The sequence below is a fragment of the Macrosteles quadrilineatus genome, unplaced genomic scaffold (genome assembly GCF_028750875.1).
Source record: "Macrosteles quadrilineatus isolate MER2022 unplaced genomic scaffold, UCM_ALF_1.0 Scaffold_2__2_contigs__length_208266976, whole genome shotgun sequence".
Taxonomy (NCBI): domain Eukaryota; kingdom Metazoa; phylum Arthropoda; class Insecta; order Hemiptera; family Cicadellidae; genus Macrosteles; species Macrosteles quadrilineatus.
Window position 1 is genome coordinate 171,311,436 of NW_026542595.1, and position 124,623 is coordinate 171,436,058.

Sequence of the window (124,623 nt, forward strand, 5' to 3'; positions counted from 1 at the left end):
AAGACTTGAGATTGTAAATATAGCTTATAAACGTTTCATCAGTTTTACTTACTTAAAAAGTCTTGATTCAATAGAGATAAGTAATTTAAATCCGCCCAATCTGGTGCGTCTCATCAACCACGTCAATTTGGATGTAAAACTATCGATAGCTACATGGGGATGGAACGTCTAGGATCCACAGTCAAAGATCCAACGTACTTCAGTTCTATATTTCGGTTGATCTTCTAGCTATCGTCTCTCAGCTGGAAGATACAGGGACGTTTCTAGAGCAGACGACGACAATGATGTAACGTGGGACGCGAGTCGCCTCTCAGCTGTAGATGGACAACACCAGAAACGGGAGCTGCTACATACTTTCACCATCGTAAACAACACCATGTCACAGCAGACCTGCGTACTCAATGGATCAAACGAGACTTGTTTGATGCTAACCTCTATTTTGAGTGTAGGGGTCCCGGCCACTGGTCGTAAAATCATGGGCTATATTTATATAATCTTACCTAACCAAACTTCTGTATCCGGATTAGGGCTAGAGGTGGCCAGTTCTCCGTTTCCCCTTTATTTTAGGATATTTCTTGTTTTCTGGCTTTTCAAAGGAAGATTCTACGGATAAACGATAAGGTAGTAAACATATTGGAACGAAATCCCAGTGAAAATTGGAGACAAGAAACCCAAAAAGCTTAAAACTAAAGTAAATTAATAGTCACTTCAACTCGTGATTCTTAAAATTAACCAATTAATGTTCAAATATCTACTTCGAATTAGTACACTGTGATGCATTGCATTACTCAATTAAAAATGCATTGAGAATAATTTAAACTATGTTCTAGTGATGTCAACATGGACATACAGTGTACTTTTTCCAAAAGGAATTATACATTTCACACTTCTTTAAGAACATCCATAGGTTGCTTTTTACTTCCAATCAAATTAGTGAATACAACAACCGGACTGACCACTCTTTGACTGGTTAAAATTACGTATATTTCAAGGTGTTTCAAAGATTGAAAAGTATTATAAACTGATAACTTTCGACATAGACTAAGCAACACAAGGGAGTATGTTTTATCTATGCTTTCGACCCTAGCCTTGTGGAGTTAATGAAAATAGCGGATTAAATATTATATTTCTTCGAGCAAAACTTGGCCAGCAAATACTCATCATATTGTGATTAAAATAAAAGTTAACTTTGCTGCGATATAGTGTATCCAAGAATTCTGTGTCGGTCAAATTATGATGTTGTTGATCCAGGCTAACATAATGCAGTAATATGTTGGCTAAAATATGATCAGCCGTTATTGAGTGAGTGTTAGAAAGTTTGCATTGAAGGCGATCCCAAAGAATTTTGTTTCGCTCCGCTAAATAATAAAATTAAAATTATAAATAATGTTAGCACAAATAATGTTAGAAGGGGTGTTAAATTAATGTAAATAACAAATAATTAATCTTTATCGTGTGTAAAGTGTAAGGGTCCAACGATAGATCCAGACTCTTAAAAATATAAAAAATATGTTATAAAGGGTTAATAAAAAGTCTGGACCACAAACTAACTTTTTAATAGGTTACACCAGGAAAACAAACTCAGTATTACTTTTTTTTCTACGCCAGTGGCATTTCATGAGAGAGTCATGAGAGAATAAATGTTTAGTGGATGTGCCGGGGATTGGACTTCAAAAAGAAACTAAAAAGATTTTTGGTCGTTTTGAAAATTTGGCCTGGGCCCCCAAAACCCGACCCCCGGGACCCCGGGGTATGTTAATAGAAGGTCAAAGATTTTAAATGTAAAGCCGCATCAAGTGACACCTAATTTTTAAAGGCTATTAGTTTAAAACAATATCAGTTTAAAACCAGAGGTGAAACCCCTATCTCTGTTAAATATATCCAACCGTTAAATATATTAAATATATTCCCTAGTCTCTCCTAACTGAATAGTTAAAACAGATGTTCTTTTCCTGACCCTGGTATGTCATCAACAAACACTACTAACCAAACATATTTTCCTGTAAGCAAAAGTCATTAGGTTTCGGACCACTTGTTTCAGCAAATGATTTGAATAGGGTATTCCAACATCTTGGACTTGCTCAAGAGTTGAATTAATTACTGTGTTACTCTGCAAAGTAAGGTAAGTTAACATAAAATTTAAAAATCTCAACCCAGTACAAAATGGCGGCAGTTTTTAATTTTCAGAGATTACATTTTTACGTTAAACATTTCTTTTTCTCAGGGCACAGAAAACATACTACTAGTACGGTATGTTTTCTGTGCTCAGGGTGATGAAAAAATGGCAGTCACTCTGTAATAGGTTGAGATAGAGACCTCTAACTTTCACTGATACTCTTTTAAACTGACCTTTAAAATGAGGGGTCACTTGATGGGGCTTTACATTAAAAATCTTTGCTCTGCCCCCACAATAACCCATTTCTTCATTGTAAGGATTTATTTTTGGCCTTTTTATTTCCAATGATCAGTCATTCTTTGCTTTAACTATTCTTTATAGCCTTTGATTATATCCATTATTCGAGGGTTGTGATGTTTTTTGTATATCCAAAATATAAAGGAATGGATAGTCAGTTTTAAAAAATCATTTTGTATGGGTAAATGAACTATTGGCGATTTATATTGGTGTTGGTACAAATAATGTGGTTTTATGGCCAATACCCTGCATTAGAATGTAACTGGTTGCCCTGCTTTTCTATGCTACAACCAACTAAACGTAAAAGAAGTGACTTTGCGTTACAGATATTGCAGGGATTACTAGCAGATATATACGTGTAAAACAAATTTCTTTCAATTCTCACTTCAACCTAAAATGTAAAAATTATAATGTGAACGTGTGTTTTACCGTTATCGTGTACAACTTCCCATTTAGTTCATACGGTAATCGACTATAACCTAAAATAAACACAATACTGTCAAACCAAATCATAAAACAGAACATCACATGTAATTACAAAACCACATCAACTTAAATCAGACTGAAAGATGCAGTTTCTAAGTTTTAAAAGGGTTCGACCGTTCCTATCGACCAGCATTGTGCCACTAACACTCGTCAGGGGTCTACCCTCCAAATCAAACAAGACTAAAGGGCATCCATCACCCATAGTCAGTCTGCTGGGTTCAGAGTTATTGGGGAACTTCCATGGTTGGAATTCCTCATCGTGAGGTTGATTTCCAAACACGTCATAAAGCCGAGTATCTTCGTCGACAAGAGGAATACCATTGTTGGAACATTTCATCAGCAATTCTCCAGCAGCATTTCTGAGAGGTCTGCCAGAACCGTCTGTGAGTGGACGACCTCTGGAGTCAAACAGATGGATTGGCCTTCCAAGATTATCAACAAGGTAGTAGTCAAGAATTTCAGGGTCTGAAGTTTCTTGTTCAGGACTTTCTTCTATGACAGGCAATGAACTTTTCCTGCTGGAGGATCTTCTTCGTGTGGATTTCAAACTAGTGTTTCTAGCGTTGGAAGATCTTATGGAGTTGTAATGCTCTATTTTGGTATGTCCAGCCGATTTAGGTTCATCTTTGTGTGGATTGGATGTTTTTGTCACTTCTAATACTTTTTTAAGAATTTGTTTGTCAGATTTATTACTACTTTTTTGAAGGAATTCATCATTTGTAAACAAAATCTCTTTTTGCGAGACATGTATCTGTTTTTTAGATTCTTGTAAGTTTGTAATATTTTCTTCCTTAGTTTTCTTATCAGAAGTTGACTTTTGATCTTTAAATAGTTTGAATCGTAAACCATTCTGGAAACCTGGTTCATCAACTTTCATTTCGTGATTTGAATTTGTAAAACAAACAATGGTTTCATCACTTGGTTTGTCGATACTAGAATCAAGGTTTTGTTGACTGGTAGAAGTGACCAACAGGAGATTATCCAAATTCACATGACTTTTCACTCCTTTAATCGGTTTCTCATGAAAACAACAACTATTTCCTTTCTCCATAGTGATTGCATTTACGTCTGAAGTTTCATTGCCGCTTTCAGGTTCACTAAAGAGTGTAATAGTTCGATTACTTAATTGTTTAGGTTTCAAAAACTGTATTTCGTATCCTTCACTTAACCCATGCTTTATCTGTAGAAGTGTGCCTTTATGGGACTCTTCTGTTGCTTCAGAATCTGGTGTTATTTGCTCAGCAATACCATTATCCTTTTGGGACATCAAGTCTTGCCTTTCCAAGGGCTGTACATTATAAAACAGTTGTTGACATATTTTACGAGTCTTGGACTTTGAAGTTTTCTTTAATCTCCGATTGGTTTTGAATGTTTTAGATACAGAGTGTATGTCTTTTGGAATAACTGCTCTTGTACTAGAACTTTGCTGACAACCATCTTCTTTTCCACTCTGTTGGGTTCTTAGGTTTCCTATTTGGCTTTCATGGTTAGGAAAGGCAAATTTTGAAGCCCCATCTCCTGAAGAATACTCGGAATTATTCATTTCCACTTTTCTTGCAAGCTTATAATCTTGATTATCTTTTCTACTTAGGAAAATAGCATTTACTATCGATATTTGGTCGTGAAATACTTCATCAGATCTGTCTTTGATGTTTCTATTCTGATTGTTGGTCTCACTTGTTTTGTTTTGTTTTGAAAACTCATTACTTAGGTTTGAAGAACACGAGTAAAAGGATTCGCAACTATTTGTGTCAATCACTAAAAGTCTGTCATTTTTGGTCTTGAATTGATCTGCAGAGTTGGTGTATTTTGTGGTTTCATATTGCTTTTGTCTCGATACATCTAAAGGTGAATCGAGAGTGAAGTACTTCAATTGAAGTTTCAAGTTTCGCCATTTTCCTTCATTTCCATTGCCTTTATTTCTATTTTCTAAAGTAGGGATTTGACGATCCAAAACAATGTGGGATCCAAAACCTTTATAAATGTGTTCTGTCATATCTGACCAAAACAGACTGTAATAGTCATTTAAAGCAACTCACGTGTGTTGTTTCCAAAGTGTATTAATTTTTTTAAATATTTCAACGGTGAATTTCGATAGTATTTGTTTCCATGCAAACAGTTTGAGAGCTAAAATTTGTTTTCATTATTGAGGTTTCTGGACATTAAGTAAATCGCAGCGTGTCCAGAACTGAATTTAGAGTATAAAACGGAATTAGTTTGTTTTTGCCTACTATTTTCAATTAGATATGTTAAGAAATCTCATTTAATACAATTTTACAGGACTCTATTGCACAACGGCTCCATTGTATATTTTGTATAGTTGTTCATACAAGAGAGTAGTTTGTTAACGCTGTGCTGACAGGTATAGAATTAGAAGAACGAGATAATGGATCTATCAAATTAAACGTCGATTTTACCGAAACCAATGTACCAGTTAGGTACCTAGAAGTCACATTTGCATAGAAAAAACTTAATTAGACTACAGTGGTGACATTAGAAACTACCTTAGTAACGAAAACAGCAACAACTAACTAATATTAACCTCTGGATGAAATTGAAAACAATTAATTATTAAATGTAATATTAGGAATTTTAAAATGTAATGTGATCCGATACAACAGCTAAGTCAAGTTGCGAAATATAATAATGTATTATTATTTATAAATGGAATAATCAAAACCAAAGTATTAATATAAAAAATAGCTTATTCCCTATATGGGAGATTAGCTAAAACATCAAATTCACATTCCTAATTCTCTTAGTCATAAAATCACTATACTATAGTTCCTTATCAAGCCCTCAGGAGTGTTCAATAGAAACACACTGACAATGAAATTAATGTTTCTGAAGTTTTTATACAAAGTAATCAAATGAATAGTGTCTTTTTGAGACATGACCTGCGTAGAGGTTCAAAGGAAGAAATAATTTTGTCTTGCAGGCGATCATCAAGATTAAAAGGTTATAATGTATGCCTATAAAAAGCGTCTTGCTGAAGTTATTAAAAAGATAACATGCTAAGAGACACCAAAGTAAAATTGTATGTCAACAAAATGTAACTGATGTTACTTAAAATTTTACACTTTTCAACGGGTACATGATTTTCCTTATTGCCTAGAAAAAATCATATAACCATGATGAAGAACCTTTTTCATTAGGATAATCAGCCAAAAAGCTTATCATTATCATTATCAATTGATAAGGTGGATGACGCCACCTGGGTGTTTTTTTGAATCCAAATATGAGTAAAGGATGAGTGTATAATGGAGTGAAATGTCTCGTGTAGCTTTGTTAGGTACTGACTTATTGAGATCAGCTGTTTCATCAGTCAGTATAACTTTTAAGCCCAGTTTCGAACCATCAAAAAGCTACTGGCTTTTTACTGAATCGAACCGGCGACCTTTTGATTGTTTTAGGGTGTCCACTTTAACCACTCAGCTGAGCTATTGGAGTCATAAACATGCAAATTTACCATAGTACAAGAGAAAAGATGAAAATTAATTTTACTTGGAAAAATAAAAATAAATTTGAAATAGGAACAGTTCCTGACCAAGTGTGACTAGTGACCGGATTGCCGGATGACATGTCTCGGGCGTGGCGAGCGTAACCTTGGTCCTTCGGGCCGGATCGAAGACTTGTAGGTTAGGATCGTGGCGCTCACCGGATGCTATCGTTCACCTAATGTCATCCGGAATGTAAATTAAGCACCAACACACAACAATCACCAGTATAAACAAACAGTAAGCCCTAAGCTTGTATGAAAACAAAAGGGTTCTTGTTTGTTGAAATTTCGTAAAAAAATCAATGTAATTGTTTTAATAACTAGAGCAGAAAAGGTTGGCTTTGTAATCTCTAAAAACATTCACCAATAGCGTACTCTCAATATTTTTTGTCATAAGAAGTCAAGCTTCGACACGCCGTCAAACTATTTTTCTTTAAGTAACTAATACTTACTTACTATTGACTTATGTAACTAATTGAAATACTCACGCTATTTAATAGCACTTTGAAATAATAAACGCTTCTTGTAAAAATATTTTAGGACTTTTTGCACCCGACCTTATTTTTTAGTGTTTTCTACAAATATTTCCCAACTTAAAGCTATTACCAGTTAACATTTCTTGCATGTATTTATTTGATCTGACTTTAGGTAGGTTTAATTTACCACTGTGACAACACGTAGTGTCCATATTCTTCATGGTTTTTTTTTTTTACTTCCAAAAGGTTGCTTAGCATAACTGGCAAAAATGATTCATCTCCCAAGTGATTGTGTACCTGGATTCCTTACTGTGAGATCAGGCCTCTCCTCTACTCTTCTCATGCGTATAAGATTTTCTATTAATTGTCTCATCCTCCTGTTTTCAAGGTATTTACTCAGGGGAGGTACGGAAGAGGCTACGATGACAGCTGTGGGCTTCTTATTAGCTGAGGGAACGCTATTACCGTAACAATCCGGTATGTGGACAACGGCTTCGGTGGTCTAGAGGTTAGCGTGCCGGTCTGGCGTGCAAAATGTTCCGGGTTCGAATCTCACTGGTTGCATTAACTTTTTGTCTCAGATTTTTTCATTATCAGCAAGTTTGGTTGGTTTGGTTCGGTTATGACAGTTTAATTTTATTATTAAGTCATTATAAAATTTTAATTGAGCAATTTCTAGTTTTATTTAATAAACATAATTATTTTTTCTATTACTAATCTTTTTTATATTATTTAATTATCAGCAAGTTTGGTTAGTTCGGTTAGGTTATGATAGTTTAATTTTATAATTAAAAAATTATTAAATTGAATTTGAGGCATTTATAATTTTATTTTATGAACAGGACTATTTTTGCGAATAGTAAACCTTCATTGACAAAGTGCTCTCTACTACAGCGCTGTTCGCGGAGGAATTTTGAACTAAATGCCTCATTCGTACCTCCCCTAAGTCAGACCCTGTTTTCAATATTTCTCCTTTAAACTCAAGAAGTCGTCTGTTCTTCCAACAATTCTGATTGACTGTTTAGATTTGTCTATAACCTCCTAAATATTACAAACATCAATATTTACTCCCAAAAAGCTGGTGAGTATCTTTTTATATACAGCTGTTTTTGTTTTAAAATTTGATTTCAATGTAATTCTTATGGGGGAAATGCAACCTTTGAGAGCGTCTCGTGCCCTTAAGGGTATGAGTTTTTAAATTCTAAAACCTTTATGCAAAACTACGAATTGAGACAAATTATTTGAGGTTAAAATCGATCCGGAAATAACGGAGGAGTTTTGTTCTAAAAAAAAACAGCCCTCACGTATTAATATAAGACAAGAGATATATGTGAATTGTACCCAGATTACTTAACCATTCATAACGAGCTGCTTCCTTATGAGACAACACAGTTCTAACAATACTGCACTTCAGAATTGCATGTTTTTCATTGTAGTTGATCCTCCCAACTGTACGCCCTTAGACCTACTTTCACTGATTCAATTGAAGAGCCTGCTTCGGACACCTACAAACACCAGTGTTGCGCAACTCAGCAAATTAGAAAGAATCACCAGTGGGTCCAAATCAGCCCGTTGTATCCGCCCTTAGGAAAGTAACGGAGAACGGGTACAGTTTCTTAACTGGGCCTCCCTAATATCGATTGAAAATACCAAGTCGATTAGTCAACCTTCATTAAATTTTTAATAATTGATTTTGGTTGTGTTAGGTTAGGTTATAACAGTTTCATTCCATCCCTAAAACAAGTTTTGCTCATTCTGCCCTACCTGGTCGATCTTTCCACCCCTTACCCACCACCGTGGAACCGGTCACTGATACATAGCTGGCACTCGCTCCGCCAAGCCTCAGGCTGTAAAATGACCCTCGTCAAAGTTTTTAGGCAATTGGCACTCGGTCCTCTACACCCACTGACGACCTCCAGATTGTTAGGCCACTGACACCACTCAGCCACCTCTGGGATCCTTTTTGAATTGAGATGTCTGTATCTCAACTCAACAAGTGTATTTTTCACAAAGTTAACTCAGGACGATTCACTATTCACTTTCATGAAGTGTTCCATCCGTGAATTCTCCTCCAGTCAGCATATCAGGCAAGTGTTCAAGAGATTTGTATTGTGTGTCTTAGAGCGACATCAATCACCAAAGTCCCGGTACTTGGCAAAGTCCGTGGTGACACAACAATGTTCGGTAACTGACCGATGGCCTACTTCCTGTCTCGGACTGGCAAGGCCGTTCTTTCACCCACAACCGGCAAAAGGTTTGCCTTACACCCGACCTTTGTCTAGTAATAAGGTTACGTTAAATTCACTAAAGATCTTGAATACCTTAAAAAACGCTCTTAGGTCGATTAGTGAGTGTATTAATTTAACGTTCTTACACTTTTAAATGTTAGGAACCATTCAGAAGGTTAATTAAATTTAATGATTAATTTCATAATGTTTTGGGTTTTCAAAACCAAAATATTCGAAGATAGACGGTTACTTTAAAATATGCAAATGTTTTGTAGTTTCGTATATACAAAATTTCACAAAACGAATTTTACGCAGAGAAACAAAGTCATTTTAGGGTTCGTTAATAGATTATAACTTCTTGATCATACAGGGGCTCCCACTCCTAATATGATGTTATGGCACAACCATTAAAAAACTCACTATCCATAAAAAGTGTCACGTGAACCCCGTAGGTTTTGTATAGTACCAGTGTTATTTATATTACCCCAGAGTAAATATTACTTAAATAGTGCATAATTACACAAACTATAAGAAATTGATTTTATTAACTTTTTAGGTCGAAAACTTAGTTTGCAGAAATTATGTGTTCAAGCAATGAGTATATTTCACTATAATAAAATTGTTTTATAGAAATTTCATGTTTTTTTTTCAAAAGCTTTTTAGCGCCGTTGCAGTAGAATACTGAAACAAACATTGCTTAACCTAAACATCATATTTATTTACGCATATTATTGAGCTGTAAATAAAATTAGTTTCAACATTTTATGGAACAGTGTACAAGTCATATCATTGACTATTAAATATTGTAAGAGTTCTTCCGGTTTTATAGTAAATTACCTATGGTTAAAATAATTGGCCAGAGCTTCAGAGACTTTAACGCTGGATGGACTGAACATCCAGCTGTATTCGCTGAAGAACCAACGGAATCAATTCAAACCGTTTTCGTCCTAGAGTATATGCACTTTGTAAGCCAACTTCCTCCCTTAGTAACTTGTATTTTAGTTTAAGCTAATTATTGTAGTTAACGCAAAAGAGAGGGATAGAGAGAGGTTAACAGGAGTGTGTGAAAGAGAGAGGAGGATGAAGTGTGTTCGATAGATATCGATATATCGTATTGATTAACTGCCGCACCTTCCATGTCCTTCGTCCTTAGTCCTTACGGTCGTGTAAAAGTCCTCTTGTCCAGATATGTATCTCTCGTAGAAATATCTCCAGAGATCCGAAGCGATTTTTACTTTAAAACAGACACTCCTTTAGGAGCTCTGACACAATTTGAAAACCTCTCTTTGGGGGAGGAGGTTGGTGGTTAAAATTAGAGACTTTCGTACTGAAACTTTGGGTCCGAATCCAGCCAATCGCGAATGGGTTTTAGGTGTAAGCCCACCCATCTAAAGACCAAAAGGATAGATCTTTGGTATTGAGAACTGGTTTTGTATTGTATAAATCTTTTGGTAAATTTAAAATCTTCCCAACATATAGAACCTGTAGTTATAACGAAAATAAAAGGTTTAGAATGTATGGTGGTTAATTTACAGTTAGTTTTCATATTATTCTTGGTGTAGTTTAATTACTGGGATTTTTCAAAGAGAACCTTTCCTTCGGCTTGATGAGGTTTATTTCGAAATCAAGAATTATATTTTTAACTCTTTTGTTTATCGATATTATCATTTATGGATTTAATTGCTTGTGGGTTACTTCACATTTGTACGTAACAAAACGTAACCAGTTGGGTCATTGTCTAAAAAAGCATCGGCAAACTTAAAAGTGAGCGGCTTTTTAGTATGCCAAGTGTTAACTACGAATGAATTGACAACCGATTGCATCTAAGTCATGCACTCGATGATGCACACTGCAGTTGGTTTTCTCTTCCGGATTCAGTTTTTAACATAACGATCTAAGAACTTTTTTGCATACCTATATGGGTACCCCTAAACAATATTTCAAACTATCTTTATCTATAGTTTTCTTGATTTCCGATGTTATCAAACCTAAGAATTGCTTTAATCTGGATTTTTTAACGTCGTAAATGATATATTCTAACTATTAAGTTTGAAACTGGTTCGGTAAAACCTAAACAATTTATTACATTTTGACATAATAAATATTCTTAAAATTAAAATGAATAAGTTCATGAGTTCACTAAAGTAAAATTCATGTTGTACATGTTTCAAATGACTCTCTTCTGGTCTTAAGCATCAATAATTTCATTGATGAAAATAATGGTTATTGTAAAATTGAGCATATTTTATTCACTATTTGTGTCAGTTTAATATAGAAGTCACGTGCTCACAAAAAAGGTTAGTCCTTTAACTGAGAGAAATATAATTAATGCGCAAATGAACTATTGATTGTTTCTATTAAAAAAAAATAATTGTTATATTTAGATATAATAGAGTAAGGGAAGATGTAAAATAAAGTATATGATTTATCTTTTAAAATGATAGTATAAACAAAAAATAGTACGTAAGCTGTCACGTAAACCGTATGAAATATCCCAAAACCTAAGGTTGTGTGCACGACGAACTTTTAACAAGTAAGTTCATATTAGAATTTAAGTGATGCCCTTCGTAGATTCAACTAATGAAGTCTACTTGTTAAGTGACGTCACGATTTTACCGCTATCCGATCACGAAGTTCCCATAAATATGTTTCTGAATGACTCAACTGCGTCATTGTTTACAAACAAAACGTTACTGCAACCGGTTCGATCAGTTATAATGATATTAATCTTTTTTTACATTCTCCCCCTAGACGCAGCCTATATGGAAAACTTATAGTTTTAGTAAAGATTTTCGAGTTTGATTTTTGGGTGGGAATATCCGTTTTGGGTCCCACTCCACCCATAAAACTGGTTTGCGAAGTGATGTGTGTGCTGGGATATGTAGGCATACAGAGGTACAGGCTACACCTTGGTCTGATTTTGATGAAATTTTGTATGTGGGTATGATTTTTGCAAAAAAACAAATATGAACCCTTGGATTTGGATGTTTGACTGTGAATGGCATCAATCAGGGATTTAGAACTTAGTTAAATAAAAAATAAAGCCTAAAACATGTCTTGGTTTTATCCGACTATTACATAGTTATTTGTGGAACTAGTGAGCGAAGTGGCACTTGAGAGAAATGTTTACGCACGAACCACAGGCGAGTGTGGAAATGTATCGAGTGCAGCAAAGGCAATTTGCACTCCCATTACAAATTGTATATTTCCTACAGTTACTATGAAGCATATAAATAATTAGTCTTTCAAGTACTATACATCTAAGGTTAGGGTAAATCCAACCATTGAACGAAATGGGAAACGCTGCACCCGCTGATCGTAGTCGTAGTATCTTTAACTGTGTTGCCAAATTATTTTCAAGCGTACGTGCGTATTGCGTGCCTAAAAAAAGCACACTGTTTTATGTTGTTTAGTTGGAATACTGGAGTGTGGCAAAAAGATGAGTGCCGCAAAAAAATTAGTGTGGCAAAAGTTAGCTACTTGGCGTGCTATAATCAGTGCCAGTGAGCCGTGACTATTTCCACCGGGCGAATGTCACGACTCATGATCAATGGTTCAAGTGTTTTTTTTTTATAGTAGGCTAGTTCAGTGTTTCGTTGTCACTCCACGGCCCCCCGAACAAGGCTGTGGGTTTTGTTCTTATTACTCTTTTTCCGCCAGCATCTCATAGGTTGTGTGGCGTTGCTCGACTCCGGGTCGGCTCATTTTAGTTATCCGATTTCATCTTAAAGTTTGTGGCATGGTTTTAATGTTAATTGCCCCTTTTTGGTTCAAGAGGAGACAAATGTCGACCATGGAATAAATTTATCGCGCCACGCGCGCCTTTTGGGGCCCGTGAGGAGGAACATGTAGCAGCCGCATCAGCATTGACGGAGTGGATTCTACTACTCTTGGCCACTCCTGGATCTTGGCCCCCCTCTTCCGTCATGCTCGTTTCCCCCTCCGGTGCTGCTTGCCCAGAACCATTGAACTGAATACGCCCTACCGCAAGTTACCCACTGTTGTTATGTTTTGATTTTGTTTATAAAAAAGGCAACCCAAGAGACTATTTAAAATTATTATTTGTTATAGGCCTATACATAGTTTATTAATTGTTATTCTTTTTAAATTTTAAATTCTTTAGCCTAAGCTACTTGTTGATTTTTTAGATTTTATAATTTTTTACATATTCTATTAAATTTCAATTTTGGGGCCCCTAAATTTTCTATAGTTACCATGAAATGAATTTATTAAAAGAGTCATTAGATATTTCATTGTTGTAATTTGTTAATTTAAAGGTTAAAACTGATTAAATTTACTTTGACTGAAATTAGCCTATTTTGAATTTTTTTAAATTAATGTTGTAAGTGAGTAGGACAGAGTGGTATCAAAATTTTTTAAAGTTTAATTGAGAGTATTTAATTCATGTATTATTGTTAATTATTGTTGTTGTGTTTTTCTTTTAAATGGTTAATTACAGCTCGTTTCTCTCAAATGGCGTGTTGTTCTTGAGCCTCCATCCATGGTTCTCATTTTGTTAAGTAAAGTTTTGTGAGCCGCTCCTCGGGCCTGCGCATGGATCACGCTTCCATTTCGTTAGTCTGGGGGCAGGCTCGAGGGCATGGTTCATCTGGTAGCAGAGCGTGGTTAGTGGGTTGCGTCTTGGGTGCCTTGTCGTGAAACTTGGTTTCACGACTCGGATACTTAGAGATGCGATCACTGTCCGCGTTCTGTTTTTTGTTTTGTTTTGAAGAGCCGTGGATGGATTGGTTTCTTGGAAATGTTCTGGCCTGGCAGTTTTGGAAAAAGGTCTTGTTGTTGTTGTGGTGGGGCGTAAACACATTTTATTAGGAGCTCGCCCTTTGGCCGAGGCACCGGGTGGAATCGGTGGTAATGACTTGCATCCTTCGGGAGCAAGAGTGTCAAAAGCATGGTCATGTGTCAAAAAAAAAAAAAAAAAAGGTTTGTGTGTACACCCCATCACACAAGTGTTAGGTGTTGTCTAGTGTATGTATCGGTGTATGTTTGTGTGTGTGTACGTTCGTGGGTCATTTGTTGTTGTTTTTTCTTGCGGTACTTGCGGTATGAATGGGCAGGTTCTTCTTTTGGGCCCCATCAGGTGCGTAGGCATCAACGTCCAGAAGCCTTAGGAATTAAATTTCTGTGTTTGTTTTGTGAAAAAATTTTGTTGTCTGTTATTTTGAGTCAAGTGCTGGTTGAGACTCGGTATGGCGTCAATTGTGCCGGAATATTTGAGGAAGCCGGAGCTGGTGTACGAGGTGCGGTCCCGGGGGGAGACTCCTGGAACTGATGTACGCACTTTGCGTACACAGTTCAGACAAATTGCTAGCATGCCTCAAGCTTGGGTTGAGTCGCTCAGTTTGGATGAGGAACTGGAGGCATGTAAAGAGAGGATGGAAGAGCTAAGTGGGGAAATTGATAGTTGGAGTAGTTTGCCTACGGGCTCAGCTAAGGGTTCTGCTATCACACAGCTGACGCACTGGCGTAAGCGTCTGCTCTTGGTTTCAGGGCAACCTGAAATCCAAGATGAGGACAAGAGCTGGGTGGAAGCCAGAATTCTTGAGCTGGAAGGAATTTTGGAGAGTATTAAGGCAGGAAAGTCTGTCAAAGAGAAAGTCGAAATTTTTGAAGACAACCGTTCTTTGGAAATTTCTAACGAAGTGCCAAAGTCTGTTGTTGAAGTTGTGGCTCCAGTGGGTACCCCCCCAGGCTCCGCCTACGCCAAGTACACTGCTCCAGTTGCCTGCAAATGTTCAAATGTCAAATGCAAATGTCACACCGTCCCCCTCTCACACGTCCACCTTGGCTGCGGCTACGCTGAATGTCCAGTCCCCATCTCCCTTTCCTTCTCAAGTTCATAGTTCCCCTTCCATCTCTAACTCCTTTGGCAAACTTCCCCATCCCCTTGCCTCTGTCCTGAGTGGTTTCCGGCCGGTGGACGGGTTAGATGTGAATGGTCTTTGTTTTTTTCTGGAGAGTGTTTTGCGCATGCGTGAATACCCTGGCATGTCAGACGCAACTTTGATGGAACTCATTGCTCCATACTGTCTGAAACCGTTGGGGGACAGATTGCTTGATTGTTTGCGCAGAGGCGTCACCTTTGATGTTTTTCATAAAGAAGTTTTGGAGCTTTTCATGCCCCGTCGGGTCATGGAGAAGCTGAAAGTTGAGAGAGTTTTTCGTCCTCAGCAGCCAGCCGAGTCTCTCAGCCAGTACGTGGGGGACATTCGCACGGTGGAAAGGGTCTTGCGTTTGGGGATCAGTGAGCTTGAGCTCATTGACATTGTGCTTCAGGGGTTGAAGCCTGAGGAACGCTCCCGTCTGGTTTTTGCACCACGGCCTTCATCTTTTGCGGATCTGGACAGACTTTCCATCCTTTCGAGATCTGTCCAGGACGCTGATTTTCAGAGAGACCAAGCGGCGGGGCATCTTCCCCTAGCTGGTCATCATGCTGTCGTAGCACCCGTGGGGTTGGGTCCTGAACCGCCGCAGTGGCAGAGGCAACCTTTCGTTTGTTTTGGTTGTGGGCAACCAGGTCACATTCGGCGGCATTGCCGTCAAGGTGGAAATTTTGGACGTGGTCCAAAAAACTAGTTTGCTCACAGGAGGAAAAATTGCCCAATCCTTCCTGTGAGGTTGTTGGTGATAATGTAAAGGGCAATAATTTGAAAGTTTTTTCAAGTAAGTCAAATTCTAAGTTAAAGTCAGTTAATGTTTCTGTTGCCTCCCCTTCTGGGAGTGTTGTGCCTGTGACCGAGCCTCTGCTGCGGGGGATTGCGGGCCTTGCTACCATGGGCGTGAAAGCGGCGCGCTCAACTTGCCCACGTCTCAACATCTTCATAGGTTCCACGGTGCAGAAGGCCCTAGTGGATTCTGGGTCAGCCCGTTGCCTCATTTCCTTGTCCCTTTTTGAAAAACTTGAATCGTCTGGGCTTATCAAGCAAGTTGAGCGAAAAACCCCTATCTGCTGGACTGCGTCAAATTCACCCCTTCCCATCATCTATGAAGCCCGTTTCAAGTTCAAAATTGAACATTTTTCTTGGGTTTGGAGTTTTTGGGTGGCTAAGGACCTTTGTTTCCCTGTCATTTTGGGAGCGGATTTTATCAAGCACACTGGCCTAATTTTGGATTTAGGCAGAGGTCAGTGTTTTTTCCGATTTGCGAGGCGGGTATTACTATCTTTTGCTGATGAAATTGGTGGTGGTGCTGCGGTAGTCGAGCCTGAGATACCCAGCAAGCCAACAATTGATCCGTTAGGGCATCTGACTACTTGCGAGGCTGAAGCCATCAGAACCTTGTGTTCTCGTTTCCCAGATGTGCTGACGCCAAAGCTTGGAGTCACTAACCTGTTAGAGTACGAGATTCGTCTAACAGATACCCGTCCCGTTCGCTCTCACCCATACAAATTAGCTCCACCCAAAATGGAAACTCTCAGAAAAATCATTGACGAACTTCTGGAAAATGGTGTCATTGAACCTTCCCGTTCGAGCTACGCTAGTCCAGCTTTTCTCGTCCCAAAACCCAATGGCAAGTCCCGAATGGTTCTGGACTATCGCAAATTGAATGCGCAAATTGAAATTGACTCTGTGCCTCTCCCCGATTTGCATTCTGCGTTTGATTGGTTCGGTAAGGCCAAGTATTTTTCTGTTTTTGATCTGAATCAGGCCTATCATCAGATTCCTTTGAAACCTGAGTCTCGACCTCTCACTGCTTTCTGCGTTCCGTGGAATTTGTATCAGTTCACAAGAGTTCCGATGGGTCTTGCTGTGGGGGCCCAGACTCTCACCAGACTCCTTGATTCCATCTTTCATGATGTCAAGTTCAAGTTTGTGTTCAATTACCTCGACGATCTCTTGGTGTACAGTGAGAGTTTCGAAGATCACCTGATTCATCTTGAAGAAGTCATGAGTAGATTGAATAGGGCTGGCCTTACCGTGAATCCTGACAAGGTTAGTTTTGCAAAGCCGGAAATTTCGTTCCTTGGTCATCTTATCTCTCATAGAGGCGTCTGCATCGACCCCGCTAGAACCCAGGCTATCAGGGAGTTTCCTCCTCCCAGAGATGTCAAGGGTATTGCTAGGTTCATCGGCATGGTAGGTTTTTACCGACGCTTCATCCCCAATGTTGCTGAATTGGCGGCTCCTCTCAATGAGCTTCGGAAGAAGGGCGCCAAGTTTGTCTGGGGTGAAGCGCAGCAGACGTCTTTTGACCTTCTCAAGGAGGCTATCATGCAGCCCCCTGTTTTGGCGATGCCGGATTTCAATCAAAACTTTGTCTTGCAAACAGATGCTTCCTCCGTCGCTATTGCGGCTGTGTTGTCACAAGAGGTGGATGGTGTTAGGCAGCCAATTGCGTACGCCTCACGCACTTTGAGTCCCTGCGAAAAGAAAAGCTCTTCTGTGTATGAACTCGAGTGTCTGGCTGTCGTGTTTGGAGTCAATAAATTCAGACGCTTTTTGGAGCACAAGGAGTTTTTATTGGAAACCGACAACCAGGCACTCTCGTGGCTTCTTGCACATCCACGCCAGCTTGGGAAAATTGGTCGTTGGGTTGTCCAAATATCGTCCCTTAAGTTCCAAGTGCAACACGTTCGAGGCACTCAGAATGTGATTGCGGACACACTATCTAGGATGTACCATTCACCCGACGATCCTCCTTCCGACCAAGAGCAACCGGGTTGTGCCGTGCTCTTGGAGTTTCCACTCGCCTTTTCTGATTTCATTCCCCATCAGCTGAAGGATCCTGAGCTGGCAAAGATCATTGGTGAGCTTCAAAATGGGGGATCCCACCCCCCATATTTTCTGTCCCAGGGTGCCCTTTGCTGTCGCGCTCGGCAGCGAGGTAAACCTAAAGTTGTGCTGCCTAGTCTTCTAATCCCTATGGTCTTTGAGTATTTTCATTCTTCTCCTGTGGGTGGGCATCTAGGTATCCACAAGACCATTGCGAAGGTTAGGGAAATGTTCATCTGGAAGGGTATGGATCGGGATCTTGCTGCTAGGGTGCGTTCTTGTCACCGGGCGAATGTCACGACTCATGATCAATGGTTCAAGTGTTTTTTTTTTATAGTAGGCTAGTTCAGTGTTTCGTTGTCACTCCACGGCCCCCCGAACAAGGCTGTGGGTTTTGTTCTTATTACTCTTTTTCCGCCAGCAACTCATAGGTTGTGTGGCGTTGCTCGACTCCGGGTCGGCTCATTTTAGTTATCCGATTTCATCTTAAAGTTTGTGGCATGGTTTTAATGTTAATTGCCCCTTTTTGGTTCAAGAGGAGACAAATGTCGACCATGGAATAAATTTATCGCGCCACGCGCGCCTTTTGGGGCCCGTGAGGAGGAACATGTAGCAGCCGCATCAGCATTGACGGAGTGGATTCTACTACTCTTGGCCACTCCTGGATCTTGGCCCCCCTCTTCCGTCATGCTCGTTTCCCCCTCCGGTGCTGCTTGCCCAGAACCATTGAACTGAATACGCCCTACCGCAAGTTACCCACTGTTGTTATGTTTTGATTTTGTTTATAAAAAAGGCAACCCAAGAGACTATTTAAAATTATTATTTGTTATAGGCCTATACATAGTTTATTAATTGTTATTCTTTTTAAATTTTAAATTCTTTAGCCTAAGCTACTTGTTGATTTTTTAGATTTTATAATTTTTTACATATTCTATTAAATTTCAATTTTGGGGCCCCTAAATTTTCTATAGTTACCATGAAATGAATTTATTAAAAGAGTCATTAGATATTTCATTGTTGTAATTTGTTAATTTAAAGGTTAAAACTGATTAAATTTACTTTGACTGAAATTAGCCTATTTTGAATTTTTTTAAATTAATGTTGTAAGTGAGTAGGTCAGAGTGGTATCAAAATTTTTTAAAGTTTAATTGAGAGTATTTAATTCATGTATTATTGTTAATTATTGTTGTTGTGTTTTTCTTTTAAATGGTTAATTACAGCTCGTTTCTCTCAAATGGCGTGTTGTTCTTGAGCCTCCATCCATGGTTCTCATTTTGTTAAGTAAAGTTTTGTGAGCCGCTCCTCGGGCCTGCGCATGGATCACGCTTCCATTTCGTTAGTCTGGGGGCAGGCTCGAGGGCATGGTTCACCAGGAAGCCCACTTTGTCAGGTAATTGTAGGAAAAATACAATTTAAAATACTGATTAATACTTTATTTTCCTTTTCCATCATTGGAAACTCTATCAACGGCACTTTTTTAAATAAGAATACTCGTATGACAAATTTTACAAATATATAAATTTAACAATACATATATTATAGTGTTTGTAAACTCTCTTTGTAAATTTTAAAATGGTTGAGTTGGGCTACTTCGTCGAACACTCAACTGTTGTTGGTTTACACATTTGATTCAAATTTCAACCACGCACTACACAAATTTGTAATAAAACTAGTGAACCTGTGCGGCTCAATGCCCCGCAAAAACATATGAATTTAGAAAACAAATTCATCGTGTTATATATTGACTCGTCGAAAGTTAAATACAGTAATAATAAAGCCTTAGAAGGGAAGCAATCCAGCCATTTTCTAGCTGTATGCGTATTATATTTTTTAGTAAATTAATAAGTGTTTAAGTTCAAGTATGTTACAGGGTACCCTAGTTATTTTTTTAAAGATTTTTAAAAACACGTTTAACAAAGCATTTTATCATATCAAAACAATAGGCAGTGAATGTAGCATATTTTGAGGGTCATAAAATGCTGCTTGAAGAAAACACTTTTAAAAATAAACACTAAAAAACAATATTTTTATCACAAAAGCACTTCCATAAATACTACGATTTTAGTCTTAAAGTTACCTTCAGGAATATTACCCTGGTCAGAATTTTCCGTAATGAATATGCTTATCCTACTATTAAGGGGATTCGCCACTGAAAAGGGTGCATTTTTTATTTAATGAGGAAAGTCGTTAAACAATTTTTTTTCTAGTAGGGTATAGTTTAACAAAAAATGGAAAAATTTTGGTTTACTTCTAAATATAAATTATAGGCGGTAAAAAAATAAAATAGAGGTTTTTCGATCAATTTGTAAGGGGTTTTAAAAATCGATATTCTGAAGAGAGTTCTTTATGGATTTTGATAAATTTGGTGTTTTTTTAAAGACAGTTATCTAAACTTAAAATTTAGGTAGATTCATAATAATATCTCACATACTTTTTTTGCTGTGACACATTAAATATAATTTTTCTTCAGAAAAAAGAATTAGTTTGAAAAAAACGTTATTGTTCAGTACCTAATTAACTTAGATACCTAATTCTACCAAAATATTTTCCTAATACTGTCTAGAATAAGTAGTAAAAATTTCAACAATGTACCTTTAGTGGATCTCAAGATATATCAAATTTTGTATTGAAAAACGTGAAATTTCAATGTTGCGGATAACCGCGTTTGAATAAGAAGGTGTCCTATGATCTTGTAGCTATCGTAAAGAGCGAAACCCCTTGGTTATAACATATAATAACATTCATACATGGATTATATCATACTTTTTGGATGTAATAAGGTCCAATGTACAAAGAAATGTAAAAAAATATTTTTACAATTTTTCATGATTTTTACCTATTTTCAGTGGCGAATCCCCTTAAAAGATGTAGCCTTACTTAAAACAACATATACCGTACAGTATATATTTGCTCATGACTGAAATTGGTCTGGGTAAGAACAGTGCTGCTCTTTAATTAAAGTGCTTCTACTGCAAATGCCAAATATAACAGAAATTAGCATCTTTCCATTTTAAAAGGTATTGATTCAGACGGGCAAATTTTTTATCCTCGAAATCAAAAATATGTCCCTACTCACTTGTTCCATGTTAGGACTTTACATTCTACTTTACATTGTTGATAACCGTTCTGATCACATGAAGCCTTGTGCCATTAATGAGGCCCTTTTTGATGTATTAATATCAATAAAACCACTGCCTCCTTTTATTAGTATAATCCGTGTCTTGGCAATCCACTGACCTCTATATTTAAAAACTCAGTTGGATTTTCTAGATGGGTGCCTCTGCCTTCGACTGTTTTTGAGGACCCACTCTTCCCCTTGGCATACTGACAATTAATTACCTAACTTGTAAAGTTCATGTAGTAATTCATTAATACTGTTAGTTTATAAAGAAAATTAGATAAAAGGTACTTGGTGCTTAAAGGCTTGGTGCTTTCATAACTAACTGCAAACTCAAAAAAATACACCCACAAGTAAAAAAGAATCAAGTTATTGGTAAAAAAAAACTATGTTTGTGTAAAAACAATATTCACATGAAGTAGGTGATTAGTTTGTTTTCTCGATCAGCTGTTTCATTTCTAATAAATTAATAATGTCAAAGATTTGTGATTTTAAATACATCAATTATTATAGTAAAGTTTTCTAAATATGGTAACTTATTCTCAACTAAATTTTACTATTCCCAGCATGAAAATAAAGTAGTGAGATCCATTATGAGTAAAGTTTAAGGCACACAATCCTTGATTGAAATGTAGTATACATTAACAGTCATAATACACATCAATTATTATGTAGTAGACTTTGACTATTTTCAAGTAACAAACATATGTTTCTGTAAATAAAAATGATCTCCCTTGTTATCCTTATGGAGGAATACGAAACTTTAAAGGGCCCCAGGGCCTCACTCTCTAATTATTTCCTCAAAAAAGAAGGTTTCCTGCACAACTTCACGTCACGCTCTTTCCAATGACACCAAAAACATGTCAATCGGTTCAGTAGTTTCGGAGGAGTAATTGTCACAAAAATCGTGCTTGCGTATTAAATAAGTATAGATTTGAAAGGTGTCAAACCGAAACGATGTCATTTCTCTGTCGTAACTGTACTGATCTGCTAAATAAATAATTCTGAAAGAAACCTTTCGCAATAACAACGAAATGAGACAAATATTTTCTCTTCCATTAAACTCGTTCAATAAAATAATTTCAATCAACATTATATTTCTTTATTTTACCTAGTATGAGTTGTATTAACGTGGTATAGGTGGCTGTGGTTGTCAAAGTAGTAACACCCTCACATAAAACCAGATCGAGCTGAATACGTATCACGAACTCGTGAGCTTCAGGGCGGGGTGTTGAGCTCGTGAGCTCACTAATTAAACAAGCAAGTATAGTGTAACCTCATAAAATACAGGGTTTTATAACGCAACCCGACTCACAAGTACCGAGAGACACTTTTAACGGACATATATCATAAATTGGTATCACTATATCACACATAATTATTTAAGAATAAATTCTCAAGTGGGTATGATGATATCCCTATCAGTCTATTTTGCTAAAACTAGTAAAGTTTGAACTTGGTCAAGTTTTATGCCACTTAGTTAATTCTTCTTTTATCTCAGGAAATTTTCCAACCCAGTTAAAATAGCTAAAATTATTCGTATACATAAAAAATGACGAAAAGAAACCATCAAATTATCGGTGCTATCTCTATTACCAACCTTATCTAAAGTTTATGAAAAGGCAGATTACGTACAACTAACATATTTTCTTGAAGAACACCATCTTGTGGATAGCTCCCAACATGGGTTTTGTAGCACAAAATCAGTGACAACAGCTAGTGTTTCTTTTATAGAATCAGTGATAGATTCAAGTCAAAGGCTTTTGACACTGTTAAACATGAAATTCTTCTTACCAAATTAAAATTACTTGGCTTGGAATCCTTGAATTGGTTGAATTCATACCTAAATAATATATATCAGTTTGTTCAGATCACTCATTTTTCAAAAAACAATAGAATTATAAATCATCAATCAGAATTATTAAAACCCCAGCAAAATATGGTGTGCCTCAGGGATCTGTGCTGGGACCACTCTTGTTTGTATATTATTTGAAAGATATTTCTAAATCATTATCAAACAAATATAACACAAACCTCTGCCAATATGCTGATGATTCAAATCTTTAAGTTTCGGGTAATAGTTTATAACAAGTAGAAATTTCATCATTCACCTAAATAGAAAATATGATTATTTTTTTTAAATCATAAACACCACTGAAATATCGAGGAAACTACATTTCCTTCAAAACAGCTCAATCAAGGATAAAAAAGACCCCTTGATTTTGGTGAATACTGAGCCAATTCAGCTTGTCACAAGTACAAAATTTCATGGTCTAACAATAGATAATAACTTTAACTGGAATGAGCATGTAGGCAACATTTGAGCTAAAATAAATTCTGGCAGGTATTTACTAAGAAGAATTGAAGGGATCTGCAGTGAATCTACTCTTAAAATTATTTACCATTCATACGTTCATTCACACATTTCATTTGGAATTAGTCTGTATGGCTAATCTAAAATAGAAAATCTAGATAAAATACTTAAAGAATAAAAGAAATCAATTAGAATAATAAATAGCCTACATCCAAATACATCATGCAGGGAAAATTTTAAAATGCTAAACATATTAACAGTATATGGACAGTTTATTTTTGACACTATTATGATATTTTAGAATAATAAGAAGGATATAATTTTAGAACAAGAAATACACCGTTACAACACACGTAAAAAGAATGAAATCATACCCACTCACTCACCATAGACTTGAATCTTACACCAAGAAGCCGTCTTACAAAGGAGCAAGTTATTTCAGAAAATTACCAAAAGAATTTAAATTTCAAATAAACAGTTCCAAATTTAAACTAAAACTAAAAACTTGCTTGGTTTACAAAGTAATGTATTCGGTAGAAGAGTACATGAATAATTAAGCATTGTGTTAATTCAAATAAGTTGACACAGATTAAGTTTAGAGTTGACACTATTCAGATGTACTAACATGTACTTGTCTAGTATGAATAAAGATAATTTGATTTGATTTTACTGTTTTCATTTCTTCATGGTCGAACAGCTGATATGCATTGTTGCATTTTTGTCAACAATCTTTTTGGCAATATATTATGAATAAGCTTCAACATGACGTTTTAGCAAGCTCAAAGAGAATAAATAATAAGAAAGTAAATTATTGTTTTAATGGCATGAAAGGTTTCAAATCATGTTTCCATGTGCGATTACACAATAAAATAAATTAACTATTTATAGACTTATTAGAAATGTAAATGCATCTGATTTGTAGAAAACACTGGCCTAAAATGCATATTCCTTGAGTTTGCGAAAACACTATGTTGATTCTTACTCCTGATAAATTGTCTGTAACAATTAACCGTGTATAAAACAATTCAACAAGGCAACAATGCTCATCAGCTGGTCGGAATGAATTAATTAAAGGAAACAGAGCTACCAACTTTATAGCTTCTATTATCCTTAAACAGTGTCTCTTAGTAGTTTTAATTTAAGCTGCGTATACAAATTCATAAATAAACACCCTTATAAAACGAACATTCTTAAGTATTTAAATTTTGCATTAACCAAGAAAATGTACTTTTCATGGAATACATGAAGCCTTTATTTGTTAAAGAGGATCAATAAAGTGTATATTTTTGTTAGGAATTCAGTCTTTAACAGTTTTTTACAGAGTGAAAACGTTTTTTCACACTGTAGTCAATTAACTGATGTGGTCAAAATTTTCGTAACAACATTCATGTTTAGAGTTCATTTTTATGTTATTTGAGTGAATATTGTGGTAATTTCTTATAACAGTTCGATTTTGTTATCTGAACTCTTTTTCGGGTGAGAAATTATATAAACAAGGTCCACATTTCCAGTGAAAGCTGGAAAATGGCAAAAAGAATTTATAACCTGACATGATCAGTTTTGTAAAAACCTAAAAACTTTTGATTGCTAATCGTGAAGGAAACAGTCCGCTTTAACCTCTGAAATAATCGTAATATCTATCCAAGAATAGTATATTACGTTACTAGTCCTGAAAATAAGGGTTACCGGACAAGTGTGGTCGTTCCCCATACGAGTCCGGTAAACACATTTTGGACAAGTTACGTACGATAGTTTACGCCAGACTACTAAATCTGTACATATCCTTATATATTACCACCAACTAAAGGACTACAATCACTAGTTGGTTATGTTATGTTGGTTACGTTTTTGTTTATAACCACTCATTGCCACCCACCTACAGTATAATCAGCTGATTGGTGTCCGGTAAAATTCATTACAGTACAGTAGTACGTAATGAAACCCCATTTGATTAATCTGGCGGCAAACAGCTGTTTTCTTGTCTAAATCCTTGCGTGGGAAGTTCGTCAAAATAGTGTATTGAGGCGCAAACAAATTTATGAAACAATCTTTGAATATTTCAAGCAAAATTTCAAAATGTAAAAAATGGAGGTGGTTGAATTTTTTACTGGTTCATCAAAATTGTTTGTGAACTTTTGGAAACAATATGATTTGGACAAAATAATTTTAATATTTTAAGTGTATATTTTTTCTGTGTCGTTGGCAACCTTCTTTTTTAAGACAGACGTGTTTATTTGTATTAGACAATTCTTTCTCTCAAAATCCCAATTTTATGAAATTAAGGGTTTTGTGTGATGACCACTCGCAATGTTTACATGCCCTTCGACTAACTTTAGCCCTTGTCAGTGTCCGGGGCCCTTACATAAGGGGGGGGGGCTTCGGTGACATTGGATCGTGAAAGTACGAAGGGGGAGACCTATATAGACCTCTTAGTGCTTGAGTACCTCACAAGTGAGCACTCTTCTATTCAACATGAACACTCTGGTAAGTCTAGCATTTTAGAATAAGAAAAATAGTCGAGTAGTAAAAACTGAAAATAATCTATTAGATAACATATTTTGAAAAAAAAACTGTAAAGATATAGTGTTTGCAGATTGAATAGTATATTTTGTTTTTTACTAAGAGGTTAAATGGGTGTTTATAATTTTGGATTGATTATTAATTTAACTGCACATGGATTCATTACATTTTATTATACTTTTATTTAGGTTCTTAAAAATCTAAAATAAAATTAAGCTTTACTGGTATTTTCCTTTTTCATAAGATATTTGAGTGGATTACTCGCAATATATTTTCCTATAAAATTCTTCAGTTCTAATTTTCGAATACAATTTTAATTACTGAATAACTCTTAGAAAACCCTATTGACAAAAGTAGATATTACAATGCTATGGATAAATTATGTAATATCAAGTCAAGTATTTTTAGACCAACGAGAAAGATTAGACGTCAAAATAAGTTTTATACTACTACAAAATGTTAAAAAATTTGGTTCTGTTGAAAATCTGAATTCAAAATTAAACAATTTAATCGAACAAATTGATTTGGTTAAACGATTTTAGAAGATTTTTGATAAGAATTGAAAACAGCTATTGCAATTTTGGCATAAGTATGCATTTTGTATGTAAAGACTGTTACGAACAGGCTACAATACAAATTTAATTATATCTAATAAGTTTTTTGTCAAAATACAGTTGTAGATTAATAGTCACTTTAGGAGTCTCTTTTCCTCCCGAAACGCAGTGTTTATAATGTGAAAAAGGATATGAATTATTGTGTTACACACTTAGCACAGGAAAAGTCCAAAAAATAAAATTAAAATATATCAACGTAGTTTTAATACAAAACGCCAGTATTATATTAAACACAAACTAGTTCTATTACTTATTTGAGTTAGTTAAACAAAAACAATAGCAGGAATCAAGCAAAACAATAATTCTAAATATTGTACAGTTAGTTAGACTTACAACAATAGCCTCATTATTTATCAGTAAGGGAATGGAGGTGAAATAAGGAACAGCTCCAGGATACGGGAGAGGCAGCTTCAAGGACATGCAATCAATGCTTGAAGATCATTGACTTACTAGAATAATTGCTCATGCTAGTGGAGATAGTAAAAAGAATATCTTATCTCAGTTAAACAGATGTCACAATTATTAGATGTAGCATAATATCCGGAGATTTTAAATAACTGTGATTAGAGATCTAAACGTGTAAATGGAACTCGATATAGTATAGAAAATAAAATTAAAAATGTTAGTATACAGAATAAGTTTGAAAGATCTTTCAACAATAAAGTCCAAAATCCATCCGAATTATAATATTTAATTATAATCTTGTGAATAGACTTAAAACAACGCAAAATGTATTTTGATAAAATAAGATTATTACGTGTTCTATGGTGACAAATTATTTCTTGCTTTAAAAATTCAAATCCATGCCTGGTGTACAAAACGTGTATTCTAGTTATATTTGAGAATTTATTCTTACTTATTTTACATACAAATTATGAAGATTCTAAATATTCAAAGAAATAAAATTATGTTTTTGAATGAAATGTAACAGAGTTTGATCGAGAGCAAAAAATTGAGATGTATTTTGGAATCTTCTATATACTAATAGGCAAGCATGTTTTTTTACCTTTTTTCTAAGCTTGTGTGCATCGCAGGGTAAATATACGCATACTGTTAAAAATATATTTTCCTGTAGATGTGCAGAGTCCCTTTATAAATTAAAACAGACTAAGATAAGCACAAAAATGGATTTTTATTTTTTTTATGAGCATGGGTCTTATGGGTTGCCATGCTGGTGACGAAATAACAAAGAAATATAAACGGAAAATCAAAACAAATAGAAGAAACTCAAATCATATAGAAGTCTGTCATTACATTTTTTGGTCGAGTTTTTTACCACTGGACGACCCCTTGTAAATTAATAAATAAACCATCTAATTTTAAAATAAAACAAAATTGTATTAATCCTAAATAAACAAATAAACTTTAATGACCTAAGTTAGTCTATGTATCTTAACGAAGTAAGCATGTACTGCTATTAGTACAAATCGTATAGATAACATTTCTTTAATGGAAATAATTACGTTATTAATCAATATTTGTATTAACTAAAAACATGTTTATGTCCATTGTGTTGAGAAAAAGTTTAAATTTATGATTATAAACTATATTATAATTCCTTAATCATGAAGGAACTCTTTTCCTTTAGATAGTGTTGTTTTTGTATAATTCTAGATTTTAATGAGGTTGTTTACTTGGTAACTAAAATAATATTGGTTAGGTAGATTCATATCCTTTTTCACATTATAAAAAGAAAAAAGCACAAGACTAAAAATAGGTTATCTAAATTCATATGCTGTAGTTATTTTCGAACACATAATTATGTTTGACACATGTAAGGTTTAAAAAAATAAAAAAGCCTATTTAAAATGTATTACCAAAATTGATACAGCCTATCTATTCTCCATTGCATAATGCTGAGAAGGATGTCGCATTCAAATAAGGAACCAACACTTGACAATCCTTGCACGACCACACCTCACGCAAGGACTCACTTTCTTTTGAGCTCCAAACTTCTCTATGTTCTGCATATGATATTAGATAGTAAGGCATACTACAATAGTTACTGAAAGTAAAAGTCGAGTTACTGATGTAGCAATATTTCCGTTAGATTAAATATATATTCGCTCCAATCGTTTTTCTTGTGCCTACTTATTTCTATTTATTTATTATTCTAAATATTGAGCAAAGCACACACAGAAAAGAAACGATATGGTTCATAAACATAAACAAATGTCACCACTAGCCTAATAATAACATTAACATTATTTTTACAGTTCCATCCTATACTATAATACGACATAAGTCTGTCTGTCTGTAATATATTTCGAAATCCAGCGGAAGGATGTTTACTAAGTTTTCGAATTAGAAACTGATAGTCCTAAAAACATGATTAGTGACAGCCAGGAAAATTCGTATTTCGCTACACAATTCATTTGAAAATATACAAATTTAACATTAACCTTATAGGTTGGTAAGTAATTATGTTGGTTGAACAAAATAACAAGGAAAAGTAAACAAAATAATTGAAACACATGTTTACAACAAGCCATCCACAGTATACTTAGCAAATTACAAAACACAGTACAAAGGGAAAAACATCAGTTGTAACTACTGAGCAATGATTATACGGAAGATTACTCGACATTAGTGTTTCGAGTAACTTCGATGGTTTTGTATTGGTGACCTTTGAGTGCACTGGCGTCAACTCAATGTTTCACTTTTATTTAAGGGTGTTTTTTACAATTTTTATTCACTATTTTATTGTTTACATAATTCGGTATTCAGTTGAATTCGTATAAGTTAATTGTATTGCAATAATCTTTAGTAAGCAATATAAGATTGAATCGGACTTATCTGTCTTCAGCTAATCCATCATATGATAGTAATTCAGAGAGTATGCTCATGCTGAAGTTTTACTTATACCTAAAGAAAGATTTAATTTATTACCAAGAAATAAATCACACCCCTTACATACGCTGTAATATGCTGTATTAATGCTATTGTATCTGATTGCTACTAACCTGTGATCGCATATTTATTCATACTATAGGAACTGATATAAAAAATACTTTTAAAATTTGTTTGTACATTGTTTACAATATAAGTTGATTTCACCGTTTTCTTTGATTTAATACTGTCTCTCTTCAGTACAGTATCTTATACATATTAATTCGGATACGAAAGCCCTAGCTCTTTGAGTATGTGGGTCTAATGATTGTTGAGTATTTTCTTTATCTTAATAATTGGGTTTTGTTTACACATTGGCATATTAAACAATCACATTATTCTCGCCTTGCTCATTAAATATTGGACCTTTAGTCATATTTACCGTGAAAATGTGTTTAAATTCAAATTAAAAATGATCTTATGCAGATGCAGTACTATTATGTAGAACAAGGGTAAACTGTGCCCTTCTCAGATGGAGAAGATATACTATTATTAATGACAATTATGCATAAAAACACATTAAAACTCTGTAAGACTAAATAAAAATCGGAAAAATATATATTAAGGTCACCCAGCCACTAAACATAACACATAAAAGTAGCATACCGCGTAGAACCTCGATAAGAAGTCTCTCTGTGGATAAGTGGATCACCAAATAAGACTTATTATAAAGGAAGACTTCTTATCAAAGATTGCAATACTAATTAGGGATACATTACCAAGATGGTCCGTAAAACTACTCTGGTTAAATTTTTCGTTACGATGTATCAGATCTACTGATATATATATCTTTGAATCTCAAATCCACTATATTGTAGGCAAAATGTATGAACCTAAGTGCTATTGATTAAAGAAGATAATATAAGAAGGCCCCCTTAAGATGCCACACATTGGCGAAGTGCGCATAGAGTGAAAATCTAAAATGTATCAACAAATTTAAATACTTTGTTATGACTATAAGAGAATGTTTTTTTTTAGACTTTGAGATCGCGTTACTCATCTCCAATCATACTTGGCTTAAAATACCTACATTCGTATGGTCACCATTTCATAAGAAAGTATCAAAGTATTTACTAAATTCTGTCCACAGCTTCTACTGGTGTGCCTCTCAGTCGGCCTGGCTCTAGGCGAGGAGAAGGTAGCCAAGAAGCATGATAAGCGAGGTTTGTTCGAGTTGGGCTACGGTTACCCCCACCACGCCCTAGCGCACTCCGTAGTCCCCGCCCCACTACCAGTACATCACGTGCCTGTAGTCCATCACCCCCCTCCACCAGCACTAGTGGCGCACACTCACACGCACACTACTGTCACCAAGCATGTGCCTGTCGCCGTGCCTGCGCCTTACCCTGTCACAGTCGAGAAACAGGTGAATATGTCTTTTTGGGAACTTTTTAAATTGTTAGACGTATTAATAATACATTTGTAAACAGTGTACACCTCTATAGTTTTATATTTTGTGCGCTGGACTAATATAGAGTGCAATTTCGTAACGACAAGAGTGGCATTGGTTAGAAGTCTGTCTGGTGGAACCTGTTTTCATACCCTCCGTCAAACTGGGACTGTCCGGCGTCTTAAACCATAACCCAGTCCCTAGGTAGACTGATATTCGGGAGACAGGTTCTATCATACAGGGTATAGGTGGTGGTGACTGATTGAGAATCACAAAAAAACCTAAAATTGATTTTAAAGCAACCTTACTTTAAAAAGTGATACTAAAGGCGGGGTAGCCACGTAGTGTTCATCAAATCTGAAGGTCGCTGGTTCGATTCCTAATGAGATTGATTCGAGACCCGATGTTATTTTGTCTTTGGGCTATCTTACATAAGCTCGACTTTAGTACGAATTTCAGGGTTTTTATCGTTCCCTAAAAATTCTAAACTAAACATTATTTATGTTCATATCTTTGTATTTCCAGGTGCCCGTACCCGTGCCAGCCCCCTACCCAGTGCACGTGCCTAAGCCCTACCCCGTGGTGGTAGACCGTCCCTACCCCGTACACGTAGAGAAGCATGTCCCCGTGCCTGTGGACCGTCCTGTCCCCGTGGCGCACCCTGTTGCTGTGCCGTACCCTGTACCCCAGCCGTACCCCGTGGTCAAGCATGTCCCCGTGGCTGTGCCCCACCCAGTACACCCGGCCCCCGCCCCTGTACATGGACACCCTTGGTGATACTCTGCTGATACTAACCGTGAGTATTGTTAATGTTTTTAATACTTTAGTTTAGAGAGCGAGCAGGTCTAGTGGTAAAGTGCGGGACTTCAGTTCCTGGGGTCACGGGTTCGAATCCAGCGAATCACCAATTGATATTACCTAAGTGATAATGCCGCAAGCCCTAGCCCTAGCCTGAAGTAATGTGAAAAAAGATTCCAGAATAGAGACTAGGATCCTGGAGGAAAAAAAACTGGGAGCTTTTTTTACCAGTGGGTTTAAAGGTATAAAAGTACGATCTTGTTTTGTGGGCCCCGCTCAGGATAATCAGACTGTAAATTTCACGAATAAATTACACTCAAGTTTGACTTGGGAATACCTTCGCATTTTTAATTACTTCTGTAATTTTGCTGAGTAGAAATAGTTAAATAAATAGGTTTATACTACCTTTAGCTAGTACCTCTCTTCATGCTGAGTGTTGGCCTACACAAAAACAAACAGTTTATAGTTATGTAAAATTCTCTTGAAAATGTTTGATATTTCAAAATTAAAATAATTGTAAAAAATCAAATAAGAGATTTTCAGTTTAGTAAACCTAGTTTGTTGGCAATCTGAAAATACCCAAAGTTAGTATTCAATGAAAATGGTCTTCATACGTTTTTTTTTTCTAAAAACTGAGATAATATAGTAATTATTGATATAGTCTTTCGAGCAGTTAAATTGGGACGATGATATGGCGAGTTTAATATTACTTAACTTTCAATGCTGATAAATTACATTCACAACAATAGCGACAATAGTTAGTATAACACATATAGTATTTTATTTATCTTACACACTGTGTTTGTTTGTTTCAGATGTCTGCCTGTACCTACCTGGTTCTCAGGACTGCCTTTAGTTGTGTAATTTTTGTATAAAATAATATATCTAACTTTTGTAGAAAACATACAACGGTGTTCTATTATTCCCTTATATACATCCTCATAAGTATTAAACTATAGAATAGTGCGATTTTAGATATATCTTTTAATTTTTGAATATGTCTGATTCTATTCTAAAGCAGTTTTTTGAAATTTGTATTTAAATAATGAAGAAAATGTTGTAGTTTCCTCTACAATTGGCATTTTCGTGATTAAGAAGCTGTATCCAATCTTGCATCCTGACACCCTTATTTCTAACACTACTATTTTAAACAATCTTCTAAGGAAATTTTTTAAAGATATCATAAAGGTTGTGTTAGGCTTTAATGCCTAAAACAGATTTTTGCAATTTGAACCCCTTAAACATACACGCTGTATCCTGTTTTCTATTAGATTTGTGAATACATTTATTTTATATAATTAATCTATATTTTAATAGTTGTATATTTGTTTTAATTCACTTAGTACAGTTAATAACAATTCAGAAAGTGCAAAGTAGTGTTATAACTGATTAAATGGGTTACTACTAAATGATAAATTATTCAAACTGCTGCTCAATACAGTATATGGATAGGTTCCATGGTGAGCGTAGCAAACCAACATAATATAATATGTTTTTATAACACAGTATTAGAATTATGAATTTAAAGTTGATTAAATAGCCAAAAATTGAATTGTAAACAAAATGCTCCTTATGCTAACTTCGGGCAGATCTATCCTCTTCTTATCTTCAGCTTGTCTATAAGGATGATGATACGGGAATATGTTTATGCTGAAATTGTAATTTTGCTTCAATAAAGATTTAGTTTAGTACAAAGCAAACAAATCACACTCTTTGGTTACGTAATTCGTAATTTGTAGATGATTCTTTCAAAAGGAATAGCATTGAAATTTCACAAAAAGGTTTAACTTATCGATGGTTTGGATGAAATTAGACATATGGATTAAGCAAATACAGTACTACTTTTAGTGTACACCAACCATAACCCCCGGAAAAATATAGGTATAACTTATATAATATATTAATATTATTAATAATATTACTATTAATAATATTAATATTATTAATTCCCAGGGATTTTATGTACTATCTCATGCCTTGATAGAGCAGCGACTAACTGTTTGAGGATTTTCTAGAAAACAATATTTTGGCGAGGAAATAATTTGGCTAGAATGTTAGGAATAAAGAGTTCAAGAGCTAAACAATTGATTTGTGGATTAGTACAGCAGGGAACTTTGCAGAAAAGCTCATTTGTTAACTAAAATTTTAGCACTTGAAACATGCATACAACCTACTGTACTACATTTAACACCTTAGAATGTATCGAGAACCCATAGACGTACATTATACAGGATGCTAAATTACTAGTTTTTTTATAGTTTGAGTGATAAACTATTTTTGAATTTTGCTCGTAAAATTTTTAACACAATAACGTAAATTTACTGAATTTTAAGGGAAAACCCTAGACCCAAATTTGTTTGGTCGGATTTGGCTAGTTGATAAATTCTACAAATTGGATACACGTTGACGTAGGTACTTGTTTAATAAAATAATATAAAAATTGTATACAAATGTAAGCGTTTGACGCAAATATAAGCAGTTTGAGTTAGAATAATATGTAAGACGTTGACATTTAGAACAATTAAGAGAAAGTTAACTGCTGCACTATATCTTGTTATAAAAAAAAATCACTATAAAAATCAAAACGACATATTTGATTAAAACACATTAAGAGTCCTTGAAGCATAGACGTTCTACTTCTAACTCATAAAACAATTAAAATCCACAAAAGAAAATGTCTAATCTCACAGTATACTAGATATTTCAATTACAATCACTTTGGTATTGAGGTGGTAAATAACTCTTCAGCGGATGTTTGAAAATAACAAAATTAACATTATGGCGGGTGAATCCAAGAAGATTGTGTTTTCCACGTGTTGGCTTCCATGGACTCCCTTGGAAATACATTTAAAACATCAAACAACACTTTTAATCTCGTAGTATACTAGTATTTTCATTATAATCACTTCTGTGTTTGAATGGTTTGAAACACTATTTTTGGATGATAATTGACTCTTCAGCAGATGTTTGAAATTATCCAAGATGGCCGCTAGCCTCCAAGGACAACTTAAAAATACTTATTATCAATAGGCATACCTATCAAATAATGTCAAACATTTGAGTGAAATAATATATTATCATTGACTATTATATTATGCAGTAGACCAATCCAAGAATTTGATGGCTTAGAATATACATATATTTGATATGCTCATGCTGTTTTTATTTACTTAACCTTTCCCTTCTCAGAAATTTAAAACAACTCCTCCACAGCAGATCTGCAGACCAAGCAAATTTGCCTGATTGGATTTTACTACACTATTTCCTAAAAATGTTAGATTTGTAAATAGTATTTATTAGGTTAACGAATACTTAGGTTTGCTGATAGATGGAGGTATTTGATATTTCATGTTTTGATTTTCTATGACAGTTAATTTTAAGATTCTTGCTACAGTTTACAAATCTAACAATTTAAATGTAGTTTGGCCGAACTACAAAATCAGTGGCATTACACACGTTTCTCACTTCTCAACATTGATTCATCTGCGGTGACGTATTCCATCATTTTTAACCTATTCATAGCCGTCCACCAGGTGTTTCTCAGCTGATCAGTTGCCAGTGTAGGCTAATAATCGTAATTTCAAATCAACCTATGAGTGCCCTTGCAGGAGAAGAATGGTCTCTACCAGGAAAGACAGTCTCTACAGAAAGGCGGGCTAAGATTTCTCGGTAGTGGATAATTGTAGCAAATATTATTTGAATGTAACAGTGATATGGTACTTTAGCTTCTCTGAAAACGTAAAACAAGGATATTAGACAAGTAAATTTGGTACAGTAATACTAGATTGAAAGAATATGTTATGACTTGATAAAATATTGTACGGTATATGAGTTTAAAGTTTTGCTGTGTTTAATATTTCAACTAAACACACTATTTTAGTTATTTTTGCTATTTACCGCACAGCCAGTTTGCTGTATGTCTGATGATTTCCTGAATAAATTTTATTTTTAGTTTTTAAACTACTGACATAACATTATTTTATCTAACTCTTTTATTTTGTAATCCGTTGTATGATTTTTTGTCGGAAAATGTTACAATTTTTTGTCCCCTTTGATCTCTCTTGTCTATATAAATAAAATTAGAGTTTTGTCTGTACATTGCTCAGAATTATATACTTTTAGGTTATTTTTACGTTTTATACATTAAAGAAGCAGAAACGAGTCTTATCTCAATTTCTGTCTGTCTGTCTGTCTGTCTGTCTGTCTGTCTGTCTGTCCCTTTGTCTGTAACACTCAAGATGGCATTTTACGCAATCTTCTCCGTGAAAACCAGAGTACATATCAAGATCCAAGTCATTTTAATGTATTCACTGGATTGGCGAGAGTGTCTTTAGTGATTTAAATATAGCCTCACTACTTTGTAAATAAAATTACGGACGTTCAAAAATGCAGTTTTGTGCGATTTTTGTCAAATTTTCGTTCAATTTTTATCACATAATCGTCTATGAAATAACGAACAGCTGTTCGGATCAAGATTATTTTTTCTAGCTGTCAATGACATGTTTACAAATGTTGTTTACAAATACCGCAACTATTTCGAATCACGTTTTGAAAGCAAATCCCAACCAAGTGAGATTAAAAACGTTTTTCTTACATAACGGATTTAATTAATCGCAAGTGCAATAATATAGTCTAATAGTGTAACCGTAAATGAAATTAAATAACTAGACATCGTCCAAATCGGAACCAGAAATTCTTTGAGTATAAAATGTTTCTTGAGTTTTGACAACCAGAAAGAAGAAGACCTTGAATCAGTGTTGTATAGGGCTGTGACACTGAAATGATCGTCGCCAATAGCTTACAAAAAAGGTTTCCACTCATTGACGGCGCTTCAATGGCGGTTGTGTAAAGTGTAAAGTAAAAAATCACAACTGCAGTGGGTGATTGTAACAGAGGTTTAACAGAGGAAGTGCTAAACTCGCTTTTCCAATGTGTCACTTTCTGTTTCTACTCACCGTGTGATGCAATCGCTGGACCATACAGCCAATAGGCCCATAGCTCATATCTTGGGTAGCCTACATATTTATTCATAACAACCTTTTTGACGACGATCCTTGATACCGGTACTTTTCCATAGAATACATGGCCTACCTACTTAAAAAATAAAATTACAAATGACCAAAACCCCAACATTGTGTGATTTTCGTCACATTTCCTTCTAATGTTAATAGATATACTAATCATTGTTTAGAGAATGCGTAATCTATTAAATAACAAAAAGTTGTTTGGGTAAGGTTGCTTTTTTTTCAAACTGACACCGATAAGTTTACGCTATAACTTTTTACGAGAAAATCCAAAAGCAAGAGATCAATAACCTCGAAGCTAGATATTAATGTATTTAATTGGTCCGATTTACTGTAGTTCTTAGGTAGGTTCTTACGTAGGTACTGGTTCTTTTCCTTAGAACCGGTAGTTTACAAATTTGATATCGTTGGTGTTGCACCTTATTTATTAGAGCCGTCCGTATTCAATTTAAGTGATGTCTTAACTCTGTATAAGTTTTGCTTTTTCTGTCTGGATTCCAAATCTTAGCTTACCCGGTATGCTAAGAAAATGATAACCTATTTGAGTAAAACATTTGTTGGGCAAACCATCATGAATTGTTTACGCCTTTATATTGTTTATGTATCAATAGTTCGTGGCCTTTGTTGGATTGTTGTATTGTGTTGTTTTGTTGTATGTTGGTAACGCATTAATGTCCTTATTTCTCAGTGTTTCACGGAATGGACAAGAGCACCTTTGATACTGAAAATGTCAACCGGAATAAAGTGTTAAATGGTGAGGTTGAGGTAGTACTTTAAATACGTTTAAGTTAACCGATGTGGAAAGTAACTTTCAATTATAGGCCTACTTTAGGGCTACGCTTCATGGATCTATAAAAGATTTTTTAGTTTAATCATTGGACATATGGACCAACACGATCCGGGTGACATTTAATTGCGAAGCATTTATTTTGGCTTGAACTGTCAGATACTGTATTTGCGAAGGTTTATAATATAATAGTTTTGCCAGCATATCTGCAAATATGCAAACTAATTGATGTTCTTAATCTTAATATAAGAAGGTTTCAACTGACTACTATAAGATCCCCGTGCGTAGAACGGGCACACAGCTAGTCACAAATAAATTATAAACCTGAAGTTGATTAAATAAATGATGATAAATGTTATTTCAATATTGCAATGACAAATTAGGCTATACCAACGAGGATAAAAAATATGACTCTAGATAGAGACACCAACTTCTATGTTCATCGTATTACCAACCAACCTAGGAAAGACTGCAGAACACCGCAGTGAGATTTGTATGAGGTCTGCGGAAAAAAGGCCATATATCTCAATTTGAAAACTGCCGGCCTCTTGTCCTCAGCTGCTGTGGGCAGGAGGCAAACCTGCACTCGTACACAGGGTACTGGCCGAAAAGGAACCGGCCTCATTGAAAGACTGGTCACCCGCGATCGGGTGCCTCAGCTCAACCCGAGAAGACAAACAGATGCATTTCTCGAAGGTGAGGTTGGAAGTATGTAAGAGAGGTACAATATCCAATATAGGATATCTATATATATCTATATTTATAGGAATATCTAGTTATAGGTTAGGTAAGAGAGGTGAGGACCTTCCCTGTGACCTTAATATGCTTACCAAACACACTATTTTATTATTGGTCTATATAGATTTTCGATTTGATTTTAGGTACTTAAAGGCCTGCGAAAGTAAAGGATGAATGTTGAATAAATGAGGTGACAGATTTGTTACTGGCTAAGATCAGCGGGTACTTAACCATCAACTTCTGGCTTTTCACGGGATCGAACCGGCAACTTCTGATCACAATGCGAGCACTTTATCCACTCTACTACCCAGCTAGAGACCAATAGAATGCTAAACGTAGCTGTAAATCACAATAGAATTATTATTTAAAACCTAATCAGCCATAATCGTCAATTGGCAACTGTAAGATCGATTCAATTACCATACAGTTAACGGATCGACCTATGTAAATAGACTGCGATAGAAAGGAACGGATCATAAGCACAATAAGGCAAGATACAAGGTAGGCTTTGCGGCCTTCGAGTAACTTACAACAGGACTTGCACTTCTACATGCGAACTCTGATTGGACTGTAGTTGTCACCATTCATTTCACTTTAGAAACATTTTTCTGCGAATATCATGTTTGAAAAGTAACACAAGTCCAAATTTTAGTCTTCTTGTAGGTATCCACTATGAGTGTTACTTTTGTAAACAATTTATGTCAATATAAGAGTTTACAAGGGCCTATTTTAATAGGGTTTTTTACTAGTTTACAGAGCTAACTGTTAATGTAATACCCTTTTACCTTTCAGAGATGATGCTGGTTTTAGACATTTATTAGGCGAATAAAAATACTGCACTACGTTACAATTAATTTTGTAATTTTTTTAAATAGAAAATATCTGATGATTTTATGTATTTTCCCAGTGGCAAGAACTAGAATATTTAATTTCTTGAACTAAGTTACCTTAAGCCTTTGTTCTTGCAGGATGAAGTTATAACTCTCCAATATATTTCACCACAGTGTGTGGCAACTTCAGGGAGTCTTGAAGTTCTATTTACACATTTGTAATTCATTTGCACGTTCTGTTTACAAATGTGTAAATAGAACTTCAAGACTCCCTGAAGATTCCACACATTGTGGTGAAATATATTGGAGAATTATAACTTCATCCTGCAAAAACAAAGGCTTAAGGTAGCTTAGTTCAGAAAATATTTGATGTTCTAATGTCAACCAAGTATTTTTCTCTTAATTTAGGCAAGACTTCCACAACGTTAGATACCCTTTGGTTTCCAGATAACAGACAACAGTTTACAAATGGGTAGTTTATATAAGTTAGAATAGGCTTTAAGCTATAAACAACAGAAATAGTAAAAATCAAAAAGTCCTCATACCAATGAACAATTTCCTTAACCTTGTCCTCAGTATGTTTAATCTATGAACTGTTCTACATACTCCAAACGGTTACGAACATTCACAGATATATGTCAGCTATGTCTCAAGCCAGGCTTTAACTGGCTCCATATTAAAACTTACTAAGTTCCCACCACTAATTATAAACATGGATTAAACACACTAATTTCAGATTTATCATTATTTTGGTTCAGCTAAACACAATTCAAAGGTTTTTTAATTGCGTCCAGTAGCACATTTAGTTAACTATTTGTTTCATGTTATTTTTAACTCATTTTAAAACTGTTTAGCTAAATAAAACTATCAACTAACCAAACAGTAAAATATAAATAATCATAGTTTTGTTCCAAAAACAAAAGAGAAACAAGACAGCGTGTTCTACAAGTTGCGGTGAAATTGAAAAACATGATACACATAAAAATGCTTTAAATTTCACAATCGGGTGAGAATTTACTTGCACTACATATATAAAGTCAACTATAAACTAATAATCATTGGTCCCATGCTCCTATGACGACAGAAGCACATGTCCTCTACCGTTCATTCTTCTGACCTTTTTAAGCTGCAGTATTTTCTCGACGGATCCATTGGTCGGAGATCAAACGGTCCGCAGATCGTGTTTCTCTGTACAAAGTAATGACACAGACTCGCATGCAAGTGTCTCAGTGACCCAGGTCGACCTGAGCGATTGCGCATGCGCAAGTCACGACCATGCGCTGTAGATGCGTGAGAGACGAGACTGTTGATATGGGAAACAGAAGCAGGTGCATGAGTAAATCAGCTGTTTGTAATTTATTTGTTGCGGATATCTATTATATTATTTAGGTGATAATGTTGTAGTGGATTAAAATGAGCTTATTAGATTAAACTGAAAAATCTTTAAAGCTGTTAAGCTCATATTGGGTCGATTTCAGCTGGTGCAGGTCAATTCAAAATCTAATCTAATCTGGTGCAATTGAAATTGGCATACCTCAAGGATCAGTCCTTGCGTCTTTACTTTTTATTGTTTCTATTAATGATTTGTCTTGTTTTATTCACTGGCAAACCTCTCTTTACGCTGATGACAGGATATTCCTCACAAGTGATCAACGCACTTTAAGAACGGCATGAGCTGTTTATGTTGGCTGAAGAGTGGTTGGGAGGAGTAGCCTACTAATAACATAAAAACAGAAGAAATACATTTTAACCTAAAAAAAATTCTAATTACAATAAATCGGTAAAATCACCAAGAATCCACAATCACAATCCACATTGATCAGAAGCTGAATTGGAGTGAGTTTTCATACTTTTTATTTATTGGTTATAACTATATTTTTGAATTTAATTAAAAAGTTAAAGGACAACGTCAGTGAACAAATCATTCTAAATTGTTATTATGCATTTTTCCATTCTCATTACAATATGCTATCCTCTTATGGGGTCTGTAGGAGCCAAAGCAGTTTTTAAATGGCAAAAGAGAGTTGTAGTAAGGTGAATTAGAGAAACAAAGCCCAGGGGTGATTGCATAGCAGATTTTACATCTTTAAATATCCTAACCCTTCTATTTTTATATATAATATTTTTAATTGCTCTTTACATTTAAAAGAGAACATAGATCAGTATGGTCTCCGATCCGACATACATGCACATTATACAACAAAAAGACATCATCTCAACTTACCACATAAAAGACTTACACACCATAGCTACAAATATCTAAGTATACAGTCTTTTTAACTACCCCACTTGGAAGAAAATGATAACTAATGTAGTATAAATGGTGGGTTTGCACAAACAATTGATTCGTCTGATCTGAACAAGCGAGACACTTAGGACATATTGTTTTTTACTAGTGATAGAACATGTCAACAATATTCCCTTGAACACAAAAATGTCACAAAAATGTACATAAACAAGTGTTTGTAGTTTATCTGTACTCAAAGTAAATTGAAAAACGCAATTACATCACACTTATACAAATGAAATATCCGTCTGTCTACCTATACAGGGTGTTCAAAAAAGGTGGGGACATAATTTACGTAGTGATTCCTTGGGTCAAAATAAAGAGAAGATGAAGAATTAATTTTTTTCTCAAAATCGATTAGTTAACTAGATATCCACCGTTTTGTATTTTTTACATAAAAACCTTTAGGCTATTTTTGAATTTTTTCAACCGATCTTTATTAAACTTGGTGTGTATGTTAAAGTAGAAGAGAGCAATGTTAGAACAAAATCATCTTGATACGACTTAAAACATCAAAATGGTGGCCATTTTTTTAACTTAAATTACTAAACAATGGCTGATTTTATGAAGAAATGTCAAGAACACTTTTACATAGATTTTTAATTCCCTATCAAACGATACCAAGCTCAAAAAATTTGAATTAGAAATAGATTAAATATTACGATTTTTAGTTGTAAAATGTGGTAAAATAAGCCTAAGCTAAACAGGTTTGTCTCATTTTGCAACTAAAAATCATGATACAGTACCGCCATTTTGAAGTTTTAGGTCGTATCAAGATGATTTTTTTACATTGATCTCTTCTACCTTAACATACCAAGTTTCATAAAGATCGGTCGAAAAAATCAAAAATAAAAATGTGTATGTACAAAATAAAAAATGACACGGATATCTGGTTAACAAAACGATTATTGAAAAAAATATTCTTGATTTTCTCTTTATTTTGGCCAAAGGAATCACTAAGTAAATTATGTCCCCACCTTTTTTGAACAACCTGTATATCTATATAAACTAGGCTACAATTTCTTAAGTGTTTTTTTTTTCGGTAGACCATAACTTTCTTATTTTTTCACCAATTTTCATAAATGAGGTGTCATTTTAAAGATTTTTTACCCACTACCCTTGGAAAATATATAAAATCACTCATTTTTCAGTGTTTTTTTTTTCATAAAAACTATCTGTTATATCATTCTGCAAAAATTAAACTTGAAATGTTTATCTACGTTAGTTGATCAGCTGAAACATGGAAATTAAATTAATCAAAAACAAACGACTATTTATTTCTCAAATCTGAGTGTTTGGTTTTTACTTCATACATGACGCCAAAAAACTTAATCTGTGCTCTCTACAATAAATATCCCCGGATATTAAATCAGATTATCCACTTAAAGAAGTCTAAACAAGAACAACTCAAAAGTAAGTAACGCCTGTCTGGATTATTTAGCTTTTATATTTATATTTCTTTATTTACGACATGGCTTTCATTTTGACATACCTACCAACCATGCTATGTATATAAAGAACTTCATCTTTAAATCTATATAAATAAAATTAGAGTTTTGTCTGTACATTGCTCAGAATCATACATTTTTAGGTTATTTTTACGTTTTATACATTAAAGAAGCCGAAACAAGTCTCATCTAAATTTCTGTCTGTCTGTCTGTCTGTCTGTCTGTCTGTCTGTCTGACACACTCAAGATGGCATTTTACGCAATCTTCTCCAGGAAAACGAGAGTACCTATCAAGACCCAAGTCATTTTAATGTATTCACTGGATTGGCGAGAGTGTCTTTAGCCATTAAAATATGGTCTCACTACTTTGTAATTAAAATTACGGCCGTTCAAAAATGCAGTTTTGTGCGATTTTTGTCAAGTTTTCTTCCAATTTGTATCACATAATCATCTATGAAACAACGAACAGCTGTTTGGATCAAGATTATTTTTTCTAGCTGTCACTGAAATGTTTACAAATGTTGTTTACAAACACCACAACCATTTCCGATCACGTTTTGAAGGCAAATCCCATCCAAGTGAGATTAAAAACGTTTTTATTACATAAAGGATTTAATTAATCGCAAGTGGAATAATATAGTGTAACCGTAAATTAAATAACTAGGCATCATCCAGGTCAGGAACCAGAAATATGTGTATAAAATTGTTTTGGAGTTTTGATAACCAGAAAGAAGACATTGCATCAAGATTGAATCAGTGTTGTATACGGCTGGGAAACTTAAATTTACTAATGACCGTCGCCAATGAAACAATGTTCCACTCATTGACGGCTCTTCAATGGCGGTTGTGTAAAGTGTAAAGCAAAAACTTACAACTGCAGTGGGTGATTGTAACAGAGGTTTACGGATGATGCTGAACTCGATTTTCCAATGTGTCACTTTCTGTTCCTACCATTGACTATATAAAGTCAATAGTTCCTACTCACCGTGTGATGCAATCGCTGGACCATACAGCCAATATAGGCCCATAGCCCTTCTCTTGGGTACGTGTGGTACGTATGCTTACCCAATTATTTATAACAACCCTTTCGACAACGATCCTTGATACCGGTACTTTTCCATAGAATACACGGCCTACCTATAGGTACTTAAGAAATAAAATTATAAACGTCCAAAAACCCAACGTTGTGTGATTTTTGTCACATTTCCTTATAATGTTAATATATGTACCAGCAACCATTGTTTAGAGAATACGTAATCTATTAAATAACAGAAAGTTATGTTGTATATGGTTTTTTTTTCAAACTGACACCGATAAGTTTACATTAAGAGTTGTGTACAAATAAAGCAATTAATGGGAAATAACTTTGATTGCCGATAACTTTTTACGAGAAAATCCAAAACCAAGAGATCAATAACCTTGATTAACGCATATAATAATTGGTCGGCTGTACTACAGTTCTTAACTGTAAACGTTGGTTTTTGGTACGGTACTGGTTCTTTTCCTTTTAACCTTTAGTAGCAGCAAGAATCATTTTTACGTACCAACACATCACAGTAATTTACAAATTAGTTATCGTTGGTGTTGCACCTTATTTATTACAGGCGTAGGCCTATTCAATTTAATTGATGTCTTAACTGTATAATTTTTGCTTTTTCTGTCTGGATTCCAAAATGTTATGCTAAGAAAACTATAACGCATTTTAGTAAAACATTTATTCAGCAAACCATCATGAATTGTTCAAACACTTTGAACGTTGTTTATGTATCAATATTTCGTGGCCTATTTTGGTAATTTTTATTACAAATTACCAATCTAAATCGTCTATAGTAGGCCTACTGTACTTCATTTCATATAGCAAACCGATTCAGATAGCATTTCGACAGAATTTCGAGTCATCTCTGGTCCAAGCAAATATAAATTGTTATGATCAAATTTTATGGCATTAACAAAGATTTCAAGTACTCATTTTATATGTACCTTTTTATGCTTAAAGCGTAGCAGATTCCCTAATTAAGTTCGGTATTTTTGTGTGTATGTATGATGGTAACGCATTTATGTCCTTGTTTCTCAATGTTTCACGGAAAGTTGATAATGAAAACCAATGAATCAATGAAAGCCTTGATAATGAAAATGTCAACCCGAATAAAGTGTTAAATTAAGAGGTTGAGGTAGTACCTTAAATACTTTTAACCATTATGTTATAGTCCTTTAAATTCTGAACAAAATTGTACAAATCCCATTTCCGTATATTTACTCTCACCGCTTACACATGATAAAGGTTGTTGACAAACTTATGGGAGAAAGTATGTGTCAGAATGCTGATACCGTTTATTTAGTTTAATCATTGGATATAACATATGGACCAACAAGATCCGGGTGACATTTAATTGCGAAGCATTAGTTTTGGCTTGAAACTGTCAGATACTGTATTTGCGAAGGAATAGTTTTGTCAGCATATCTGAACGTATGCAAACCAACTGCTTTGCTTTATATAAGAAGGTTTTAACTGACTATGATAAGATCCCCGTGCGTAGAACGGGCACACAGCTAGTGTTACTATAAAAATATAAAATAAACTTTTGGAAATGGAACGAGTTATTATTGTATAGTCGTAGGTTAAAGTTAAATGTACACCTAGATTTTTGAGTGTTAAACCGTGTTAACAAATTAAAATGTAAATCATGTATGTATGAGTACTAAAATCATAAAATCAGATTTTATAGTGTATTTCTCTTTTTTATAATTTGATTCTGAGTTTTGTTTGACGATTAAAAAAGAAATAACTTTTATATTCCAGCTTTTTAGGGAGTCCCTACAAGCCTCTAGTATAAAATATAATGTCTACGTTAGTTCCTAAAAGATACTGCAAATGTTTATAAATTGTTCTTTCTCAGAACAAAACAATGATTTATGGAGGAAACTCAAAGGTTTAGGAAATGAGATCCAAGCACTTTCAAATTACACGGATTGAATTTGTATAGATTGGGGATCGGTCCCGCCTCCCCCCTACTTCCGATAAACCCAAGCAGCACAACAAAAACAAGCGATTTTTTCACCAAAAACAACTTAACTTTGAATCTTATCAAACAGGACTTAACACGGGATGATGGTTCATACGGCGGTAAGCCAGGGCGTGGGCCAGCCTTGGGTAGGGGCAGTATTTTACTCCAAATCCGCCTTTTCCGCTGCCTGGACGCCGAGACGGTGAAAGGACAACGGCACTCTAGGAGGCAGTGGTGTATATATACACAACACTGCCTCAACAGGCATCACAACACACATCGCCATCATTCACTGCTTGGTAAGTACAGGCTACATGTTTGAAATAGAAAAAAATCGAATGATTTAAAAATTTTGATACGATTCACTTTATTAGGTTAACTCTCTCTTGCTTGGTGAACGAAAATATAAAAATCTCTCTTGCTATGTTAAAATATAAAAATCTATAGATTTTAAAATATTAGCAGTGGTCTACATGTTTCAAATTTTTCAATAAAAGAATTTTTTCATTATTTGAAAATAATAGTTTAAATACAATTAATTAAGCTTACCTTAATTTTAAAACTTGTAAATCTAATATATTTTTCATCATGGTTGCACATAATGAATAATTAATCGATTATATCTAAAAGTGTAAATGAATTGTGGCTGTTGTGTTTTGCTTGAATTTTGTAAAACTCAATATTGTTTTCGGTAATTTGATTTAATTTACTATGGTACCTATTGGGAAATCTTTTTTTATCTCCATTATTTAAATATTTAAGACATCCGAATTTCTTAAAACGGTGCCTATAAATGAAACATATTTCGCAGTATTTGCTCAGAACATACCCACACAATATATAATTTCATCTCGTTAAAAATATAGTTTTTAAAGTTGTTCTCTAAATGTATCTCGTGTTAAACCTTCTATACATTATGTATATAATTTAATTGCCTAGAAGTTAGATTCATTCACGATGCTCGAGATAGTTCTCGTTCTCTAAATTGATTTGGACATGTCTAACCTTTACCAGAAACTTTATCAGTGGAAAAACGTCAATTGTTCAGAATTCATTTTGATGGATCTACTTCGTGTTATTATTTTTGTAAACAGTGCAGTTATTATTTTTGTAAATTAGTAGGTACAAAAGGTGTCAGTTATTGCTAAACAACTAAACTAATGCATATGTGGCTACTGTATTTTGCGACTATTTATGGCACTATAACAACAAATTTATATTTCCAAGTGTTTATTGATTAATGCATGTGTATTCCCTATACTCGGTTCACAAAATTTTGGTACTTTGAGGAGAAGTTGTACTATCATTCTATTCCATCCACTTCGCCATAGCTTTGAAACAACACCCGACGGATGATCGATCAGCTGGTATGTTGGGGAACTCAGGAAACCTCCCCCTTAAACCGCTTAAATTTCGTGCACAGACTATAACTAGTTTTCACGGTTTTATAAAGTAGAAAGTATACTTTAGTTTCTTAAATATAATATTTGTTCCAGACTGTCTTCGTTGCTCTTGTAGCTGCCGCCGCCGCCGCCCCTGGCTACGCCCCCCTGGTGTACGCACCAGCTCCGGCACCCAAGTACCCAGCACCCGCCCCTGCACCAGTCTACGCCCCTCTTCCCGCCCCTGCACCAGCCCCTAAGTACGTTGTCCCCGCCCCAGCTCCTCACCCTGTCCCTCTCGCTACCTCCTACACTACCGTAACTACCACCTCTACTCACCAAGAGCACCCCCCTCCAGCTCCTAAGGTAGCTTACGTCCCCGCCCCCGTGCACTACGCACCTGCCCCTGCTCCCGCCCCCGTGCATTACGCTCCTGCCCCTGCTCCCGCCCCCGTGCATTACGCCCCTGCCCCTGCTCCCGCCCCTGTCTACGCCCCAGCGCCTAAGTACGCCCCGGCTCCAGTCTACTACGCTCCGGCCCCAGCACCCGCCCCTGTCTATTACGCCCCGGCCCCTGCGTACCCAGCGCCTGCCCCAGCTTACCCAGCACCAGGCCCAGCACCCGCTCACCCTTAATTAAAGGTAAGGTTATATAATGTTTTTAATTATCATTGCAAGTAGAAGGGTCACATTTCTTCTAATGTCTTTCAGTTAAAGTTTTGACAAAACTAGGAATAATTTTAGACAACTGTTCGCCTAAACAGCAGATCGTTTTACCATAAAATTGTTTGCTAACACTTGACTTTGTGCTAAACAATTAAATATTGAAACATGTGAAAACCTAGATATAATTATTGGAACAAGCTAAAGACGATTATAAGGTAACGTTCTGTAAAATGTGAGAAGAAAACGCCTTTATGTTTATTTTATACTTCCTCTTAAGCTATTTAAACAAATAAACTATTTTTGTAAACAACTAGGTTTTTCCTCTGATATTTAGGTCTATACTAAACATAGGGGCGTGTGTTGAAAATTCCAATTTCCAATCATTGTCTGTATTTGTCTTTTTTAAACATCACATGTTATTTTTCCAACATATTCTTACGTTTGTTAATATTCATATAACTAACTGTGCTTTTTTTTTCTTTTCAGACCAAAGCTCTCTCAGTGACCTCGCATCTTCTGCACTTCTTATTCTTCTCTCTAATCTACAGTCAAGCTCTGTCTGACGATGTGTATAATATTTATTAGGTAGCAATAAATAAATATTCTTTTGTATTTATGCATTTCATTCTATAACCTTTCCTATTAATTTCAAACAAATTAAATAAGTTGGTAGACTTTATGCCAGTACTACCTTACTATTTCCTGTACTTACGACACGAGAATGTTGCAAGTACACAGACATTCATGATCATTTGGTTTTATGCTAATAATTTGGGATGGCCCATACAATTTTGCAAAATATAGATTTTTTGTGGTTTTTGCCCCATGTTCACAATGTAAATTATAACTACAAGTAAAAATGTCTTAATCCGTCGTCACCACTCGTCATTGACGTTGATCACACTGACGGATTAAGGTATTTTAAACGGGAACGCGCCACAAAGCAAAAGTACTGTAGCTTCAGTTGTACAAGCACTCTCTTCCTCAATATTTAATTATTGTATCTATTATTAGCACGATCGATCCTGAGTTTAATAAGTTTATTGCAATCAGAAAACGTCTTAAGTTATTGCGTCAATGAAATTTTAAAACGTAGGCCTAAATATGTATGAAAATGTATCATACATTTTGTATTTAACATTATTGTTACAAACATAGCCCCAGGCAATCACTTATGTTAAAGACTTGCTAAAATATCAATACAGTCCTTTTCAATGTCAAATCTGGTTTTACACTTTGATCTATTCACTCTAACGCACATTATAATAATAATCGTGTGCCTAAAATACACTCATCCTATTTCTTTTCCCAAGTCTAACCAAGAAACATTTTAATCCGATGCAAAAAAAGCCGGTGTTGCAAGTGATTTACCAAGTAAATCGTGTTAGAGGTCAAAACGTCTGCACGCGACCAGTTACGTAGAGTTAGACACACAAAGGCTATCGTAGTTACGACAATTTAGTTACGTCTACGACATTACGACGCGACTGTTACTTGGCAGTGAACCTAGGCTAAGACTCAACACTTGACACTTTCCGGGTGATTTAGGGTTAGCCGACGACGTAATTGCTCACGCGGCCTGTCTTTGATTAAGCCATTGAATAAACACTAAATTACGTATATAACCAATGGTAAAAAAAAAAAAAGGTATAGCGTCGAAATTTTGTAATTAAGCGTAGACCTAGCCTAGTGAAAGATGTATGGAGTAAAAGATATGATAATGGACTCTTACTCAAGCATAGTTGCTCCATACATATACTCTATACATCTTGGGCCTAGTGCACGACAGAAAAAAAATGTTTTTCTTTATTTCTCCTCAGTCAGTGTATATACACGAAAATTTAAACACATTTTTTGGGAGTGGGACTATAGTATCTTCATCTAGAAAGATTTTTCATATAATTTATATTCATCTATATAATTGGTTAAGCATTATTTTATATGTTTTGACAATGAAATATTGAGCTAACAAAATGTCTTGAAAATCAGAGAGAATGTCTTATGATATTTAGTTTTGGTAAAGACAAAGACCATGAGTATTATTTTATGTTTAGTTGTTTGAAGATATTTTTATTTAAAAGCACGAGAATGTAATTTATGTGTTAAAATCAGGGGCGGCTCCAGCAATAATCTTTTGGGTCCTTGTAATCTCTTACAAGGATCAAGAAGGAGTATTATCGGGGACAGACGAGAGGTTTGAGAGGGGCTTCCTTGCAAAAAAAAAGGGGGGGGGTATTAAAATTTAAATGCAAACTAATGAGTTTGAATGCTTTCCCTTTATTTAGGCCACATATAATTAAATTACTTTATTTATTTAGAATTTTGAAATATCTACCAACATTTTGGGTAGATATTTCACTCTGCCCTCTGGAGCCGCCCCTAGTTAAAATATCTGATTCTGTTCAATTCTAGAATTAAGAACACACCCATTCTTTTACAGGTTTAACTAAATACCTCAGGGACTGGTGAATTGATAACAATAGACTTTTTTATGTGAATATGAAGTGTTAACGTATAAGCTAAGTTAACATATCTTAAGGAATTGTGGAGTATTTACCAAATGCTGTATTTATCATATTTCATTAGCTAACTTCTGATAGATAAGTTACTCAAGATAAAATAAAATTACAAAGAAACATATCCTATGATGTACCTAGTTTGTATTAAACCAGAGACAGACAGGATTCAGTTTCTCTTACTATTGGAGGGAAATAAATAGCTATTTTTTATGAACATGTTCAAAATAAAATCCGATCACACATGGAATTTTCTAAATCTGCAGGTTTTGCTACAGTGCAAATTTTCTGTACAATCTTAAAAAAAATTACACTTCAATTGTAAGTCGGTTAAGTAGGACGGCTGGAAACAGGATGTAACAGAGAAAACCCTTACTCTATTAAGTATATACATAGTTTTATATATTTGTAAAAAGTATAAAAGCTTAATCTAAACAAGAATTATAAGCTAACTCACACGGTATAAAAAATGTCATGTAATGTCATGGAGTTGAAAGGCTCAGATGAGTGATGTTTAGTATTCATTTAACACATTTAAGACTAATAGTATTAAATTCAAACATAACTAAATATATCATAACCTAAAATAAAATAAACAGTTTCATTAATATCACAAAGTATGTCACTCTTAAAAGAAAACAGGAACAAACTGTTTTCAGGATCAGCTGTGATTCGGAAGTAGAAGTTTCTTCACTGTGATGCATTTTTAGCCCGTTTGGCAGCAAAAAACTGTAACAGAAAAATACAACTATGAATTTAGTACAAAACGGAGCAACGAAAAACAATTTGGTAGAGGAATAAGCGTGATTGTTTTACTTTGAATAAACAATAGAGTGAAAAATTTCGATTTTAATTGGCTTTCAATAATCAGAATACATAGCCCATCGTGGACAGCCCTTAGTGGTATAATTAGAATCCTTTCGATCATCTGCTGAACAGTGGCACGCTAGTGCTCTAAGATAAGGGTGGGTTTATTGGGTAAGGCTTTGGCAAGACTCTTTCCTTAAGCTCTATGCAGGATTCTATGAGTAATAACTGCCAACTACAAAATCCTGACCTTTGCCACAGCAGCAACAGTTGGTCCCATCTTCTGATTTGTCTGTAGCGATGTTTGTATCCAGCCGGGAAGCAGTTTAAGCGTGTTTGGTCGTGCGTATCTTGCGTCTAGTAACAGCACAGTGGCGTAATCCTCGCGATGTCGCACCGCGCGACCAATACACTGATTGACTGCCTTCATGCAAAGGTTCTCATAGTGTGATTGGCCTGCACCTCCTCCCTGAAAATTATGATGGAAAATTGAATATTCTGAACCGAACTACAAATAGTTTTGAGTAGAGCCTCAATTTTTTATGGCTATTTGAGTAAACATCCTTAACACTCATGACCAAAATTTATTAACTGTAATTACGTTTCATACCAGGGTGCTGTCTAGGTATGCCATCTTCTCCTGCAGTTCGGGACTCTTGATGTTGGGGTACGGCATTCCTACGACAATAACACATCTACCCAGATCATCACTGAAGTTCAGGCCTTCACTTAACTTGCCCCCTGAAACAGAAAAATGCTTTGGATGTGGATATTTTAGAATTATTTTGAGGATATCATGCTTGCCTGGATGGAAAAAGAGTGCATTCTGACACAAGAAACACAAATATTTAACAATGTACTACAAAAATAGTAATATATTGAATTTCCCCGGTTGGTAGTTGGGAAGAACATATGTCTTCTCAACATAAACCATCCTAAAAAAAAAAAAAAAAAAAAAAAAAAAAAGTGGATCAGTGACAGTGGAATATTCTAATTTTGTTAAAGACTGATTAGTGCCAAATTATTGTTTGTCTTCATATAGTGGGCTTTTTCCCATTTTAACCAGCCTGCCGCTATAACAAAAATCCTTTGAGTAACTCAATTTTGTCTGGATACCTATCTTAGCACTCTAAGATGGCTATTGGCTAGTTATATTTTTTTACATTTAACTTATGGTATGAAATACCAAGATTACCAACAACACTGAAGAGAAGAGCTCCGTTGGGTTTGATCGCTGGGTTCTTCTTACCAGCCTTGACAGCGGCCGCGTAATCTGACAATACTTGATCTACTTGGCTTGACTTGCGAGGTTCACGGAAAATCTGGAATTTTAAAATTAAATAATTTAAAACCTAAGACACAGTTTTCATGTTCTGAAAGACCAGTAATTATATGTCTTATGTTTTAGTCTACATATTATTGGCCTAAGAGTTAGAAGTAAGAAAACCATTTCGGTCCCATATCAATCAACTCTTTCCCTTTTGAGTGAGACTGAATATTAGCCTACGATTACGACTGAGTAACCAGACAGATTGCTGGTTTGATACAAAAAGTATTAATTCTGAAACACTAGTTGCTGATTCCCATTGGGCTATGATAATTTCCTTCCAACAACAGGTCAAAGTTAAGTTGACAATGCCAGGGTTTGAGTCGTTCACCAACAACAAAACATAAACAAAATCACTGGCCTAAAACTAATTACTTTTAAGCAAAATTTGATAAAGTCAAATATTAAATTCTGTTAAGCAATGGCTTGATTAAATACTAATACGCTGTAGTGAAACAAAAATCAGTAATGACACAGAGAGATCAATAAAATGACTCTAAAAGGTTAAAAGTGTTGAAGATGGGTAGATAAGTGTGACAACAGTAACATAATTTAAGACAATGAAAGAAAGTAATTTTAAAAAGTACTTGTTTATTGTACTATTGTCTTTATTGTATGTTAGAATTAGAATTTGGATCATGTAAAGCTTAATCAACTTAGAAGAAACAAATTAACAAGTTCACAACAAAAATTACAAGCGCACAAAGAAAATTAAAGGATAGAAAGCAAATAAAAAATGCATGCAAAAATAGTGCACAATGTTTTCTCCTGGAGTTAGAAAGTAAATTATTACTACAGTACTCACAATTAATTAGTATAGGTCTATTAGAAAGATTATAAATTTGAATAAGATTTCAAACTTACTAAAATCCACAAAAGAGCATGCAAAGTAAAAGAATATGAGAGGAACCTTCTTCTTCAAAGAAAGTTTATCGATTGTTCCGGATTTTTTGAAGTGCTCAAAAACAGCTTGTTCGTAGTCGTAGGAACAGAAGAAGCATACAATGCCTCCAGGGACTATGTTGCAAAAGTTGTCCAAAGTTCTTCCGAGCTCTGTCATCTGTTGGAAATAGAAAGGTTGTTTAAAAAACATTCTAGTTTTATGTAAATTTTTTCATCATTAAGTACTTAAGATCTTAAGACCTTTGTAACTCTGTGCATGTCAATAATAATCGTAATTGTACTAAAGACCATTTTTAGTCAAGGGAAAAAGATTGTATGAGAGTATTTCTAAAAATTATTGTTACTTTACATTTTGGTTCTCAGGAGTAACTGTTTGAATTCCGGTACTTACATGCATGTTACTCAATTAGGATAGGAAAAATAGGAACACTTTAGTTATTTTATGTATGTTTATTTTTATTTAACACAAAAAGCTACAGAAAAATGCATAAAGGTTATCAACAATCAACATAATTTATTTTTGAATTACAATAATCAAGTTACACTAGTGTACCTGTTGCTCGAATTCGAGCAATTGCTAAGTATTACAGGCGTTATTTTAAAACGAATAACAGTCATAATTTCTGATGACTTTAAAGATTCAACTCAAATATTATGGAACATTAGGTTGTCCATAATAACAATTAAAAATTCTGCAAATCGGCTCTTTCAATGATTACTAAAAGATGCAGATGCAGCACAGAGTGTTAATTCAGTTTTCTTTTTCTTTTTAGTATATCAAATTATCCAGGCTCTCTGGCTTTTTTCCATTTAATATTTACGCCAACCCAAATCCAACCAAGTCAGTAAAAAATGTTTGTGGCAAACTCCTCATTCCCACCACCACCCCTGGCTTAAGTCTGGTACTTATTTGCCAGGCCAATGCCCCGTCAAAATCTTCTTTCTCTTTAGGCTTCAGCCACTTTCAATCCTTGTCCAGACACATTATAATTCCAAAAGCCTAACAGCACGACTCCCTTCCCCATACCGCCCTGAGCGGTAGGGATCATTGAGATTCGCTCTAACCTTTCCTCTCCCCTTCATGGGCAAGTTTTCATTCCTATCCTTTCTTAGTTTTTGTTTGTTTCTTTTTTTTAAATTTAAAAGCCTGTATGTATCCCTGGTTTTTCCTGTGACCAACTGCGTTTCATAATGGCCCATCTCCCAATCTTGTTCCAGTCTCTTTCTGATGTTAGGTATACATCAGAACGTTTACCTTTCAAACGATAACATAAAACACTCTGCTCCCAACGCATTTGCCAATCATCTAATATCACCTCTCTTCTGTTTCCGATGTAGTCCTACCCGCCTCCTTGTCTTCCAAAATCAACAGCTTATGCAGCGATTATCCAGCAGTCCTAAATTGAATGTGAAATCTTCAGGCGGCTGTTGGAGAGCACACTTAAACCCAACACGGAAGGTTTCTTGCTGTATCCGGCTATCAACGACAATAGTATTATTTGTATTTCGTTCGCGTCTACCAGTTAAAGTTCGTCGGCCTCCTCCTATCGGCCGTCCTCGTCGACGTCTTTCAATCTCCATTATGTCAAACATTTCTTTGGTTATGTTTTGATTTTGTGCAAATAAAAACTGGTTTAAAACAGTGAAACGTCAATCTTTTCAACTAATCTAATAAATCCTTATAGCACATGTCTTAAATTTTAGTATAACCAGCTGTTTCAAATATTAGTGTCAATTTCAAACGATTCATCTGTTCAAATGTAAACAAACATTTTCTCACTAAGAATCACATGGGAACTTTGTAGGCCACTGGGGCAGAGCCCTGATGGAATTCCAAAGTTTTTTTTGCTTGATGGCAAAACTACATCCTAAGACCTTTCTAACGACACCTTGGACATGGTGATCGGTAGCACCACCGCTCCAAAACAATTATGACAAAAATATGTCTAGCGTATTATATATATAGATTATGAACCCATTTGAATAAACAAAAACACTATGTCCACCTAAAAAAGTCTAGGCTACAAGTACAACACTGGGCAAGTGTTTAAAATGATGAGGTATTTTAATTCATCTTTAAACTATAACCATTAACTATAGTCTAAGCTATAACCCAGATGGTCAGAAAATGCAACCCTATTCAGTTATATTATAACTCATAATAAAAGATTATTAAATTAATTTATAGGAAACTATTTAAACATTTAAAACTAAACACAAACAAGTAAAGACAACTTTTTGGACCAAAACATGATGATGTAATTTATTGGGTTAAACTATTTTTCAAATTTGAATAATTAAGTTGCATTATTTGTAATATTATTCAAACAGACCATGAGAACCTTAAAAAATCCAGGCTAAAACACAACTATGCACATACTAAAAATAACTGATTAGAAGGTAAGTTGGTTAGTAAATGCAATAATCATAATTTTTGATAATCTAAGTATTGAAATGAAACGTGGAAACACTTACAATAGCAACCGAGTTACGATTCTGGTAGGAGAAATCAAAAGGTTTGTTGGTCGGGCCTGAAGTGAGGACAATAGGCAGTATGTGTTCCGGTGGTATGACATGACCACAACTAAACTGTGTGACCCTCGTAGTATCAGCTCCGGCAGCGGCAAACAGCTGATCTTTGAACTCAGAGATAGGCTGCATGGTGCCTCCACACACCACTACACTCCTGCGTAAAAAAAAACTGGCAATAAATTTCAATTGGTAATTTTTGTGCAAAAAAGATTCTTACACCAGCTGTATTTGCATTTATATTTGCATCAGCTCATTTAAAAAATTCCTTTGTACATTAAGAAACAAGTAAAATTTTTTATTATTTTTTAGTGTTGAGCAGAATGCACAAGTGCACAAGAACCCTTTCCCCACTGCTTTTGTTACTATATACAGTATTTTCAACACTTAATTGATATTGGAATAGTTTAAAATTTAATACCCACCATGGTGGATTTAAATTTAAATCTAGTGGTGAGACTCTGGGGAGTGAGCTGGTTTAGTGGTAAAACCCAGGACTTAAATCCCTGAGGTAGCGGTTCAAATCCACCAAAATGACCAACAGACTTTATCCAAGTGATGCTCCAACCCCTATCTAGCCTGAAGTTGTGAAATACAATCCCATGCCAGTAACACCCAAGGACAAAGCAACAAAAAGTAGTGAATTACAGGGTTGTTGGAGCTTTTTCACTTATCCTCAACACAAAATGCACATGTGTGTACAAAGAGAAGTAAGGTAAAGATTAAACATCCAATGGTACACTTGTGGTGTCTGCACTAGTCGCTGGTGTCTGGGACAATGTCCAACACCATTCCCTTTGCCCTCATGTACTACAAAGCTCATGGTGGAGGAAGACACTGTGTCACGTGCGATAGGTATTTCCAACCGAACAGTGCTCGCCGCTCGGACCCTTCCTTGCTTGTATATTTCCGGCACAATTTACTAGAGTTGAAAGCGCACGGTCTTCCCATCATGTTTCTTCTCTACCTTAACTTCTCAGTGGCAACAACAACAACAGGTAATGTAAAAAATAATGCCAGGAAACAAGATGGCAGTATTATCAAGCACTATGTCAAGCTAAACGTCTGTTACTTTCTGAATAGTTCTCATTCATGATTGTTTGATTGGTTAGTCACTCCAACTGCATAAAAATATGATTTATTGCAAATGAAATGTAAATATGATAATCACTAGCAGAGTACCCGTCCTTCGTACGGGGTTGGCATATAAGTTTAAATTGCTTATTGCAGTTATACTCAAGCTTTGCGTTTGCAATGGGGGAGGACAAAGTTTGATAAAATTTTCTTCTTTAAATTGACGGTATACTATGGTATTACACATCTACCATAGCCATTATGTTCTACCTCTTCACCTAAACAATAAAGAAAAATAAAGTATTACAAATTAACAATATTATTATTACAAATAACTGTAAACAATCCTACTTTGACAGTTCTCATTGCGTATCACAGTTGTTTGTTGCTACTTAGTTCAAATTAGCTGTTTAGATAAATGCAAAAAAATATACCGCTGCACCCTGTTCGTAAATCTTATAAATTTTTAATGCTTTTGTATATCATAGAACCAACTTTCTTTTTTAGTTGAAACAGCTTACTAAATTAAAATTCTTTAATTCCCTTTAAATATGAATACTCATAAGGTTAACATGGGGAACTACAGAGCCACTGGGGCGGAGCCCGAAGGGTTTTTTGAGATAAGAATTAGTATGTAATGAATGAATTAGATAGTATGTATGAATTAGATAGTGAACTTGACTATTTAATATGTGAACAGGTCTGAAGTATCCAGTGCATTTAAGAAGTTTTTTAATATATTCTAAGTATTGAATAGTGTTTAAAGTGCTACATACCTTAAATTTAACCATATATAAACATTTATAAGTGATGAATTCCGTAAAGAAAAACACAAGTTACAAGAATATTTGAAAAATAGTTTTACACTTTCTACAGCAGGCCAAAACACATTGTTACACTGACTGGAGCAAACTGGCAGGAAAAGTATAAAGTCTTATTCATAAATTATTAATAAAGGTAAAAAACATTTTGAACTTAATTTCTTAGCAAAATAAAATAATATTTTTTCTTTTAACACAATGAAAATTTTAATTTGTAATTTAAATTTTATAAGAGATACCAACTACGGAACTCAAGAACCACAAGTAAACCTGTAACCTAAGGATAACCTGTTGGAGTTTGAAACCTGCTTCAGCAGAATCGACAGACTCCTTATCAGCTGCTTTGTTTACTCGGAGAACTGACCCTTCAACTGACCTACTAATAGAGCTATTGCCACAATATTCAAATATTTTATCACTTCTCATTACAGAATAGAGAACTATTGTTATTTAAGATATTACATAAGGACAGCAATTTAATATTTTAACTGTAAATTAATATAATTATTTTACTGGAAATATAAACTGCAATCAAAAGTAGTTTTGATTTTATTTTGTGTTTATGTTTTATACTTTTTGATATGGATAGCAAGGATAAAAAATGTATGATTCCCAAAGGGTGGAAAAGAGAGGAAATAGTTAGAAAGAAAGGGATTCATAAAGGAAAAATTGATGTATATATAACCTCACCGTCAGGCAAGTTATTTCGTTCTAAAAAAGAACTAGCTAAATACATTGATGAGAAAAAACTTGTGTACAAAATTGAAGATTTCAATTTTTCTGTTAAGAAAACAAATCAAAATTTTCTGTTGGAGCCTCCTGGTGATATAAAGTCTGTTGATATTTCTACTTGTACAGATAGTGTCAGTGTTTGTACTTCTGACGACTCATACAGCTTAAATAGTTTAAATAGTGTAGAAATCATATCTGACTTGCAAAATGATTTTTCAATAGAACTGAACGCTGGAACTCCCCTTAGTACACAGCCCATTGTTGATTTCGACAACCACATAGCATCTAGTAATAGTACTCCAATGCATAAAGATTCATTTGTTGTAAATAAACTAAACAACATTGAGAAGAACTCCAAAATTGCAAAGGAAATTCAAACTGATGTAAACACCGGTCATTGTATGTCTTTGCTTAACAACGAATGGTTAAATGATGATATGATTAGAATTTATCTTGAAATGCTGAATGATAAAATAGTAAACAATGAAAACATCTATTTTATAAACCCTGTTGTAAGCCAAGCAATCAAGTGCCTAGATGATACAGATTATTTAATAACACCTCTAAAACTACAAGAAAAATAATTTATATTAATACCAGTAAACGATGCAAAAGCTGTTTGTGCAGTGGGTGGCACACATTGGAGCTTATTATTGTATCAAAAATCAAGAAACACTTTTTACTACTTGGATTCTTCAAAACAATACAACTTGGAATCTGCTAAAGAAATTTTCCTGAAAGTCAGTAGAGTCATTACAGATAGTCCCGAAAATGCAAATTTTCATATTGTCAACTGTCCACAGCAGGACAATATGGTGGACTGTGGTGTATATCTGCTTCTGTTTGTTGACCACATAGTGAAGGGAATCCTAAATAACAATATTGATCTAGCTCTCCAACAGTTTCATGAACTAAAAATAAACAGGACTCAAGTAATCTCCAAACGAGCCACCCTTGCCTACCTAATGTACAACAGTCAACACTTGTTCATTGAAGCACCTGATGTAAAAAAATTGTTCTTTGAGCAGTGCATGCCTCAGACCTGCTTAACAGAGCCTACACCTCAAGTCACAGACATCCAATCCACAACATCTACGGAGCCTAAAACTAAAGAAAAAGGATTTTTAATCAGAAACAATAATAATAGCCAAAAATGGGAACAACCTAAAAAAGTGTCAAAAGCAAAGCCGCATCCAAAAACTAACCTTAACCTGAACACCACTACAATACAAACAAACAACCGCTATGATGTATTACATCATAATCATGGGGCAGAATACTTAGAAGATACCGGTAGATCCAACAACTTCACAAGCCCAGTACAAAGTACAGCAAAAGATAAAAGAAGATCTGCTGTGCCTAAATGGATCCATGACAGGGAAAATAGTACTAAAATGGAAATAGAATTATATGCAGATAGTCACGGAAGACAGCTTCCTGAAATAATAAATTTCTGCAGTAAAAATAAAATAAAAGTTAGTGGCCAAGTGATGCCCGGGGCAACTACCGAAAAAGTGTATAATGAGGCAATGAGAAGTAGAATTAGAAACAAGATGCTGCTTTTAATATCGGGCTCAAATGACGTAATTAAAAAGACAACCAATAATATCTATGAAAACTTAGAAAAGTATCTGGAAAACTTGATTGCTGGAGACAACAGTAAAACAATAATAGTCACTACTATTCCTCACCGCTATGATCTAAATCCAAAGGACTCAGCCCATGATCATATAACCATGATCAATAACTATATCAAAGAAATTACGGTAAGAACTCCTTGCGTAAAAGTTATTGATCTTGACGAGCTGGAAAGGTTTCATTTTACCAATCATGGGTTGCATCTGAATCATCGTGGAAAGAAAAAGCTATCCTACATGATAACATCACTCATAAATAAAATTAAAATAAACAACGTCACACATGTTATTGGAGGTGATAGGCATGTAAATAGTAATTCTGTAAATAGTAAATCTGTAAAAAATAGTAAATCCGTAAATAGTAACTCTCCCAGACAGATAAGAAATTCAGCTGGTATTAATATCATCCAAGCAAACATGAAGGACATTATAGATGGATTTCAGAACAACGAGACTGTGGGTTTTGCGCATACAATATCAGCTGACCTGGATAGTGAGAGGAGTATGAGTGCTGGGGTTGCGGTTACCTTCCGGAATCAATTTGGCAAGCCCCTCCTTTCAAATTGCCTTAGCAGTCACTTGGCATATCAAAAGGTGAATAAAGGAGCAAGCATATTTAGTCTCATTACAAAAACTAAATATTTTTTGAAACCTACAAAATTTGACTACGACTGTGCTTTTGAACAACTGACAAATGAATTTAAAAAGACAGCTTAAGATACTTATATGTTCAGCAATGGGTTGCGTTAGAGATCAAATATGGCCAGATCACTTTATACAAAACTTAATAAGATTTCAAAATAATACTGGAGCAATTGTAAATATTATCTGCTATTATCAAAACTCAAATAGGCTTTTATACAACGGTGTACCCTATAACTATTTTCTGAAACGTCTACAACAAATTATTGATGTCCATCACACCCAACAGTCTTCCCCTATCAGCGAGCTTCACTTGGAATCATCTGCATCCGTTTCCAATAGATCGACACTAGACCAAAGAACTTCACCTAAGCCGACTCACAACAGCCCAACCTCCACTAGTAACCCTGCCAGTCCAAAAGTCACTCCTGGTGATCTTCAGTTTAGTGAAGTGGTCAAGCTTCCGGGAAGTGTTAAAAAGCAGAGCAGTGGCGCATTAGAGAGTGTAAATAGTGTAAATATTCAAGTTCCACCATGTCAAATGTCTTTAAATAATAGTAGTTTTTTATGAATACCAATTTGTCATCAATTTTGAAGGGGGTTAGCTTTAAGTATAAGAGTATATCATGTGTTAAAACTTATCCAGAGTTTCCAAAAGAATCCAATTCAATCCATACATTAACTACTAAACAAAGAGAAATTGAAGAAAATTTCTCTTACCCCAAAGAAATAATTCCTTTAAATGTTGATAAAAATTCATCTTTTTTAAATGCTGATAAATCCTCTAAATCCTCTAATGTAAGCCTTTTAGACCAAGATAACTACTGTGTAAATTGCAAAGAGTGTCATTTTGATCTGTATAAAAAATGTGTTAAGTGGGAATATGGTCAAACCTTTTGTGCAAATAAGAAAAATGCATTTATCATGCACTTGAATATTCAGGGTGGTCTGGTGAAAAAACTGCATGATATACACTTATTTTTGGATGATTCAAATGTTGATGTAGTGTGTTTGAATGAGCATTGTTTACAGGATAATCAAATAAATTTGTTATCAAGTCTAAACAAATATAAGTTAGCAGCTTATTATTGTAGAAGCTCAATTGCAAGGGGAGGTTCATGCATACTTTTGAAACTTGATTATGTTTTTAAAGAAATGACAGATTTATATATATACAATGAAGAAAGTATTTTTGAAGTTTGTAGTATTGAAATACCTATTTTGAATGTTATTATTGTTTCAATTTATAGAACTCCATATGAGAATAATTTTATAATATTTATAGATAAATTAGAATTGCTACTTTCTAAGCTACAAAAATATGTAAAAACTTATCAGATTTGTATAGCAGGAGATTTTAATATAGATATTTTAGAAACCTGCAGCTCACCCAGCCATAAAACTAGGTTTTTAAATTTAATCAGCATGTACGGTTTTACAATTAATTTTCGTTCTCCAACTAGAATAACTATAAATACAAGCTCATGCATTGACAATATTTTAACTAATGACAACTTTGTTTTTAACCAGAATATAAGATCTAAAATGAACCTTGAACTAGGTGTTTCGGATCACAGGGCACTTTTTATTGAAATTTCAAGAAATACTGCACTTTGCAAAAAAATACAGTACAAAAAAAGATTATTTTCAAAACAAAATAAAGCGCTTTTTTATCAACACATATCAGGAGTTAATTGGAATACATTGCCTCAACAAGATGCTCAAACTAATTTTAACAATTTTTTCAATCAGTTGTTAGTAAATTTTGATAAATGTTTCCCTCTTAAATTTTACACTAACAAACCACCCAAAAATAAATATAGGAAAAGCTGGGTGACTAAAGGTATTAAAATATCAAGTCAGAGAAAAAGAGAGCTAAGCACTATTGCCAAAACGGTTCAAGATGTTAATTTTAAAAAGTATTACAAAAACTATAGAAAAATATTTAAAGCTGTTTGCGATAAGGCTAGGAAAATGTTTAATTGTAAAGTTATATCATCTTCAGATAATAAGAGCAAAGCGGTGTGGAATGTTGTGAAGTCTGAACTTGGAGTCCTGAATTCCAATCATTTGGATTTCCCTGATTTGTGTGTCAGAGACAAGCAATTAAAAGATAGACAAAATGTGGTAAATTTTCTCAATGATAAATTTTGTAACATTTACAAAAATATAAATTGTATGCCTTGCTTACACACTGCAACTAATTTGATTAATAATACTAGTAGGCCTAATAATATAAGAATGAAATTTCAGTTCAGACATGTATCGATTTTAGAAATTAAAAAAACCGTTAGAAATTTAAAAAATAAAAAATCTTCTGGATGGGATGAAATTCCTATTGAATTAATTAAAAATGTCATAAACCATATTGCAGAGCCTCTGTGTCTAGTAATCAATCAATGTTTTGATGAAGGAATTTTTCCCTATCAATTAAAAAATGCTGAGCTGAAACCACTTTTCAAAAAAGGCTCAGTAATGGACCCTGATAACTATCGTCCTATTTCAATACTCCCATCTTTGTCTAAAATCTTTGAAAAAATTGCTTACAACCAAATCTATTCATATTTCGAAAATAATGATTTATTTACCAATAAACAATATGGTTTTAGATCTGGGAAAAACACTATATCTGCTGTCTCAGATTTCATAAATCAGGTTTCTGATGGCTTGGATGGGTCTCAGAGCACAGCTGCGGTGTTCTGTGATCTATCCAAGGCATTTGATTGTGTAAATTACAATATATTAATGAGTAAACTTAAATATTATGAATTTTCTGATATGGCTTTGTCTTGGATGCATTCATATTTGACTAACAGACATCAAAGAACAATAATCGTAAAAAATGGTAAAAAATGTATTTCACAGTGGCTTAACACTAAATGTGGGGTTCCGCAAGGGTCAATACTAGGCCCCTTGCTATTTTTAATATTTATAAATGACTTACCTCGAAATGTATCGTCTAACCTTATCTTATATGCTGATGACACTACAGCAATAGTTAAATCAAATAATTTGCAAAATCTTAAACAAGAAATCAGTCTTTCTATTCTTAATTTATCTAATTGGTTTACAGCCAACGGGCTAAAACTTAATAATTCTAAAACACAGGTGATGTTATTTCAAACAATTCAGAATAGGCAAAACTCCACTGTTGAATTATCTTATGATAATAATATTATATCCTTTACTGAAAATGCAAAATTTTTGGGTTTAGATATCGATAAGAATTTAACATGGAAAACACACATAAAAATGGTAGTTGGTAAATTAAATACGGCTTGCTTTCAAATGTATGTTTTGAGAAATGTAATAGATTTAAAAACTAAACTCACAGTGTACTATGCAATGTTCTTTTCTGTCTTGCAATACGGGATTGAATTATGGGGAGCAACTTCTTATTCTAAAGCAGTTTTCAAAATTCAGAAGAAATTTATAAGGATTTTATCATTTATGCCTAAAAGAACCTCATGCAGAGCTTTATTTGCTAAATATGAGATATTAACTTTGCCTTCACTTTATATATTTAAAATGATGGTGAATTTTAAAATTAATTATCAAATGTACAATGATAAACAAATCAGTCATCCATATCTTACACGCTCAAAAAATTTTCAATATCCAAGACATCGCCTTTGTTTATATGAAAGATCTCCTTATTATATGGGATTAAGGCTTTACAACAGTCTACCCACTAATTTTAAAGAAATTAACAGTATTTCAAAATTTAAAAATGATTTCAAACGATACCTTTTACAGAAAAATTATTATAATATTTCCGATTATTTAAATGATAAGTAAATATATTTTAGTTTAAGCTATGTGGATTTTAGTTTTGTTATGTAACTTAGTGTTTAAGATCTCTGACAATATCACCTGTTTCACCAGCTAACGCTGGATCTGTGAAATGTTTTGTGATAATAAAGTAATATTTCATTTCATTTCATTTCATTTCATTAGTGATGTGACGAGTTGAGTTGGCGAGTCGAGTTGACTCGAGTCAAGACCCGAGTCGAGTCAACTCAATTCCAACTCGAGTTCTTTTACGAACTCGTACGGAGATTGCCGAAGCTACACGAACTCGTAACGTTACAAGTCCGACTCGCAAAAGCCGAGTCAAGAAACCGAACTCATACGGAGAAAGCCGAACCTTAACGAACTCGGGACGTAACGAGTTGACTCGAGTTTACTCGTACTCGCTTTCGGCCAATAGCGTCACAGCTTTACGAGTCGACTCGCATAGATCCAACGCTATTGGCGGAACGCGAGTTGAGTTGACTCGTATAACTGAAACCCTATTGGCCGGTACCGAGTCGGCCGACTCGCAAAACTAACGAACTCGTACGGAGAATGCCGAACTCACACGAACTCGGAACGTCTCGAGTCGAGTCGAGTCGACTCGTAAAGCTGACACGCTAGCCGGTACCGAGTCGGCCGACTCGCAAAACTAACGAACTCGTACGGAGAATGCCGAACTCACACGAACTCGGAACGTCTCGAGTTGAGTCTGACTCGACTCGTAACTCGAGTTCACGGCAGTTGGCGAGTCGAGTCACTCGAGTCAGGAAAGTACTCGACTCGTCACATCACTAATAAGAATATGCCTATATGTGAATCGGGAATGTGAGCTATCATCATGCCAAATTTCAACCCAATCCATCCAGTGGTTTATGCGTGATTGACCTTCAAACACACAAACTTTCACATTTATAATATTAGTAAGATTACTCTGGCTAATCAAGTTTACAATAAATAAATCAAACCATACAAGTTATAAACATGTTTATTTACCTTGATTGGCTTACGATGTCGGTGAAATGAGCAGCTGGGTTGAGAAGGAGAAATTTCAGCGATCCTCGACCTGGGTATGAAATAGGTTATTTCAACAATTGAGGGTACCACCCTGAGAATGTATATCTAATGTCTACTTTAATCATGAAAAATTCATAGACTGAAGTAATTAAGGATTGTTATTTGTTAGAGCTTTATATTAATGGAAACCAAGTGGATGGTTAGGAGCCATTTGGAAATTGTTAGAGCTCACAGCTCAGCTAACTTATCCAAGAAAATTTGAATCCAGAAGAAACAGAAAAAAAATACCATACACTGAAGATTACTATTGTTACCAACTGATAACCTTTTGAGGAAGATTACCTTTTGTTTACTTTAACTGCTATTTTTCTTTAATCAAATCTCTGAAGAATGCATATATTAGGACAAAAAAATCTTTGTCGTGTATTTTACATTTAATCAATCGTATATTAATTAGCCACTGCTCCTTATTTTCTGACAGAAGCTAGCAAACATTCATCCTAGAAAAACATCGATAGGTTCAGTGAGAAGATAAATTCTGCCAATTATTTTAATGAAATCACTAACTCATAGAATGTGAAGAAAAATTTACCATAACCAATTAAATATAAACAATTTTCATTTAATTTTTTTTTTTTACTAGGAGAGAGTTCAATAAACAGTTAACATCGGTGAAGCAATTTTTGAGTGATTAGTTAGTTAGACATTTATTGCAATCATAATCATTATCAGCTGTTACAGACCCACAGTAGACTGAGTGCTGCAGACGACGCGGCCATCACTGCAGGAACTAGTGAGAGCTTGCAGGAACGCCAACACAGGCAGGATAGGGTTGTTGCTGACTCGCTCCTCTGGTTCTGCAGGAGTTTCTGCAACTATACAATAACCACTAGTGAAATAAAAGCATTGACTTTTTCATACTGGAGTAGGCCTAGACATCTCATGCACCAACTGTAGGCTATTTTTATTTAAAAAATAATCAAATGAGATCACAGACTGTGTTATAGTCTAAAATCCTATCTAATCCCTTAGTTTTTGTTACCGAGATAGATATGATATAAAAGATGTTAAATGGCACAGTATAGCATAGTGTTATTATGACTATGGTCACAGAAAACATACTACTATAACCCAGAATTCCAACCGCATGGTAAAAAGCATTAAGTGTTTTGAGAGAGCTTTGCCTGTCAATCGTAGGCAGCGCCACCAGCGTTGCTATGCTGAGTGCATGGCAATGCTGGTGGCGCTGCCTACGATTGACAGGCAAAGCTCTCTCAAAACACTTAATGCTTTTTACCATTCGGTTGGCATTCTGGGTTATAGTAGTATGTTTTCTGTGCTATGGTATAGCATAGTGAAAGGGTGCAGGGGTGTAGATGCAGTAATGATGATGTGCAGATGTAGGTAATAGTGGAGTTGTAACTAGAGGTTGATGTAGCAAAACGAGGGAGTAAGAAAGACCATACCTGGTTCAGGTGTATTCTTTTTAGCAGATATCTCTTTCAAAAATGCTCTGATACCACTTTCAGGAGCAGCTTTGGGTGTTATGTTGACTGTGGGCTGATATCTCTCGGAGAATCCATGCAACTAAAAAAAAAAACAATTTGTTATTTCTATTTGAGAGATGGGAAATAGTGGAGGAAAATAAAAGTTGGATGCTCCTAACTGAACTAAATAAAGATTGTTTCAAATTGAAATTGCGATAGGAGAGGATGGAGACTAACCGTCATCAACTCCACAATAATTGAAAAGAAGATATGTGTATGTTTAACGAACCAGTTAAGGAAATCTTGGGCCTACCTTATGAGACAGTTTGCTTCGGTTCGCAAACTCAATGAGCCTGAACTGGTTGATGTTGTCGATCTGGGCTTCAGTGAGAAATAATCCGAGGGAGAACAGTTTGGTGTCAATCACTTTTCCCGTTCCTTCATTGGGAGGACAGCCAGCTTTCCCACCTTATACAACAGAATAATAAACAAGATGAATTAGGTGTTGTGTACCTGGAATTATAATTTACTTAAAGGTGGGATTAGACTTGATTTTCATTTCCTTTCTTATTTACAGGATGGAAACAAGATAGGATTTTTCCTCCAGCAGAAGAAACAATTTTGTTTGAACATTGATACTTTTGTATTACACGGAGGCCGTCGTATATCTGGGTTCGTGTATCTGGGTTACCATCCTGAGTGATGACTCATCTGGTATCGTACAATTCATAACGAAACAAGGAAAGTCCTACAAACATATTTCTGATAACCCATCCTAGGTTGGGTAAAGGTGAGGTCTCAGCATGACCTCCAGGGGAAACAACGACACTCCATGTCAAGTAAAAACCCAAAAATAGGATAAATAGGATAGGGTCTAAATTAATGGAGATTAATGTGTAGGTTAGGTATGTGGGTTTATACCTACATAAAGCAGTACACGCAGTAGTGCTACGTAGTACATGTAGCGGCTAGCTGCGGCGACGCATTCAACTCAATTCCCGTTGACATCACTGCCTTCTGGAAGGCAGAACTCAAAGTCTGCTGATTGTAATTGTGTCAAATTTGGACAGTAAGTCAATAAAAGTATGTTCTTTCCAATTATGCAGTTATTTTTGGTCTCCGGTACAATAATAACTCTAAAATAACAAGTGGCCTCCGTATAGTAAAAAGTACCAAACAATTTTATCTTTATTGATCTATTCTATTTCATCATGTCAGTAATCTGTAATCCGTGATTGCGGCACAGTGCATATTAGTTCCCACAGTTATAAATCATCATAATAGTATCCTAAAATAGCTAGGACATTGTTACCATGTCCTACAATTGAGGAGACATCATCACTGTCACACACCAATAAATCCCAACCCAGGAAAAGTCTGCATCAAATTAATCCTGCACAATGGGAACATATTTTATCAAAAAATTTTGAGATATGTTGTGATCCATTCAATGTTAGTATGGTGTTATTTTGTGTACAATTAGAAGCGTTAATTCTAGTATCTATAACCTTTTCACTATTTATGTTTCTATTGATCAACTTACTAACCTATTGATTTTATTTCAATTGGCCTACATTTCTCAATACTTCTACATAATCTCACCTAACATACGAATCAGTCTTGCTGTTACAAAAATCAGCTGTTCCAAATACATTAGGTTGGTAGCACTGAACCTTTTGCTGTACTTGTCTCTATACTGTACCAGCTGGCTGTATGCATGGGTAAGCTGGAACAGTAAACAGCTGATGAGTAAATATTTTTAATACAGTATATCCAGTAGCCCACGCAGACCAAATAGGTATCTGTATATAATTTTGAAAAATATTACAACAAAAGATTGCAGCTTTAAGTTTTAACAACTTAACCAATACGCTCTCTGGTGGTCAATGGTTTTGGGTTTAGCGACATGCTTGGACATGTCTGTCTAGATGGTTCTTCCGACTAGCTTAAAGGCTTTTGAACTGATAACTGTGTTTAGTTTTGATTTCATTGTTTTTCATTCACCATTTTTGTTTTGTGTTGTATAACATTTTGTTTCGGGTTATGAAATGTCTATTTCACTAAGTTTTATATGTGAAGAAAAAACAAAATAAACACCAGTTAGGTTATTAGATGGACTAATGGGGAGCCTACCAGTAGACCGACAAGATACTTGGTCGTCTGGCCACTAGACCGTCTTTTTTAATTAAATAGAAAAATACTGAAAACCAGTACGTCGACAAGTTATTTCATTGTCAATCCAGTTGACCGGCCTGTAAAACTAAATTATTATATACGAGAAACCCACTTGTCGTCAATCGACCCGACCGACTTACCACTTGCTCGTCTTTTAGGTGGGGATAGGGGGCAGAGTGGGAGGAGCTAACCGGGGATTACCCAGGAGTTTGAGGCGCTTCTCATGGTTGAACCACCTCGCTCGAGGCTAGAAGCCAGTATTGCCAACTGAAAGTACTATAGCTCCGTCGAACACTACACACGCGGCGTGTTTATTGTACAGTTTAATTGACGTTGGCGCGCAATTCTAATACTGTAGATAGTTTCGTCGTCTCTATAGCAACCGTGCCGTGACCTTGTCCTTGGTCTCGCGCATTCCTCTGCCTTTGTATTATTTAATCTGCATCGAAAGATAAGACTCGCTTATGTGCATTGACTATTGAGTCAAATAACAATTTCATTCGGGATTTTTGATCGTTTGTTTGGATAAAACTACGTACCGTATATTGTAGAATCAAATTTGTAGTGTGGTAATATGGTACCTGTGTATAATTATGGGTATCATGGAGGTCAATTTACCTCGTGTATATCAACAAAGTTTAATATCTTAAATTAATCCGAACGATTCATAGTAGCTAACAGGCACAAAGTAGTGTATTATGCAAGATGTAAATTTCAAACATGTGTAAGAGTAAAGTAAGAAATATTCGCAAGTTTACTGCAACAGTAGTTCGTTAGGATTGTCTATTTAAGAAAGTTATTATTACGTGTATAAGCCGTTCATCAAGCGTCATGAGAAAGAAAATCTTTTATAGAAGTGAAAGTGTATATAAAATATCTATAAATAGCTATAAATAAAGTTAGAGTTTTCTCTGTGCATTGTTCAGGATTATGTATTTTTCGGTTATGTTTGAGCTTTTAAAAAGCTTTTAATGTGTTATCTCACTTTCTGTCTGTCTGTTTGTCATGGCCCAGAAGGCATTTTACGTAGTCTTTGCATGTAAAAATGAACAAGAGTTCTTCTCCTGAAATACGAATACGAAATACGATAGGGATTTAAATAGTCTTTTGTGTTCACTGAATTGGCAAGAGTGTATTTAGCCATTAAAACATGCATAGCTACTTTTGAAATAACCTGACTGATGACGTTCAAAACCCAATTTTGTGGATTTTTGTCAAGTTTTCTCCTCATGTCTACCACATACGTCTTTATCAAATACTAATCATCTGTTTGGAGAATACGACATCTATGAAATAACGAACATCTGTTTGGATGGATTATTTATTTCTAGCTGTCACTGATATGTGTAATATGTAGATATCCAATGTGATATGTGTATATCACATTTGGTGGACCAAGATCCATTGGTGGATCTTGCCTCAGATGCCTCTCTCTTTCCTCGATGGTGTATCTTGCCTCAGTTTACCTCCTCTTTCCTCATTGTTGTATCTTAGCCTCTCTCTTTCCTCGTTGGTGTATCTTGCCTCGGATAGTTCCAGACACCGGGCGCTTGGAGCGCTGAAATAGTTTCTTTCCGTAGCAAGTCAACGTCGTGACGGCCGCTACGGCAAAACGGCAGTGTGTGAGAGGCTGCTAAAGTGACAGCATGTCGCTCCCATCGATATGTAATACAATGGATCGCGCTACGTGAGCCAAAACGCGGACGCCCAGACACCATAGTCCGGTCAACCACTGGGGCTGCCGACGTATATCTGTACGTCGTCAGCACGGGTGTGTGGTTTGAACTGGTGTTTTTTGCAATGGTGCTGTTTAGTTTATATTTTTTATAATGAATTGAGTATCATACGTGGGACATGCCATGCAAGTGTGTTCTACTTCTACGATCTGTATTTGTCAGAACAGCTTAAACTATAACGAAGTTAGTTTGTTTTTAGTGAATTTACCATATAGGGAATATGCTATTACCGTAGTACTCATGGTAAGACCTAGACCCGGGACAGATTTAATTTTTTGTTTTGAGGTCCGTAGAGGCCAAAAACACCATCCGTTCAAATGCATATGTATATACAGGGTGTTTTATTTTTAAACTTGCATCTTTATTTATGTAAAAACCGCAATAGATAGAAATATGCAGTTTGCGAGAATCATCTATTGACGTATGGGGCCCAATTTGTTTGAATTCAACGTTAAATTCATATTCCCCCCCCTTCCCCCAACTTAATTTTTTTTAAATAACAAGGTACCCCTTGTGACATATCAAATAAAAGAGCACGAAAAAAGAAAATTTATGATGAAAAAAATTCAAAATTGGTTCATAAATTTGCGAGATATATCCCTCCCCCCTCCCCGGAACTTAATCTTTTTTATCGCAAGGTACCCCTTGTGACATATCAAATGAAAGAGCATGAAAAAAGAAAATTTTTTGTGAAATTTATTTTTTATTTGATACTAGCAGTCATACCCGTCCTTCGTACGGGGTTGGCATAAACCTAAGTATAAAATGATTATTCCAGTTATACTCAAGCTTTGCGTTTGCAATGGGGGAAGACACAGTTTGATAAACTTTGCTTCTTTAAATTTACAGTATACTATAGTATGACATCTACAATAGTCATAATGTTCTACCACTTCACCTAAACAATAGAGAAAAACAAATTTAAAAAATTTGCTAAATATCACAAATTATTCATGAAATCAAAAAATAAACATAACTGTAAACAATCCTAACTTTGACAGTTCTCATTGCTTACCACAGTTTTTTGCTGCTGCTTAGTTCAAATTAGCTGTTTTCATAAATGATAAAAAAAATAATAGTGCTGCAGCCTGTTGGTAAATCTTATAACTTTTAATGCTTTTACAAATCATAGAACCAACTTTTTCAGTTGAAACAGCTGACTAAATTCTTTAATTCCCTTTAAATATGAATACTCATAAGGTTAACATGGGGAACTTCAGAGCCACTGGGGCGGAGCCCGAAAGGATTTTTGAGATAAGAATATGCCTATATGTTAATCGGGAATGTGATCTATCATCATGCCAAATTTCAGCCCAATCCATCCAGTAGTTAATGCGTGATTGAACTTCAAACAAACAAACAAACAAACAAATAAACAAACAAACACACAAACTTTCACATTTATAATATTAGTAAGATGTCACAAGGGGGGTTACCTTGCTATTAAAAAAAAGTTGTGGGTAGGGGAAAAGGGGGGGGGATTATCTCACAAATTCATGAGCCGATTTTCAATGTTTTTTCGCCAAACATTTTCTTTTTTCATGCTCTTTCATTTGATATGTCACAAGGGGTACCTTGCTATTAAAAAAAATAAGTTCCCGGTGGGGAGGGGGGGATATCTCACAAGTTTATGAACCGATTTTCAATTTTTTTTCATCAAACATTTTCTTTTTTCATGCTTTTTTATTTTATATGTCACAAGGGGTACCTTGCTATTTAAAAAAAAAGTTGAAGGCAGGGGGGAAAGGGGGGGAATGTGAAAGTAACATTGAATTCAAAAACATTGTGCCCCCTACGTCAATATATGATTCCCGCAAACTGAATATTTCTATCTATTGCGGTTTTTACATAAATAAAGATGCAAGTTTAAAAAAAGAACACCCTGTATATGTGTGTGTCCGTTAGCGCGATAACTCGAGCAAAAATGATCCGATTTTGATGAAATTTTGTACAATTGTGTAAACCTACGTTTATTCGTACGAGTTCGCGATCCAGCATAATCTGACCATGGGAACGGGATTTATTGGGGGCTTTATGGGGTAAAAATGGGGTTTTCCATTTTTTGACCCTAAAAACAAAATATTTTGCAATTTCTTTTTAAACCGTTTGAGCGTAAAAAATTAATAATTTAGTATACATTGAAACGCTGTTGTATGCCTGACGGTTACGGAGAAAATTTAAAAATGGTATAATTTAAAATTCTCATGTTATTCTTATGGAGAAAATGAAAACTGTTGTAGTTTACTTGTCTATGGGTATATATTGATAAAATTTGGCTAATTAACTATTTCATCCTATACTATTGACATATATGGTCCAAACACACTTTTTACCTTCCCCGTAGCAGCAAACCTAAGCACTCATTAAATCTAATGATATTTAAATTTGGAATAAATATGTCTTATTTATAGAAATATTTTAGTAAAAATGTAATCAGACAAGTTGAAATTCGCTTAGTGTGCAGGTTTGCTGCGGCGGGGGTATTAAACATACGTGCTGATAAAGAATCGATGTAGGGTACACATTGTGTTGTATACGTTATATGTTATGTTATGTTATATATATGGTCGCTCCCCAGTTGAGTGAATTTGATACTTTCCAAATTTCTTCATTTGGAGTAAAACAAGTAGACTTCTTATCCCATTGTAAATCTTAAAGCTCGTGTTCGTGTCTAGTTCATGTACGGTGACACTGGGCGCTATAGTGTCAACAAAATTGTGTTTCTATTACATCTTGATTTGTGCTTTCCTGTTTAGTTATATAAATAGGAGACGAGTTATTGTTTATGATTAGATTGTATTATTTGGTTAAATGATGACGTTGAATGATGAGTTAAATGATGATAACTGAAATAACAAGAAACCAATTGTAAACAAAACACGGCCTCTGCAATACCGTACAGAACTATAGCCGAATACAGGATTAGGCAAAAGTCTGGAACCCCCCAGTTAATCTTTTAACGCGTTGCAGTAGAAAAACCAAACTCGGCATATATTTACAACATAAAAAATGGCACTTTTTCATCTAAGTTATAACTTTGCCCCAGTTTTTACAATGCAGCCCCGAATTTTCAAAAGTAAACACCTATCATGTGAACCCTAATTTTAAAGGGTGTATCAAGACAAATCGAATGGCGCAAACTAGAGGTCAATATCACACCCCTAATTAAAATGGCAGTCATTTTGAAAAACCCTTATTAACTTTTTAACAGGTTATAGCAGGAAAACTAAACTCAGCATACCTGATATGTTTGGACATACTCTCATAATACGGACTATTGCGTAGTATGAGAATTTGACCGAAGTTGGTCAACTTCGCTTTGATAGTGTAAGTGAGCTACAACCAATCTTATATAGTGCTTAGGTTTCTCATCAACAAGATAATAGAGTTCTTTTTAGCGTGGGTTAATGAGGTAACTAACCTAAGGGGCTTAAAAACTCGAATGCATACAACAGAGCGTTCTACGTCCGTTAGTAAAGAATCAAAACTGATAAATGCCGTTTCCTGTCGGTAACGAAATCAACACAACATAACCATTCATTGAAACCTGTTGTAAAGAAGAGATAGACTAAGAGGTGATATTATTTGAAGATGGGTTTGTTAAATATATATAGAATAGTTGGTAGGTATGTAAAAATTAAGATTAAATGTTAAATAAATAAATATTCGTTCGTTTGATTAATATAACTGAAAAAGTTGTACATTTTGAACAATCAGCTGTAATAACCTACAATAATGCATCCACAACGGTGTTTCTTTCGGCTCTCTTTTTAACGTCTTCGCGTCAAGTAAAAATAATGATTGTGGAGGGTTTCACAAATGTAGCTAAGGTCACGGGAGATTTTACGATGTCATCGTGATCTTCATGGATGTTCACGGATGCTGCTGAAATTGTTTCGCTATATTTTGTGTTTTAGACTTCGCTTTATCTGCAAACTTCCACTAATGATCGAGTCTGCCTCCGTGCCGTGACCGGTTAATAGTTGGCCTACTTTAAATTTTAAATGGTTTTGCGTGCGTTGTGTTTGGTATTTATTTAAATGTTTTTTAGACGACTAAATCATGTATTTTTTTCTTGAAATGTATTGAATGTGTTTATGTTTCATTACATAAAAATTGTATTTCGGAAAAATAAATTTATAACAAACCGCATTAAGGAATATTTGCAAAAGTCAAATAAAAAACCCAATAATCCTACACCTTGAAAGGTGAGTTGCCTAAAGTAAACATGTCAATTTCAAAAAGCTGGCTATAGTGCAGCGTCGCAATTAAGTTAAAATTTGTATTTTGGTTTAATCAGACTAAAAATGTTTTAAAAGGGCAATACAACAAAAGGGCCTATTGCCATACAACAATAGCATTTTTGTATTATCTAGGTTCATTCAGAAAACCCGCTCTTTGGTGTTTTAAAAAACATTCATGCAATAAAAAAGTAGCCATCTTGGAAATAACTTCACCCTGCAGATCGATATAACTAAAATTGCGGCAAGAAAAGCCTCTAACGTGAATACGAATATGCAACTCAGAACGTACCAGTCGAAGGTAGACAGAAGTTTTGTTATAATATCACCCGGGCATTGTTAAAGCTAATTCCCTGATTTATGGCCCTCCCCGGCACATTAGGGGTGCCAATCAGTCGATGGTTCCGAATGGGGGAGGAAGTGAAAGTAGTCTCGATGAGAAAGCGCGAACTGCTCCGATGTTCCTAGAAGGATGGATGAAGTAGGCCTTACTACACAGGGTGAATCACGTCAGGTGCCCACTATTGATTTCAGACAAACCGTTTGTTCCACAGTCATGAAATAAAAATTTTCCCACTAAACAAACTCAACTACAACTTCAAAATATTTTAAATGTTTTTTATACAGAATGTACCAAACCCAGAGGTTATCCCGTTCAAAATATCACAATTATTGTCAAATGGGTGTAGCAAAATGTTTTATTTTTGTTTCTCTTTTTGGCCCTAAACAGGTGGGTCAACATTGTCTACAATATTTTCACCAAGCGGAATTTAGACACATAAATAAAAGTGGCTTTTTTTGAAATACCGAGTAAAAAAGAATGATTAATCATTGATATTATGCATACATTTCACTACGAAAAAGCATAAATAACTTATTCCTTGTATGGGAAATTCACTAAAAGCAATTTGTAATTCGCTACAACCGCTGACACTTGACATATAATCCAAAAACATAAAGCAACAAACTCATCTGCAATTGCATGATTGTGACTTTTTAGCCTTAATGTAAGGATGTAGGGATGATCGAACTTACATATGATCTTCTCTCTTGAGCACGCATTATAAAATAATCATAAGGTGATTAACATCATAAGTGAAGAAGGCAGATGACCTTCCCTAAAAATACTAGATAAACTCTTGTGAAAATAATCGTACCTTTCACGTATTCTTGACACATTGAAAAATATAGGCCTACTGTTATTTAGTTGTGTGTAAACGCTGATATTAAAAACCACAACAAATAGTGCACAAATGTTGATTTGTAAATTCATTTAACGATTTCAAAAAGTGTTGTGCTGTAAAACACGGATTTTCAATCAACAAAACAATGCAAATGTTTCCATTAAAACCAAATAAATACAACCATCTCTATAAATAAAAAAATAAAAAATAATAATAATAAGATAAAATAAATATAATATCTCTATAAAAATATTACATTTATTCCCTATTTAAATAGCATTAGTTTAACGAGTACACATAGGTTTGCTGCAAGAGGCAGGGTAAAAAGTGTTTTTGTGAAATGTCCCTCCGTAGTTAGGTGTAAAATAAATGCATTTCCAAATATTATCAAAAATATTTTTGTTTTACAGGAAATTACATCAGTTTACTTATTCTCCATAAGAATAACATGGGAATTTTAAAATTACATTTTTTTAAATTTTTCTTTAACAATTATGGCTCTTAATAACGCTTTTAGTAAAATTTTACTGCTATGACTATATACTAGTGCACCTGTTGCTCGAATTAGAGCAATTATTGTAAAGTATTACAGGCGATAGTTCAAAACTAATAACATCCATACTTCCCGATGACTTAAAAGAGTCAGCTCAAAGATAATGTAATCAATCACTCCACTCCGTTTATCGAAACTGAAAACAAACTCACTCTGAAAACGAACGCTCTTGTGTGTATCATGTGTTTACTTTGAACAGCTGTGTTAGTATGCAATTTATACAAATCTTACTAATATTATAAATTTGAAAGTTTGTGTGTGTTTGTGTGTTGCTCAATCACGCATAAACTACTAGACGGATTGGTCTGAAATTTGGCATGATGATAGCTAACATTTCCTATTAACATTAAGGCATATTCTTATCTCAAAAATCATTTCGGGCTCCGCCCCAGTGGCTCTGTAGTTCCCCATATTAACCTTATGAGTATTCATATTTAAAGGAAATTAAAGAATTTAGTCAGCTGTTTCAACTTTACAAGTTGGTTCTATAATATGCAAGAGCAATACAAAGTTATAAGGTTTCCCAACTGGGTGCAGCACTATTATTATTTCGTTTTTGCATATATGACTACAACAGCTAATTTGAACTAAGCAGCAACAAAAAGCTGTGATACACAATGAGAACTGTCAAGTCAAAATAGGATTGTTTACAGTTAGGTTTGATTTTTTTATTTAATGAATAATTTGAGATATTGTGCGAATGTTTGATGATTTATCTTTTCTATTGTTTAGGTGCAGTGGTAGAACATTATGGCAATGGTAGATGTGTTATACTATATCATACCGTAAATTTTATTAAACTGTGTCCTCCCCCCATTGCAAACTCAAAGCTTAAGTATAGCTGCAATAAGCATTTTATACTTATATACCAACCCCGTACGAAGGACGGGTGCTCTGCTAGTTATTAATATGTTTAAGTAAACGAAATTCTTGCTTCATAAGAAATACATTGGGATTTAGATGGTCTGTGGGGCAAAGCCTGAGGACCTTTATTGCTGGAATTGGTGAAAGGGGGCGTCTACATAAAAAATACTTAATTTTGACACATCATTTGTAAAACTCCGTCCATTATTAACGGAGGAGTAGTGTTTCGTATAAATCGCCTTCACGCATTATATATAAGGATATATATTTAATTATTATAGAGACAAATTAATTTGCTTTAATCTATAGTATGTTTAAGGTTTGTAATTAATGAATGATAAGTGATTTATTATAATTGTATATATGCTCTGCTATTTATTTAATATACAGTACTTCTAAACTGGTTTACACATTTCTGATTAACGATATATTACAGTTGTATACGTCATTTATTTATACAAACAGCGATTTTATTTTATACTAGCAGAGTACCGTTCTACGTACAGGAATCTTGTAGTAAGTTGAAACCTTCTTATATTCAGAACAGGAATTTGTTTGCATATTTAGAGTGCATTTTCCCAGATATGCTGGAAAAACTATTTTTGTATAGGAATAACTATAAACCTTCGCAAATACAATATCTGATAGTTTCAAGCCAAAATGAATTCTTCGCAAAAAATTGTCACCCGATCGTGTTAGTCCTTATTTTATATCTAATGATAAAAATAATTGCTTTATAGATCTATGAGGCATAGCCTAAGGCAGGCCTGTATTTGGAAGTTACTTTTCACGCTGGTTAAAAGTAGTTAAAATACTACCTCAACCTCACTACTGTACACTTTATTCGGGGTGAAATTTTCATTAACAAAGGCACTCTTGTCTTTTCCACGAAACACAAAAAAATAAGGACATTAATGCGTTACCAACAGACATACACACACAAATGCAGAATTGAATTAGGTGATTTGCTACACTTTAGCTAAAGCAAATTACAAACAAAATAATTATTTGAAAGTTTTGATAGTGTCATCAAATTTTATGATAATCGTATTTAGGCCTAATCAAACTGTAAAATTGTTGTGAATCCGTTGGCAAATATATAAATAAGTAAATAAATACACAGCCCACAAAACATTGATACGTGAACAACGTAAAGCTTTAAAAATTCATGATGGTTTGCTGAAAAAATCTTTCACTAATGTGTTATTACTTTCATAGCTGAACTAACATTTTTGAGTCCAGGCAGAAATCCCAAAAATATACAGTAAGACATCAATTAAACTTAAAAAGCAATTTGGTGCAGCAATAAAGATAACTAAGTTGTAAATAGTGAATTGTTTGTACGTAAAATGATTCTTACTGCTACCACAGGTTCTAAGAAAAAGTACCAGTACCAAAAACCAACCTTTACAGTTAAGAAAAGAACTATTAGTACTTACGACCAATTCAAACTGCCCTTCTAATCAAACTGTATTATTGGTGTTAATCCGTTGGCAAATAATAAATAAATACACAGGGGACAAAACATTGATACGTTAACAACGTAAAGCTTTAAATTTCATGATGGTTTGCTCAAAAAATCTTTCACTTGATGTGGTATCAGTACCGAAGTTATTAATCTCCCTTGTTTTTTTTTAAGTTGTCGAAAATCTAAGTTATTTCCCATTAATAGCATTATTTGTAAGCAACTTTTAATGTTAACATATTAATGACAGTTTGAAGAAACCACATTTATCCAACCAAAGGTTTCTTATTTAAAATATTACGTAATCTCTAAACCGATCTACGTTAAGATCGGTATATCAATGAAACATTCAGAGGAAATGTGACAAAAAACTCACAAATCTGGGGTTTTGGAGGTTTGTAGTAGATAATTGGCAAATGGGTCCTTTCAATGATTTAATTTTAAGGATTTAATTTTTGTAGGACGCATTTCTTTGAATTGCATCTTAAATATTACCAGCAATATAATACCCAGCTGATAATAATGAAAACAAATATGTTCTTCATAAGGATAACATGGGAACTTTAAAAGCCAATAAGGCAGAGCCCAAGTGGCTTGAAAAAAAAATGTAAGTTCAGTTTGAAAATCTACGCAACACGCTCTTTCTAATGAGACGTCAATAGATCAAATCGTTTAAGAAATGGCGGAGGAGTTCAACCGACAAATTTCGTGTTGGACTATTAATTATATAGAAGATGATCTGAACATTTTATCTTTGTTCGCGGAGAATTCTAATTTAACTATCCTATTGACACCACTTTCATAGCTGTAATGAAATGTTCAAAGTCAGTTTTTACAAATAGATTTCATGTAATTCTTCAATAGTTTAAATGTAGTAGCTAAAAAACGTGTATTTAATTGAAGTAAATTAATATAGGCACATTTATATTCACTATACTGTATATAAACAAATATCGATTGAGAAATAAACAATTACACGTAATAGAAAACCTCACTAGTCCGCTGCATTGTGATAGCTGGAAATCGTCGGAATAAAAACCGCCGCTACAAGATACAGAAGTTGGTACGCCTACAGCGCCCTCCACAGCTGCGCGCGCCGCTAGCACTGCTGCTCAACATATCCCCCCCTAAAAGACGAGCAAGTGGTAAGTCGGCCGGGTCGATTGACGACAAGTTGGTTTCTCGTATATAATAATTTAGTTTTACAGGCCGGTCAACTGTACTGACGATGAAATAACTTGTCGACGTACTGGTTTTCAGTATTTATCTATTTAATTAAAAAAGACGGTCTAGTGGCAAAACGACCAAGTATCTTGTCGGTCAACTGGTGGCCCCCCGGACTAATGAACTCAATGTGGATTTAGAGTCACTTGAAGACTGGAAGAGTTTTTTACCTCTCGTGTAGTTAAAACACTTAGCAATAGGAAAAGTCTAAGAATTTGACCATAAAATTTAAAAAAATATCTTTTGTGATAGTAATCTTTGATATGGCTATATTTCTCCACTCGTAACTTGCCTGTTGGCCTGTGAGTTGTGCGCTATAGACTTGTGAGATAGCGTCTAGCAGGTTGTGAGCCTCGTCTATGATCACCACGCTGCCTCGGAGCCGCAGCCCACACGCCTCTCTAGTCTCCTTGTGTAGTAGAGTGTTGTATGGAACGACCAACACCTGCACAATACAATGTTATAAAGCAATGTCCTTTGGAAGTATTGAAACTATTTAGTTTAATAGCCGAGTGGATTTGCTCAGCATCAGAAAGTTGACACTGTGTTTCCCAGAAAATCAGAAGCATTATTTTCTAGCATTAAACACTACACAGATGCTTTTGCACTGAGGTGTGTAGAATCTGTTAAAAACCGTTCCAACTTTGGGTGCTTTTGCTTGTTTATGTCTGTGTTTATCTGGGAGGTAGGGCCTGTCCTGATTTTCCCCTAAACCAAAGGTGGCAACCCTGGTCCAAAATTTTACTCATAACATATTTCAGTACAAAATTAACTATGCCAGCATTTAACTTGGATAATATATTTTTAATCTTTTGCGATCATGGTAAATCCACAGCATGGTTAACCTACTTGTGGATAATCGGGAGTCTACTGTATTAAATATTGACTAATCCAAAGTTTTAACATCAGTGCTGCAGGTATTTATCAGCAGATTATTACATACTTGAGCCATAGGCACAGCAGATCTAGTGGCGTAGTATGGACACGCAGAATGCTTCTTGCCTTTCTCCACCAAAGCTTCGACGTCTTGAACCTTAACCAACGCCTCCTCTGTCAGCCTATTCACTGCTTGGCTCGACCTTTGACAATAATATTGTTAAAATGTGTATTTCAATAGCTACTGGTAATGAAACTCTTTTAAATGCATTGATTGTGTAATATTTCCATTTAAAGTGTTACAGTCTAAACTCTAAACTAACCAATGCTGCTCAAGATTTAAGTGCTGCTTAAATGTAAATAGTTTTGAACTTTAATAACTTTTACCCAACCCATGTTAAACTTCCCTATCCCAAGCGTGATGTAAACAACTTCTTTACTTCACTCGGTGAAGTAGAGTTCCAAAAACTCACTTAGTGAAGTAATGAAACCCATTCAAATAACATTGAGTGTTCAACATAATAAAATATACCTCTATGGAGCCAAAAACGCTCTTACTACACTTGTAACGTAAATAGCTATAAAATTCACATGAAATATATAACTGGTTTTACGTTTTTAAGTATTAGGCCTACTGTCATTTTTTTAAACGTTTTAGATGCATACACAATCCATCTAGTGGTCAGCATATTTTCTCCAGGTAACATATTTACTATAGGGATGATATTTAAAAAACATTAAACTAAGTAGAGAAGTAAAAGAATAGTATAAACAGCTAAACGAAACTGATTGTCTATTCTATCATTTTTGTACCTGTGCATGAGAATAAACAGTTGTTCGGACTCGGAGTAAATCCTCACTAAATATATTACAGTGAGAATTTACAAGTATATGAGAACATCAGTTGGAAGTAAACACCGCCTAATTGTTTGTTACAATGAAAAGGTAAGAATACACTATACAATGAAAATTCAAAATTTAATAACGTAAAAATAACTAAAAAATTGATACATTACAACAAATAAGTTATCGTAAGAATTGAATCAAATATTCCTTCCAACAATGGAGTGAGAATAAAAGAATATCTGTTAGACTTAGAACTGATACTCCCTAATTGATACAAAGTTTTGAGTTTTAACTTGAATGTCACTGATACTTTTCATAAACAAGGATGACTAAACTATTTCAATTAATACACAATATTTTACTATCGTTATGGTTTTAAACTATGTAATTTTTTACAGGTTATCAAGACTGCAAAACCAAAAAGTATGACTATGAGGTAGGGCTATTACAGGTCTAAAAACTGTATCCGGTAATATCTATTGAAAAAGTACTGTATTCTAAATTAATATAGAACGTAGAACATTTAAAAAGAATTTGGTTATAAACAAATTAATTAGGCTTACCTTAGAAACAGGCAACCAGATGCTACTTTTGACTTTTTTGTCGTCAGTCCCTCTTCCACTTTTGTTTTGTGGCCCTTAGATCCCCTAAGAAGATCTGAACATCTAAAAAAGATATGTATTAGAACATAAAAAAAAAAAAAAACAATTCCCAAAAGTCAGCCAAATTGTAAGACCATATTGAATAAATAAAGTAACAAGTCACTATCCATTTGGAAGATAAAAGTAGCTAGGGGGGAAGTTAGGGCTAGAAAGTAAAAAAAAACGCATACTTAAAATAAGTAGGCTTGGTGCATGTTCCATTCATTTCTTTTACCCCTTCCTACCCTGGTAGAATGTTCATCAATCAATAGAATGTTCCCTACTAACTGTAGAGTGTAACAATACGTAGACTTAGACCACATAGAATTCTAGTCCGGGGCATTCCCTCAGTCCAAGTGTACAAGTCGGTGATTTTTTGTCTTTTTGTTTAATAGTGTGCTCATTCTAAGTATTTGATTCTTGGTTGTACTTTTATTGAACTTTGTTGACGACATTTAAATTAAATGATTGCATTTGATTCCTTGTAAGACTGCCAAAGGGTGCAACCTAACAACCAAATCTAAAGGAATAAATAAATTGCACCACAGCAACCAATAAAGTTACTTGATGCAGGGTTTAAGCAATTTTAATATAGAGTATTCAATTGCCCTGCAATAACTTTTTGAGTTTGGTTGTACTACATATTTCATGGTGACTGAAACATATTTGGATACGTCTTCTTCAAAGAATCGTTATGAATCAAATTTAACGCTGATCACCAAACACACCAGCGGCAACTACAAAGCACCGTACATGCACCGCGACGCTGATCCAGTAATGTAGAGTTTTCTGTGAGTAAATGAAAATATCGTCAATATCAAGATAAGCTCTGTGGTCAGCGTAGAGAATGTACCTGAAGTTGTGGCGGCAGCCTGAAATAGATAAGCCTATAGCATGTATCTATTGTTATCTTTTGTTGAGAACTCACTTTCAAAATACCAAAAATAATCTAGTGAAAGTTTACAATGGGTTTCTGTTTGACAAAATCAGATGGTTTGTAATATTTCGTATTGTGTTTCCTTGTTATGAAATACCATTCTGTGGTTTGTTTGGTAAATGCTCTCACTACACTAACTACACTAATACATACATAAATTGAGTAAAGGACTTGATTTTTTAATAAATCGCTAGTAAATGCCAACTAAATAATTACACTCTTACTTCTCGTTGATGAGAGCCAAGCTGTTCAGTTTCCTGACGGCACTGTTAACGCAGTAGCTCTGTCTGGATGCTAGAGGTACGAGCCGAACATCACTGTAGGGACTGCGGATAACTTCCCCGACCAGCTGAGACAATTGTGAGTGTGTACGACTGCAGATGATTATCTGTAACAAATCAATTTGGTAAAGTAAATTATATTTTTTTAAGTGCAAACGTGAGCAAAACTATGTTTAGTTTTGCAGTTTGGGAAGGTTGGAATTGAACTATTATGTGTTTTTGGGAAGAGAAGGAAGGTGTAGGGTTTTCAGTTTGCATTCTAGGTGCAAACAAACAGTAGACCTCAACTTTGACAGTGACCTTGAAAGTAGAAGTATGATCTAACGCAAAAAATTTTCACAAAACCAGCTAACCTAAGTCAGTAACAAAACTATTGTCATACGATATTCATCCTTCACTCGTCAGCCCCTTAAAATACACATCTTGGTGTATACTATGTGTGATACTGGTTATGGGTAAATTTTACAACGTGATTTCCGACCTCATGAACACAGCTTTGAGGTCAGTTGGACAATGGTGCACAGAGGTAGGCCTTTCTATCAACCCCTCCAAAGTGGCGGTTATCCCCTTCACCAGGAGGCGGGATCTAGATGGCATAGGACCTCTGAGACTACAATACACAGTGCTTGAAATGCAGAATCAGGTAAAGTATCTGGGTGTGGTATTGGACCGAAAGCTGCAATGGGGACCACAACTCCAAAAGGTCATTGATCGAGGTAAATGGTCACTCATGTCATGCAGACGGATGGTGGGAGGAACCTGGGGCTCAAGCCGGGGCTTGTGCACTAGCTGTTTGTCTCCGTGGTAAGGCTTGCCATGACATACGGCTCACTCGTATGGTCGCCCAAGATGGACTCGGTGTCGGCGGTGAGAGGTCGTCCAAAGACTCGCCTGTCTCGTCATCGCAGGCGCAATGAGCAGCTATCCAGGAGCCTCACTACAAGGTAACACTCTGTTGGGTTCCTGGGCACTCAGGGATAGAAGGGAACGAGGTGGCTGACAGGCTAGCAAATGTAGCGTCAGCCTCAGACTTTGTGGGACCACAGCCTTTCTGTTGAGCGCATATAAGAGTGCAAAAAGCCCATCAGTGGCTGACGTGCAACAGGACAAGGTTCGCCCCTACAGAATCAATCAATCGATCAACACATCTTGGTGTGCCGATGTTGTAGAAATTAAAAGATATTTTTCATTCCAGTTAGTTTCCTACAAAATTATGTTTTAAGTTTACCTGAACACCCTGATATTTCTCTTCTTCTTTTTCTTCTTCAGCGCTATCATAATCCTTAATTTCCTTCAGATCAACTTCCTCCAACAAGAGATCTTCATCATCCAGTATGTCAGTTGAATCTTCATCCTTTGATTTCTTTGGTTTGTTATCTTCTTTTAAAATGTGTTCTTTTGTCACCTGTAAATTGTTACGAAATATTAAATTGTAAACTGGAATACTAGGCATACATTTACATATTCAAGGTATGTAGCCTGCATTCATTACCAGAAGCACACCTGGCAATATTTTATCATAGACTACTAACCAACACAAGTAGACTTCTCATCCCATTGTAAATTTTGAAGCTCTTGTCTGGTTCATGTCGGGTGACACTGGGTGCTAGTGTCAAAGAAATTTTGTTTCTATTATTTTAGGACTAATTTCTTGATTTTTGCTTTACTGTTTGGTTATATAACTATGGGAAGAATATTATTTATGATTAGATTGTATTATTTGGTAAAACAAATTGTAAACAAAACTCTACCAACAGTAGACTGTAGAGAACTACCTAACAATAACATTGTCTTTAGCTGTTCTATGAGAATGATAAATTTACTAGGCCTATGTTTTATCTATGATTTTATGTACTGAGGTAGACTTGTTATTAAAACAAAATCAGAGAGAATAAAGAAGCTTAACCGTGGAGTAACCAATTAAAAAAGTTACATGTTATAACCAATTTAATTCACCACCCTTTAGTCTTCACACATTTCCTCCGATGACAGCAAATAAGTGACTTTAAATAACATAATAACAATAGTAGCAAGACCAAGAGACGTGAACAAATACAAACCTGTTTTGATATTCTTTCTTTCATTTGTTGTATTTCTTCATCCTGATCAGTCATTAGTTTCAATGTACTCTGAAGTTGTAAGCGACTTCGCTCCAATTCAAGTTTCCGTGATTGGCCGCTAATCCAATCATTCTCTTTTTCTAACTCTTCTTCTTGTTTTTTCAAGTCTTCAATCCCTTCCTTTAACAAATCCTTTTCACGAGCTATGTGGTCTCTCAACCAGCATAACGCACCACATATTATACTCAGCGATTTTCCCTAGAAAGCAATGAAAAACCACTTTTAATAAAATTATAGGCTACCTACACTTAATAAGTAATAAGGATTGAAAATGATTTACCACCATCCAAAACTAGAGGGAATTTGGATGAAGAGTTTTAAAATTTAGATTCAAATTATCCAATTGAGTGATTAAACTTAATAGGCCTAGTGATCCCCTTCAAATCGAAGGGTTGTTGGTTTGATTCATAGCAATTATTTTTGGACCAAGATTTGATTTTTCATAGGGCTAAGTACAGGGTGAGGCAGTGAAACGGCATGATTCCTATACCAGCTGACAAGGAATTGGGGGCTATCAGAGTACGGGGGAAATGGCCATAGCCGTCTAGAAAAGTGGAAATTTCAGTAGCCATGGAGCGTTGGACGAGTGCACAACACACGTTTGCTGGAAAGGCATATTTATAAAAACGTGTATATAATGGTTTGTGCTCAGCGCGCTTTTTGTTGTGAGTTCAGTCTATCGCAGCGGGCTCCCGTGCCATCAAGGAAAGCTACCCTCCTTTGGGTGAATAACTTTGAAGCCACTGCTAGCACGATAAAGCGCTATAAAACGATTGCAGACTTTATGGAAACGCTAAAACCCGTCATGGGGTCATTTCAATTCATAATTAAAAAATGTGTGTAAAACCTATCTAGCTATTAGTCAACTCTAAACTTATCAAAAGGGTCCTTTATACAGTAAAACTTTTAAAATGTAGGCTACCTACTTAGTTATAAGTTAAAGCTCGACTTACCAGGTGTCACATATTTATTAAAATAGTAGTAAAATACAGAGTGGCGCTAAAAGGATGGTCGGATTCTAACTGCGTAGTATTAGCCTAGTAGTTGGGGGAGGTTCGGGTCCACTAACGACCGTCTGTAACTCGATCATGGTACCAAATTTGCAGCGATATGGTGCAGTGGAGGGTCGAACACTGCATTTTAGCCGTGGAACAGTTTTTTTTTTTCTTTTTTTCCAGAAACAGTGAATCTTTAATTTCTTCGTAACGGCTGTTTCAACAACATTTTGGCGTAGCCCGTATGGGACTGGTTCCTGTTCGAAGATCATATCACGTTGGGTGACTGCATCTCGGACCACAGGGTCCGTCGTGGTAAATCTACTGGACGGCAGTTACTCCACAAAACATGGAGACCGTAGAGCGTCAGTACTTCAAAGTCCGCTACGTTCTATTTATATATTTTTTAAATTTGTATGGTTTTATCGACATAGCCTACTAGCAAATTTGTAACTTACAAGGTTATTTTTTGTATTAGGGAGTTTGAAAGTGTCCAGAAACGCAAGTCAGTAAAATTTATGAGTAAAATAATTTGTGTTATGTTCATTTTAAAACCGACCATCCTTTTTGCGCCACCCTGTATTTTACTGAGTACCATTAAGTAAAATTAAGAATCAACAGTGACTTAACTATTTAGGCTAGGCTATATTTAGGTAATTTTTAGAATTGTTTAATCATGTAAGTTAATTAAATAATGTAAATTAAGTATTGTAAAGAATAAGTTTAACTGTCCATGGCTCGCGTCTCAAGTTCCATTTCGAGTCTCAGTTTCATTCTCTTACTTGGCTTTGCCTTACTCTCCAATGGCAGGACCTAGGAATAAATCACTGGCTATTAGGACTAATGTAGCCTAAATAAAAGTTGTTTTTAACTTAAGGTTCACACTTGTAGACTTGTTGTACACTCATTTATAGGCTAATAAAATAGTGAGATTATTAGTCAGTAAGTTATATGCCCTACAAGTAGGTAATTAAAGATTAAGTTAATTACGGTACACAATCCATTAGCAAGATTAGGCCTATGTTACTGGTACTTACAGTTCCAGTTGGACTTTCAAAGATTCCCAACTTTCCTTCTTCAATCGTTGAATAAAGCATGGACATGAACTCATGTTGTATTGGATAAGGAGGAAAAGGAAAGTCAAAATTTTCTGGGGGAACAAGACCACCGGATTTACTTCTGGACATTTCCTGAAACAAAGTGAAAGAAAAAATATAGTAGATACAAGTCAGTGTCTTGTACGTTACTAAGTGGGCCGATACAGTCTTTTCACAATAAAATGATAAATCCAGAACAAAAATATCTATATTTTGGTCAGATTGAATAGGACCTACTGCACCAAACTAACCCTTTAGGCCTATACTATACTTAATACTTTAATACTTTTCGTTGCAATGGCGACCATACAAAGTAGGTATTTTAAGCCAAGTATGAATGGAGATGAGTGGCGTGATCTTGTAGTCTTGTTAGTGACTAAGGCCGACATATTCCTTAGACACAGCTGTTAATTAATAGCCCATACAGCTAATGGCAACTAAGGGACCTACAGTTTATGGTAGAATCCAAACTACATTTTTGCCTTGGTATATATGAATTGGTCTAATTATCAGGATAGTACTGTGAATAGTCGTAGTACTCACTCCTGCGGACGTTAATCCCTAAACCATACTGGATTAGTTAGCCTATTATATATAGACTACGGCAAAAATTTCATTATTAGAATAAATTCAAGGAATTATTCTTAAAACTCTCTAAGGGTTTGGTTAAGTTATGATTTCTTATGTCGAACAATTTAACATATTATTTTAAACTCTGCAAACTTAGCTCATGAATATTTAGTCAAAAATGTTTACAAATGCTATTCCTGTAGGAGTTACATAGACAAATGAGTTTACTGTACCAACATATTTTCATCAACCTACCTAACAAATAACTTAGATTATAATTAAAATCCTTGGTGTATTATCAAATAGTTTAACTTTAACTTACCTCAATATCAGGCTTCATTATTATGTTTCATTTATGTCTTTCTTTGTCTTTAAATGGAATGGCAGTTATGAGTAAAGTTAAGTAGCCTAATCCTAAATAAATAAATAATACTGAAATGCAGATCCTAACCTGTGGTGATGGTGAATGACAAAAAATTTATCCAGACTATTCCAGACTATGACACAAGACGTCTGATTCATAATTCTCCCGCCATTACCTCCTATAAAATCCATAGAGGTTAAAATTAAATTTTTATTTTTTTTCATAATTATTTTAATCATTGATTAATCTTACTTACAAATTTAGAAAAGTTGGCCAAGTATTTATGTAATAAAATTGAATGGATAACAACACCTGGGGTTAATAATAAAAATAAAAATAACTTAGATCTTAGAATGCAAATTTTATATTTGTTATTTTGGTTAAATAAAATAGTTATTGAGTTATTGTTATGTTATAATCATTGCATGAGCATAATACATTATCCATGACATTGACGCAGTGATATTAAGTGGAAGGTCTTTAAAGTGAGTTGGTTAGTCTATGGTAATATTTTTTTTATGTAATATTATCAATACAAAAAGATTTTAAGAACAAACTTTACAGTTTACGTGGATACAATATCCAAACTGACACAAATAGTTTTTATTTTATAAAAATATCTATTTTTTACTAAACATTTCACTTCAGTAACATTTCAATTTACATTTACGGAAATTTATCCGTACAAAATTCAGATTTATTTTAATTAATTACCATCGTATTTAATCCAGAGTGACCAAATCCATTCTTGTATAGCCTCTGTGACTGGACCCTGGAAGATATAAAATAGGAGTAGGTAAGAAGTTTTGAAAAGTCTAGAGTACTACACGAGCAGTTTATTTTGTGACAAAAACATTCACGAGTAGACACTGTGGAATTATAGTGCACTATTAAGACCCCACGTCAGGAGTCTCCATAGCCAATATCCCAAAATGTAATCATAGACTAACCAACGCAAAGGTTTAATAACTAAGGGGGTAGTTTTTAGTTGTTCTGTAATATAGTAGATGTATATACTATCATAGATAAAACATTCTCCCTTAGTAGATTTCTCATCCTAATGGAACAGCAGAAACCAATTGTTAGTTCTGTACGGTTTATGTAGAGGTCGTGTTTTGTTTACAATTTGTTTCCCGTACAGTCATTTAAAACCTCGTTTAACCAAATAATACGATCTAATCATAAACAATAAATTGTCCCCTAGTTATTTAACCAAACAGTAAAGCACAAATCAAGAAATTGACCCTAAAATAATAGAAACAAAATTTCGTCGACACTAGCGCCCAGTGTGGCGTACATGAACTAGACATGAAAAACGAGCTTCAAAATTTACAATGGGATGAGAAGTCTACTTGTGTTGGTTAGTCTATGATACTATATAAATGTAGTCCAAAGCATAGACTAGGGAGAATGTTTAATCTATGTCCAAAGCCAGCCCAAGGGCGGAAAAGAATGAATACCTTACTCCATGCACTCTTGAGAAAATTAAGCAGCTGATCAGTTTACGTAGGTAGGTAGTCTGCTGTCTGCTTGTTTGTTTATTCATTCAAGGTTATGCCTATTTTTAACCAGTCAATACAAAGTAGACTAAACCTAATTATAAATTCTGTTAGTCATAGACTAGGACTCTGAAATCTGAAAATAGTCGGTTCATAAATCACACAAGTTTGAAGAAGATAACTTGTGTAGGCTTCATGATAATATGTAAAATAGTTACACAACTTAAATCTCTGCTGTAATTAGCCTAGGTCTAATTTATCAACTAATTTCAATTATAAGGTTCTGGATATTTATGTTGACTAGTTGTCTGTCAGGTCAGTTGACTTCTCCAAGGACTACCGGTAACACCTTAACACCTAGTGTGACTTGTTTTTATCGTACCTATATAATTATGTTTCAAAAGTTCATCACAGTAGGAACAGTTTTTTCTGTTTTATTTGTTCTCATTGCTGTGTATTTCAACTCTTCTCCTGAAAATGAATTGAACTTACGGCTAAAGCATGTTCTTCAAGGATTGATTGATGTTGAAAGCAAATTCACAAGTGAAACACCAAAAGTAGCAGTTGGCTATGGAGCTTGCAATGACTTGTTTGTTGAGGGTAAAAACTTCTTACAATATGACGAATCTGTATTGGCTGAATATCATGAAGACATAAACACGCTTGAAGAATTAAAAAGAGTATTCGCTTTCTTCTTTCGTCACGGTGCTGCAGCTGAGTAAGTAAACCTTTATACATAATATGCTGTAGACTGTTAGAGGATGCGCTATCAGGATGCGCACAGGCATTACCGTTGTGCTTTAAAAGTAGAAATCTGATGGTTTCGCTTGAAAAATGTTAAGGCCTAACTTAATAGGCCTACTTAGCTAAAAACAATTTGTACACTAAGTTAGGCTGTACAAGACATAGGCTCGTAATAAATTTGTAAACCATCATACAATATTTTTATTGTGTTAAAAAAAAATATCTTAAAACTTGAATAGCACACTAAGTACGGTACCAGTAGCATAAATTGTACTAAAACTTCTCTGTGTTAACTAACTTACATGGTTTTTTAACCAGGGATTTAAATACAGTTTAGTAGGTACGGTACTACAACTTACAGGTACCGGTAATATAGTAGGTAGACCTAAGTTACCGGTATAAACTTAACACAGTTTTATAGTATGGAAGATTTTTTAACAATAAGATTCTTCAGTTGTAATTTTTTAAATAAGTAGGCCTATTGTAGGCCTGATATGTTTCCTTTTGTTTAGTAAGCTATATTTAAAAACGTATTTATTTATTTATTTTACATTTCAACGGACAACTCCATTTTTACAGTTTTGAACAATATGAATGAACTCAAGACACTGACAAACATGCGTTCCTAAAAAAACTGTGGAGTATTATTAGGCCTAACTGTGGCTATTTTATTAAATGTGGCTGTTTTATTAACTGTGGCTAAGTTATAAGTAAATTGTATTAATTAACTGACTAAGCTATAGCCTAATTTTAGCTGTACCATGACATTGTCAATAATTTGTAAAAATTCAAACTGACAATAAAGAATCTAAGGTATTTTATTTCATTTCATTTTATTTCACATTGATTTAAACCGATACCGGTATGGTGAATTGGTAAACCTATGCCTAACAACAGTGATGATACTGCTGGGTGGCCTGTTAACTTGAACCAGTGATGACTTATGTATTACCCCAAGACGCTTTCACCGTGCCACTTGTTTTGATAAACTCAGACTTTTAACTCTTAGGCTGCTTAAGTTATTGGGCTGTTTGTCTTGAGCAATTGAGGCAGACTGTCAAATATGTTTGCAAGTTAAATGAGGTCTTGTCATCTAGCGGCGTCCAAAATTGTGTTATCGAACCATGACGCAGTCGTAGTTCTTGGTGTCTACAGGAGCCCTAGTTATGCTTGCGATGAGTTTTTTGAGCTCTTAGGAGAATGTCTGGATTTTATTCTTCAAAATGCACGCAAGATTGTTGTCCTGGGTGATTTCAATATTAATATTCTGAGTGACGGATTTTCGAGCACAAGCTTTCTGCACATAATGCGATCATACGGCCTGCATCATAAAATATCATCATATACAAGGGAGTTTAAGAACTCTAAGACGGTCATTGACAATATCTTCACAAACATTGACTCCCAGTTAATTAGTTGTAGGGTTGTTAAGGCCGCCTTGTCAGATCACCATGGCCAAGAAGCCGTAATTAATCTATCTCCTTCACCTCCACCATCTGGACCTTTGTTTATTCAATGTCGTATATTTAATTTGGAAAATATTGGTTGTTTTAGGCATCACTTAAATAAGGAAACCTGGACTGGCATGCTAGATCAACAGAGTACAGATAAAAAATTCAGTGAATTTCTTCAAACCATAAAATACTGTTTCGATATATCCTTTCCTATAACGAAAACAAAAGTCCATCGTCATAAGTCTTCAAATAAACCAGTCATCACGCCAGAGATATTGAACCTTAAAAAGCAACTGCAGTTTCTTTACTCATTGTCAAAGGATCTTGATTCGTCACACCCTATCCGCTTGAAGTACAGAGATATGAAAAGAAACTTCAAAATGGCTGTCCGTAAAGCAAAATCAGACAAAATCCTTAGTAAGATATCTGAGTCATCGAACAAATCAAAGACAATATGGGGAATCATAAATGACACCAAAGGTCCTAAATTAAAGGACAACTTCGACATTTCATTGGTTGACAAAGATGGCGGTACAGTAGGAGATCCAGGGACAGTCGCTGGAATCTTTAATAAATTCTTCTCTGATATCGGGACTGAATTTCACACTGAAAGTGACTGTATAGATAGGGTGAACTCGCTGTCAGAGTCTCTTAATTTTGCAAGCAATTCTCTATTTTTGTCCCCTGTCACCAAACCCGAGGTAGAAGAAGTCATACTTTCACTCAAACCAAAACCATCGAGTGGGTCAGATGAAATTTCTTCTCGACTTCTTAGAGAAACATATGATCTAGTTTCTGCTCCATTGGTCCATCTGATAAATTGTTCTTTTGAAGAGGGATGCTTTCCATCTTCCCTAAAACATGCCATTGTTAGGCCTATTCATAAGAATGGAAGCAAATTTGATTGTAGCAACTATCGGCCAATTTCCTTAATTTCAACTTTCTCCAAGGTTTTCGAACGTCTTTTTCTGAACAGACTCTTGTCATTTTTGGAGGAAAATAATATCTTGTCTTCCCACCAGTTTGGGTTTATAAAGGGAAAATCGACCCTCGACGCAGTCAATCATGTTGTATCATTCTTGTCAGGAGCCCTAGATTCTGGAGACGCTGCACTGGGAATAAATTTTGACCTGTCTAAAGCATTTGATATGGTTGATCACCCTACTTTTCTGGAAAAGCTTTACCGTCTTGGAGTACGGGGCTTAGCTCACGAATGGGTGTCATCCTTCCTTCAAGGAAGAACTCAATCAGTCCGGATACCCTTTGTTGACTCCCAAGGAATTCGTAATCATGCTACCTCTGCTTCGTCTGTTGTTATTCGGGGTGTTCCCCAGGGTTCTATCATCGGCCCAATCCTGTTTTTGCTCTTCATTAATGACCTGCCTTCTTTTGTATCAAATAATCCAAGTTCAAATGTAGATGTTTGTTTATATGCCGACGACACCTCACTTTGCGTCTCAGCTAAAGACGTGGCTCATCTAGAGACAACAGCATTTGAGAGTTCCAATAGAGCTTTGCAATGGTTCCAAAACAACAAACTTCTTCTAAACTGCAAGAAAACAAAAATGCTCCAATACCATATTAACAGCTCAAAAAAGCAAGTCCCACTGACCGTTTTGATAGGTGACGAAGAGATCTCTTCTTGTAACAATGCTAAGTTTCTTGGTTTGGTTTTAGACAGACAGCTCAACTTTCATGACCATATAGAGCTCATATCCAGAAGAATTAGCACAGGAATTTTTGTGATCAGAGGTCTTTCGAGGTTTACCGATTCTCGTGTAACCTTGAGTGCCTATTATGGACTGATTTACCCATTATAGTCGTATTTGGTGGCAGTTTGGGGCTGTGAGAGCGTACGAACAAAGTTTGTCTTCCGTCTTCAGAAAAAAGCCCTAAGAGCAGCCTTCAGAATATCCCGTCGTACTTCTTGCAAGCCTCTCTTCAAGGAATACAATATCCTCACATTTCCATCCATATACATACTCAGTTGTCTATCGTTTTTAAAAAGAAATTATCATCTGTATCAACCACAGTTCCATTCAATGCAGTACACTCTCAGACAAAAAAACAATATTAAGCTACCTAAGCACAGGACAAGTTTCTTTGAGAGACACCTATTTTATAATAGTATCAGGTTTTTCAATGTGTTGCCTGAACCCCTGAAAGTGGAGCAAGACAAAGACAAATTTGGGAGAGCGGTCAAACGCATACTCTTGGAACAAGCTCCCTACACTGTGAAAGATTTTTTAAGTTGCCGATCGAATTAAGATACTGTTCAGTTACGTAGTTCTAACAGCATTTATAATTTAGTTTATTAAGATTCTTGTGACGCTATTATACAGTTTTTTTCTGTGCAAAAATAAAGATGATTTGATTTGATTTGATTTGATTTGATTTGATTTGGTAGATCCGATTTTTACAACACAACCTTATTAGGGTGGATACTTTAAGGCAAAGATGCCAGATTTGTTAAGTTACTGACTAAGATTAGTTGGATCTTTAGCCAGGACCATGTATTACAAGTCCCAATGATAAAGGACTGCTGGGTCCAGTTTTGAAACATCAATAAGATTCCAACTTTTAACAATATGGAACCAACAACGTTCTGATCACTGGGCGAGCAACCCAAGTTCTTTAGATTGCACGGGTGTCAGATTTTACAGAGTTTTGTCATCGCTTGGTAAAGATCTAACAGATTAGACAAGTCACAAAAAATGTTTTAACTGTGATGTTGTTTTGTATACATTATAAAATAAAAATACTATGGTAAAATGTATTAATCAGTAGGCCTATGTCTCATTGGTCTTACCACACTTTATCAACATTATTTTATTGTAACATTGTCACTGTTATATGTTATATATTTTATAGCATTGTTACGTAACACTTCAACTTTGGTCCCTTAGGTGTTATTAAGTTAACATGGATAATTAACAAGAAGATTTTAAACTTTGAAAAACCTTTAATTAATTTGCCTTACTTTTCAGACAGTATGTGTCAAACTCAACGTTATTTGATGAACTTGTGGCCATTGCGTCCCAAATGGAGGGTTCTCGTTACTCTATTGGAGGGAACGCTCCATTAATGGGTCACCGTATGAGTATAGAAGGATGCGAAGTTCTACTGGCCGCTACCTTGACTCCTAGACTTAGGCTGAGTCTTCCCTCCACGCTGAAAGGTAACCGATAGAATCTTTATGTGGTAGATTTATATTTAAAGGTTGAAAAAGAAGTGGGTTATCCTTTTTAAGTGTGAGAAGTATCGTATGTTTGTGATCACTATTTTTTTTTCAAAGTGAAATTGAGTTTTAATTCTTCTTATTCGCATTGATTTTGAAAAAAAATCATAGCTTACACATGAAGGTTACTTCTAGTTTAATTTTAGAAGTTAACCTCTGGATTACGTTGAATTTATTAAATTGGTGTAAATACCTGTTTCGTAGTAATCCTTAATTGTTGCTAGTGTCGCAACTTGTTTCAACTTTCTAGAAAGTCATCTTAAGGCGTCAAGGATGTCAAAGGGTGGTCACTTCATATGAAGGTCGTCATTGCTCAAAAGTACATAAAAACACCACTCACGAACACGGACATTAAAACGAACGTACCTATTTTTAATGTGCTGTTTTTACGTTTTAATGTCCGTGTTTGTGTGTCATGTTTTTATGTGTACTTTATGTGCAATGACGACCTTCATATGAAGTGACCACCCTTTGACATCCTTGACGCCTGAAGATGACTTTCTAGAAAGTTGAAACAAGTTGCGACACTAGCAACAATTAAGGATTACTACAAAACAGGTATTTACACCAATTTAATAGTTACTTCTAGACTACAATGTCAATGCCACTGTCATTTTCAGTTCTAGAAAGTAAGGTAAAAATAACTTTTTAACCTTGAGGTAGGCCTTACTCATGAGTTAGCAGTAGAAGAAGGTATGTTGTAAACAGTCGTTGAATACAGAAGTCCTACAAACCTTTGGATTTTGGTTTGTAACAGCCTAGAACATGTTAAAAAAAGTTTATAGAGTTTGCAAAAAATTTAGCTTCATATCTTAACAGCATTATAACACCAATTTCATTATAACATCAAACCCTTTCAGCATTATTACATAAATTTTGAATAAAATATTTCATCTTAAATATAATTAACTTATTCATGTCAAATAACTCTGGCTTTTTAAATTAACTTAAATAACACTGCTTATTCTTAAAAGGTGTACCGTACTTGAAAGTTTAACCTCATATACCATAGTTTTACTGTTAGCCTGTGGCATTTCACTTAACCTTTGTATAGGGCTTGGCAAAGCCTACTAATGAGCACTCGATAGTAACATAATTTTAGAAACAAATGTGTGTATGAAGAAATATGTGGTCCTATTAGAACTGTATATATGTCTTTTATTTGTACCTAGACATAGATATGCAATACCTATTGAAACCATAACAATCATGTAAGAAAGTATTTAAAAATGACCAGTTAATGACCTTTTACTCAATATAATGTGATGTTGAAAGCAAAAAGGGACCTGTTGTGGGCGATGCAACATTTTCAGTACAACCGATATAAGTAATTAAAGTCGGAAATATCAAAATTTGGGTTTTTATCGATTGTTAGGCCTATGCCTTATTTAGGCCTAATGTAGAATTTAAGATGTAAAAGGTCGAAATAAATCATTTTGTTAGCCTCTGCATGGTCTGAGAAAAGGTACCTCTTGTCGCTCAATGTTATTTCGCCATAACGACATGAGTTCCCATTTCTAATATACACTTTATAAACAGACTTTAGTCCAAAAAATGAATTGTCCTGCATTCTAGTGGAAATTTAGAGAGCTACAACAAAGTTCAGTTTACAGAGAATAAAATATCTTTCAAATTTTGCGGTCCTGACAAGAGGTACCTTTTTTTATCTTATGAAGAAATAACATAGGACCGACAAGAGGTCCCTTTTCTGAAATGTGATTTTACGACATGCTTCAATAAAACAATATATATGAATGATTTTAAATAAAAAAACTACCATGATTTAAGGTTAAGACAAAAATTGTTATTGCCTCCAAATAAGACATTATAAGCTTTCTTTTGATTTGATACTAATATCGTTTCTTGAATACGAAAAGAAAACTGTTTTTATGCGTACCTATATGAAATTTTCAAAATTTTTCCTCAAAATGAACCTTTTTGCATAACCAAATTTTAAAGTCCTATAGCCTAACTTGAACAAAAAAATGTAGATGCATGGGTCTTGCACCAAGTGATTTGGAATTTAATAAGGCATTAAAATATAGGCACAAAATCGAATATTCTCGACAAGAGGTCTCTTTCTGCCACATCACATGGAAACATTACTATTTTTAAAGAACAATTTTGAGTAACCTCCTTCCTTTACCTTAACCATACCTTTGACAACTGTATTCTGAATAAAAAGACATAACACAAGATAGCTTAAGGAAGCCATAACAAAAGATAGGCCTAGCTTAAGGAATGACTACTAAAAACTTCCTAGACTTCAGCATAGAGAAGTAAGGCAACTTACTTATGGGACGAATGTGCGCTTACAGCTGTAATATGTTGTGCCGGGAATATACTTGTGACGAGCAAGGAAATTCCCGAGCAGCACTGAGTGGAAGTTCTTTTTCCACAGGTCTTCCTCCACCGTTAGCGTTGTACATGGGGGCGAGGGGGGTGGTATTGGACTTTTCCCTAGACACCGGCAACTAGTGCTAGACAACACTTAAGTGTATCATTGAATGCATCCTCTGTACCTTACTGCTCTGTGATGTTAAGACTAATTTGGAACTCACTTCTTACTGTTTCTAATGCTAATGTGTTGTCTGGTTTGTTGTGTTGTTGCTTGTTGTGACGTGTTTGTGTCACTAACTCAGTGGTCGGAGGTGTTGCGGAAAGAGATGATATTCACTTAATATTGGAGTACAAAGCGGGAGACTCCTGGGGGCCCTTCACAGCTCCGAGGGCTAACAGGTAAACAATATTTAACATTTTTATCCTTTTTTTGTGAGGAAAGTGAGATGGAAGTATTTTTCTTCTATTTATTTGTAGATAAAAATACTTTTATCTTCAAATAAATAGCATCTTTTATGTCATATCAACTATTGCAGTTCGGTAACAAATAAACCCACCGTAGCAAACCTGTAGACTAAGCCAATTGTCATCTATCTACCTGATCAGATTTTTATTAAAATATTGCAACTATAGATAATAGGCATATCACTAAAATATGTCAGATCTTTTTCCTATTTTAATCACTTTAGGTACTTAGGTAACTACCTACATAGGTTTGCTGCTACACGGAAGGTAATAGAGAATTTTTACGTGATAAAATTTTAGACATTAGCACTTTTTGGCTACAGCTTGTATATTGATGGGATGTCTACTTATCCTAAAATCAATTATATCGTTCAGTAGGCCTACCCTAGAAGGTGATTGTCTCTCATTTTAAAGAATTTACTGTTTAAGTTAAACTAGATATCGTGATCCAGATGCAGTACAAATGCATAACCCATCCACAGTAAATTAAACGCCGGTAAAATAGCTTTGATGACAAAAGACTTTATAAACTTAAAACTTTTCAAATCACCTTAGATTTGCTTTTGAAATGGCACATTAAAAAGTATAAACCTCAAGTAGATCATATCATGAAAAGAATTCCTTATGCAACATCACTTTGATGTGTATCTTCCTTTGATAATTTTGCAATAATTTTCTGACCCTTTTAAGCTCTCAATCAAAAAGTGTACATTTTACTAATTTTTTTTCAGATTCATAATCCACAATGATGACAACAACCCTGTCATCAGTTCCTTGGAACATTTTCAAGAAGCTCTAAAAACATTTGAAGCAGATCTACTCGTCATCAGTGGTCTTCAGATGATGGACAACTACCCATTTCAACAAGGTGATTCATCTATATGAAAGCTTTGGTCTGGATGCTTGAAAATTTGTTTTAAAAGTGCTCAAACTTTTTTCATTTTTACTATTTTCTGATAGCCTACAATTGGATTTAAACGTAACAAAGTCTTTAAATAATCAAAATTTGGTAAAATATTTAGTGACAAGTAGTTAAGTTTTTTTTTTTTACTTTGAGTAGTAGGATTTAGGTTCACGGTTTGCATGTGATGCGCTATGGGCCCGAGGTATATTGTTGCCCCTCTCTTCCTTTTCTTGCGGGGAATTTTTCTCTTCTTTGCGCCCCCAACAAACGTAAAACCTCTTGCCCATTTACTAAAGCCGGCCTGATAGGATTTTAAAATAGATGTCTCAAACTTTACTAAAGGTCTTAAAACTTATCTCATTCTTCTGTCCCATTTGAAATAACAAATAACCTTAAAATGATAAAGAAACTTTGCCTGGAGCGGTGTAAGGCATTATAAAGTCATAAGATGTTCTCATACAAATTGATCAACGACCACATGTTCATTAACAACAGACAATCAAAACACAGCTGTTTCTGTAGAGCTTCTTGCTACGTCTTGATAATAAAATAGTAAGGAGTCGACAAATGAACGTTATTTTTATTTTTAACTAATGATATTTTTCTACATCCCATGTGCCATAAGTTAGGCTACTTCCCTATAGGATACAATAAATGTAATGCAGAACCATTATACAGGGTGTTGAAAATGTCTGGAACCAACATTATATCTGGTGAGTGGTTAAAGAAAAACAAATGATATTTTGTGTACGGGTATACTATGGTTTTACCTATCTTTTGGTGCCTTATGACATTTTTTACCACTTATAGGGAACGTCCTGTGGAGGATGCAGTAAAAAGTTTTAATGGAAGCCTATGGTAAATGATACATCATTTTAAAGGCCATTTTTTTCTGAGTAAGGAGCCACAAGTTTCATCTCAAAAGGACCACCCTAGCAAAAATGGTGACTGTTTGAAATTTAAAAACCCACTTATAGGGAACGTCCTGTGGAGGATGCAGTAAAATGTTTTAACGGAAGCCTATGGTAAATGCTACATCATTTTAAAGGCCATTTTTCTCTGAGTAAGGAGCCACAAGTTTCATCCCAAAAGGACCACCCTAGCAAAAATGGCAACTGTTTGAAGTTTTTGAAAATAGAAAGCTTAATTGGTATTTCTGTTAAAAATGAGTTTAGTAAAACAACAAAAACAATTTAGTTAAATGTTTTTTTTTTCAGTAAGTGTTTAGTAAATGTACAGCAAGACAATTATGTTTTATAACTGTATTATTTGTTTAAAAATACTTTTTACATTAACACTTTTTACTGCATCCTCCACAGGACGTTCCATATGAGTGGGTTTTTAAATTTCAAACAGTCGCCATTTTTGCTAGGGTGGTCCTTTTGAGATGAAACTTGTGACTCCTTACTCAGAAAAAAATGGCCTTTAAAATGATGTATCATTTACCATAGGCTTCCATTAAAACTTTTTACTGCATCCTCCACAGGACGATCCCTATAAGTGGTAAAAAATTTCATAAGGCACCAAAAGATAGGTAAAACCATAGTATATCCGTACACAAAATATCATTTGTTTTTCTTTAACCACTCACCAGATATAATGTTGGTTCCAGACATTTTCAACACCTGTATTAGTGAATTTCCCCTATAGGTACCGGTAATAATTACCAGGGCTGGGTAGGGGGGCTCTGGAGGGGGCCCGGCCCAGTCAAATTTAACATCTTTTCTGTACATGTAATCGGTTAAGTTAAAAATTTTAGTATGCTTTTCCAGATCACTAAGTAGTTTTTTACTTGAATTGTTTATCTCAAGTCTTGACTTTGAATTAAGTTGCAACTGTAAGCCCGAGAATTAATCAAACGATCATAAGCACTTAAAATGTAGGTATTGTTATTTGTGTAACAAAACGACTCAGAGGCGGCTGAACAATAAATCAGAAAAATAGGGTGCCCGGTATCACTCAGCCCAGGGCCTGTGACAGCTCTTGCCGGCCCTGATAATTACCTTAGGTTTTATGGCAAGACCTAGATCTGGGACTGATTAATGTTTTTGTTTAGATGCTCCCAGATGTAAAAAGAAAAAAAAACATAATTGTAATCATAAAAAAATATATATTTTACATATTATGTCCGTAAGAACAATGACTCAAGTAAAAATTATCAGGCTATCTAATTTTGATGAAATCTAAAAAACGTGTAAGCTTAAACCTTTAGTTTAATAGGGTGAAGATTGTTTTTTCATATATTCCCCTCAAAACATACATTTTTACACTTTTTGCAGGTGAAAAGTTAAGGAGACTGTTGTTGGTGAAGCAGCAGATGTTGTCGCAAACGTCTCAGACTAGAATACACTTTGAGATGGCCTCGTACACAGAGACGGAACTGCTGGAGAAACTGATGGACTTGATCATTCCTCACTCTGATTCTCTGGGAATGAATGAACAGGTCTGTCGTCTTGAGTAGCCTCAAAGCTGTCTTGTTTTCTTGTTGAATTGTAGAATCTGATCAAGTCGGCGCTTGCAAGACAAAGGGGCGCACTGATATGATATGTACTTACGTCCATTCTTGCAAGACAAAGTTATTGCTGTCATTCAATCAGCTGTGTGGCGGAATATGAATAATATTACAACAAAATAAATAAAATGAAAAAACTTTAAAAATAGTAAAAAGCAGGGTACCGTAGTTTGTGTTCAAACTAAAATTAAGCCAAACAAAATGACGGAATTCCTTCTGAAAACTCCAACTCAAAATGTAAAAATATCCTGTTAAAATATAAAAAAATATGAAGGCTGTTAGAGTCTTAAACATACTGATCAGCAGCAAAATTCTCTTAACTGCAATCACTCTTAATGGAAACTTAAGAACATTTGCTGCCGGCCTCAAGCAAATGGCTTTTGCGAACCCCCAAAGCCACTTGAGCTTTTTTTGTGTAATTTTTTTGCATGCAAATTCATCTACTGGTAATGGATTTTAATAAGGATTGACCTCCTTCCCATTAACAGAACTTAATTCATGCATGGAATGAGCGTCAATTTTCCCTTTCATTGTTCTGAGCTGCTATGGCAAGACTAATTGGGTCATAAGGGTGTTTAGGCTTGACCTTAGCTTGTTTGGGTGCAGAAGCTTTATAGAGACCTTATTTTCAGTAAGTTCATGCCTATGATCCTTTTAATATAGTTAGTTCAGTAGTTTTGCATGATAAATTACGGTATGTTCAAATTTGAAATTGATCTCCTTTTCAATGAATGAATTTATTTTGTACAGGAGTTGGCTAACCTAGTAAACCTGTACCAGTTTGGAAATGTCAGCATTGTATCGGATTCAAACCCAAGGGTCGCAACAGTGTTGGACCAGATGAGACAGTTACTCAGGTAAATATCAGCTGTTTGCTTTTTTACGACTTAAAAAAAATAATTAATTAATTTTTATGGTTACCGGTATTGTTGGTTTTTAAATTAAATGTTTTGTATTAGAAGGTAGTATTAAAAAGCTATATATGCTATATTAAGCTATATATAGCTTTTATATATGTAGAAAGTATTGTTTTTGTCAACATTTTTTAGTTTGGGTTTTGGGTGGATATATCCGTTTTGGGTCACCCTGAACCCAAATAAGTAGTTTTCTAATAGATATACATCTGTCTGTGTGCGTGTGTGTGTGTGTGTGTGGATAGGAACAAAAATACAGACTACACCTAGGGTTGAGATTATGATGTGTGAGATGGGAACTAATCCATTGTAGTATTTCCTAGTATTTTAAAATTTGTTTATTTTAATTCGTTATTAATTTGTTATCTACTTTTTTATTTTCAATGGCAGTTGTCCCATAAAATAACAGAAAAATCAGATTTTAACACAAACAGCTTACTTACAATTTTTACTTTTCATGGGCTTTTTAACCTTAAAAAAAATTGTACAACCCCTGTTGATATAAAAGTTCAAAAGTTACTGCAATTTTTGTGAATTTCCCCTTGAAAAATAATATCTACTCCCATCGCTTGCCCATTATAAGGGTTGTTGACAAGCTAATGGGAGAGAGTAGGCTGTTTCAGATTGCTGATACCGTTTATTAAATGTAATGTTGTAATATTTACTATGCATTTTGTATCATAAGATAGTTATTCTGAAAAACTGTTTTACTCAAAATTGGTTGATTAAACGGCTTTTTTATCTATTTCATCGTCCGTGTTCTTCAGACTAGTACGCAGCTCCAGCAGTGGTAAGGCGGGACGTCGTGAGCTGACCCGTATCCACGTCCACACACTGGCCTACCAGGCGATCCTCACTACGGACTCCGGTCTCTGGCCTCACTCTGATATTGCGGCCGCCAAGGCCTCTCTAACGGCATACAGACATGTGTGTGCCACTCCACAGGTAAACCAAGTGACAGTTCAGTAACAGGTCGTTAATGTCAACACCAGTGCCATTTTGGTTAAAGAAAATTTGTAGGGAAAGTGGTCTAAACCACTTAAATTTTTATTGAAATTCCAGGGATTGATCCTTCTTGCACTGTTAAATAACTAACCAGTAAGCTAACAAGACACCCACGTTCAAAATACTTGTAAATTGAAACTTGACTTAATGAGTCAACTTATGGTAATCAATGCAGAATCGTAAATCCATGCTGAGTTTTTTACTTTGGAAAATTAATTATCACATTGCTGGGTTTCTGAGTGAAAAGTGCTCGTCTTTTATTTATGAGGTGGCCGGTTCAACCCTAAGAAAAATTTCTAGCTTTTTTACCTTACAAAACTGAACCCAGCTATCCTTCATCATTAGGACTCTTATGATGTTGACCATAGAAACAGCTAATCTTAATCAGGAGCTAGCTTCCCAAATACAGATAGGCCAAATAACATGCAGAATATACACAGAACTCACGATAGGCCTAATAAGCTTTTAAAAAAAAATAAAAAAAACATTAATTTTCTCTACACTTGAAAAAGACCCAGGGAACCAAATATTGTATGCTCTGTGGCCTACCTGTACTTCATCAAGGTAAGCTAGCTGCTATCCTCTTTATTCTACAATTCAAAAACCTGGCCTAGAGCCTTCCCTTGAACAAAATTAGACAGTAAAAAGATATTTGTCGCCCATTTAACACTCGCCAGTCATCTTTGTCTTAAAATGCACACTCTGGTTTGTCGGGGTTGTCCATCAATCAACCAATCAATTATTTAAGATAAGGACGTCACTGAGTGTGTATTTGTAATTAATCTATTGTTGCTTGTCAGGTGGACCCGGACAAGGCGAAGCTGATCATGGACGACAGCTTCAGTGTGAGTCGGGTGTCCGGGTCCAGTGACCGGGTGGTGTTGGAACCGCAGAGACCCGTGTCTTGCTGGACTGAGGACGACCTTCAGCTCTGTGTGGCTCCTGTCCTCGTCTGCAAGGTACACTCAACAATTTAATTTTTTAGACATTGACTATGGATTGAACTAGACATTTCATTCTCATGTTACCTGTTGTAGACGGTATTGAAGTTAAACCTTTAGACCTTATTAATTATTTTAACTTGTCTTAACATTGCACTTCAGTAAAAATTTGGATAAAAAATTTTAAACCTTGGAAGTTATTCAATTAACCTCTTCTCCCTTGTCCTGAGGGCTTCTAATCAACAGCTGTCGAAATAAGTAGGGTCATAAAAACAAATTTTGGATAGATTACATTTTGGAGACATTAATTTATTATAATTACTAAGGTTTAACGGACATTGCTGCCCCAAAATACTTTTGGTGTCAATCTCACTGTAAATGAGATGACTGCTTTTTAAATCCAACTTTGACATTTCTGTTGTGCTCTGGAAAATTCTTATTCAACCACAGGGAGTAAAGCTGTACCATCTATGATTGTACAAGTAGTAAACTTAAATACTTGAAGCTAACTTGCTGTAGGTTCAAAGATTTAAAGATTGTTTCCTCATAAACTCTGGTTATTTCCAGGAGTCAGTTCAGACGGCAGGTGGAGGGGACAACATTTCTGCCGCCGCTCTAGCCATGCAACTGTGACTATAGCATGCAGCCTAAGAAACTCACATTCTAAAGTTTAAGATTTTGCAACTTGTTCTAACCACTCACTTATAGGCTTTGGCAAACAATAAGCATTATGTTTTGTATAACAGGGATTCAAGGAATCAAACATGAATTTTGTGATGAATTTATAGCATTTTTACCTGATTTGTATTTATGTTATTGTTATTGAAAATGTATATTGTTTTAATTTTCATACATGATTTTAGGGTTTTTGAAAACTTGTATACATTTGAAAACTTAAATGTTTAAAATGTTTTTACGCTTTTACAAAATTTGATTGTTGATTTTATAAATTTGCATTTATTAGCTAAGAGGTTGAGTGTTTTGTTTTTATTTATAATACTATTGAACCAGCTAAGGAACTTAAATAGAATTGTATTTTGGCTGTCCTTTATAGGTTCCCAATCCCACCAAATCACCAATGGATTTTATCTAAGTGATAATGCCGCAACTCCTAGATCTAGCCTGAAGTAATGAGAAAAATATCCCAGGCTCAAGCCTAGCGTCCTGGGACCAAAAATAAATGGATGTATTTAAAAAAACAGGTTGTTTTTTTCGTCCCACTTTCACATCCTAGGACGCTAGGTTCTAGCCTGGAACTGTTTTACACATTACATCAGGCTAGTCCTAGAGGGTTGCGGCATTATCATAGATATAAAAAAATCCTAACTATTGGCTGGCTTTGGTCATAATCAAATTATCATTTGATTTTATTTTTTGTAGTGGACTAAAGCTTATTTTGAAAAAAATAGACAAACAAAAATTAAAATAAATATAAATATACATAATATAAATTAAGAGGCTGTTTTGAAACTTAATTGATACCATTTGTTGCCTAATATAGTTACAATTTCAAATTTGTTGAATATTTAAGACTATCTAATGCTCTAATCTTCAAATAATATATCAGTAAATGAAATATTTCCCAGATTGCAAACATTATAAGTAACAATTACCAAAGATTAATTCAGAATTTCCTATAATATACCAGTCCGTATTTTAATATTAAAACTAAAAAGCTATGTTTATATGGCCATCCTATGTGGCCTTAACTTTTACAGTGTTTTCAAAGCATTTTTTGTTATCAAGAAGAGCAATTTTAATTAAAATTCACTGGTATAGCTGTTTTTTGTTAATAACTGAACAAATTAATAAATATTTATTCAGGGTTGTTTGGACTGATGAGGCATACCAACGATAATTTGTTCAGATTAAAATATCTGAACCTTATATAGGAAAATTATCTAGTCCAGGACTTAAGTTTTTTAATGTTACATTGTTAACCGGGTATTTTTTGCTTATCTTGTAGACAACTGTAAGTGAAGCTTTCAGTTGAAAATTCTTATTGAATTAGTCAGAACCCTCGTAGGTAGGGCAAAGCTCCAGTCGCACTCCTTGGGGAAAGAATAAGTGCAATATCATAGCATTGCAAGAGCTACAAAGAATAGTTGATATGCTAAACTAAAAGAATCAATGAATGCATTTTGTATTGTGCATTTTTAACTTTTATCATCTTTTAGTCATATGGTCCAACGAAGTATCCTAATTAAATAGCAGACTGACATTCTAGTTCTAGAGAAAATGTAGTTACAAATGTTAAGTCAATTTATCGGTTGTGTATGTGAATTTAATTCCAACCAATCTAAATGTTCATATTTGTTTTATTTAAGAAATAAAACAGTTAATTTATGACTGTTGTTATTATTTTTTGCCAAATTTATTTTTATTAATTATTATAAAACGTGTTGTTTATTTATTTGTTATCTGACAAAGTGTGTGATTAAAAAACATGTGACATAGGTGGAGACTACTTTAAACACAGCAAATATTCATACAATCTAGCAATTAGCAAGGACCCATTTCAGCAGCCAGAACCCGTTTGTAAAAGGGGTTCATGTCGGACATGATAGGATACCCACAGTTCATCCACCAGTTATGTGTAGCGTCCGGGCCGCAGGTTCCCGATGGCATTGGACATTTAACACACAGCGGGGGCTGCCCCGTGTAGAAGTTGCCTCGTAAACTTGTCTCCATCACACTTCCGTTAGCGGTAAAGTTGAGGAACTTCTTCCCCACGGGACTTCTCAAGGGTCTTCCGATGCAGTCTGTGAGAGGATTCCCTTGTCCGTCCCGGATACACGGGTTGTCCGCTCTCGGATAGATGGCCGGATCTAGCTCTTCACACGGGTCTATAAGGTGCACCTGCGGTTTTGGAATAACAGCGTACTCATTGGTCCAAACGGTCTTTTTCTTTGAACACAACCCGGGCTGGACGAACTGTAGTTTGTTGCTGCACAAGTTACAGCAGCAATTTCCTCTATGTTTGAATCGTCCATGCTCTGTTTTGCTGTCGGCGTAGTAAAGACCCGAGTTGTCCGATGTCATGGGAGTGTTGTAACTACCAACTCTTTGAGCGCTCGCGTAGTACGGCGTGTTGTAATTGGACACCACCCGTTGAGGTCTATCGTAGTAAGGAGCGTAGTTGGATACAACTCGACGGGGAACTCTTCGTTCGTAGTTTGATGTGTTTGACATTACTCGCCGAGGCCCATATCCGGTTATTCTCGGTCCTCTGTAAGGTCTGGTGATGGGACATTGATCGTCACACATTGGATAGGCGGTGCAAGGGCTAATGTATCGTCTGCGAGGTGTCTGTCTTCTCACGACTCTTCTGTCACGAGAGTGCCTCCTGACTGGGCGAGATCTACGCCTCCTTGATCTAGATTTGCTCAGTACTCGTCTGCGAGGTGGTTCAAATCCTGCAGGTCTGGACCTGTTCCTTCCACGACGAGGCACTGAGTGCACAACTGGGTACGCTTGGATATCAGGCATGGCAAATATCTGGAAATTGTTAAATGGAACTATTACTTTGTAGTTTTATGATTTTTTTAAAATAAAAAAACAGCTGGATAAACTTGAAACTTGACTAAATTAATCTGGTGTGCAATAATAACTTTTTACTAGATTCAGATATTCCATTCCCATGTTAAAGTTGTTCATTTTATAATGAAAACGAACTAAGTTGAATTGAGCCTTTAACAGAATTTGGCTGTTTAACCAATTTGTATACAGCCACTTTTCAATCAAGCCAAACTAAACAAGGTCAACTTCTTGTATTACTTCTTCTATTACATTTTTTTAACATATAAATACTCAGGTACCAGTATCTGAAAGTCAGTGATACCATTGTGATGATGACCGTTGACTATTAAAATATAACACTATAAAAAATACCATCTGGTAAATTAAGATCATTAAAATCTTAGAAAATGGTAACCAACGGCCTTAGGCGAGTATGTTTAGCCTAAATTCTTCTTGAATATTGGTTGAGTTCTAAAGAACACATCCTAAATACAAAGACTTAACATCATTGCACCCCAAAACAAGCCTACTGTAATTAATTCTTTTTTAAACTTTTAGCTCTCAAAGTTTATGTTGTTTATCTACAGTTTTATCTACTTAAACAAATATTGTACCTTTTGTGTTCTATCAGCCCCTGAAAATGGTAGTTCATCTAGAGGCTTTTCATGTCTCTGTTTGGTTTCTTGACTAGTCTTTGGTCTTCCAATATCCGCACCAGTTGGCATTCTGAACGACTCCTCTCTCAAACTCTTTTGCAAAGAATCCGGACTGTTCCGAGGTCTCAGGTATTGGTCCAGAGGTTCAGCCTTTCCGCGTATCACACCTTGGCCTTCCAATATTTGATCAATGTCATTTTCCTTCACTTTGATCATGACTGGTGACTTGTCTTTGTAAGCGGGATTGTCTTTGATCATTTCCATAACGTCTTTGACCTTGAACGGCATCAACCTGATGTTATCAGGCCTGCGTTGTCGGCCTCTGAAGGAACTTTCTCTACTCTGATCAGAACCGAGACTATCAGAATTAGAATTGTAAGATTCAGTTGCTGGAAAGCTTGCTCCTGGCATATTTACTGGATATACTGCTGAAGTTCCTCCCTTCAAGTTCTTTCGTCCATCATCACTTCTGTATGAAGCATCAGTGTATACAGAAGAAGTTGCTTCTTGCAAGGAGCTTGGTTGATTCTCAACTCGTCTTCCACTTTTACTTTCCAATTGTTCGGAATAAACTGAACTTGCTCCATCCGCAAAGCTAGCGGTGTTATAGCTTCCTTTTTTGTAGCTGCTACTTTCTGAAGTAGATGATGTTATTCCTTCAGTGAAACTTGATGGCACTTTTTTAGGAATATTTTTACCCTCCCCACTTCCAGATCCTGAAGAGTAATCACTCAGTCTGTTATTTCGCCTCTTACTTGATTCTGTTTTAGTTTTTCTATTCTTCTTTGGGCTGTCCATTTTGACTTGTGTTTCTATTCTGTTATGAATTCAGTGTAGTATGTTGTGTTCTGCAAGTTTAGTGATCTGTAACCAAATTACAATTTTTTAACTACATTATATAATTCAACTTCACATGTCATAAACTGGTGGGTGAAAATTTCATAAAAAATTTGTTATAATATAACCGATTGATTCAAAATTAGAGTTCCCATTCATAATATTCTTAAAGAGTCATTTTAGTCTAAAACTAATATTACTATATTAATCGATAAATATGATAAAAATAGTTTTTTAATGAAGTACTTTTTATGTTTACTACTTTTTTATAACCTCCCAATGAGATGTAGCCTACTTCCATAAGTAACTCTTTGTTGTATACCGGATGTAAACCCAAGACTCGTTTGTGGAGGAACATGCCCTGAATTTTACAAATATGAATTTAAGAAAAAATGTAAAATGTTTACTTACCAATTAGTTTGAAAAAAGTTCACGGTAAATTTTGAATAGTTGTTCAATAAATACTTGCAGTCTTGTTTATGTTCCCAGCTGAAGTACAAAAGATATATTTCAGTTTTTGTATTCTTAAGCTGCACAGACTGCAAGCAAATTAAAATAGCCTTGTTTGTACAGTACTAGTAATAGTTATGTAATAGGTTAGACAATGGACAATGTACAATACAGTACTACCAAAAAACTATAATGGATGTTTTAAAGGTTTTTACTTTTGTGTTTAAGTTTTTAAAGTTTTTTTAGGGAATGGTCAACCAGAGCATTCCCTGTTAAGGGATTTCCACTGGGCGACAGTGGCGCTGCGGACTTGGGGGTCTGGGGGTACGGATACCCCCCCCCATCAAAAAGGGGGGTCCGGGGGTTCTCTCCTGGAAATTTGTGCATAAATTAAAGTGAAAATCACACATTTCTACTTATCTTTTAATGAATTTTTCTATTATATTTGCTTTTAAATAGTCCTTATAATATCACTTAATTACGTATTCTAGAACGTTGTAACAGGCCAAGAATCCCTTTACGACCTCTTGGGCCAAAATCATAGCTAAATACTATAAAATATTTACCAAATGTTATTTTTTAAATGCTTTGTAAATTCCGATAGATTTAAAATGTGAATCATTAAAAAAAATATGCCGGCACCACCCATAGCCACTGGGCAACAAAATCTCAGCACTGGGCGACACTTGTGTCACCCAGTCATCATGTTATTTTATGCGCTGGGTCAAACCCTATATTATTTACTATCTAACATTGTTCTTTAGTTGGAAAGAGAAATTATATTCCTATAGGAACGCAGGTAAAATTTTCCTACCAATTATGGAAACAGTTTTTACTTTTATACACACGTAGTTTGTTTTCCCAAACACCATCTTGCTAAACAATGAAGGCAAAACAGTTGTATTGGGTACTTGTTCAAATAGTTCCATATTTCCTCTATTGTTAAAGGAGTTATTATGACTTTACCAAGTGTGGGCTGCTAAAGTGTGAATGCTTGCTCATGCTTTAGGAGTTTTTTTCTCCCAGCAGTAAAATAATGACTACATATTTATATAGTACATCTACCTCCTACACAATATGAGGCCTTCTACTTCTTATCCAACGTAAGTTAGTGAATAATTTCAAATTAAAAACTTCAGAAAAAATTATAATTCCTCACAACTTTTTGAGTAAAAGGCTCTGCACTCACACTGATATCATGAACCATAAATGTGCCATTGGACTATTTGTTTGCAGATTTAGTGTGTGCACATCTTTTTAGCTCTATAAATTATTAAAATTAAACTACCTTGTTTGCCTAGTGGTTAATAAATCCATATAATTGCATTAGATAATAAAATGACTCATCACTTAAGAACTCAGAACAAAGTATTTAATCAATGCTGTATTGTTTTTGAAACTGGGATATACAATCAAACTCTTAAATAACTATTCCTCTGGGAGCTGCGTATTATCTTACAAAATTGGAAATTCCTCCAGTCAGTTTTGATTGCTCCTTTCACACTGCATGTTTTCCATTGTTCGGTTGAAAACTGTATGAATTTACGCGGTTTCTATGTTTCTTTCACATTACACGGTTTCTGACTGTACGGTGAGATTTTTTATTTTAACTTTATTTAATTTAAGTTACAATCTGTTTAAGTTTAACAATAAGCAAATGATATAAATAGTAATACAAAAATAACTTGAAGAACATGAGCTAGTGATTGACCACTATCAACACTAGCTAACAAAAAGGAGAATTTAGATAACACTTAGCCGAATCTGAATGGTAAGGTCCAATATCGTATGTCGCTTCAGTCTGTAAATGGTGTTGTGATTGTCCAATAAATTAAGTGCAAGATGATTTGAATGATTTTCCAATTTTATAATGTATTTTTCACTAGATTTTGTAATTTCTTCTTTGACTGTTTGAATTTGAAGATCATTGTGAAGTGTTCTGTTGGTAACAAACCAAGGTGCATTGACAATTTTACGTAATAATTTTGATTGGTAACGTTGAATAATTTCAATGTATTTCTGGACGGTGAGATGAATATGTTTACAAAGTAACAATAAACATAAACAGTGTCCAATTGACAGGTCGGATTGTAAACTATAAACATTGCACAGCTGATCTATTTGCACTGGCTGGTGGGCTCCCGTTGGATTAAAATCTGTGCAGTATGTAAGCTTGCATTTACTTGCATCACTCGCGGCCACGGCGCAACAACCGTCCTCTTCAGTGTGGACGGCTGCAAGACGGGTTTTTGCCATCGCCTTCATGTGTGAAAGCTTCCATACTCTTTTTTACAATACTAAAAACTGAAATTACCCGTGCGTTTTTAACTGTACAGCGGAAACTGTGTAGTGTGATAGGAGCGTTAAAAATGTTAGAGTACCTTAAAAGAAATAAACACAACAATTACTGTAAATTCATTGCTCATTTATGAAATACACACTTATTCTTATGGTATGAATTGCTAAAGAAAGGCATAAGAATTGACTTCAACAAAATGCTGTTGTAGCAAATTTGATCTGAAGGCTACATACAATAAATTAAACTACGCAGTTTGTTTTGTCTACGGACTTCATAAGCGGGAACACATATCCTCTTTCCGGGATTCTGCTGGTCGGTTGCCAGCCATATTTGACTTGTAAATGTTTAGTTTTAGTGACGTGAGTTATTCTGTAAACCAATATTGCATTGAGAAGCGCTCAAGAATAAAGGCAATTTGATTTGATTTGATTTGAATTAACATGTGTGTCAACTGCTTCCGTTGGTTGAAGTGTCGACAAAATCAAATCGATGACCTAAACTATGTGGATTTAAAAGCAAAGAGATATGAAATGGGAAACCTCTACAGCACCCATGTAGCACAGATGGTTGGGCCAACGTTGGTAAATTGTGGAGCCACACAGTTGGCCAACGGTAGAAATGTCACCTCTTTAAACTGTTTTCCAGCCAACCATTGTCCAACCGTTTTATTTCACACAAAATAATAAAGATTTAGTACGAAAAGCATAATTATTAGTTAAGTAAATTGATTAAATAGTTCATAAAAACAAATTTTGAAAAAAAACTAGAACAAAATTTTTTGGCCCAGACGGGTCTCGAACCCGGGTCCTTCGACTTATGAGCCTCTTACTTTACCACTGAGCTATCTGTGATTGTTGATATGGAGAGTTTTCAAGTGGTGAAAGAGTAGCCGACAGTTGCAATGGTCGCAATACTTCAAACATTTTTGATACTACACAGTATAATATGATTCTGTTAATCTGTTAAGGCATCATAAGTAGTTATTTTTTTTGGAGTTAGAGAGGATACTGGTATTTGAATATAGATTAATTAATTACTGTTAGATTATTAATGCTATTATAATTGCCTGTTATATGATTAATTACTCTTTCCCCTTAAATTGTTGCAAATAAGTTAAAGAATATTAATTTAAAAAATATTTGCATTATTATAATTATTAAAATTCATTGTTGTAGCCCCGGAACTGTAATATATAAAATATCTGGTTTTACAATACCTTTATCAGTTCCAAAAACTTTTGCAAACTTTTGGAACTGATAAAGGTATTGTAATACCAGATATTTTATTTATAATTATGTTGTGAAAGCTAGACCCAGAGAATGAAAGTCGTGTAAACTCAACTATGGACCATCGTTGGTCCAACAAAAGTATCTTTTGTTGGTCCAACGGAGTGAAAAACGGTTGGACAACGGTTGGCTTGATGTATGATACCCAGCAATGCATATTAATGTATTTCATTAACAATGAACCAATGTTGGTCCACAGTTGTAAATATTGGTTGGCCCAACTACGAGATATACAGTTGGACAACGGTTGGTTGGTTGTGGAAGCTCCAACCAACCATCGACCAACTGTCCCACAGTTGGCCAACGTTGGCCCAACCATCTGTGCTACATGGGCAGCCACAAACGATTGATAGTTCTGGAAGTCTTAGCCTGTGAACTGGATAAGAGGGAAGGGGGAATTTTTGTTTTCTACCCAGGTGTACTTTACATTAATTCCTTACTAAGAGGACCATAATAGTATAAATTGCCGCACCAAAAATGTCTCATCCTCTATCTTTATCTTCTGTATCACCCTGAGTTCTTCCTTTTCCATCCATATCAGCCATTATTTGAGGCTATTAAATTTGTGTAATGTCGTTTGGCATTGGAAAAAAAAAACCCTAAAACAGGATCAACATTATTTTTCTGATCACCAGATGGATGTTTTGGAAGAGGCGTCGTTATCTTGTCACCTTTCTTGTGTTCATTGGATTTGTCAACGTGTACAGTCTCCGCGTAAACCTGAGTGTGGCTATAGTAGCGATGACGTCAGCTTACAATGTCACCCTTGCAAATGGTACAGTCATTCAAGTAAGTACATCAAGCGAACTAGTATATTCTTTTTCAATTAATAACATACGTTCACTTTCTTTCATCCTACAATTACTGTAGTGGTGCTTTTACTTTGTAACTTTTTTTGTAATTTTTGACTATGGATTAGAAATGGAAAAGTTTGTAATTTTTAATGAGTGACAAACTTAAAGCCAAAAATATGTTTTACAACAAAGAACGTTGACTTATTTATGATTTTTAACAGGTTTGCAATAATTTTCATATTTCGCTTAACCACCTTTGCAGACAGCCATTTTAAGGTTGGATAATTGACACTTAGGGTAAGATTTTACATTTACATATCATCCGTTGATTGAAAGTTACAGCTGATTTTCTGCACAGAGGCAAGACTTTGCATCAGACTCCAAATCAGAGGGAATCCTACTGAGCTCCTTCTTCTACGGATACATCCTCACCCAGCTACTAGGAGGGTGGTTAGCCTCTAGGTATGGAGGAGCCAGAGTGTTTGGAATCGGAATTTTAGTAACTGCACTACTGACTCTCATATCTCCACCACTGGCCAAGACCAACGTCATCATACTGCTGGTGGTCAGAGCCATGGAGGGCATCTTTGAGGTTGGTACAGAAGATTGAATGCTCAAAGTAATAATATTTATAGTTATTGTTGGTACCGGTAATTGTTATCCTCCCTGCTTTGTTTTAAATTCAATTTGAGTTATGGAAAGTGTTTATATTCACCTCGAATGAATGAATGAATGAATTATTTCTTTATTCCAACAAATTATTTACAGAATATGTACACAAATATATAAAGGAAGAAAAAAAACATAAGTGAATTTAAAAGAATAAAATAAAATTAACCTTTACATTACATCTATGTTAAAAAAAAAACCGTACATGCTAATAGGGAATAAGCCGACATGGGCAGCGAGCCTGTGCGTCGACTGTAGTTGCGTCCAAACATAACATTTTTTATCAAATCCAATAAATAAATAAATGACAGGAGATATGATGAGGTGAAAATGTGATGTAAATGGAGTTACAAGAAAAAAAAATTAAAATTGTGAGATGAATGGCTATGTGAAAAAATATTAGGTGGCATAACCTCCCTTTAAATAAGGGATTTTGCAGACATTTCCCATAAATAACCTTTTGCGAAGTTTTGCGATCCTGTCATGACACGCATAAATTTACAATTGGGTTCTTTTTGGATGGCTTAAATACTTCAAAAGTTAAACGGAAAGAAAAACCACAGGAGACAACATAACCTTGTGTTTTCAGACACGTAATCACACATAAAAGAGATCAAAACTGGTCCTGTTAAAAATGATAAGTATACAATAGATTATTTAATTCCATGGCCATTTGATTTAATTTAATGGCCATGGAATCAATTTTTCACAGCCTTATTCTAGCATTCAGCAGTTTTGATACACTAGAATTTCAAGAGTGGTTGGTTATTCATTTAACATCTACAGTAGACTCTTGATAATTCGAAATTGGTGGGCCAAGCATATAAATTTGAATTATCAAGAGTTTTGAATTATCAAGAGTTTGATTTATCGGGAGAAAAATAAACCATTTGAATTACAGAGAGTTAGTTTGTTTAATACATACAAAGGTACAGCACGTTACAATAAAACATCATACCGTATTTTAGTACACTTTTAAACAATCAACGGCTTACTTTTCAGTTAATGTACATAGTTGCAAAGAAATCTGTTATTTAGCGCTATATATTTTGCCAATAGCTGAACTATCAGCTGTCGACAACTACGTTTGTGCTCAAGGAGATGTCGCGCAATCTAGAGATCGGATTGCCAACTTAGAAAAACAAGTCAGCGAACTAACTCAGACTACTGCTCTAACTAAACAAACATCAAAACGTCCAACACTAGCCTACCATGGGAACAGGATGTACTGAACTGTATAGTTTCCTGTTATAACAGGAAGAGATCACTTCGAATTATAGAGTGTTTTGCCAACTAAACTTCGAATTACTGCGTGACTTTGATTTATAGAATGTTTTTTTGACAAAACTTCAAATTACAGCATGACTTCGAATTATAGAGTGTCAATCGACGAACTTCGAATTACTGAGTTACTTCGAATTATAGAGTGTTTTTCCGACAAAACTTTGAATTACTGCGTGTTACAAATTGACCTGCCCTCTATTTGGACTTTGAAATACCGAGTGTATCAAAATGCATGGTAAAAATTTGAAATATTGAGAGTTTCTCTAGGGACTGAGCCTTCATTTTGAATTATCGAAAGTTTTGAATTATCAAGTGTTTGAATTACCAAGAGTGGACTGTATATGGATCTATTTGCATTTAAACATTGACATCTATCTCGCAGGGAGTGACGTTTCCTTGTATCCATGAAGTATGGGCTCATTGGGCTCCAATAGAAGAACGTTCAACTTTAGCGTCCATCGGTTTCTCCGGGAGTTTCCTCGGATCAGTAGTGACGATGCCTGCTGCTGGGGTTATAGCTGACACTCTCGGCTGGGAAGCAGTGTTCTATATCTCAGGAGTTCTTGCTTTAGTGTGGTGCGCCTTCTGGTTCATCATAGTCAACGAATCTCCACGGACTGATCCTAAAATCTCACACGAGGAGCTCACTTACATTGAAAACTCCATTGGCAACCACTCAAACAAGGATGAGAATGGGAAGGTAGGCAGTTTGCATGTTTTGAGATTTTAAGCCAATCCCACTTTTTTTAGGATTCTCCCAGAAAAAAATGTCCGAATAACCAAAACCTCTCTAGGCAATGGACAAAAATGAAATTGTCCTTATGATAATCCTCACGATAGAGATAAAAAATCTACAAGTCAGTATTTATTCATGAAGACGCTTAAATAAAATTAATACATTGTATTTTACATACCCAAAGAAAAACGATAGCGTAACTGTTCTATGTTTACCAAAGAAGTATTTAGTTTCGATACAAACTATTTGTACTCGTGCGTCTATATTTGCCCCAGATTCACCATCCATGGGGGAAGATTCTCACCTCCATGCCAGTTTGGGCCATTGTAGTTGCACACACGTGTGAAAACTGGGGCTACTATACACTCATCACTCAGCTTCCTACTTTTATGAGAGGTGAGTCAAATCAATTAATTTTAACAATTCTATCTCTACTCAAAAAAAATTTAAAAATTTAATTACAATTCAAATTTGATAGGCAACTTTAAAACATTCTGAAGATTCAACTTTACTTATAGATGCACTTCTTATAATCACTTTTCAGTTAAGCTGGATTTTCCTAGGCCTGGAAGCGGAGAGCGATGTCCATTCTCCGCTTGTCCTAAGTAATTTAATGGTACTGTTTTCCTAGAGATGGAGGGGACCGCCAATGAAATCGCTTCTCTGCACTCCAATCTACGCGTTCCTTGCTCCACTTCCGTGCCTAGGAAAATCTGGCGTTTTACCATTACCATTAGTGTTTGGTCAAAGATCTGTTCATCTAAAATTTACTTGTAGCACTAGTGCTGATTGTTTTGCAGTATTAAGGGGGTTTTCACATTCAGAAAATGTATTATTACATTTTTGAATGTTTAAGTTGTAATTTATTATTTGCATCCATCAATTTTCAGAAACATTGAACTTCGAGATTGAAAAAGCAGGATTCATATCCTCCTTGCCATACCTCGCTGTAGCTTCAATCCTGCAATTCTCAGGAAGGCTGTCAGACTTTATTCAAAACTCCAAGATCTTGTCTGTAACAAAGGTAAGCGGAATGTGATTTTTTGAGAATTATTACGACTATATTTTCCATATTCTGCTATTTGAAATTTACTCAATTTTTTTATCCCAAACAAACTGTGTTTTGTGATTAGTTCTGATTTCAATATCATTTGAACTGATGAAACCTATGATGTTACTTTTTACAGATTCGAAAGATTTTCTGCTGTTCAGCATTTCTTTGCCAGACGGTGTCCATGTTTTTGGCAGGACATATGAAGACTCCTACTTCCATTACTGTCTGTCTTGTACTCGGTATTGGATTTGGGGCTTTTGCTTGGGCTGCCTTTGGGTGAGCTTGGTACTAAAACTATTATATTTTCTTAATAAAAGGAATCACATAGAAACATTAAGCTGTGGAAAAATACAATAAACCTACTAAAACTAGAACAAAAATTTGAACAATTATTTTGAACATGACGTACAAGAGTAGGACATTGTTGGTAAAAAATACATTTTTATCAAGACAAATTATTCTTTCTCTTATGAGGAATGAACAATACTTAAAAAAGACTTTTGAAAATCATACCAGGCAAATCTCCTTTGATTTGAATTTGAAAAATTATATTATATTGTGCAATTTTTATTTTATACACCATGTTAAGTATTCTATTGAATTATTTTGCCTTTAGTCTGTCTCCAACACTTTGTGGAATTTTATGAAATGAACATATGTGCTTTTGTATAATTGTTGGTTTTAATGTTTTGTGTTGATGTTGAAGAAATAAAAGGTTAAGTACTCAATTATTTTTACTCTTAATTACTTTTTGGCGATTTTTCTCTCTATCAAAGTATTCCTCTCTTTTCACTATAAATCTCAATATCTAACCTCAAGACTCATCAAGATTGACAAAGAACAAAATAGTTCAAGGTAAAATCTCTTCCAACTATCATTTGGTACTACTCAGCCTGATGCTAAATTTAATATTCTAATCATTTTGATTCTCTCCACCTACACTTGGTTACTAGGCCTCTATAATCATTTTACACACCAAGTTGACTGATTTGAGCAATTTTATTAAGATGGCACTGCTGACACAATTCAAGCTCTCCCACCTCTTCCTAATTGTGAAAATAAAGTCATTATTAACATCAATTATACAGTTACACTTAGAGTTCCACTGTTGCAGTGTCAACCATCTAGACGTTGCGCCCCAACATGCAGGTTTGTCTATGGGGTTGTCCAACACATTTGCAACTCTGCCTGGTATACTGAGCCCTCTTCTCACTGGCTACCTGGTCACCAACAGGGTGAGTTAACGAAAGGCACAGCGGTGTGGGTGGGGGGGGGGGCGGTTAGGGGTGCCCCCTCATACCCGGTAAAATTTAAAAGTTTTAATATACTGTACTCAGTTATATCTCAAGAACTCCTCAAGGGAGGGAGAACCATGTGAGTTACCTTGTTTGACACCTAGAAGCATCGGTCCACCCCAGGGTCCACCTTGATATTTCGAGGAAAGGGATCCATTCCAACAATCTCCCCCTGGAACCACCACTGAAACTACAAGTTTAGAATTGGAAATAGTACAATGTTAATCACTAGCCTGTCAATTGTATAAACTATTTATTTAGAGCAATCTATCTCTGCACAGAAGAGTGTATTCAAGAAGTGTAGTGGTAAATGCTAAGCTACCGCTATAAGAAATGAAATTCCCAAATATTCTAAATGTCAAATTATCCAGTTAAGATGTATTTTTAGTTTTGAGTTGTCCAGATAACTGTGTGCCATTGTTTGAAATAAAATTGTTTATTTTCCTTAATTTTTTTGTTCTTACAGACAGAACAGGAGTGGAAGTTAGTGTTCTACGTAGCCAGCGCCATCTACCTCTTTGGTGCTCTGTTCTACGCTATCTTTGCTTCTGGAGAACGTCAGTCTTGGGCCATTGACAAGGATCCAAAAATTTCCACTGTTACTTATAAAAATAGAGGTTATGATGATAAACCAAATGAGACAAGATAATTAATCCACCAATCGTAAAAAAGTGTATTTGTAAATGTGTACATAGGTCTGTGTGAAGTCTGTGAATGTTACTACTTAATTGTATACTATAGGGAGAAGAAAATATTTGGTTTAATAAAACTGCAAAGAGTAATAACTACAAATATTTTTAACCTTAAACAAGATTTTCCTCAATTTAACCTTTCTGTCAAAAAGCACTAGATGAGTGAAAATTTAAAAACGTACGTTTTCAGGAAAAGCACTTTGCAAATTTTTCCCCCTTTTTTCAAAACTTTTATTATTTTTTTTATTTCATTAACATTTGAAGTTTCATAAAATGTCCATGGTAACGCAATATCTTTGGTAGTTTTCTTTTTAAAGAGCATCTTTAGTAGAAAAACACAAAATCCTGTCACGACCATAACGGACGTTTAAATGAATATTTAAAATAGTTAATATTATTTTTATAACTATGTTTTGCTATAAACTAGTTTACTTTTATGACCATTATACAATAAAAAGGTCACTGAGCTTTTGGTATATTTGGTCTTTTTAGAAAAAAATAAAACAAACTCAAAAAATAGGAAAAAGCCAATAAAATCTTTTTAAGTTTGTATTACTCCGAAAAAACTTACCTGAGACCCGAAAAATCGTTATGTTTGTATAGAGGTGTGCTTCTTTTGTGTATAAAACATTTAAATATGACGATATTTTAATTTTTGAAATTTTTATGATAGAAATCATAAACGTGATGGTCAGGGACAAGCGGTACGGTCGTGAATTGTCTGGAATAATCTAAATCTTTCCAAACAATCCTTCAATTATACTGTTAGTTATAATAAAACTATGTGTTTCAATTGAACTAAACTGTTCAATTTACAATTATACTAAAGTTATTGTCACGACCAAACACACTATAATCCATAAGGCTGGATTGGTCGTGAAAAAAACCGCGATGGTCGTGAAACTTTGGTCGTGAAATTATGTGTTATTTGGCTCTGTTCTGGCGGTAGCCCTGCACCTCATGTTCGAGGATACAAAGTGGACTTCTAGGTTAATCTAGCAATTGAAATATCTTATAAACAAAAATTAACACCATGTCTACTTCATCGAATGGCTACCTACGGTCATGGACACACCAAAATTACAAAAAACACAATCTTTCCTTTATTAATCTTGTAATTCCTCCTTTCAACTCAAAACAACCGGCACTACAATCCTGACGTACACCCCGAACTAGTCTCTAAAACCAACTGACTCCATCGACGCCAGGCTTGCCACTGTCGTGCTCCAAAGTTGAAAATTTTTCCCAAATGGTCGTGACGCCAAATCGAGGGACAGACTTATTTTGTCATGGTAGTCAGTCTGCAATGACAATAAAATTATAATATGCTCCTTTTTTGTAAGTTTAATAACCATTGATGACATAAAAATATGGCTTTATATATTTCGGCATGAATAATTAGTCTAAAAACAGCGTGAAAGTTGGAAAATGTACCCTAGGGACACGTCATGGTCGTGAATTTCGAGACTTTAAAAATACGAAAAAAATACCTAGAACCTATTTAAAACCAAATAAATGTGTGTAACATGTTGCCCCCGTCCCAAAAAATATTAAAACACATAATAATAAACTACAAATCCAGTATCTACGAAGTAAAAGGCCAGGGACATGAAAACGTACGTTTTTAAATTTTCACTCATATACACATTTCGCAACTCATACACATTACATTACCAATCCATCATTACATTTTTTAAGACCTCCATAACCCTTTACTTCCCGGAATTATGAAATTTAATAACACACATTTTTATTGTGCATTTTCTTTTTATTTTTTGTATTTTAAGGCTAAAAATGTGTTTTTTTTTCAATTTTCCCTCATAGAATTAAAAGTTAGAAATATGTATCCATATGGATACCATGGAAACCTTAAGTACCATTGTTCACACGTTAATAATTTTAATTTTTCTTTGACACTCCCATAGTATCCATATGGATACAAGTTTCTTAAAAGTTGTATCAAATTGAAAAATAAGTTACTTGTTCATCAATTAAAACAAATTCATTTAGAATGAGTACAAATAGACATATTATGTAAAAAAACTTTACTACAATATCACTAGATGGCATCATAAGCCACTCAACAATTTCTTCATCATGGTTTATAATATCGGACTGAAACAAGCATTATAACACTTATAGGCCTATCATTGTGCAGACTAAAAAACAGACTTATATCAAAGAAAATACAAAAGAAAACAGTATCCATATGGATACAATGGGAACACAGACGACACACCATAGCTTTTATTAAAAATAACCTGTATCCAAAAGGATACTATGGGAACACAGAGGACTCTTTGAATATTGTCAGCATACTCTGTGTTCCCATAGTATCCATTTGGATTCAGTTATTTTATACCAAATATATAAAAAGTAAGTAACAGAAAACTATAATTCTAAATATATTTCAGTAGCTAAAGGTGCAAAGAAGTGAAATATAATTTTTCCCAGCTTCATTATTAATTATAAACACAAAAAATCTTATCTTGAAAATCTTAAATTTCATGATGTGTCAAAACCTGGTTTGCATCACTTTGAAATTATATTTTTGTTCTTTTCCAGGCTTGCCAACACTAGGAAAATTAAAAACCCGTTCTAATAAGCCTAGAAACAAAATGCATAGAGGTATAGACTCAAATCTCTACTTACAGAGAGGTAAAAAAATGAGAAATATTAAGTATCCAAAAGGATACTATGGGAAGTAAAGGGATAAAAGAAAAGTGGGGAAAACCAATTTTTATTCCATAAATCTCTCTAACATCATAGTTCCCATAACTCGAACATGCTGGTTCGTGAACTTGTTCCAATAAATGTAAGTTTTCAGTTGTAGCCAAATTTCATCAAAATCAGATAATTTTTACTCAAGCTATTGCACTAACGAACAGAATGCATAGTCTATATTTGAATTTGAACGGATGGGAGTTTGGCGTTTATGAGACATCAAAACGAAAAAAAAAAAACGGTCCCTTATCTAGGACTTACTATGAGACCTACAATGATAGCTTATTACATGATTTGCCCCGATGTCTCCCGATCGCACCCGCTGTCTCTCGATCGCATCTGACGTCTTCTGATGGCACCCGACGTCTTCCGATGGCTCCCGACGTCTTCCGATCGCACCCAACGTCTTCCGATCACGCCCGACGTCTTCAGATCGCGCACGACGTCTCCCGATCGCATCCGATGGCTCCCGACATCTTCCGATCACGCCCGACGTCTTTCGATCGCACCCGACGTTTTCCGATCACGCCCGACGTCTTTCGATCGCACCCGACGTTTTCCGATCACGCCCGACGTCTTCCGATCGCTCATGACGTCATCAGATCGCGGATGACGTCTTCCGATCACACCCGCCCGATCGCACCCAACGTCTTTTGATCACTCCCGATGTCTCTCGGTCGCACTCAATGGCTCACGATGTCTTCCGATCGCACCCAACGTCTTCCAATTGCACCCTACAAATGCCGATCGTTCTTGACGTCTGCCGTTCGCGGTCAACGTCTTCTAATCGCTTTCTATGTCCACCAATCACACCCAACTCTGCCAAAAATTGCGTAAAACAGCATATACACAAAATGTTTGGTCCTGTACACCAGTATTGGATTGATGAAATTGTCTGACCATTGGCTGCCGGATTAGCAGACTTTTACTGTATAGACACTTATACACTACACTTATACAGTACACATTATTATTATTATTATTTTATGGCCAGCATTGGACCACTTAAGTCAATATAATTAAATATTATTATAAAATTATATTATTATATACAGTACACATAGTACACTTATTTTCTCCTTTTTGGACCATTTGAATTGAAATACTGAGCTGCATTGGATTTCACTATGTGCAAAGTTATTGGTGGTTGTTGTCTACTTCTGTGGCAGCATCACTAGTAGACAACAGCTCTCTTTAATTTTAACATGCTTAAAAAAA

At 35.0% G+C, this 124,623-nt stretch overlaps 6 protein-coding genes across 7 annotated transcripts; 4 read left to right on the forward strand and 2 right to left on the reverse strand.

Annotated features, from left to right (window-relative positions):
• Window positions 1-25,666: 25,666 nt before the first annotated feature.
• Window positions 25,667-32,383, forward strand: LOC128986534 (uncharacterized). Of its 2 annotated transcripts, none has more exons than XM_054406945.1 (4): window positions 25,667-25,747; window positions 30,377-30,652; window positions 31,202-31,472; window positions 32,290-32,383. In XM_054406945.1, exons 1-3 carry the CDS (start codon window positions 25,736-25,738, stop codon window positions 31,451-31,453), a joined length of 540 nt encoding a protein of 179 aa, XP_054262920.1. In that variant the 5' UTR covers window positions 25,667-25,735; the 3' UTR covers window positions 31,454-31,472; window positions 32,290-32,383. The 2 variants fall into 2 exon arrangements, with proteins under 2 accessions (XP_054262920.1, XP_054262921.1); XM_054406946.1 differs by having other exon boundaries at window positions 32,293-32,383.
• A 2,419-nt stretch (window positions 32,384-34,802) lies between these two features.
• On the forward strand, window positions 34,803-48,253 carry LOC128985146 (skin secretory protein xP2-like). The gene is made up of 4 exons (XM_054404527.1): window positions 34,803-34,808; window positions 37,844-37,981; window positions 47,090-47,617; window positions 48,128-48,253. Exons 1-3 carry the CDS (start codon window positions 34,803-34,805, stop codon window positions 47,609-47,611), a joined length of 666 nt encoding a protein of 221 aa, XP_054260502.1. The 3' UTR covers window positions 47,612-47,617; window positions 48,128-48,253.
• Window positions 48,254-50,611: 2,358 nt separating this feature from the next.
• LOC128987979 (ATP-dependent DNA helicase DDX11) lies at window positions 50,612-89,134 on the reverse strand. Its single transcript, XM_054409139.1, has 19 exons — window positions 89,053-89,134; window positions 88,101-88,253; window positions 86,009-86,266; window positions 85,177-85,353; window positions 83,892-84,055; window positions 82,653-82,754; window positions 81,311-81,446; window positions 80,660-80,812; window positions 68,528-68,651; window positions 67,239-67,393; window positions 66,905-67,025; window positions 66,182-66,313; window positions 65,418-65,487; window positions 55,670-55,880; window positions 53,202-53,351; window positions 52,160-52,286; window positions 51,575-51,705; window positions 51,215-51,433; window positions 50,612-50,886 (listed from the first exon to the last, which is right to left on the reverse strand). The coding sequence occupies exons 1-19, from the start codon at window positions 89,068-89,070 to the stop codon at window positions 50,848-50,850; spliced, it is 2,640 nt and encodes an 879-aa protein (XP_054265114.1). The 5' UTR covers window positions 89,071-89,134; the 3' UTR covers window positions 50,612-50,847.
• Window positions 89,135-90,648: 1,514 nt separating this feature from the next.
• On the forward strand, window positions 90,649-107,459 carry LOC128986105 (ADP-dependent glucokinase). The gene is made up of 9 exons (XM_054406239.1): window positions 90,649-91,311; window positions 95,779-95,969; window positions 98,672-98,768; window positions 99,566-99,702; window positions 102,018-102,181; window positions 103,001-103,107; window positions 103,932-104,109; window positions 104,970-105,128; window positions 105,678-107,459. The coding sequence occupies exons 1-9, from the start codon at window positions 90,887-90,889 to the stop codon at window positions 105,741-105,743; spliced, it is 1,524 nt and encodes a 507-aa protein (XP_054262214.1). The 5' UTR covers window positions 90,649-90,886; the 3' UTR covers window positions 105,744-107,459.
• On the reverse strand, window positions 107,442-110,610 carry LOC128986104 (uncharacterized). The gene is made up of 3 exons (XM_054406238.1): window positions 110,534-110,610; window positions 109,244-110,149; window positions 107,442-108,608 (listed from the first exon to the last, which is right to left on the reverse strand). The coding sequence occupies exons 2-3, from the start codon at window positions 110,081-110,083 to the stop codon at window positions 107,613-107,615; spliced, it is 1,836 nt and encodes a 611-aa protein (XP_054262213.1). The 5' UTR covers window positions 110,084-110,149; window positions 110,534-110,610; the 3' UTR covers window positions 107,442-107,612.
• A 953-nt stretch (window positions 110,611-111,563) lies between these two features.
• LOC128986845 (vesicular glutamate transporter 1-like) lies at window positions 111,564-120,829 on the forward strand. Its single transcript, XM_054407402.1, has 9 exons — window positions 111,564-111,675; window positions 114,793-114,946; window positions 115,310-115,543; window positions 117,287-117,604; window positions 117,916-118,036; window positions 118,531-118,664; window positions 118,828-118,970; window positions 119,809-119,929; window positions 120,456-120,829. The coding sequence occupies exons 1-9, from the start codon at window positions 111,650-111,652 to the stop codon at window positions 120,636-120,638; spliced, it is 1,434 nt and encodes a 477-aa protein (XP_054263377.1). The 5' UTR covers window positions 111,564-111,649; the 3' UTR covers window positions 120,639-120,829.
• The last annotated feature ends 3,794 nt before the right edge of the window (window positions 120,830-124,623 follow it).

What these genes read in the sequence shown, in the direction of transcription:
- LOC128986534 (XM_054406945.1), top strand. An exon ending in CTGTCACAGTCGAGAAACAG is followed by an intron (nt 30,653 to 31,201) that starts GTGAATATGTCT and finishes TTGTATTTCCAG; the next exon opens with GTGCCCGTACCCGTGCCAGC.
- LOC128986845 (XM_054407402.1), top strand. Translation starts at nt 111,650, where the DNA reads ATGAGGCCTTCTACTTCTTATCCAAC. An exon ending in AGATCTTGTCTGTAACAAAG is followed by an intron (nt 118,665 to 118,827) that starts GTAAGCGGAATG and finishes TACTTTTTACAG; the next exon opens with ATTCGAAAGATTTTCTGCTG. An exon ending in TTTGCTTGGGCTGCCTTTGG is followed by an intron (nt 118,971 to 119,808) that starts GTGAGCTTGGTA and finishes CCACTGTTGCAG; the next exon opens with TGTCAACCATCTAGACGTTG.
- LOC128986104 (XM_054406238.1), bottom strand. Translation starts at nt 110,083, where the DNA reads ATGGACAGCCCAAAGAAGAATAGAAAAACTAAAACAGAATCAAGTAAG. An exon ending in GGGCTGATAGAACACAAAAG is followed by an intron (nt 108,609 to 109,243) that starts GTACAATATTTG and finishes AACAATTTCCAG; the next exon opens with ATATTTGCCATGCCTGATAT.
- LOC128986105 (XM_054406239.1), top strand. Translation starts at nt 90,887, where the DNA reads ATGTTGACTAGTTGTCTGTCAGGTCAGTTGACTTCTCCAAGGACTACC. An exon ending in TCTTCCCTCCACGCTGAAAG is followed by an intron (nt 95,970 to 98,671) that starts GTAACCGATAGA and finishes TCACTAACTCAG; the next exon opens with TGGTCGGAGGTGTTGCGGAA. An exon ending in ATGTGTGTGCCACTCCACAG is followed by an intron (nt 104,110 to 104,969) that starts GTAAACCAAGTG and finishes GTTGCTTGTCAG; the next exon opens with GTGGACCCGGACAAGGCGAA.
- LOC128985146 (XM_054404527.1), top strand. An exon ending in AACAGATGCATTTCTCGAAG is followed by an intron (nt 37,982 to 47,089) that starts GTGAGGTTGGAA and finishes TATTTGTTCCAG; the next exon opens with ACTGTCTTCGTTGCTCTTGT.
- LOC128987979 (XM_054409139.1), bottom strand. An exon ending in GACATCGTAAGCCAATCAAG is followed by an intron (nt 55,881 to 65,417) that starts GTAAATAAACAT and finishes TTTTTTACGCAG; the next exon opens with GAGTGTAGTGGTGTGTGGAG. An exon ending in AACTTTCTTTGAAGAAGAAG is followed by an intron (nt 52,287 to 53,201) that starts GTTCCTCTCATA and finishes TTAAAATTCCAG; the next exon opens with ATTTTCCGTGAACCTCGCAA.